Source organism: Diadema antillarum, unplaced genomic scaffold, assembly GCF_040938485.1.
Source record: "Diadema antillarum isolate AM-2024a unplaced genomic scaffold, OU_Dant_1.0 seq00000577_RagTag, whole genome shotgun sequence".
Lineage (NCBI taxonomy): Eukaryota > Metazoa > Echinodermata > Echinoidea > Diadematoida > Diadematidae > Diadema > Diadema antillarum.
Genome location: NW_027271512.1, coordinates 387,549 through 531,727, shown reverse-complemented (window position 1 = coordinate 531,727; position 144,179 = coordinate 387,549). Strand labels below are relative to the sequence as shown.

The 144,179-nt window shown below is 37.5% G+C and overlaps 3 protein-coding genes across 3 annotated transcripts; all 3 read right to left on the bottom strand.

The window, feature by feature from the left end:
* Nucleotides 1-26: 26 nt before the first annotated feature.
* Nucleotides 27-20,789, bottom strand: LOC139735420 (uncharacterized). Its single transcript, XM_071646173.1, has 11 exons — nt 20,682-20,789; nt 18,908-19,115; nt 16,248-16,354; nt 13,849-14,048; nt 11,150-11,324; nt 10,450-10,621; nt 9,358-9,458; nt 4,138-4,282; nt 2,676-2,758; nt 1,788-1,950; nt 27-145 (listed from the first exon to the last, which is right to left on the bottom strand). Exons 1-11 carry the CDS (start codon nt 20,787-20,789, stop codon nt 27-29), a joined length of 1,581 nt encoding a protein of 526 aa, XP_071502274.1.
* Nucleotides 20,790-35,224: 14,435 nt separating this feature from the next.
* LOC139735419 (uncharacterized) lies at nt 35,225-58,937 on the bottom strand. The gene is made up of 11 exons (XM_071646171.1): nt 58,830-58,937; nt 57,883-58,090; nt 54,595-54,701; nt 51,602-51,801; nt 48,378-48,552; nt 46,309-46,480; nt 44,685-44,785; nt 42,412-42,556; nt 41,717-41,799; nt 39,354-39,516; nt 35,225-35,505 (listed from the first exon to the last, which is right to left on the bottom strand). Exons 1-11 carry the CDS (start codon nt 58,935-58,937, stop codon nt 35,387-35,389), a joined length of 1,581 nt encoding a protein of 526 aa, XP_071502272.1. The 3' UTR covers nt 35,225-35,386.
* A 12,542-nt stretch (nt 58,938-71,479) lies between these two features.
* Nucleotides 71,480-122,060, bottom strand: LOC139735422 (lethal(3)malignant brain tumor-like protein 4). Its single transcript, XM_071646175.1, has 23 exons — nt 121,981-122,060; nt 106,148-106,359; nt 99,567-99,739; nt 99,343-99,528; nt 97,048-97,363; nt 91,792-91,827; nt 89,926-90,058; nt 89,285-89,399; nt 88,272-88,350; nt 87,617-87,696; nt 86,903-87,137; nt 85,711-85,799; nt 84,715-84,946; nt 84,167-84,252; nt 80,455-80,565; nt 78,114-78,248; nt 77,600-77,607; nt 76,260-76,334; nt 75,704-75,832; nt 74,408-74,602; nt 73,745-73,794; nt 72,675-72,904; nt 71,480-71,960 (listed from the first exon to the last, which is right to left on the bottom strand). The coding sequence occupies exons 2-23, from the start codon at nt 106,284-106,286 to the stop codon at nt 71,832-71,834; spliced, it is 2,961 nt and encodes a 986-aa protein (XP_071502276.1). The 5' UTR covers nt 106,287-106,359; nt 121,981-122,060; the 3' UTR covers nt 71,480-71,831.
* Nucleotides 122,061-144,179: the final 22,119 nt, after the last annotated feature.

The following is a 144,179-nucleotide window of genomic DNA, read 5'->3' as shown; positions in this document are numbered from 1 at the left end:
CATTTACAATGGCATGATATTCCTCCTTATGACTTTACTGCTCCCCCTTTCAGAATACGACGTAGGATCTTTCCGGAAGCTGATTTTGGAATGGTGGCCACAAATTCCACCCCTCCTCTGAGTTTCTTGTGAGGGGCAACTTTCCCTGTTGCAAAGTATAATGCAAAGAAGAAGAAATTGATAGTTCCATAGCATCTCATTAAAATGTTAAAATGTCATACTCTAAAGCCAGAAATTCTCTTGTGCATGAAACTTTCACAAATTCCATGAAGTGATATGCAGGCACGTTTTTTGTCTACATAATGCATTGAAATGCCTGTACAATACTGTACATCATCATTGTTGGCAATTTGCAGAACTTTCATGCTGCAAATGTTTGTAATTTCACACTTTGCATTATTTCTATGTATTTAAAGAATCTCATTTTTTTTCCATAATTTAGATACTCAAAGAGAACAATCAATTGTGTTTGAATCTGTTTATCAAAATGAAGCAGATCAATATTCATTTTAGTTAAGTGGCAGAAAACCAGAGTGGTAGTATTTCACAATTGCTTTAACACACTATCATTTATTCTTGTAGGTTAGACATAAACGTATCCAGCAATTTCCTCAAGTTATGCATCATTTGAAAGTTTGATACAAACCTAAAACATATATATCTCACAGGCAATGTCTGGTTTATATTGTAGAAATAGTTTCCTTGAGTATAGACAGAAAAGAAGTGTTCACATTCTTCATATCTTTGCCTGCAAGCTGGCCAAGAACTAGCTCTTGATATTTCAAGTTCAGCCATGTAAATGTTCTGTGCCATACTATAAACAGTAGTTCAATTTACAAGTGTTCATTTCCCTGTCTCAGCATCTTGGTTCAACAAACTTTTTGGGCCTGAATTCTTTCTTTTACATAATCATGCCAAAAAATAGTGTTTAAAAGGGATGATTTTCAAAAAGCTGATGGGTGCTGAGTTCAGTTAAGTTGTTTTCAATAATATAAAAAAAGAATACATATGTAACTTAAAGGACAAGTTCACCTTCATAAACATAAGGATTGAGAGAATGCAGCAATATTAGTAGAACACATCAGTGGAAGTTTGAGGAAAATTGGACAATCGATGCAAAAGTTATGTATTTTTAAAATTTTTGTGCTGGAAACGCTGGATGAGGAGACTACTACAGCTTGTGATGTCCTATGCGTACAACAGTATAAAGAAAATGTAAAGAAAATTCAACATATTTTCACTTTTTTCACATAATAAAAGAGCACTTGACTTGCCTCTTTCTACAAGCAGGGGGGATAATATTACCCATAACATATGTCCGTAACGAGTCAAGGGAATGTGTACTTTTTTAAAAAGATGACATTTTGTGAAATTCTCTTTATATTTTCTTTACATTGTTGTACACATGTCACATCACACACTGCAGTAGTCTTCTCATCCAGCGGTTACTGCACAAAAACTTCAAAAATTCATAACTTTTGAACGGATTGTCCGATTTTCCTCAAACTTTCAATGATCTGTTTTACTAATATTGTAACATTCTCTCAATCCTTATGTTTATGAAGGTGAGCTTGTCCTTTAAATAGTGAATGACTTCTCAAATTCATGTCTAATAAGCTTAGAGTGTAACAATTCACTACATCGAGAAAAATGAAATGAAACGTAGCAATCAGTAAAAGGCAAATAAAAGACAAATGCACAAACAAAAACAAACATATCCAAAAAAAAAAAAACCTAATCCACTCCCAGTCCATAAACCGACACATCAAATGAAGAGCTATCTTTACCTGCAACGAATTCGACAATATCACTCTCAGTAAGTTCCTTTCCGACCCTCACAATGTAGGCTTTGGGGAGCTCCCCTGCCTCCTCGTCAGGCACACCAATGACAGCTGCATCAGATATTGCTGGATGGGTCAGCAGTAGGGCTTCAAGCTCAGCAGGTGGAACCTCAGTCACAACAATCAATTAAGAAATGATAATAATGGAAACGTTGATGCTAAAGAAAATTACTACCATTATACCATCCTCGTTTGTAGTAGCAGTAGTAGTAGTAATACACTTGTAGTAGTGGTGGTGGAGGTAATAGTACTAGCAGCATGAGTAGTAGTATCACTATCATTAGCATTGATATTGTCATTATATATAGCCAATATCAACATCATTACATTAGATATCACCAATATGTAACTACCACTACTACTACTGCGACTATTACTACTAAAATACTGTACTACTACTACTATTAACTACACACTACTGTCATTACTGCTACTACTATCACTACCACTACTACTACTGCAACTACAGTGTACTACAGTAACTACTGCTACTACTACTATTAACTACACAAAACTGTCATTACTGCTACTACTATCACTACCACTTCTACTACTACTACTACTAATACCACCGCTACCACTACTACTACTACTAGTACTAGTACTAGTACTACAACTACCTTCTACAACTACATGTACTACTTCTACTACTAATATTATACTACCATATTGCTGAAGAGCAAATTTTTAGCTTTTCTATTGTATATCAAAGGCAATTGCTGCTTGATTCTAGAGCAAGGTTTTGACAGAATATTTGCAAACAATTAAAGTATTGCAGAATTACAATTTCACATGTGCACCCATCTCAAGTAATTAAGACCAAAATGATCATACCTGATATCCCTTATACTTGATGAGCTCCTTTAGACGATCCACAATGTAGAACAGCTCCCGATCATCATAGTGGCCAATATCACCTGAAATCACCATGGTTACAGGATGTCATGAGTTTAAAAGCATATTATGATTATCCACCGTGGGTACTGAGTTTTCTGCACCAAAATTGATATCAAATTCTTGATACCAACAAGTTTGAACTTCCTTAAACAAAACTATTTTAGGACAGCTATGTCAAACGAATCTATACAATCCATTTAATTTCCTTTTTCTCAAAGCATTGAATTTTCTCATCATACATATGACGTAACTTTTCAGTACATTTTAATTGCAGGGACTACATTGGAAAAATGTACAGTATTTGTCCCTTTAGATGGAATATCATGGTATAAGATGGTACAAGATCCCTACTATCCCCCCCCCCCCCCATGTTTGTGCTGAACAAGTTCAATGCATAGCATACAAAAATGTTTGTATTGGAGGAATGTAATACCAGCCCATCCATTGGAATCAACCTGTATAATATAGAATATAACCTTACCTTTCCACTTTCTTCAATTACAAGAGAGCTGTTTTGTATTTGTGTATTTGTCTGTATGTGTGTACTTCATCTCTCTCTTCCTTTATTTTTTTTTTTGCCTTGTTTTATCAGTTTTGTGACTAGCTTTTTTAATGAGGGGACTGCAGACTACAAGTTCTGCTCTTAGCAGTCCCCTCCATTTCCAACAACTTCTTTAGGTACTTGCCTTGAAATTCGTAAAATTGTATCACTGTTCATAGTTTGTTTTTCATTGCATTGTTGTGTTATTATGTGTATTCAAATGTTGGAATCATATGTGTTGGAAATGACATAAAATGAAATGAAATGGAACTAGAAAAGCACTCTGAGAGCACAGACCTCTGCCAAGCATGCAGCTCATTACCACCACATTACCACCACTGATCTTGTTCTTCCATAGAGATACATGTATCAGTGATTTCCACCCATACGTATTTATAGCATTGTGTGCTGAAAGTCGCCCAATTTCCCAATAAAGAATTCTTTGTTACGTCATAAACCCTCAGCTGCATGACGCGCCTCACCCTAGCAGAAACTAGAGCACGCACTTTAGTGCGCACATGCAAACCTCAATACGTGCAGCCTGAACTCCCAAGTTCATTGACCCTACCTGCCAAAATGTAAAAAATCCTTCATAAATTCCCCCAAAATTCTCGGATCACTACCAAAATTTAATCAATTGTTACTTGTATCATTCTAAAGTTTTCCTGCAAGTTTCATCCAAATCTGTTGACTATTTTTTTAGTTATTTTGCACAGTACGGACAAACTAACTAACCAACAAACAAACACACAAACCAACGGTAAAGAAAACATAACCTCCTCCCTTGGCAGAGGTAATGAAATATCTTTGTATTGGAGGATTGTGATACACTGTACCATCCCACCCTTGGATACCAACCTGTATGGAGGAATCCATCCTCATCAATGGTGTTGGCGGTTGCTTCTGGGTTGTTGAGGTATCCTCCCATAACCTGTGGTCCTCTGATACACAGCTCTCCGTCCTGCCCCGCCCCGAGGAGTTCCCCTGTCTGGATGTCCACAATCTTACCAGGGGTGTGGGGGACAAGGGGGGGGGGGGAATAAATATGGCAGGGTTAGTGAACACATTATGCTCACTGATGAGGCAACCATGATACATTGAAACCTAGTGCTTTCAGCTAGCCTTTTGTTTGTTCATTTCCATCTGAGAAGATGGCTGGATAGCCCATATTCAGCTACGTTAAGCTGGTCTTCCATGGGGTCCAGTTGGATGTGAGGTGGGACCACTTCACCCGGTTAAACACCCTGCTCTTTGCGATGAATGAATGAAGCGGGATCTTGTACGTGCATGAGTTGTTACTCTCTCATACACGGGACCTTTTATGTCCTATCCAAGGATGTTCAGTCACTGAAAAGATCATACCACAAAGTAAGAGGCAAACACAGACAGACTGACAGACAGACATAAAGAGAGAACAGACAGATAAACAGATAGAGAGAGATGGAAAGAAACAGACAGACAGATAAACAGAAAGAGAGAGAGAGAGAGACAGACAGATAGATAAACAGATAGAGAGAGATGGAGAGAGACAGACAGACAGATAATCAGATAGAGAGAGATGGAGAGAGATAGACAGACAGATAAACAGATAGAGAGAGATAGAAAGAAACAGACAGACAGATAAACAGATAGAGAGAGATGGAGAGAGAAATACAGACAGATAGAGAGAGATAGAAAGAAACAGAGAGACAGATAATCAGATAGAGAGAGATGGAGAGAGACAGACAGACAGATAAACAGAAAAAGAGAGATGGAGAGAGACAGACAGACAAACAGAGAGAGATGGAGAGAGAGAGACAGTCAGATAAACAGAGAGAGATGGAGAGAGACAGACAGACAGATAAACAGAAAAAGAGAGATGGAGAGAGACAGACAGACAGATAAACAGAGAGAGATGGAGAGAGAGAGACAGACAGATAAACAGATAGAGAGAGATGGAAAGAAACAGACAGACAGATAATCAGACAGAGAGAGATGGAGAGAGACAGACAGACAGATAAACAGAAAAAGAGAGATGGAGAGAGACAGACAGACAGATAAACAGAAAAAGAGAGATGGAGAGAGACAGACAGACAGATAAACAGAGAGAGATGGAGAGAGAGAGACAGTCAGATAAACAGAGAGAGATGGAGAGAGAGACAGACAGACAAACAGAAAAGAGAGAGATGGAGAGAGACAGACAGATAAACAGAGAGAGATGGAGAGAGACAGACAAACAGATAGAGAGAGATGGAGAGAGACAGACAGACAGATAAACAGATAGAGAGAGATGGAGAGAGACAGACAGACAGATAATCAGATAGAGAGAGATAGAAAGAAACAGACAGACAGATAATCAGATAGAGAGAGATGGAGAGAGACAGACAGATAAACAGATAGAGAGAGATGGAGAGAGACAGACAGACAGATAAACAGATAGAGAGAGATGGAGAGAGATAGACAGACAGATAATCAGATAGAGAGAGATAGAAAGAAACAGACAGACAGATAAACAGATAGAGAGAGATGGAGAGAGACAGACAGATAGATAAACAGATAGAGAGAGATGGAGAGAGACAGACAGACAGATAAACAGATAGAGAGAGATGGAGAGAGATAGACAGACAGATAATCAGATAGAGAGAGATAGAAAGAAACAGACAGACAGATAAACAGATAGAGAGAGATGGAGAGAGACAGACAGATAAACAGAAAGAGAGAGATGGAGAGAGATAGACAGACAGATAATCAGATAGAGAGAGATAGAAAGAAACAGACAGACAGATAAACAGATAGAGAGAGATGGAGAGAGACAGACAGATAAACAGATAGAGAGAGATGGAGAGAGACAGACAGACAGATAAACAGCTAGAGAGAGATGGAGAGAGACAGACAGACAGATAATCAGATAGAGAGAGATGGAGAGAAACAGACAAACAGATAAACAGATAGAGATGGAGAGAGAGAGAGAGACAGATAAACACAGAGAGATGGAGGGAGACAGACAGACAGATAAACAGAGAGAGAGAGATGGAGAGACAGACAGACAGATAATCAGATAGAGAGAGATAGAAAGAAACAGACAGACAGATAAACAGATAGAGAGAGATGGAGAGAAACAGACAAACAGATATAAAGAGATGGAGAGAGACAAACAGACAGATAAACAGATAGAGAGAGATAGAAAGAAACAGACAGACAGATAATCAGATAGAGAGAGATGTAGAGAGACAGACAGATAAACAGATAGAGAGAGAGGAGAGAGACAGACAGACAGATAAACAGATAGAGAGAGATGGAGAGAGACAGACAGACAGATAATCAGATAGAGAGAGATGGAGAGAAACAGACAAACAGATAAACAGATAGAGATGGAGAGAGAGAGAGACAGATAAACACAGAGAGATGGAGGGAGACAGACAGACAGATAAACAGATAGAGAGAGATGGAGAGAGACAGACAGACAGATAATCAGATAGAGAGAGATAGAAAGAAACAGACAGACAGATAATCAGATAGAGAGAGATGGAGAGAGAGAGAGACAGACAGATAAACAGATAGAGAGAGATGGAGAGAGACAGACAGACAGATAAACAGATAGAGAGAGATGGAGAGAGATAGACAGACATATAATCAGATAGAGATATAGAAAGAAACAGACAGACAGATAAACAGATAGAGAGAGATGGAGAGAGACAGACAGATAAACAGATAGAGAGAGATGGAGAGAGACAGACAGACAGATAATCAGATAGAGAGAGATAGAAAGAAACAGACAGACAGATAATCAGATAGAGAGAGATGGAGAGAGAGAGAGACAGACAGATAAACAGATAGAGAGAGATGGAGAGAGACAGACAGATAATCAAATAGAGAGAGATAGAAAGAAACAGACAGACAGATAAACAGATAGAGAGAGATGGAGAGAAACAGACAAACAGATATAAAGAGATGGAGAGAGACAGACAGACAGATAAACAGATAGAGATAGAAAGAAACAGACAGACAGATAATCAGATAGAGAGAGATGGAGAGAGACAGACAGATAAACAGATAGAGAGAGATGGAGAGAGACAGACAGACAGATAATCAGATAGAGAGAGATAGAAAGAAACAAACAGACAGATAATCAGATAGAGAGAGATGGAGAGAAACAGACAAACAGATAAACAGATAGAGATGGAGAGAAACAGACAAACAGATAAACAGATAGAGATGGAGAGAGAGAGAGACAGATAAACACAGAGAGATGTAGAGAGACAGACAGACAGATAAACAGATAGAGAGAGATGGAGAGAGACAGACAGACAGATAAACAGCTAGAGAGAGAGAGACAGACAGACAGATAAACAGATAGAGAGAAATGGAGAGAGACAGACAGACAGATAAACAGAGAGAGATGGAGAGAGACAGACAGACAGATAAACAGATAGAGAGAGATGGAGAGAGAGAGACAGATAAACAGAGAGAGATAGAGAGAGACAGACAGACAGATAAACAGAAAAAGAGAGATGGAGAGAGAGAGACAGACAGACAGATAAACAGAAAAAGAGAGATGGAGAGAGACAGAAAGACAGATAAACAGATAGAGAAAGATGGAGAGAGACAGACAGATAAACAGATAGAGAGAGATGGAGAGAGACAGACAGACAGATAAACAGATAGAGAGAGATGGAAAGAAACAGACAGACAGATAATCAGATAGAGAGAGATGGAGAGAAACAAACAGACAGATAAATAGATAGAGAGAGATGGAGAGAGAGAGACAGACAGATGGATAAATAGAGAAAGGGAGATCTACAGAGATAGCAACATAGACACAGAGACAGACAGAAAGGTAGAGAGGAGGCTCGGGAGAGATATCGGTGTCTAGTCTTCTTCTTCTGGTTAAGTCTGCCTCCTTCAATAGGCTGAAAATTCTTGCAGATTGTGTTATCTACATTATAATACTGTTTATTTACAGATATTTACAAGCACATAGCAAACATGGAAAGCAAAGACTAGCCACTGTGATTAACCGTTAGTTGGTTACTGAATGCTCTCACAGATGGCGCTGCAACAATTTTCAAGAACAGGGAATTCCAGCTCCTTACTGTTCTCGGAAAGAAAGAATGGCGATGCGATTCAGTTCTCGAGTATGGTATCTGATTGGAATGTGGTTGGGTGGCTTGAGATAGTGAAGGGAAATTGGTGGCTGAGATTAAACATAAGATCTAACTGTGTTCACTATCTATTGTATCTATCATCAGAGAGTGGTTTGCAACAGCTATCATACTATATAAATTACTTCTTTACGATATGTCAGCAGCTGGCCAACACCAAATTAGCTGAAAGTCTTCCAGCTGTTACTATGGTAATTGCAATCATTATAACTTGCAATAACCACACATTCCTACATCAAATAAGCTGTGTGGGACTTCACTGGAAGTAATTAGCCTGTTGAGGACGAGTCCTGAGTATACTCGGGCAGGTGTCTATGGGAAATGCGTGTTGTAGGGAGCAAAATCAGTCCGTCCTCAACGGGTTAAAGCTGAAATGCAGTACTCGGAAGGGCTCAAAATTCATCTTCCGCTATTTGGAATTTGCTTGCCATATATCAGAAAGATCTACCAAGAAACTTGTCTGGCTCATGTAATTTGCCAGGATATCAAGTTGCTTTGTAGTATTTTTGAGATCAAAGTGTGAAATAAAAATAAATTGGTGTACCTGACTTTTATATCTGAAGCATCCTCTCCATGTAAAATGCTGCTGGCATGTGATGATTGAATCGTGTCCAAGCAGTATCATTGAACCGTGCACAGAACAAGCTGCATGCAATTCTCTCTCACGAGCAATTGATACCGCTCTGGTCCAATATATTCTAATCAATGTAATTGAATATAAAACATCACATAGCAGCTACGATCGAGTGAGGTCTGAGATTGTAGTGCTTCCCCTGAAGCTCCTTGGCTCTTATTTCACATTTTTGTCCAATTACCCAATTAAAATTATGTTATTACAGCATTATTCCACGCATCTTTTATGCATTTGTGTTCATTTTAGAGCAGAAATTGAAAGTTCTGCAGGCATATGAGAACTATGTTTCCACTTTAGATGTACCTTGGCTTCTGTGTTTGGCAGCAGGCGGCCGACACTAGAGGGAACATCCACGCTCTTTGGAAGAACATGAGAGGCAGGACCCAACTCTGTCATGCCAAAGCCTGTGAAAGTGTACATGAGATTGAGACAGAAGATTAAAGTCAAAGGCATCATTGAGCATTCATCTTTTATCAATTCACAAAAATCTGCCAGCCAGGATAGATACTCGTAGAAGTGGGAATTTTTGCGCATTTTGCGCAATCCGAAATCAGCATGAAAATAAAAGCACATAAATATATTTGCTTTCCATATGTTCCAGTACGCAGTAGTTGATGTCTGGATTCTGCAGTACTGAAAACACGCCAAAACTGTTCCTACCAAGCCGAGTGCGATCGCGAAAAATGAGTCCCGCGAAAATATCCTCTTCTGCAGTTAACTCATATAATATACATGTACACACATGAGAAAGTGGCCATATTGAATAGAATGTAAACCTGATATACAATGGACTCCCATTATAAGGAAGTTCTAAGGACTTTTCGTTGTAACCAAACAAATAAACAATAAGAATATATCGAGCTGAAAATGTTGCGGCCTGAATTTTTATTTCGTCGTAACCGGAATTTTGTTATAACCATGTTCACTATAACAAGAGAGTACTGTACACCAATATTGCACCTCAATCAATCAATACACTCAAACCCTTGCATGCCCAGACTACGCGCGTCACTGAGACAAATACAAAGAAAACCAATGAGCGTCCAGTATTTGAGGAGAGATGTAACTAAGTAGTGAGAGGTAATAGAAAACTAGTAAATGTGATGCTGAGATAACGTGTACATCATGTATGTGAAGACAAAATCGCTATACATCTAGTATTGACAGCTAGCTGCAGCTACATGCTAGATACAAGCATGGTCAATGCATGACAAGATTTAGGCATGGGCTACAGTAAGTTTACTGTTAATTCAACAAATCGTAATTCAGCAAAGTATGATAAATTCAAATTTTTGAGTCAGCTTGCACCTATAATGAATAATCAATGAAAACAAAAAAATGAGAAAAATGAAGCAAACTCATAGTTGTCAGTTGTTGCTTTTTTTACACCCCTACCTTGTCTGATGCATTTGATCCCTGTCCTGCTCTTAAGGGCTTCTGCAATATCGCCCCCTAGTGGTGCAGCCCCAGACAATATCATTCTCAATGAGGACAGGTTGTACTTTTCAACCAGCGGGTGCTTGGCTAGGAATAGCATGATGGGTGGGACGAGGTAGGCCACATTAATCTGTGATATACAGAATCAGAAGCACAAAAAAAAAAAAATCCAACTTACTAGGTGACATTTTTGGTGGGACATATTTTGCTGTGATATATTACATCTTTAACACCAAACAAGAACCTTAAGAACATGTGTGGAGATGACAGGAATTATGCTAGGAGGTACAATAATATTGTTCATTCTGATTTTAACCCAAGCCATTTGATTGGAAGGCAAACAGCAGTGGCGGATCCATATAGGAACGCACCGGACACGCGCCCCCTCTTTATTTTTTGTTAAAACAAAAGAAATAAAAAGAAAAAATGGGGGGCGTGCGCCCCTCCCCCTTTGATTTTAGTGCCTCCCCCTTACAGAATTCCTGGATCGGCCCCTGGACAGGATACTGACTGAACCACCTCAACACCCTAGATATTTCTAATAAAAAGAATTCTGTGGTACCATATTATATATATAGCACTACACAAAATAAGGTGCTCTTTTCAAAGAAAAACAAATCAGAACATTCTGTGAGAAATCAGATAAGTTAACATTTACCTTGTAATCTTGCATGATCTTGAGAAAGGCCTCAGGCTCGAAGCGCGCCATACAGACTTGCCGAGTGCCGCACCGAAGGCCGTGAAGCATAACGACTACAAGGCCGAAAGTGTGAAAGTAAGGCAACAGTGCCAGTGTGTTCTCTCCGGGTGCATCATCCAAAATTTCTGGATTACTGCAGTGAATAACATACCAAAGGCAATATACACATATTGCCTTTTACCGTGGAGGTATTATCATATAACACTGGACATCCACAAGGGAGTTATATTTTTCCAGAAGAAAATATATTTTCCCAAAAGAATGCAGTATTGAAAGAAAATCTGTCTCGAGGAATAAATATATTCTATATTTATATATATATATATATATATATATATATATATATATATATATATATATATATATATATATCTCCCAAGGGACTTACAAAACTTTCCCTAGAGAATCTTTATCTGGTGGTTACATGTACATACACTAAGTTTCCTGAAAATACTATCAGGCATTGCAGAGATATGGGGGATATTTTAAAAGTGGATATTCTGGCACAAGTAATTTGCGCTCTACAGGGTAAGGTGACTTTTGCACTTTTTCAAGTCTGTGTAATCAAGACATGAATTACCAGAACACAAAGCAAGCTAAAATATTTGTGTGCTTATATTTTCACACTAGTTTCTGGTTGCGCGATATGCATGAAAATTTCAACGGCGTGAAATTTCCACTTTTACAGTATAGTGAAATTTGAAGAATATGACCATGACCTTTGGCCTTGGGAATGTGCGCCCATAACAGTGTCGATAAGTTTAACTTCATTGTTATCATTATTATTCATTTGGTATTTGCAAGACAATACAAATGTAACACAAGTGGTAACAGATAAACAAAAAAAAAAGCAAAATACAAGGGTAGAAGATGGCAGGCTTTCCCTGAAGTGCTTTCCTAAGTTGCTGGAATGGAAAAAAGCAATTATACACTCATACATAATCATGCCAAGTTTCATTGGAATACCTGTAACGGTTCTTAAGTTATGCTGTCCACAAAATCGATTACAGATGGAAGGACTGATGGACAGCCAACCTCAAATCATAATGCCTCCAGCAACACTTCATGAGAGAGGCATTAAAAAAAACAATAAGTAATATATGGCAACACCTCAATGTGGGCTTTTTCTTCTGACTGCCCATTCACTCATGATAGGCAGACATTGAAACGTTTTATCTGATAGGGCAGACTAGCCCACTGATGTAATCAAATGCTTAATGCTGTTGGTTATCAGATGATGAATATCAATCATGCTTTATTATGTGACCGTGCATCACAAAACGAACAAAAAGTCACACACACTGATTTTGCATGAGGACTGAAAATAGTGAAATGGGTCAACCTAGTCGATCTTAACTTTTTTATATTTTCTGAAAGAGTAAGTCTTCTTTTACCTTATGCTAAAATTTGGAATCATAAAACTGGCGGGAAAGTGTTGTTTTTTTTAGCAGTTTATCTCGAACATTTTTGGTAGAATAGTAGGTGTGTCTTTTGAGTCCCTTTTTCACTCCTGTAAAAAGTTTGTACACAATCGTTACTCTCAACTCTGATAACTTTTGAAAGGATAGTGCTACTGCTTTGAAAGTTGGCATTAATCATGGACAGAATGTGTTAATGAGGCTTGCTGAATTTCAGTTTAATTTGATAATCCCTTCATTGTTAATTGTTACTCGGGTTGTTTACTTCCTGTTTTTTGTCCCATTCATCACACAGCCAGCACGGTTTGGTAAAGATTAAGCGCTTGAATAGACACGGTACTTCAGAGCCTTTTTTCTCAGTTCAAACTTTTCCTGAGTTTTTGCTTTCTTTCCAATATTTAGATAGGTTAGGAGAGTCCATTTGATTTGAGTTATACATCATTTTAAAGCTTAAAGTCTGCTCTTTCAGAATATGTTTTTAACTAAAAATTCATGTCTGGTGACTTTTTATTTGTTTTGTGGTGCAGGGTCACATATGTAAGTATATACTCCAATTCTACATTCAAGGAGACACTCAAAGTTGATTGACACTTTACAAGGAAGCCATAGAATCTTCTCTGCCTTCTGTTTTAGTACAATGTCACTGGTTGTCACTATTTTCAGGTTGGTGTATTTCATAAAGATTTTTGGGACATGATTGATGTTTAGATAAAAGCTGTTGAATATCAGTTTAATTTTCCTTTTACAAAGTGATGCACGTTCATAGACACATAGAGAGCTGTGCGTTTCCTGAGCAAAAGTCTTCACCACGTGACCATATATTTTGGGAAAAGATGAGATAATGCCAAAATCAAACACCATAGTGCCTCAACTAATGTCACTAGGGAATAAAAAAAGACATTTCTTGCAAACACATCAGGCAAGGTGTAACTTCATGAGCTAGACTGTCATCCGTAGACAGACATTCTATTTTAAAGACCAGACTGACAGACAGGTCGGAGCAGTAGAAAAAAAAAGTGGGTTGGTGAGCAGCCTTGCATTAAGTATGCTTTGATGCAAATATTCAATAATGGGATCTATTCATGGTTTTTGAATGAACCCCGGGTGGTAGCAAATAAAAATGGGACCACTTATGTTTCCCCATGCTACCAGTCTTTAAACACATCCCAACTTCAATTTGATTTACTGACTGAATTTGGCATAATCTTCATGACTAGTGCTCACTGAAGGATCAGTCACCTTTCCAACTGACTGATGTTCCAGATGATCATCTTGTTTGTCACGACGACGCCTTTCGGCACTCCTGTGGTGCCGCTTGAGAATGGGAGGGCAAAGAGGTCACCAAGAGAGGGCGCCAGAGTGGGGAAAGCCGAGCCGTCATCTGCTAGCAGATCCTCAAAGGGTTGGCAGCCATTCGCCTCACCAAACACGTACACTGCCTGTGGTGAATATTAGATGTTATCATCTCAGGGAAAAAAAGACTCTAGACTTGGGTACAAGTTTGATGGAGGTATGCCCCCACCCCCATTCAGAAATAATTGTAGAAGTTTGACTCCCCAGAACACACACACTAGCTGCTCGTACAGGTGAATGGAGATGTTCAGCCAAGTATTAAACAATGCAACAACAAAAAATTAAAAATACATGTATATTACTTTTTCATCTCCACCTACATCATTTTATGTTGCTGCATCAAAGAAAGCTGCTATGCTTTCTTTTTTTATGAAACCAAATTTTGATTGATTTCTGCCATTTCCAGTCATTGAAACTCACATGTGCACAGCCTACATATTGTACAGTACTTTTAAAAATGACTGAAATTACATTGCCCGAATAGCATCAAGGCGGAAAAAAAAAGAAGAAATGCCCTTGCTCATCCTCCTTTTTAAAGAAAAAAAAATGTTAGGGCAAGGAGGAACAAGTATTTTCTTTTAAACTTGGCCTTATTACCTCAAGGCAAGAAGTACACTAGTTTCTGTACAGATTCAATCGGGTCATGCTTCTCTTTCTGAAGAGTTGACAGTTTTCATCACAGGTCAAATTCAATTTTTGATCTCAAGTAGCACTGTCAAGTGACACAGGTTATTTTCTGCTGGTAGTAGAACTTCCTTTGATAGTAGAATTAGCAGTGAAACCCTGGTAGGCTATAGATCAGTTAACAAAATATGTTACACGAAAAACTTATTATATGCACAATGATCACATGTTATTGTGTTTCTTTTCAAAGATTATGAGAAAACATGAGAGTGTGCTAAACTTAATTTCTTCTAGTGATTTCCCAAAGTCTTTCTGGCACTTTAAATGCATCAGCCCACTTAATATCTTCATACCCACGACATCCAAAGTCATAATCATGGCACATTTTTCTCCATAGAACTAAAACCACACATGGGTGGCATAGAGTACATTAGAGAGGAAACACATGCACGTGTACATACATACCGTTTCCTCAAAGCTCAAACTATCAGCGTTTTGACTTGGACTTTGATACATGCTTCTTTCATGGGAAACTGACAAAGAAAACCATCGCATACTTTGCGCTTCCAACTGTGAAAAACATTTGAACAACTGAACATTTGACCCCATTTCAATAACAGTTTCCTACAATACTATTACCGTAGTTTTCCATGACTGAATACCGTTCTTTCCAGTGGGTGACATGATAACAGTGTCTCACACCACAAGCAGGTACCAGTAATCAAAGGCCCATTGTGTGATAAAACAGACAAGGCTTGACATTAGAAAAGGCCTAGTGAAGCTGATTGAAATTGATGTCGAGCCACCAAATTTCTGAAAAGATTATCTTTTGGCAGCCTGTTTGGGTGACTACTTAAGATTAAAAGTGTACTGTTACCTTTGCTTTTATTTTGGACTACTACCTAATTCTCTTGGGCTACAAAATTTTTGATTTACAGATTTTAAAGGCCCGGATGTGCCACCAGAGAGAAAAAAAAGTTAATGATACACCCTGTAATGGACATCCAAACAGTTACAAAACTTTTATAAAAGGGGAATGAAACCCAAATAAATAATGGATTGAGCAAAAGTAGCAATATTAGTAAAAACACATCAGAGAAGTTTGAAGAAAAATTTGACAATCCTTTCAAAAGTAAGGAATTTGTAAAGTTTAGTTCTGGTGAGAAGGCTACAACAAATAATGAGATCATGCACGGCCAACAATATAGGGAAAATTCTGAACAAAATCAAATAAGTCCCCATGTTTTCTGAAAGAAGTAAGTCAAGTGCTTTTTAATCATGCTAGAGAAATGAAAATAAGTTGAATTTTGTTTATGTTTGTTCTTTATATTATTGTCCATACAAGAAGTTGCAAAATGTTGTAGACTTATCCAGCAATGCCAGGAGCAAAGCTTTAAAAAGTCATAATGTTTGAACAGAATTTTATGGTCTGATTTTCATCAAACTGCACTGACATGTTTTACTAATATTTCTGCATTCACTCAAATGTATATATATATATATATATATATATATATATATATATATACATGGGCTTTATTCTCCAATATAATATATATGGGCTTTATTCTCCTTGGAGCAAAACAGTTCACTATTTAAAGATGTGATGATTGGCTTTACAGCGTCCTTCGGGGTTAGGATTAAAAAGCACAACCTCTTACCTTCACTCTTGGAAGCCGGCTCTTTGCCTCCAAAACCTTCTCAGCAAACGGAGGTACAGTGATGATCATTTGGGCCCCTGCAGCGTCCATCTGACGAACCAGTTCATCTTTATATCATAAAGATTATGAAACAAACAATAATGGCCTTTTATCCTTTGCTTCTCAGCAGTGTAGATTTACTTCAAACAAACATAAAAAAGACATAAAGCTTATTCTTCTCACCCCTTGGATTGTCAAGGATACATTTATTGCAATATCTACATTCTATGTGCTCTGAAATTCCACGACTTTCTTTATCCTATCTCTAATTTTGATCTTGAAACCTCTAATCTCTTTTTCCTAATTCAACTCCATCTATATAATAAACTCATATCATTCAATAGTTCACTGTACCTTCCAGCTCAAAAGAATTGAAAAATGATCCCAATAGTTAGCAACTTTTCAGTTTGGACTGGCTGAAAACATAAAAACAGTGCAAGGTGACCTAGCCCTTATTTCAAGGTTAAGGCAATTAATATGGACCACTTAAATGCCTATAGAGAGGATACATTATCTTTGTGCTACCAATTCAAACTGAAGATAAAATCTAACATCACAATGTAGTACATCAAAAACTAAATCACATATCCAATGACACCAACATAAGTACCACTTTAAATAGGTAATACTCGAATACTGACTTGGAGCCGTTTATATAACTGAAGAAGAAATTGACCTCTGGATTGAAGATGAGGTACCCATAAAATTGTAGTTGTTAGGAAAAGCTCTCACAGTACTGTAAAACATGATATTTTGTGGCATGTAACTTTTGCGAACTGGAGCTGAAGGTAATTTTCAAAGAACAAAATGTTCACAAATTGCCTTTGGCATTCAATGTATATAGTGTAAACAAGAATGCTCATGTGTATTTTGATTTCATGAATCTTGGCTCTCACAAAATTAAAATGCTTGTGAACATTTTTTGATTTAGAGTACAAAGTATCATGGATTATTTGCCACTTATTTTCAAAATTTATATATTACGGACTTAATACACCTCAAGGCTTTAGTTAAGCTCAGATTTCTGAAGCTTTTAAGAATTTAGAGGCTCACATCAAAGTCAATATTTTGCTTCTAATGGTGGTCTCCTCTATTTCTTTGAAATAATTTGATTTAATAATTACCCACGGGGTATTTCAGAGTTTGTGTTAATTGTTTTAACATTTGATTTTGCTGGGAATATGTTTTGTAACATGTTATCTGTTTTGTGAAAAATGCATAAATCAAAGCAAAGCAAAGCACAGCAAAATGATATTTCACTTATCAAAACTGGACATTCCTTACTCATCAAAACAAGTGATGGAATGATTTGGAGGAATGTTATGTTAAGGACTTTTGACGTAAGAAGACCAAACACACCAAGTTACACATTTTACATGAAACAAAAGGTTCTTTCAAACTTCAGTGTCAACCACTGCTTTTGATTAACCTTACTATTTGTACAGTCAGCAGCAACATGCTCTTCATGCTTTCAAAATGGCAAAACAATCAAAACTACTGCTGACTGTTTGCAGAGATTCTAAAGTGATTAATATGAACACTTTGGCAAGTCAAGAAAACCAACAATCTTTGAAAGAAACAAAGGGTCTAGAGAAACTGTTAAAGACACATGTATGCTTTATTTTTACGCTTCAAAAGTTTGAACATAGAAACAAGAAAGATAAGATAAAGAATACAGAAAAAAAAAAGCCATTGCTGAAGTAGTGCAAGATACCACCATTTCTTATCCACAGAATTTTCGCACTGCAGAACAAACTACACTGTATCAAAATACTGGAGCACCAAACATTTCACAAAATTTACATCAAAATGGCAGTTTTCAAACTAGCATGAAGTGTCAATGTGCCAAATCACTTTGGATATACAAAACATTTTGAAGAAAATCATATTTGTCTCCGTTGTGCATTTTTGTTTGCTATTTTGTCTTCTGTCTGTTAGTCTTGTCCATTCCATTTTGTCCCGTACAGCCTTTTCTACAGCAGTTGCTTTGTTGTCTAGTCTTGTTTCATGTTTGTTTGCGTCTATGAAAGTAAGTGTATTTATCTGTGAATCTAATTCTCAGTGGGCTTCCAGATTTCTTCGTCTTCTTCCTTCTTCCCTTTTGTATTTACGATGCTCCAATTAATCTTTCCATCAATTTTTTTTTCCAGAGGGGCCCGCATTCTACAAGCTCTGTCTTTTTAGTGGGTCTCTCCATTTTTCGCACTTTAAGCAAGGTTATACACATACTTCATTTCAACCACTTCTGTTGTTTTTTTCTACAATGTATAATTACTATAAGGTCCTCAATTATTGAACAGTCTTTTCATTGCATAATGTTCTGTTTACCTTATTCTCTGTTGTCAAAAGAAGTGTAACATATATGCTTTGTCGAAAAATGAAATTAACTTTGAATTTGTTTGTCATCATAAATGCATGTAGGTGACATATGGCTGCTATTTAACCCATTGAGGACAGGCTGATTTTGCTATACATGCATTTCCCATAGACAACTGCCCAAGCATACTTGGGACTCATCCTCAACAGGTTAAACAACTCCCATTTGTCTCAAAAGGGGATGACTCAAACCACTCCAAATCTCATTCTGTGACACAAGTAATATCTGTTCAACTTGTACCTACCAGCTGTATACAGTGGATTCACTCCACTTACTACACCACCCATCCTTCCAATGCCGCACAGCATCAACACAAACTCCGGGATATTCGGGCTCATTATGCCGAACACATCACCCTTCCTGTAGCCCTGCCTACAGAGGGCGCTAGCAATGTGACGAGTGAAAAGCTTCACCTGCGCGTACGTGTAGGAGCGTCCCGACAAGCCATCAACCTTTATCAACAGAGTAGATACATGGAAGTCAGAGTAAATCCATCATTGATACACCATGACAAAAATATGATCAACACACAATTATAAACTATTTCAAGGTTTTTTTTTTTTTTTACTATATTTTGGTTTAGTCAACTTGTATATTTCACCTCAAATAACCTACAAAAGATTTTGAAACAAGTAAACATAAACAAACAACAAGATTTTATACCGGAAAACAAACAAGTGAGCATATAATGCCTGTTATCACAAACACAAGAATGGGCTATTTCCAGGTCAGTTTTTGTTGTTGTTGTTGTTGTTGCTTTGTAGGGGGTACTTTAGTTTAGCTGAGTTGTATATTTCACTAACTGCAATGTACAAACTATTTCAGAACAATTACAAAAACTAGATATATCGCTACGGTGACTGATATGCCTCCGCCATAATGCATGGTTCTCCTAATAGGTCTATAGTACAATGTCTTGACAATGTGTGATGACAGTTTCACACAATTGGCAAAATATTAAAATGACAGGTTTGACACAAATGTGCTGAATGTTCACTTTCCTAGAACTAGGTTCAATTGGATGAATGATTAAAATGTCAGAGTGCAAGTACTTGGGGAACTGATGATTTTTACTTGACTTTTGACCCTTTTATAAGTTTATGCATTGAGTAATTTTCAAGGTATTGAGAAAAAGTATAATTTCAGTATCAAATGGGAAAATAGCATTATCTAAACCTGGCCTTTGACCTTTGACCTCACAGTTCCAAAGAGAATCACTGTTGGGTTAAACATGCATAAATATGTAAGTTTCATGATGATACCTTGAGTTACTTTTGAGATATGGAGGAAAAAGTGAAATTCAGCACTTTCGCTTGACCTTTGACCTTTTGGCAAGAAACTTCCCACAGAATATATATTGGGTAATACATGTATACATCAAGTTGAAAAAACAAAACCTTCAGGCATTGCATAAATATAAGGAAAGTAGTGATATTTTGAGGAGTTGACCTTGACCTTTGACCCCCTGACCTTTGAACCATGACCCCCAACTTCCCTAGATAATCACTGCCCATTGGAACAAGCATATATACTAAGTTCCATGAAGATACCTAGAACCATTTGTGAGATATGGAGAAAAACATGAATTTTCAACCTTTTTTTCACACAATATAACCTGTGACCTTTGACCTTTGACCCCGTGACCCTAAAATCCAACGCACAAAGTATTATCCCCCCAGGATATACCCTCATACCAAGTTTGATGTAAAACCACCACATGGTTCTTGAGATATCGACAAAAACAAAACGGGACGGACGGACGACCTGAAAACATAATGCCTCCGGCCACTTCGTTGGTGGAGGCATAAAAAAACAAGTTTAGTTGAAAGGTTTATTTCACCTCTGACAATGTGCAAGTGAATACAATTTGTAGACATATGAACAAATAACAAAATTCTATATTTGGAAAAAAAAAAAGCTGTCAAGTATAATACCTGTTGTCACAGTCGAACTGATCTTCAGCTGTTTTTCTACACATGATAGTAGCAGTGATAGATGCCTACATTATGTAAACTCACCACTGCTGCTGTATCTCCATACTCATCAAATTTTTCAAAGACAAAATCAATGACAGACATTCCAGTAGGGATGTTGACGTCATCATAACTGCTTTTCACAATCGCCATGGTAACTGGTGAAATGTTGCTTCCTTTTAACTGTTGATGTTATGCTGTTGAAGAGCCAAGAATTATAAAATGAGATAATATTTTTATTATTAGTAGGAAAAAAAAGGAAAAAAAAAACTATAATGAAAATCATAATTTCTGCATACTTTCTTACCTTAATACTGATTTCATTGCAGATGATTGAATAACACTTTACCAATTATCAATGGCAGTTATGAATGATAGTGATAACAGTAATCTTGGTTTTCCTTTAAAAAAAAAGTTTGAATTCATCACTTCATCATCTTCATGCAAAAATGATGGATTAAATATTTTGCCATCTCATCTTTCTCACCATCTTCCTTGCACCGCTCTGATGTCAAAAAGACGATTCAGGTTTTTCATTATTCAGTATACTAGTTTGGAAGCTTCTAGATGAATAGATGTCTTCAGGGGCATAATGATCACAAATACAAGGCTAATGTAAATGTAGATGCGTTTTAACCCTCATTGATCATGATATAAAGAATGTATGATCATGCCCAACAAAACAAGAGTAGAAATATATTCTATGAAAGATAAGGAAGTGGATTCTCTTTCCACCTCCCTGATAATGATCCAGCAGATACCATGCAATTAGTGCTATTTCAAGTGTACTAAAGATAAAATGTAATTCAAGTGTAAAGATAAAAGTTAATTAAAACTCCCTTGCTGTAAATTCGAACTTGTTAAAGATACAAAACCTTGAAGTAAACAGAAGTTCGTGGAATTAATGGAAGAGGCGGGTCGGCTCAAGAGAGTCCAAGCGCAAAGCACGCGCCACGATGAAAACCTTTCTCATGTAAACTGTAACGGAAGCTAGCATGCAGTACCATAGACAGAAAGATCCGTCTGTCCGGAGGAGTATTTCATATATTTTGACGTAATCACTCTCGGTGAGGGGGATCCGTGAAGCCAGACGCAGTCTCCTCGGAACATTCCCCGACGGACAGATACAGACCGATCTTTCGGTCGAGCAGTACACTAGCAAAGCGGTAATATCTACCGATTGCTCTGAGCAGGAAGGTGAGAGTAGTCACCTCCCTGTTCTGAGGCTGCACAGCGTCGTCGCTTGACCGAACAGCTGACGAACGATAAATCCTTATGCATTAATTGGCCTACCTTTAATTCTTTCCCTGTATCACATTGCACATCCCCGATTCGTCTGCTAACCCTGGCTGGGTGTGGAGTCCCCTGTGTGCTGGCGAAGAAGTGTGCCTGTGGAATCCCACTCCGCAGGCCGCCAGTGAGCTGTGCCCTTGCACAATGCCATCGTAATACTCCAGCGCGCCTGATATCACGCACCTGCATCCCACCAATCTTCCAAGCACCCTGCTTTTTACACTTGTGTTTCTTAACCCCGGACTTTCTCTGACCCAGGACTATCGTTAGTCCCGTACCAACCAATTAGTCCCGTACTATCTCTTGTCCGGGGCTAAGGAGAAAACTGACCTTTTTACACTCGTATTTCTTAGCCCCGGACTTTCCAAACCACATGAATATTCATAATTACGCTGTGTACTGTACACGTACACGCACGCACCGGCAGCACTTGATTACCTCGTTTCTGATTGGTCAGTGAGGGTCGGACTTCGTCTCCGTCGCTTAGCCCAGGATTATTTTTTCGTTCTGTTTACACTCACTTGCTTGGCACCGCAATTGCGGTGCTAACCCCTGCTATTTTGCAGGGCCAGATAGTACCGTACTATCGGTGGGGCTAGCCCACTTTGGCAAAAACGAGTGTAAACAGAAAGTGGGCTAAGGATAGTCCCGTACCAACGGTGGGGCTAAGGCCCCCCACCCCCTTAGCCCCACGGTTGGTCCGGGGCTAAGCAAAATTTTACAAGTGTAAAAAGCCCTTATGAGACTGGTGGGAGCAAACGTATCGGGACCCGCCTTGTCTACGCCCACTACTTTGTATTATGATCTCCAAGCGGGTTTGATGAGCAATGAAATATTCAGTTCTCTTCCTTCCTACCTGTTCCCACTGTACACTAGCTAACGCTGAGCAACGGCTTACTTCATTCCATCGGGTGATCATGCTCGCGTCGGGTGGTCGCGTTACATCCGACATTTCCTACACAACATGCCCTAATATACGAAGGGTCGAACGGGAAAGGAGGGGTAAACTAATCATAATTTAATACAGATAATCCTTGACATAGGGCTGATCGTTTAACGCGACTATATGTAACAAAAAAAAAAAAAAAAAAAAAGGTGTCAATCAGGTGACGAAGTATCGGGTGAATCAGGGACGGCGAATCCAGTGAATAAATCAAAGCAAAAGACATCAAGCCACAAAATAGAATAAAAATTAATGACAATAACAAATAAAAGAGTATAAAATATCCACAGAAACATAATTCTATGGCTAAATAAAACAATAGCATTACAGGAAGGAGAATATGATGCACAAATATGGAATAGCTTTAGTGTAAGCAATAGTATTTAGTATAAGCGTTAACATAATTAAGAGCTTTATTGCAAAACGATTGATTGATTGATTGATTGATTGATTGATTGATTGATTGATTGATTGATTGATTGATTGATTGCTTTATTGTCCACTCTGGAAATTCTTTGTACATCGGATATCACAGCAAAATAAACATTAAATATACATCACAGGTACATCACAGACATATCACAGAATACGAATGAAATAACTCATACTACAGCGTGTCCCAGAAAAAACGAAACTGGGTTTCCATGCAACTATCGAAATCATATTTTTTCTTTATGAGATATACATCAATGGAAAGATAAACGTTTCTTCTTTCATTTGATGTACAACTTAATGTTCATCGTGAATGAACAGAGGTGCTACCAAATTTTCATTTGCACGCGCAAATTGTGACTTTAAAAGTGAATTTTTCAGACTTTTAACGTTACGTTTTCGAAAAACAAAGTTCATTAACCAAATATTCATATTTTCGTCTTTCATATGAGACCTAACGCGTCAAATATGAATAACGCATGCTTGAGAAAAATTTGCATGAAAACATGCTTCATTTCTACCGATTCTACGGATAGTCGAAAAACAAGCATTCAGCTCTCCCGACTTAGCATTAGACAATGGGCTCATCTGCACCATTGAATTCACACAAAACAACCGCAGTGCTACAGTGAATGTTGTTCGGGGGGGGGGGGGTGTATTTACAGAGAATGCTGTATGAGACGGAAAGCCCTTTGTTGTCATTTCTTTAGAATAAGCTTTGAGGCATATAACTAATAATCATTGAAGACTAATGTCGTGAGTATGCTCAGGCTGCAGCAGTCCATGCAATGGCTATGGGAAATCAACATTACAACAATGATACACATTTTGATGATTTTGTACCTCAAACTTCCTTCACTGTTTTCATTCCTCTCTACATTTCCCTCACGCGTGGTTAGCCCTTCATCACTGACAGGGTTTTGAAGTTTTTGAAGGGGAAGGTGAAGCAGAAGAGAGGGTTACATCACTTATTTATCACTGAACTTGCGCTTCTAACATTTCAACGGTGCAAGTGCAGGGCAGAAAGTCATCCTTTTTTCGGGGGGGGGGGGGGGGGGGGGGGCTCGGAAGGTTTCTTTCGGTCCGTTTCTCCCACCCCACCTTCCCAAACACTCCGCTGATGAACACCCTTTGCTCTGTAGTTAGCTGCATGGTCACGCAAGCACATGATCATGTGCTGATTTAAGACCCTATTCACAACCGAACCATCCGTAACAATCTCTTTTACCCCCCCCCCCCTTCATGTTTGTGTAAATTCATTGGAGCATGAAGGCCATTGTTATCTGCCAAGTTGGGCATGTCGGGAAAGCTAACTGGCTCCTTATTTACTATCTATAAGCATCTGAGTAAAATGGAAGCATATTTTCAAATTCAGTTTTCTCGAGCAGGCGTTGATCATTTTTGACGCATGGGATATTATGAAAGGAAAAATTGATATTAAGGCAATGATTTCATTTTTTGCAAAAGATTGCTGAAAATGTCTGAAAAACTCATTCAAAGTCGGCATTTGCTCGTGCAAATGAAAATTTAGTAGCACTACTGTCTATTGTTTTAACTCAGTCATGCACGAATTTTGAACAATGAGTTATGCACCAAATGAAAGAAGAGAAGTGTATCTTTCAATCCATGTACAACTCATAGAGCAAATATGTAATTATAATCGCAAAGAATTGCAATGAAACTCGGTTTCGTTTTTTCTGGGACACGCTGTATAACACAATATAGCATAATAATTTATGCTGGGCTCCACACTAACTTTTATTTTTCAAAATCATTGATATTTATTTTTGGTGGCCCGAAAGTTTTTTTTTTTTTTGTTTGTTTGAAAAGATTTTATTTTCTGCATTTCATATTTTCTTTCAGAATACAAAAATAACAAAGGCAGGTTCAATTACACAAATACAATTCTGAAAATTATTGACATATTACATAGTAAGTCATATTTTGTATATAAAGACAAATGAAACGTTAAATAACATACAAAATGTTTATATGGCCAATAATGACTTGATTCACAGTACAATATATAATATATACTTATAATGCAGAGGGCCGCCGTTATAAGCCGTGCTTGAACAGACGGACAGCCAGAGTTAAATTACCATTTTTTATTGTAGTACTTGAACACTAATACGGATGGGCCATGTTAAAATGCGTGTAAATCCAGTTTTATACAATTACTTGGTAAACAGGAGTGGTGCCTGTGAGTGCGTGTGCAGGTGATGAAGCGCGAAAGTGTTGATGGTCAGCACTTCTAAGAAAATGATTGAATATGTTATAATATGGGCGAAGGGTCAAGCAGCAAAGTAAAAGAAAGGGAAAAGGGGGTGGACCAAAATATTGCCTTGTTGTTGAGTATAAGAGGTACATGTTTAATGATTACTGTACCGTATGATATTGTGCCAAGAAATATTTCTTTGTATTTGCCTTAAAGGAATAGAGAGATGTGCACTGTTTTATGTGGAGAGGGAGTGAATTCCAAATATCAGGCCCGTTATGCCGAATTGATTTTTGAGCTAATAGGAGTTTAGGGTTATTCAAATGGAAATCATTACGATGGCGCGTGGGGTAAGCATGGACATCCCTGTTAAGGGAAAATGCGTTGTGGAAGAGTGGGAGTAGATTTTGCGTGTATTTGAACATAAATATTGCTGTTTGAAATTTGTGTATATCGTCAACTTTAAAAACTTTTAGTCTAAGGAATAATGGATCAGTATGTTCTAAATAATGTGAGTTAGTACATATTCTTATTGCCTTTTTCTGTAAAAGAAAAATAACATTTACTTTGGTTTTATTACAGTTTCCCCAGACAACATTACAATAATTAATATACGGTAAGATTAATGCATTGTATAACATAGTGAGTACTTTTTCCGTTACAAAATATTTTAATCTCCGAAGTATTCCAATGACTTTAGATATTAATGTGGTTATATTATCAATGTGGTTATTCCAATTTAAATTGGAGTCAAGGGTTACCCCTAAGAACTTGGTTGATTTTTTTCCAATAATGGGCATACCATCAATAATAATGTTATTAGGCATTATCGGTTGCAAATGTGAAGTATTGAAGTTTATGAAACACGTTTTATCTATATTTAGTGATAATTTATTGCATTTAAACCATGTAGAAATTTTTGCAAGCTCAGAATTAAGTATATCCACTAGTGTGTTTAAACAGTTGTGAGAGTAGAAGACACTGGTATCGTCCGCGAATAATACATAGGTGAGAAGGGTTGAGGAATTTATAATATTGTTAATATATATAAGAAAAAGTAGAGGTCCTAAAATGGATCCCTGTGGTACACCGCAAGTAATATATGACTTAAACGAGGTACTTGAATGAAATGCTACGTATTGCTGACGTTGGGATAAATAATCTCGGAACCAGGAAAGAACTATTCCTCTTATGCCATAATTATGTAGCTTTTTTAATAAAATTCCATGGTCTATTGTATCAAAGGCCTTGCTCAGGTCCATAAAAACTCCTATCACGTGCTGTTTGTTCGCAATAGAATCGATAATTTTGTCACAAGTTTGAATGATTGCAAAATCTGTAGAAAAACCTTTTCGAAAACCAAATTGGTTAGGATTTAAAATGTGGTTATCAACTAGAAACTTATACAAACGTTCATGTGCAATCTTTTCAAGGATTTTGGAAATGACGGGCAATAATGAAATTGGACGATAATTCTTTATTTGGGACGCATCATCTTTTTTGTGAATAGGGATTACTTTCGCAATCTTTAAAGAATTTGGGAAGATCCCAGTAGATAATGATAAGTTACAGATATGTACTATGGGGGTTACTAAAAAATATATTATTTGTTTTAGTAAGTGCATACTTAATCCATCGTGGCCACATGATCTACTCGACTTAAAAGATCGAACAATATTCAGTATTTCATTTTCATTCGTGGGAGTAAAAAATAAAGAATTATTATTACTTTCAGGAAGGTAATCTGTAAAATTTCCAGCGTTTGGAAGTATTGTTGAGGCGAGATTGGGGCCTATGTTGGTAAAGAACTTATTAAAACAATTTGCAATGATTTCAGGGTCGTTAACATCTTGGTCATTTTCGGAAATAACGGTCGGGAGTTCTTTCTTTTTATTCTTAATAAGGTCATTGATAGTTCGCCACAGTTTGGTTTTACTGTCCTTATTTGATTCTAATATGTCTGAATAATATCGCTTTCGAGATGCCCGGATTAATGTGGTTAATGTATTTCGATATGTTCTGTATTTTGCTTTGTTCTGTGGTGTTGGTTTACGTAAGGACATTTTATATAAGCGATTACGGGTGAGTATAGAACGCATTAGCCCTTTAGTAATCCATGGTTGTTTTATTTTTGCGCGATTGTTCTTATTAACTAAGGGAATACGATTATTATAATAATAAAGAAATTTATGCAAAAACATTTCGTAAGATAGATTCGCGTCATTGACCGAAGTCACATCTTGCCATTGTTCGCGTGATAAATCAGATATTAATGAATTAATATTTTCGTGAGATTCTTTTCTTCGCGTTCTATAGCATTTTTGTTTTGGTTGAACGTTTCCAATCTGCTCGTGAATGGTAAATATGGGAAGATGATCAGATATATCTGAATAAAGTATGCCATTAGTATAATTTTTATCAATAATATTAGAGAAAATGTTGTCGATTAAAGTCTCAGTTGACGTGGTGTTACAGATTCTCGTAGGCTTATTAATGTGAGGATAAAGACTACTTAATGATAATGTGTTATGAAATCTAGAAGAATTATGGTTTGTCGTACTTAGTAAATCAATATTGTAATCCCCCATTAAAAACAAACTTTTATTTTCATGAATAATTGTATTTGAAAAAATTTCAATGCTGTCTAAAAATAAATCTATTTCGTTATTTGGTGGTCTATAAATAATACCTATAATAATATTTTTAGTTTTATCATTTATAATTTCGACGAATAAGCTTTCAACACCATTTATGGATAAGTCAGGTCGGAGTTTGTAACGAAGTTGATTATGTATATACAAGGCTACTCCACCTCCTCTTCCAGTCCTTCTATCTGCACGAATCATATCATAATTTTGAATACTAAACATATTTGGGGAGACATAATGCAACCAAGTTTCAGAAATTCCTATTACAGAAAAGGCAAAATGGTGAAGAGAGTTTAAGAGCGTTTCGATTGATTCAAAGTTCTTATTCAAGCTTCGTGAATTGATATGAATGAGGCTGAAGTATTTATCTATGGAAAAACTGTGAACAGATCGACTATCATTTCCAGTTTGGGGGCAAAATTCGGAATTGAATTCGTCAATTGTGAAGTATTCACTATGATGATCTGTTAAATATTGGTCCACAGCTTCGTGTGCAGGTTCGTTATTCATTATTCAAAGGAGAACACGACGGAAGAAATGGAGGCCATTGAACACAGACGCGCGTCGTACTGTGGGTGAGTGCAAGTGAATGAGTGGAAGGTTGCCTATTGTGTGTGTGCATCTCGCGTGCGAGAGGGAAAGATACAAAATGTTTAGCTTTACTGGATTCGGACAGTTATAGCAGACTATCTTTGTGAAGTGCAGGAAATATTGCAAGTCTCTGATAAATATCTTTCTATGATAATTTAGGACAAAACTTGTTGTTTTGTTCAGTAGAAGTTTGTAAAAGTAAAAGTTTGTAAAAGTTTGTAAAAGTTTGTAAAAGTAGAAGTTTGTAAAAGTAAAAGTAAAATCTGGTGGCCCGAAAAAAAAAAATCAAGAAACACTAAGTCGGTCCTACTAAACATAATATAGAAAAAGAAATTACTGAAGTGATACAGGTACCCATGTCTAAAATATACGAATAGAAAATTCAATCAGCTTACCTTTGTTCTGAGTTCTAAGATTTGCCTATTAAGTGGTCAAAACTTACATTTGAAATGATAAAGTGGGAGCATTTGCAGATATTTGTAAACATCCGACATTTTGTTTTGGCATTGTAAAGAGCCGAAAGTTAGCGTTGTTCATTTCTGATTGTAAAAGCAATCATCCAACATTTACTAGTATTTTAAGACCTTACTGCAGCCGTACGTTGTACCTTTAATCATTTTCAAATGTAAAAGCAAACAACTGACATTCATCAACGGAGCTGAATGTTATCCTTATTCATTTCCGAACGTGAAAGCAAACATCCGCTGTTTATCTTAGCATCCAATTGAGCCGATTGATAACGTTGGTTATTTCCAAATGTAAAAGTAACAATCTGTTATTTATTTTAGCATCGTCCGGAGCAGAATATTACTGTTATTCATTTACAAATTTAAGAGCAAACATCTGACATTTATTTCATTATCGTACGGAGCCGAATGTTATTGCTGTCCACTTCCGAAAGTGAAATGAATCATCTGACAATCATTTTAGCATCGTACGGAGCGGAATGTTTCTGTTTTTCATTTTTGAACGTCAAGGCAGACATCAGACATTTATTTTACCATCAAACTCAGCTGAATGTTACTGTTATTCATTTCGAAATGTAATAGCAAATATCCGACATTTATTTTAGCATCGTATCTATGGAGAAGAATATTACTGCTATTCACTTCCGAGCGTAAAATCAATCATCTAACATTTATTTTAGCATCTTCCGGAGCCGAATGTTATTGTTATTTACTTTCGAACGTAAAAGCAAACATCCGGCATTTATTTTATCATCGTACGGAGTAGAATATTATTAGTATTCATTTCAGAACGTCAAAGCAAACATTTGGCATTTATTTCAGCATCTTCCGGAACAGAATGGTATCCTTATTCATTTCCGAACGCAAAATCAAATATCTGACATTGATTTTAGCACCGTACGGAGCTGAATCTTAACGTTATTCGTTTCCAAAAGTATAAGCAAACATCCGACATTTTTTGTAGTATTATACGGAGTCGAATATTACCGTTATTCATTTCAAAAATTAAAAGCAAACATCTGACATTTATTTTAGCATCTTACGGAGCCGATTGTTACCGCTGCCCATTTCCAAAAGTATAAGCAAACATCCGACATTTTTTGTAGTATTATACGGAGTCGAATATTACCGTTATTCATTTCAAAAATTAAAAGCAAACATCTGACATTTATTTTAGCATCTTACGGAGCCGATTGTTACCGCTGCCCATTTCCAAAAGTATAAGCAAACATCCGACATTTTTTGTAGTATTATACGGAGTCGAATATTACCGTTATTCATTTCAAAAATTAAAAGCAAACATCTGACATTTATTTTAGCATCTTACGGAGCCGATTGTTACCGCTGCCCATTTCCAAAAGTAAAAGGCAAACATCCGACTTTTTTGGTGGCCAGACGTGCATTTTTGGTGGCCCCTGGCCACCGGGCCACTGTTAGTGTCGAACACTGGCATATGTACCTTAACAACATAATAGGCCTATACATTTACCCGACATTTACAACTATACAAAAACTATTAATATATATATATATCAGTTTTATATAATTATTCAACTCATAAATATATTCATTAGTATCGTTTCCTGCATCATGATACACCAAACAATATATCACCTACATATCCCAATGTATGTTTTTATAATTCACTCCAAAAGATATTCCAATATAATATACCGCTATACCATGGTAGCGCCTTATAAAAATAACACAAAGTGTGTCTTACATATATGTTGATACACATATAAATCATTACGCATTCCAAATTTAAAATAGCATTACTTAAATACTGTGGAAATAATTCACCCCACAAAATTTTAGGAAAATTAAAATTACCATGGCGATGCTTTCTCCAACAAACACACACGAGAAACATAACCTACAAATCTACACACGTCTCAATTTCATCATATACACCAAATTTGAATTCAATTACTTCAAAATTGTGAAAATAATCACTCAATATCACCATATACCCCATGCAGATTTCATCATAATTAATTCAGAACTGATGAAAAAAAAATATATATATATAAAAACATCGCGACGCAAACTTTGCGAACCGCCCGACAGCCACTACACAGATTCCTATTTACCCTCTTATACACTTTGGGTATGCGGGAGTATAGTACAAAATAGGTAAACATATTAGTTTCACATTTCAATACATTTCCATGATACAAGAATTTTGATTTGGCAGATTGATATTATGATGGAGAGATGATACTAGAGGCAAAACTTGTATGAAAGGGTCAAAATGGCACAAAGTATATAAGATGGTACATCTTTGAAAAATGCCGGGGTTTTTTTCAATAATCTTTATTACACCTATTGTTTGATGCCTCCATGTATGTCACTATAGAACAAAGGATTATTTTGCTGATGTGAAGAGGGCCAGCCATATGAAGATGGCCAATATGGCTGTGTTCTACTTTTCTCATTTGACCCTTTGTTCATATTTTGTCCAGAGTGCTATGACATCTACATGTACATAATGTGAGACAAAATAATTATTGTATAGACCCTACAGTATATGTCTTTTTGTCATACAAGAAGATCCTGTCGTAAGGAGCTGCCGTACAAGGAGTTAACACTTTAAAGGGGATGGCGAGTAACCGATCAGTGAAAATCAGTGGGAATGCTGGCGGATGATTGTTCCAATCCTTCTGGGATTCATTTAAGAGTGCATTAAATATCTATTGTTGTGTGAAATTTATTTGCTTCAGAACGGTCTCATATTCAAGTAATGTGCAAATTAATGCCCCGTCACTGACCAGGCACGCTAACCTGGAAACATTTAACTGCACATTACTTGAATATGAGACGATTCTGAAGCAAATAATCTTCACACAACAATAGATATATAATGTACTCTTAAATGAATCCCACAAGAATTGAAACAATCATCCCCCAGCATTCCCACTGATTCCCACTGATCAGATACTAGCCATCCCCTTTAAGGTGAATTCCGGGATCCTGGTTTTCCATTCCTGCCTTTAGCTGATCTCCTTTTAAGTACATTTCATGTACAAGGTGCCAGTTATGAAGAGGTGATATTGGTGGTCGCAGCAATCGGATTAAAACAGGTTTCCCTGTACTACTAGGGGGCAGAGTTCTACCATTCTGCCTTTTATGGCATCAAGTGAAAATCTTCCAGCTTGGGTCAACTTTTTCCACTTATGATTATTTAACGACTTTTTTGTGTGTGGGATGGAGCCCAAGTGTCATAATGAACAAAGGGACATTAATGAGCAGAATTGTTGTTTAAGAAATGAGGAAAAACAAATAATTTTCTCATGTGTCAGTATTGGAACATCAATAGTATTTGATATGCATTATTCACTTGTGTCAGTTATCATCGTTTTAAAGTGTACAGGAGAGATCTAATTGTTATGTGTCATATTTATGATAACTACATATAGGTACATGTACTTACAATTTGTACATCGTATAGTTTTCATGCCAAGACACACGTACCAATATTCACATAGGTAATGGTTTTAATTTAGTTCGTGGACTAAAACAATTGAAGGAGGAATACCCTTGTGCATGCGTGTTTCAATGCAAGGTTATCATTGGATGTCTGTCGGCATGCCCAATCTGTCACATGCATTTGTGAAGAAGAAATTTGCATATACCATGGACTTAATTCAAATCACTTTTGTGAATACGGGCCATAGCCTTCTAGGTTGACACTATGAGGTTAGACGTGTGGGTAAATCCTCATGAAAGTCAGAAACTTGGACGATATGTCTTCTAGATGAATTCCATTCCATTGCATGGTGCCGTATGTAATATCTTCCTGAATACATGTATCTGTTTGACTGTGGGTCTGTACAGAACCTGAATATCTGGTCAACTGTGTGGATCTGTAAAAATTCATGAATTGGTTTGTCTCCCGTTTTCATTCATAGGCCTGGAGAAGATCTATGCTATCTATGCACTGAGGGTATGACAAGGGTGTGTTTACATTACCTCAAAGGTTTGATTTCTTCCATGACTGTCAAACTCTGGCACTTACAAGTCATTAGACATTCTATAGCAGAGTGCTTGGTTGTCATTAATTTTATTCATTGAGCATCATTCAATATTTTCATGATAAATTTGACATCGAAAAGAATCAAAATGCAAAATGCAGTTCATGTTTTATGGAGTAATAGTAATAGCATACAGTGCACTCTCGTTAAAATGAACATGGTTAAAACAAAAATTCACATCCCAAAATCATTAGTATCAGAGTCTATTGTGCAAAATCTGCTTATAAGGAACATGGTTATATCAATATGCTTGTTTTAAAGTTATTTCTAAACACCATTGGTAAAGAAAAAAAAATATGCTCTGTTATAACAAAAAGAAAATATGGATTGCTTTTTTATTTTACAGAACATCTCTGCATGGGCAAGCACGTCACATTTCAGTTGTTGTTTTTTTATATAAATCAATCAATTCATTCCGTGTGCCACTTTCCAGTACACACCAGCATAATTTCTGTTGAGAATTATCGCTTGTATTTCACTTTCAGAATCGCAGAATTTCAGAATAATGCATTATTTTCATTGTCAGATTAACAAACGTTTGGAAAAACAAATCTTATATCATTTACATGAGTTAGTAGTATTAACGATACCACAGCTCTAAGGAGAACTATTACTTATTTGACTTTGGGAATTGTAGAATTTTGGAATAATGCACTTTTTTCATTGTCAGATTAACAAACCTTTGTCAAGAATGAATTTTATGTCATACAAATGTATACCAAATTGCAACCTTAAGGAATGACGAATAATGAGACTAATGAATCATCGCAATAACATATGGTAACCAATAATTATTCCTAAACCATCACTGTTATACATGTATTTTCAAATTAAGTATGACAGTACAAACAAGTTTATGCTCTCTCTGAAATGTAAGATTGATATGAAATCAAAGAGGTAAAATTGCTTTCAATTTTGCTTTTTAGCTTATGAATATTCAATAGAGAACATATATATATATATATATATATATATATATATGACTATAGTGAAATTTTGACATAACAAAAGAAAACTGCTGGTCCCGAGGACTTTGATATAATGGGAGTGCACTGTAATACTAAACTCACATCATGTGAAGCAGTGATTGGAATTATTAATACACATCTTCATGGACACATATAGTTTGATGCAATCAAGGTAAAGTGATAAATATGGTTTTGCTTGTGAAGTAGTGCTGGATTACACTGATAGACAAGAATAGGTGATATTTTCTTATATTATACATACACCTCTGCAGTCAGCACACTATAGTGTTTTGTGGTTTCAGTCCTTAAAGTTCTCCATCAATCGGGGGAGATGATTTCAAGTAGAAGGGTGTTTACCACATCTGTTGTCATTAGGTTGAAGCTTATTAATATTAGGGATATACTTATATTATGGATGGTCAACAATAGAAAAATTGATATGGCACTAGTCTTCTATAAATACATCTGTATTCATTTGCAGAATATTGAGCATATTGAACACTACCTGAGTAAGTATATTCAGTACAAATATATAACACACAAGGTGCAAGCATGTAAGACTAGACATGTTTGAGATACCCTGCAAAAAAAAAAACTTTCAAACAAAGAATATATTGTAAGCACTTAAAGTTTGAAAGACAAAAGAGCAATTGTATATTACAAATTTCAAAGTTGAGGATATATTCCTTATATTTTTTTAAAGAAATTAAATGAGTTGTAGGAATATACTGTAATACATGAGCTATAAATCTTGAAAATATAATAAAGGTGATATAAAATAAATATTTCCCTGAATATTATCTCTCGTGAAGGATATGTTTCACTTCATATCACAAAATAGGATGTCTGCTAACAGGAGCTTGTAATTCCATTCAGCAATTTATGCTTAATCACTTCATATGATACATGACTACTATATGCTCCTTTAAACAGTACATCTAATTCAACATTATGCATATCTACCAAGATTCCCTACATGAAAAAGTGGTTTGCAATATATACACACAGTTGAGCATGCTCCAACTCCGATACACCAAATTACAACCAACAAAATTTACCAATCTGATAATAATAGAAAAAAAAAAGTGAGGTGTCAAAACAGGAAGGCTTAATTATGTCATATTACAAGACAGTTACAATGGCATGATATTCCTCCTTATGACTTTACTGCTCCCCCTTTCAGAATACGACGTAGAATCTTTCCGGAAGCTGATTTTGGAATGGTGGCCACAAATTCCACCCCTCCTCTGAGCTTCTTGTAAGGAGCAACTTTCCCTGTTGCAAAGTATAATGCAAAGAAGAAATTGATAGTTCCATAGCACCTCATAAGTGTTACAATGTCATGCTCTACAGCCAGAAATTTTGTTGTGCATGAAACTTGTACAAATTTCATGGAAGTGATATGCGGGCAAGTTTTTTGTCTACATAAAGCATTGAAATGCCTATACAATACTGTACATCATCATTGTTGGCAATTTGCAGAACTTTCATGCTGCAAATGTTTGTGATTTCACACTTTGCATTATTTCTATGTATTTGAAAAATCTCATTTTTCTAATTTTCATAATTTAAATACTCAAGAGAACTATTAGTTGTGTTTTAATCTGTTTATCAAAATGAGGCAGATTGATATTCATTTTAGTTGAGTGGTAGTATTTCACAGTTGCTTTAGCACACTATCATTTACTCTTGTAGGTTAGATATAAAAACATCCAGCAATTTCCTCAAGTTATGCATGATTTGAAAGTTTGATAAAAACCTAAAACATATATATCTGACAGGCAATGTCTGGTTTTTGTAGGAATAAGATTGTAGGAATAGTTTCCTTGAGTATAGACAGAAAAAAAATGTTCACATTCTTCATATATCTCTTTGTCTGCAAGATGGCCAAGAACTAGCTCTTAATGTGTGATGTTCACCCATATAGATGTTCTGTGCCTTACTATAAAATGTAGTTCAATTTATCACCGTTTATTTCACTGTCTCAGCAGCTTGGGTCAACAAACATTGGAGCCTGAATTCTTTCTTTCACACAGTCATGCCCCAAAATAGTGTTAAATATGGATGATTTAAAAAAAAAGGTTGATGGGTGCTGAGTTCCATTTAGTTGTTTTCAATAATTAACAAGGAGAGGTAGAAATTACGCGGTGCGTAATATATGTCCCCGCCGGAAGTAGCATTTAGTAGTAAAATGCACAATATAGGTAAAAAATCAAGGTCAAAGGTCAAAGAAGTCAAAGGTCAAAATTCTGTGTAGAAGTTTTGAAGCCCTCACCTAGTGCCATCACATAAAGCAAACAGAATCGAAATTGGGTTAGAAATGGCGAAGGAGTAGCATTTTGTAGCCAATGTACAATATAGGTCAAAAATCAAGGTCAAAGGTCAAAGAAGTCAAAGGTCAAAATTCTGTGTAGAAATTTTGAAGCCCTCACCTAGTGCCATCACATAAAGCAAACGGAATCGAAATTGGGTTAGAAATGGCGAAGGAGTAGCATTTTGTAGCCAATGTACAATATAGGTCAAAAATCAAGGTCAAAGGTCAAAGAAGTCAAAGGTCAAAATTCTGTGTAGAGGTTTTGAAGCCCTCACCTAGTGCCATCACATAAAGCAAACGGAAGTGAAATTGGGTTAGAAATGGCGAAGGAGTAGCATTTTGTAGCAAAAATGTACAATACAGGTCAAAAATCAAGGTCAAAGAAGTCAGAGGTCAAAATTCTGTGTAGAAGTTTTGAAGCCCTCACCTAGTGCCATCACATAAAGCAAACAGAATCGAAATTGGGTTAGAAATGGCGAAGGAGTAGCATTTTGTAGCAAAAATGTGCAATATAGGTCAAAAATCAAGGTCAAAGGTCAAAGAAGTCAAAGGTCAAAATTCTGTGTAGAAGTTTTGAAGCCCTCACCTAGTGCCATCACATAAAGCAAACGGAAGGGAAATTGGGTTAGAAATGGCGAAGGAGTAGCATTTTGTAGCAAAAATGTACAATACAGGTCAAAAATCAAGGTCAAAGGTCAAAGAAGTCAAAGGTCAAAATTCTGTGTAGAAGTTTTGAAGCCCTCACCTAGTGCCATCACATAAAGCAAACAGAATCGAAATTGGGTTAGAAATGGCGAAGGAGTAGCATTTTGTAGCAAAATGTACAATATAGGTCAAAAATCAGGGTCAAAGGTCAAAGAAGTCAAAGGTCAAAATTCTGTGTAGAAGTTTTGAAGCCCTCACCTAGTGCCATCACATAAAGCAAACGGAATCGAAATCGGGTTAGAAATGGCGAAGGAGTAGCATTTTGTAGCCAATGTACAATATAGGTAAAAAATTAAGGTCAAAGGTCAAAGAAGTCAAAGGTCAAAATTCTGTGTAAAAGTTTTGAAGCCCTCACCTAGTGCCATCACACTAAGCAAACGGAATCGAAATCGGGTTAGAAATGGCGAAGGAGTAGCATTTTGAAGCAAAATGTACAATATAGGTCAAAGGTCAAGGTCAAAGGTCACAACTGAAATTCTGTGTAGAAGTTTCAAAGCTCCCATGTAGTGCTATCATATAAAGCAAACAGAATCAAAATTGGCTCATAAATGACAGAGAAGTAGCAAATTGAACAATTTGATCACACATGGACACACACACGTACGGAGCCCGTTTCATAGTCCCCTGCTCAAACTCGTTCGGCGGGGACAAAAAAAGAGAATACATATGTAAGTTGAATAGTAAATGGCCTCTCAAATTCTTGTCCAACAGATTTAGAGACTACCAATTCACTACATCTGGAAAATGAAATAAGCACAGCAATAAGTAAAATACAAACAAAAGACAAATGCAGAAACAAAAACAAAAATATCCAAAATAATGCCTCCGGCACCACTTCGTGGTGGAGGCATAAAAAAACAAGAGACCCGGGGGTCACGCGCTCACCTGAGTATCGCAATTTCACCTTCCATGCATTCTTGCACACTCTTACCTGAGAGCATTGGAAACTTAGGTCTGCATATGGATCCCCCCCCCCTCAACTCCAGGGGGGGGGGGGGGGCAGGCAGCCCTGGATCTGCAATGAACAAACTTGGAACTAATGTCATCAATGTACAAACTCATGGTATTAACTTTGCTTTATCATTTCTGGTTCTAGAGTAGAAGATTTTAGATATTCCTCAATGTGGGGGGGGGGGGATGGTGGGCCCTCTAGGGGCCCCCCAAGCGGGACATGGTGCCCATTTGAAGGAATTGAGATTCTATCCCCCTAGGGATGCTACCTGCTAAGTTTGGTCAAAATTCATCATGAGGTTTTCAAGAAGAAGATGAACATGTACAATTCAGGCCCCATTAGGACCCATCCCAATCCCCTCTCCTGGGCCCCAAGGGGGGGGGGGGGGCACCCCTGATTCCGCCAATCCCATGAACAACCTTGAAACTATAGTCATCAACGTACTAACTCATAGTATTATCTAAGCCCTATCACTTCTGGTTCTACAGAAGATTTTTAAAGATTCCTTAATTTTAGGGGGTTTGGGGGGCCCCCCTGGGGCCCCCCAGGAGGGTCATGGTGCCCGTTTGAACAAATTGAGATCCTATCCCTCTAGGGATGCTACCTACCAAGTTTGGTGAAAATCAGACATGGGGATCTCAAAGTGAAGATGAAAATGTGCAATTTAGGCCCCATTAGGACCCTTCCAAACCCCCCTCCCCTAGGTCCCAAGGGGGGCTCCCCTGGGTCCCAAGGGGGGCACCCCTGATTCCCTCATGAACAAACTTGAAACTACAGTCATCAACGTACTTACTCATAGTATTAACTAAGCCCTATCACTTTTGGTTCTAGAGAAGAAGATTTTTAAAGATTCCTTAATTTTAGGGGGTTTGGGCCCCTCTGGGGCCCCCCAGGTGGGCCATGGTGCCCATTTGAACAAATTGAGATCCTATCCCCCGAGGGATGCTACCTGCCAAGTTTGGTGAAAATCGGTCATGAGGTTCTCAAGAAGACGACGAAAATGTAAAAAGTTTACGCACGACGGACGACGCACGACGGACGCCAGACGAAGAGCGATCGCAATAGCTCACTTGAGCCTTTGGCTCAGGTGAGCTAAAAACTAACCCACTCCCAATCCCTAAACTGACACATCAAATAACAAACGATCTTTACCTGCAACGAATTCGACAACATCGCTCTCTGTCAGTTCCTCTTCGACCCGGACGATGTAGGCCCTAGGGAGTTCCCCTGCCTCCTCATCAGGTACACCGATGACGGCTGCATCGGATATCTTAGGATGGGTCAGTAGTAGGGCTTCAAGCTCAGCAGGTGGAACCTTGTCATAACAATCAATCATGAAATGATGATAATGGTAAGGCTGATGGTAAAAAACAAGGCAATCGCCAAATTGTGTCTCGCCCATTCGCGTACAAGGAATTAATATTTTTTATAACTCCCAGAAGTTAATTGACCTGCTTATGACCTTTGACCTTGTGGTGACCTTCAATACCCTAAGGGACATTTACCATCCAAGTTTGGACACAAACGGACAAAGGGATCAAAAGTAATGAGCCATAATCAAAACGCGCCATAAAAACTTAACATTGGGCCCTAAAAATTTGTTGACCCCTTTCTGTGACCTTTGACCTTGTGATGACCTTTAACTCCCCAAGGGACATCTACCGTCCAAGTTTGGTCACAAACGGACATAGGGATCAAAAGTTATGAGCCACAATCAAAACGCGCCCTAAAAACATAACATTGGGCCCTAAAAGTTTGTTGACCCCTGTCTGTGACCTTTGACCTTGTGACGACCTGCACCTCCCCAAGGGACATGTTCCATCCAAGTTTGGTCACAAACGGACAAAGGGATCAAAAGTTATGAGCCATAAACGAAATGCACCCTAAAAACTTAACATTGGGCCCTAAAAGTTCGTTGACCCCTGTCTGTAACCTTTGACCTTGTGGTTACCTTTAACTTCCCAAGAGACATCTACCATCACCCAAGTTTGATTGCCATTGTAGCAACATGTGCTGAGTTATGTGTGATAAGAGAGTCTTGCCAGTAAACTTTAACGTATGACCTCAAATGACCTTTGACCTTATCATGTGACCTCTTACAGCACCATAACATGAAGGTACCCCCAGTGCACCCATCACCCAAGTTTGATTGCTATTGTAGCAACATGTGTAGAGTTACGAGTGATAAGAGAGTCTTGCAAGTGAACTTTAACGTATGACCTCAAATGACCTTTGACCTTATCCTGTGACCTCCAACGGCACCATAACATGAAGGTACCCCCAGTGCATCTATGACCCAAGTTAGGTTGTAATCCAAGCAACTTATGTGAAGTTATTTGTCAAAAGAGAGTCTTGCAGGTAAACTTTAACATAGAAAAGAGGGTCTTGCACATACCCTTTAATATATGACCTCAAATGACCTTTGACCTCATCACATGACCTCTGACAACACCATAACATGAAGATACCCCTAGTGCTTCTATCACCCAAGTGTGGCTGCCATTGCTGTAACAGTTGCCGAGTTATGCATCATAAGAGAGTCTTGCAGGTAAACTTTAACATTTGTGACGGACGACGGACGACGGACGGACGACGGACGGACGACGGACGGACGCCATTTGGATCCCTTAGTCTCGCCTTCACCTCCGGTGGGCGAGACAAAAATATATATATATATATGTATGGGCCGTGACGCGAGAAAAGGGCCCTTAGCACCGCTGCGCGCAAATGCCAGAAAACGGCGCGGAAGTTTGACAAAGCAATACGCGCAAAAAAGATCAACTAGCTAACTGCGCACACATGCATAGACTCATCAAAAAGTGACAGGATTCGGAACAAAACATGCTTTTTTGAATGTCATAATGGGATCATTTAGGATTGGAATTTCAGAAAAAGATTTGCATATCTAAATACGTCAGAATTCCTTCTACAATGTGGAGGTGAAAACTCATTTTCGGTATTTAATGCCCTAAGGGCCCTTTTCTCGCGTCACGGCCCATATATATATATATATATATATATATATATATATATATATATACATATATATATATGTATATTCTATTACTATCATTTGTAGTAGTTTGTAGTAGTAGTCATAATAGTGGTAATAGCAGTAGCAGCAGTAGTGGTAGTAGTACAATGTAGTATCATTATCATTAGCATCAACATTGATATTGTCATTATCTACATCACCATTATTCACATCATTACATTTAATAGCTATCATTATATATACATGAAGAAACAACAACAACTACTACTTCTTCTACACCTACTACTACTTCTACTACTGCTACTACAACTACATGTACTACTTCTACTACTGATGTTACTCCTACTTTGCTCAAGAGCATATTTTTAGCTTTCTTATCTAGGGCAATTGCTAATATGTTAGTCTTGATTCTACAGCAAGGTTTTGACAGAATATTTGCAAACAATTTAAGTTTTGCAGAATTATTATTTCACACATGAACCCATCTACTACAAGGTAATTGAGGCCAAACTGATCGTACCTGATATCCCTTATACTTGACAAGCTCCTTTAGACGATCCACAATGTAGAACAGCTCCTGATCATCATAGTGGCCAATATCACCTGAAATCACCATGGTTACAGGATGCCATGAGCTTAAGAGCATACTATTATGATTATCCATCTGGGGTACTACTGAGTTTTCTGCACCCAACTGATATAAATTTCTTGATACCAACAAGTTTGAACTTCCATAAGCAAAACTATTTTAGTAAAGCTCTGTCAACCAAAATTATACCATACATTTAATTTTTTTTTTCTCAAAGCATTGAATTTTCTCATTATATGACATAACTTTTCAGCACATTTTAATTGCAGGGACTACAATGAATAAAAGTACAGTATCTCTCCCTTTAGATGGAATACCACGTAAACTGAAAAATCTCCAGGGGGTATAAAATGTCCCTACTACCCTCCCCCCCCCCCCCCAAAAAAAAAAAAAAAAAAAAAAATGTGTGTGCTGAACCAGTTCTTTGCATAGCATAGAAATGTTTTTGTGTTGGAGGGATGTAAGTACCAGACAAATCATGAGAATCAACCTATATGTACAGCATACAAATGTTTGTATTGATGGCTGTGATACCAGCCCACCCATGTGAATCCACCTGTATGTACAGTATACAATTAATGCTTGTACCGGAGGACAGCGATACTAGCCCACCCTTGGATACCAACCTGTATGGAGGAATCCATCCTCATCAATGGTGTTGGCGGTTGCTTCTGGGTTGTTGAGGTATCCTCCCATAACCTGTGGTCCTCTGATACACAGCTCTCCGTCCTGCCCCGCCCCGAGGAGTTCCCCTGTCTGGATGTCCACAATCTGACCAGAGGTGCAGGGGATAAAGGGTAAGGGTCCGGGGGGGGGGGGGGGGGGGGGGGGGGGGGGGGGGGGGGGGAGGGATAGATATGACAGCATCAGTAAAATTTTTATGTTCATTGATGAGGCATCCATGACACATTTACAGGCATAATTTTACCATTTGCAGATGAAACAAAAACCCAGCATTAGTGCTTCAAAATAGTTCTAAAATGTGAGTTTGGGATAGAAACAACCAATTTAAAAATTTGAACCAGTATAACTGATGTTAAGTATTGTTAAATATACAAAATGTGAACAACAGTTATAATAAAAATGTTTCCAGACTAAACCGTCTACAGTTACGGTTTAAAGAGAAAAATAGTGATATCTCTTTATATTTTAGGCTTTATTGGAAAAATTTCATATGGCAGGATGTTTTGTGATACGACTGACCTACACATGTGCATCAGATGTGATATCTTGAACATTTTTTTTAAATCACTGCTCCCAAAGGTAAACAGGATCTTTAAGAAACCTAGTGCTTTCAGTTAGCCCTTCAAAGCTCATACCACAAAGTAAGATCAAACATCTGATGTGAAACAGATTTGCCTGCTTAATGCATACATTTATCAATTACAATCCTATTTATTTGTACAAGAAGATACTTGAAATGAATTCATAGTGCCTACTTATACAATGCACACATATGTTGTTAGATTTCATACAATCTACTGCGTGCAAGTAAAGTACATCGGCAAGCAGTGGCTGCTATCTGAACTAATTTTATTTATAAGAGTATTCTAGTACAGTATATGTAGCAAAAGCACTCTGCATTGCTGTATTTATTTTATTTATTTAGTTCTAATCTTTTGTCAGGGTAGCCCATTTACCAATAAGTAGTGGTCTTCAAAGGAGCCCTGAATAATTTTGATGAATATATGTACATTCAATAACAAAACGTATATACAGAAGATTTCATAGATATATAGTTTGCAAAGATACACCTGTACATGTGTATGTGTATGTGTATGTGTGAAAGCGTATGCTTCATGTTACCATCCGATTCGATTGAATGAAAACTGTATACTTCCAATGATTAGCTTGTACGGTACATGTATCGTTGTATTGTCTTAAAAAAGCCATGTATAATTAATGTATTGTAGTAATGTAACGTAAGTGAGGGGACTGCACTATACAAGTTCGCTTTTTAGCAGCCCCTCAATTTTCATTTCCATGAAGTTCTTTCAATAACCAATATGTATTATTATGTTACAAGATATGTAATCATTTGAAGTGTATTACCTGTGTATATTGATTGGAAATTGAACATGCATGTGTGAAATGCAAATGCAAATGCAAATACATTGCAAAGTAACATAAAACATTCAGTGCACATTGATTATGAGTATGAGTAGAGAGTGGACAGGATGGAGAAAGTGGTCAGGAGGCAGCACAATGCAAAGTAAGACAGAGACAGACAGGCAGACAGACAGACACAGACAGAGAGATAGAGAACCAGATACAAAGAGACAGACAGACAGAGAGACAGGTAGGCAGACAGAGATGGACAGACAGACAGACAAATTGGCAGAGAAAGAGCAGAGACAGACAGACAGACAGACAGACAGATTGAGAGAGAAAATAGCGTCTAGTCTGGAGATGGTGAAGTGCGTATCCGGGCAATTACCCCCAGAGGGCAATTACCCCCCGGCCAAATACTGGTTAGTGGTAAGGTTAGAGTAAAGATTAGGGTTAGGGTTAGGTTTAGGGTTAGGAGTTTGGGTTAGGGTCAGGGTTAGGTTCAGGATTAGGATTAGGATTAGGGCCAGGGGAAGGGTGCGGGGTAATTGCCCAGGGGGTAATTGCCCTAGACCCGGTGAAGTGAAATGGGTGGCTGAAATTAAACAAAATATCCTACCATGTTCAATAAATATATTCATCATACCTTTCTTTCAAAAGCAGTTTGGAATGGCCACAAACTACAGAAATTATTTTTTCACACATAAGCAGCTGGACAAGACCAAATCAGCTGGAAATATTGGAATTGTTACTATGGAAACTGCATTCATTATAACTTGCAATAATTAACTACAACTCCTTGCATCAGTATTATGTGCCCTGTGGGGACTTTAATCAGAAAGGAACTTACCTTGGCTTCTGTGTTTGGCAGCAGGAGGCCAACACTGGAGGGAACATCCACACTCTTAGGAAGAACGTGAGAGACAGGACCCAGTTCTGTCATGCCGAAGCCTGTGAAAATGTAAACGAGACCGATTGAAAGTCAGAGCATAACTGTGTAGTCATCTTTTATTCACAACCATTTGACAGGCAGGGTAGGAAACTCATACAATACATACAGGAAGTAGCACTCTTTCATAATCAATACAATGATAATGACAAACATTGAATTGATAAGCTTGCTAAGACAATAGTTCAAATTGTTTTCTCCTATTACCTTTCTGTCTGTGTGCACAAAATACAAGTGACCCAGGGGTCATGCGCTCACCCCTCCGCCATGAACAAACTTGAAACTACAGTCATCAATGTACTAACTCATTGTATTAACTAAGCCCTATCACTTCTGGTTCTACAGAAGATTTTTTTTCAAGATTCATTGATTTTGGGGGTTTGTGGGGCATGGTGCCCATTGGAACATATTGAGATCCTATCCCCCTAGGGATGCTACCTGCCAAGTTTGGTGAAAATCAGTCACGGGCTTTCAAGGAGAAGATGAAAATGTACAATTTAGGCCCCATTAGGACCCCTCCCCTGGGTCCAAAGGGGGGGGGGGGCACCCCTGATTCCACCATGAACAAACTTGAAACTACAGTCATCAATGTACTACCTCATAGTATTAATTAAGCCCTCCCTTCTGGTTCTAGAGAAGAAGATTTTTAAAGATTCCTTAATTTGGGGGGGGGGGGGTTGGGGCCCCCCTTGGGGGCCCCCCAGGTGGGCCATGGTGCCCATTTGAAGAAATTGGAATCCTATCCCCCAAGGGATGCTACCTGCCAAGTTTGGTTAAAATCAGTCATGGGGTTCTCAAGAAGAAGAGGAAAATGTAAAAAGTTTACGCACGACGCACGACGCACAACGCACGACGCACAATGGACGACGCACGACGGACGCCGGACGAAGAACGATCGCAAAAGCTCACTTGAGCCTTCGGCTCAGGTGAGCTAAAAAAAAAATCTGAAGGCTGCCCTTCTTGAAATATTAGATGTGAATTTCATGAATTTGCAATCAAAGTTTGATTCTACCTTCTTGAGCTTTCGCTGTGATGTCAATGAAATTCGCTTCTAATAGAGATTTACCAATCAGATGAACATCTTAAAAGACCTTCTTGGAACACTTCAAAACTACTTTAACCACAAAACAAAATATTCCCTGACAATCATAAGAAGGTACAAATGTAGCTTGCAAGTTGAGGTTGGTGGGTACTGTGAGTACATGGAATGGACAAAACTAACATGGGATATTAAAGATGAGCGACTTTTGCTGTTTTCTTTGTCATTCCATAAAATATTTTGCTTTAATGGCAGGTCAAGTAACTACTTTCCCAAAATTGGGGCTGAGCATTAATCAATTGAAGATGGTAATTCAGCAAAGCACATTTCACATTTATAATTCAGCATGTACCTGTACTAATTTCTAATACAAACAATGAATAATCAATGGAAAAAAAAAAAAAAAAAAACCTGAAGTGAAATTGAGCTTGAGTACGGAAAAAATGAAGCAAATTATAGCTGTCAGCTGCTTTTTTACTCCCCTACCTTGTCTAATGCATTTCACTCCTGTTCTGCTCTTGAGAGCTGCTGCAATGTCGCCCCCTAGTGGTGCAGCCCCAGACGTCACCATTCTCAGTGAGGACAGGTCGTACTTTTCAACCAGTGGGTGCTTGGCTAGGAATAGCATGATGGGTGGGACGAGGTAGGCCACATTAATCTGTGATATACAGAATCAGAAGCACCAAACACCAACTTACGTGAAATTTTTGGTGGGACATATTCTGCTGTGATATACCACATTGTTAACGCCAAACAAAAATCAGTTGTGATGATGGGTATTATGCCAGGAGATGATGCTATTTATATAATATTGACTGGCCTCGAGGGAAATACTAGAAAATATTGCCCAAACTGAAAGAATTATTGCCCGAGTCGAAGACGAGGGCAATATTCTTTCAGTACGGGCAATATTTATCTGGTATCTCCCTCAAGGCCAGTCAATATCATAATTATTACCTATCCCGTAGGTAAATTAAGAAAATATGTGAATACGGCTATACACTATGATATAGATCAAGCCACATTTGACAATCTGTAGATCATCACCAACATGTCGAATAATTGAAAATTGTTCATCAGCGTATACCATTCAACTTCAACTTCCAAGATGTATGTATAGTAACAGGCGAACTTCAAACATCTGAACGTTTTTACACTTTATTTTAGTTTCTGTTTCAATTTGGAGAGTTGTAATAACTGATTGTCACTGTGCAGTTATTGAGCACAAATGGAATAGTCATTGTTTGACGTGTAGTGCTGCTGGAAGTGGTCGACTTGTATGAGTTGATTTATTGGCGTTCTTCTGCAATGCGTGTAACCGACACGCAGCGACGTCCTTGAATGTCTTGTTTTCGCTTTGTGGTCGACCGGAATGTTTACGTGTCATTTTAAAGTGATTGACGAGACCGAAATGTTTCAGTGCATGCACTCCCGCCAATATAACGAACACGGATATAATAAAATTCCGGTAATAACGAAGTAAAAATCTGGGCTACAATGTCATCCACTCTATGTATTTCTATTGTTTATTTGTTCGGTTATAACAAAATTCCGATATAACGAAAGAAAACTGCCGGTCCCGAGGGGCTATCATTATAACAGGAGTCCACTGTATATGCACAACCCCGGATGCTCGTGATATGCTCTAATGTCGCCTGCTGAACTCCACGACCCTGCAAAATCCCAACTGCAATTGTCTCACAAAACTACCTCGTATAGGTAATAATGAGTGATATTGTATGGAAGTACAGAATTTTAATGTACTTCATTCCAAGGGAACATCTATTCTTGAGATTACATGACCATGACAGAGTTTGCAGAAACTGCTCACAGTTTGCTTCATCTTGTATGCTTTCAGAGCAGAGACTTGATACTTGTAAACAACAGCAGAACCCAGAGTATCTTGCTCCTTTTTGTGTGTGTGTGTGGCATCTTATTACAGAAGGTATTATTTAATTTGACATTGCAGCATGCATCTATGTGTAATAAATGAATTTAGAAATTTAGAGTTACACAAAAATTATGAGAGGGTAAGTACTCTTATCTGATTCTGTTCATTTATTATATTCATTAGTATGGCATGATGAGTGGAGTTGATGCTGTTTCTGACTATTGCTAGCCACCTGGGTCAAACCCCAAGGGGGTCAGGATCAGTCCCCCATTATCACAAGTTTGGGAGGGAGGGAGGGAACACTGTACTGGGGCTGCACCCTGGTCTTGGAAAAGAGAAGTGAGGAGGGATCGTCTACGTGCAAAAGTTGTGACTCTCTCGTGCACTGGACCTCTTTTCTATGTTCTACCTCATAGACAGAGTGTTTTCCCTTTTTTCCAGAGGAGACAGCTTGGTAGCACATAAAACTGCTCACACCAGTTTGAACCCAAGTCATTCGATGGGAAGGCAGACAGGATAGGGGCTGAGCAACATTGCCATCATAGTTATTTCTAATGAAACAATCTGTGCTACCATAATATACACAGCACTACACAAAAGGTGCTCTGTTCAAAGGAAAAAAAATCCGAACATTCCGTGAGAAATCAGATCAGTCGACATTCACCTCATAATCTTGCATGATCTTGAGAAAGGCCTCTGGCTCGAAGCGTGACATACAGATTTGCCTGGTGCCGCACCGAAGGCCATGAAGCATAATGACTACAAGGCCATAGCAGTGAAAGTACGGCAGCAGTGCCAGCATATTCTCCCCAGGTGCATCATCCAGAATTTCTGGATTGCTGCAGTGAATATAACATGGGCAAACAAAGAAATATGTACTTCAAATTCTAGCCGCAAGTTTGAATATACATCTAAAATATCACAGCTTATGAAATTGCTTTAAATATAACAATATGTTTATAAGCCTTCTGTGGAATGTACAGAAAAGAATAAACTTGAAAAATGTATAATTTTTCAGTCTTCAATTCTAAATCTTTTGATTGAAAAAAAAAAATATAAAAGAGAACAACAAGTTATATGTTTACCATTGATATAAACTTTGTCTTCTGATTGCCTATTCAAATCAGGGCTGTGTTCTGAAATTTCATCTGATGAGGCATGCCAGCTTATTGCTGTAATCATATGCTTTATGTTCTTAGTTAAATTATCAGACACTAAATAGGCCCCTACCCTGCTTTTCATGATTTTTATACTCTATTTCCATATTTCATGAGACACTCAAAGTTGATTGACAGTTTACAAAATATAAGCTATACAAGTACAATGTGACTGGTTGCCACTTTTTTCAGATTCCCCTCATATATATACAGGATACATTTTGTGGTGTTTTATTTTTGTAAATTTCAGGAGTCATTAGAAACTTGCACAATTAACAACTCACAAAAAAAATATTGTCTGTGTTACACAGATCTGCTATATATTGTCACAAAGGTGGGAAATCACCAACTTTTCTCCTAAAAAGAGATAATACATATCATTTCTCATTCTGTCCATGTGGATCTTGATCAAAAATTGCACTGCTTGCATTATAGTCTTACTAATACCAATTTGTGAAATGTCAGGTGGGTATATTTCATAGAGTTTCTAGGACATGCTTGAATAAAACCTGTTGAACAGTTTTTCCTTTAACAAAGAGAGTAGAATCTTTGACATGCCAAGCTATGCCTCTCATATGCAAGGGCCTTCATCATGCGGCTTTATATTTTGTGGAAAGATGAGATAATGCCAAAATGAAACACCATACCGCCTCAACTGATCTCACTAGGGATCAAAACAGACACTTCTGGCAAACAAATCAGGCAAAATGTATTTAAATTAATGAGCTAGACAGTCATTCTACCCTAAAGGCCTGGTAGCATAGGGATTCCATGGAGTGGGATGGCTGTATGGCCCCGCCCAGATACATTCAAGAATCCCTGTAACAAATTTATACTTGTGTACATTACAGCTTTATCATTGACCTCTCTAATTTATAATTACACACCTGGCTGAAGAATCTCAACTGGAGTCGACCATTACAAACGCTTCAATGCGAATATTTGATGACAGGATCTATATATATATATGTTTCTTTAACCCTAAAAGGGCCAGGCTTTTTTGGCTATGCTGACCGGAGGGGATGGATTCCGCCCCCCCCCCCCCCCCCCCCCCCCCCGAGATCACGATGAAATTTTGCATGCGTGAGACCCATGTCATAATCTACAAGAGTGTGCCATAAGATTTTTTTGAAACAATCAATTTCTAATTGTAATTAATTATGCAAATTAAGCTCAAGATCATTTAGCCTAATTAAAAGCATTGAGAGTCTAATTTTTGATCTGCAAATCTGTTTTGTCTCAAAAGCTGCGTGAGACTTGAACAAACAAAGTCAAGACGCCTCGCGATTAGGCCTTCTCGCATTGCAGAATTATAGCGCGAAACGTCGGGGGGGGGGGGGGGGGGCGGATTCCGCCCCCGCCCTTTTAGGGTTAAAGAAAACCAAAACCCAAAGAGAAATGTGGATTGAGTGAAAGCAGCAACATTAGTACAACACATCAGTGAAAGTTTGAGGAAAATCAAACAATTAATGCAAAAGTTGTGAATTCTTAAAGTTTTGGTGTTGGAACTGCTGGATGAGGAGACTACTTGAGTTTATGACATCATGTGTGGACAACTATTATCAAGAAAATATAAAGAAAATTAAACATCATTTCACTTTTCTCGCATAATGAAAGAGCACTTTTACTAACTGCTTTCAGAAAGCAGGGGGAATAATTACTACCCTTTAAACATATGTCACTATCAAGTTGATGGAATGTGTAATTTTCATGAAAATTGAATTTTTTGTGGAATTCCCTTTATATTTTCTTTATATTGCTGTCCACACATGACGTCATAAACTCTAGTAGTCTCCTCATCCAGCGGTTCCAACACCAAAACTTTAAAAATTCATAACTTCTGCATCGATTGTCCGATTTTCCTCAAACTTTTCCTCAAACTTTCACTGATGAAGTACTGAAAAAAAAGAAAGTACTGAAAAAATTATCCATGCGTTTGTCACAAGCAGATTGGATTATTGTAACAGTTTATTTTATGGTTTACCTGATAATCAGTTAGGTAAACTACAAAGGGTGCAAAATGCATGTGCTAGATTAGTTTGTAATTCTCCTCGTTTTTCTCACTGTCGTCCATTACTGCGTGCATTACATTGGTTGCCTGTAAAGCAGAGAATCATATTTAAAACTCTGCTAATTGTATATAGAGCTATTCATGGTACAGCACCAGTGTACATACAGGAACTTGTAGAGTTAAAAACATCATTTCAAACATTTTATCATCTTCGAAGTTCACGGGATCAAACATTATTGAAATATCCATCGGGGAAATCAAAAGTTACTCTTGGTGACAGGGCATTTTTGTACGCTGCACCAAAATTATGGAATAATCTCCCTTTGTTTGTAAGACAAGCAGTTACAATTAATGAGTTTAAGACCAGGTTAAAAAGTCATCTCTTGAAGTAGTGTATTTTCTGTTTGAATTTCTTGTATGCATGTCATTTTGTAATGCGCAGTAGAGTATATCATTATAGTAGCTGCGCAATATAAATGTCCTTTTATTATTATATTATGTGTTCTACTATTGTTGCTGCTTTCACTCAATCCACATTTCTCTTTGGGTTTTGGTTTCCTTTAATGAACCCTGGTAGCAGCAAATGAAGATTGATTCAATCGAGCCACTTACGTTTCCCCATGCTACCAGTCTTTAAACACATCCCAACTTCAAAATTTGATTTACTGACTAAATTTGGCATTAATCTTCATGACTAGTGCTCACTGAAGGATCAGTCACCTCTCCAACTGAGTGATGTTCCAGATGATCATTTTGTTCGTCATGACGACACCTTTTGGCACTCCTGTGGTGCCACTTGAGAATGGGAGGGCAAAGAGGTCATCAAGAGAGGGCGCCAGAGTGGGGAAAGCCGAGCCGTCATCTGCTAGTAGATCCTCAAAGGGTTGGCAGCCATCCGCCTCGCCAAACACGTACACTGCCTGTGATGAATGTTAGATGTTAAAGGTAAAGATGTTAAGGTAAATAGGACTCTAGACTGGGTACAAGTTTGATGGAGTTATGCTCCCCTCCCCCCTTTTCCTTCAGAAATAATTTCAGAAGTTTCCATCCTAAAAACAAATGCACTAAATTGCCTCTACAGGTGAATGCAGATGTTATCATCTCTAGGCAAAAAGGTCACTAGATTCAATGGAGTTACACCCCTTTTCCTGAAGGGTGGAAAGCAGAAGCTTCCATCACAAGGTCAAGTTCAATTTATGACCCCAAGTACCAACGCCAAACGATACACACAGGTTATTTTCTGCTGGTAGTATTATTTCATTTGATCGTAGAATTTGCAGTGAAACCCTGGTAGCTCAGATAACAAAATGTGTTACAAGAAAACTTATTAAATGCAAGATGATCACAAATTAGTGTTTTCTTTCAGTGATTTATGAGAGAACATGAGAGTGTTAAATTAAAATCTTCTGGTGATTTTCGAAACTCATTCTGACACCTTGAATGCATCAGCCCAAGACATCCAAAGTAATAATCATTATTTTATTTTTAAACCACACATGGATGACACAGCATAACAATATTTAAGAGGAAACACGTGTATAAGCACATACATATTGCTTCCTGAAAGCTCAAACTAAGCTCAAACTATCAGCATTCTGACTTGGACTTTGATACATGCTTGTTTCATGGGAAACTGAACAGAAAGCACTCACATACTTTGTGCTTCCAACTGTGAAACATTTGAACTACTGAACATTTGACCCCATTTCAAAAACAGTTCCCTACAACTGCTGTAGCTTTCCAGGACTGAATACCATTCTTTGCAGGGGAAACCTATAGCCTCTCACACTACAAGCAACTAATGGTAATCAAAAGGCCATTACAGGGGCAGATCCAGGAATTCTGTAAGGGGGGCGCAACTAATATTTCTGGTGCCACTTCCGGGCTTCATTTCATTTTTTCCTTTTTATTTCTTTTGTTTTTAATGAAAAATAAAGGGAGGCGTGCGCCGGTTGTGCCCCCCTCTGGATCCGCCACTGCATTATGTGATATAACAGACAGGGCTGGACATTAGGGTTGGCCTGGTGGTCTTGGCCACTAGAAATTGATGTTGATTCACCAAATTTCCAAAAAGGTTATCTTTTCGTGGCCCGATTAGGCAACTACGATTTAAAATGGATTGTTACCTTTGCTTTTATTTCAGGCTGCTACATATCTCTTTTGGGCTACCAAAATTTTAGATTTAAAGATTTTAAAGGCCCGAATGAGCCACCAGAGAGAAAAAAAAGTTAATGTCACACCCTGTAATTGACATACAAATGGCTACAAAACTTTTATAAAAGGGGAATGAAACCCCTATAAATAATCGATAAGAACAAAAGTGGCAATATTAGTAAAAACACATCAGAGAAGTTTGAGGAAAATTCGACAATCCTTTCAAAAGAAATGAATTTGTAAAGTTTTAGTACTGGTAAGAAGACTATAGCAAATAATGAGATAATGCAGGGACAACAACATGAGAAGAATTAAAAAAAATAAATAAATAAAAAGTGCACAATTCATTTTTGTTTTTAATAAAAAGTACACATTTCCTCTTCTTAATATTGACATAAATATGTTAAGGGCAAAATAAGTCCCCCTGTTTTCTGAAAGAGGTTAGTCAAGTGCTTTTTCATTATGCTAGAGAAATGAAAATATGTTGAATTCTATTTACGTTTGTTCTTTTTATCATTGTTCAAACATAAAGTCACAAAATGTTGTAGACTTCTCATCCAGCAATGCTGGTAGCAAAGTTTTAAAAAGTCATAATGGTTGAACAGATTTTCATCAAAGTTCACTGCCATGTTCTACTAATATTGCTGCATTCACTCAATTCATATATATACACTGTATATATATATACACACTGTATATATATATATTATATTTACAATTATTATATATATTATTATTACAATTATTTCTGGTCAGTTTTCCCTTGTTTCAAAATATAATATATATATATATATATATATATATATATATATATATATATATATATATATATTCACACACACACATATATATAGATATATATAGATAGATATATTGTAGTTGCTACGCGTATTGGCAGTACTAGAAATAGCAATAATAATGTCACAACAGAGGAATGCAGGGAATGCATTAATTGCCAATCTTGATTTTAATGAATAATCCGAATTTTCGAGGATCCTTCCTCTTCATCAGGGATGACAGTGCGAATTTTCACAATGATATTAAGCTTAATATCATTGTGAAAACTGTCATCCCTGATGAAGAGGAAGGATCCTCGAAAATTTGGATTATTCATTAAAATCAAGATTGGCAATTAATGCATTCCCTGCATTCCTCTGTTGTGACATTATTATTGATTTATATATATATATATCGTCACTGGGGTGATAAGACCTTGTATCTGCAATTTTGGTGAAAATGACTTTTTTGGATTATTGGTCAAATAATGGGTTAGGATGTCCTGTCCAAATCCCAACTGTCTTACTCCAAAAATGAAGCCACCACGGCATGCCAAAGGAAAGGCTATCCCATTCGCCACAGTGCTTTGGCTGCCATGTTTTTTGGCTCTCCTGAACATTGGACATTTAGTAGATACGAGGTCTTATCGCCCATATATATATATATATATATATATGGGGTTTATTCTCCTTTAAGCAAAACTGTCCACTAAAAGACATGTGCTGGTTGACTTTATACAATGTTCTTGGGGTTAATTTGGAGTAACAAGCACAACCTTTTACCTTCACTCTTGGAAGCCGGCTCTTTGCCTCCAAAACCTTCTCAGCAAAGGGAGGTACAGTGATGATCATTTGGGCCCCTGCAGCCTCCATCTGATGAACCAGTTCATCTTTATATCATAAAGATTATGAAACAAACAATAATGGTCTTCTATCCTTTGCTTCTCAGCAGTAGATTTACTGCAAACAAACATAAAAAGAGACATAAAGATTCATTCTTCTCACCCCCGCCCCCCCCCCCCCCCCCTTATGGCCAAGCTCATCAAAGCAAACATTAGGGCATATTACTCAAGTCTGCCATTGCCAAGCAGACCAACTTGGCAACATAAAAATATGAAGAGTTTGGTTGCAAAAACCGATAAGTCCATTTTTGAAGATTTTGAAGTACGGTATCTGTCATAAAGTACAGAATAATACCTTTTAAATGATATATTGGTCACTACACATAACGGTACATTTTTGAAGTTATGGTCAAAAGAAGCAAAAATTTTCTTATTATTCTCTTTATTTTTCCTGACCTTTAATCGCAAATATCTCCATTTGACAAATATGGATTTATCGGTTTTTGCAAACAAACTCTTCATATACATAGATCAAATATTAAATCATATGAAACATATGAGGTACTGTTTTGCACATCATTAATGATAATAATAATAATAATAAATGATAATAATAACGATGATAATAATGACAATAATGATAATAATAATAATAATAGTAATAGCATAGTTTCCTCTATAGTGCAGTTCCAGTAAACTGTATCAATGGGCTTTACAGCCAAATTCAAAGTCAAAGGGAAAATAAGAACTTTTCAAATTCCTTTTGAATGTTGAAACTAAAGGAGACACCCAATTACTTACAATGTGAGATTTTATGCCAATCTGAACAAATTGCTGAGTAAATAGGAAAAGCTGCTCTCAATAAAATCTGAACAAAGATGCTCCAACATAAGCACTGCACCCAAAACAAGGAAAAAAGTGATGAATGAAATTTAGCACAGGGACAACACCTCATTGAGGATATCTATATATTCATTACAATATCTACATTCTACATGCTCTAAAATTCCATAACTTTCTTTATTTTACCTCTAATTTTGATCTTGACACCTCTACATCTCTATTTCCTAATTGAACTCCATCTAATAAAATCCTATTAATCATGACGTGATACTGCACTTAAATTCAAGCTCACGGGAGCTAAAAAGACAACACAATAGTTCACTGCACCTTCCAGCTCAAAAGAATTGAAAAATGATCTCAACAGTTAGCAACTTCTCAGTTTAGACTGGCTGAAAACACAGAAACAGTGCAAGGTGACCCAGCCTCTTATGACAAGGTTGTGGCAATTAACATGGACCACGTAGATGCTTATAGAGAGGATACATTATCTTTGGACTAACAAACTCAAGACAAAATCTAACATCACAATGTACATCAAAAACTAAATCACATATCCAATTACACTGACATGAGTACCACTTTAGCTAATACTCAATACTGATTTGAAGCCATTATGAACCTGAAGAAGAAATTGATCTCTGGATTGAAGATAAGCCATGAAATTATAGCTTTGTAGGAGATGCTCTCAAAGTACTGTGAAGTAAGATATTTTCGCAGCATGAAATTTTTGCGAATTGGAGCTGATGGCCTTTTTTACGGCATGAAAATTTCATGAATTGCCTCTGGCATTCAATGCATATGAAGAGTTTTTTCGCAAAAACAGATAAGTCCATTTTTGAAGATTTTGAAGTACGGTCACTGTCATAAAGTACAGAATAATACCTTTTGAATGATATAGTGGTCACTACATATAAACATACATTTTTGAAGTTATGGTCAAAAGAAGCAAAAATTTTCTCATTATTCTCTTTATTTTTCTTGACCTTTAATTGCAAATATCTCCATTTGGCAAATATGGACTTATCGGTTTTTGCAAACAAACTCTTCATATAGTGCAGACAAGAACTCTCATTTTAATTCCACAAATCTCAGCTCTCACAAAATTCACGAAATTAAAATGCAGGTGAACATACCTTATTTTACAATAGGCCTACATAGTATCATGGATTACATGCCATGTGTATTTACGAAATCTATAAATTACGGACTTAATACACATCAAGAATTCATGCAACATACCATGTGAAAAAAATGACATTAGGTATGTTGTCTTTATGTTTGGCTTATCCTTTACCTAAATGAATGAACTTTAACAATGATATAAACTTTCAAATGTGCCCCTGCATCACAAAAAACCCAGTGCCAGCTTTTAGTTAAGCTCAGAGTTTGAAAGAGGAGGATTTACACTGTAGAGGCTCATATCCAAGTCAGGATTTCACTTATGATGGTGGTCTCCACCATTTCTTTGAAATAATTTGATTTAATAGTTTCCCTAGGAATATTTAATTGTTTGTACTAATTGTTTTAACATCTAATTTTTCTGGAAATATTTCTTTGTAATATTATATCTGTTTTGTGAAAAATGCAGAAATCAAATCAATTCAAAGCAAAGTGATATTTCTCTCATCAAAACTGGATGTTCCTAACCCATCAAAACAAATGATGAAATGATTTGTAGGAATGTTACTTTCAGGACTTTTGATGTAAGAAGACCATTCAAACACAACGAGTTACACATTTTACATGAAACAAAAGGTTCATTCAAATCTCAGTGTCAACCACTGCAAAGATTTTTTTTTTTGATTAACCTTAATATTTGTACAGTCAGCAGCAACATGCTCTTCATGCTTTCAAAATGTCAACACAGTCAAAACTACTGCTGACTATGGAGTTTCTATAGGCATTTATGCACACTATGGAAAGTCAAGAAAACCAACAATCTTTGAAAGAAACAAAGGGTCTGGAGAAACTGTTAAAGACACATGTATGCTTTATTTTTACGCTTCAAAAGTTTGAACATAGAAACAAGAAAGATAAGATAAAGAATACAAACAAAAGGCCATTGCTGAAGTAGTGCAAGATACCACCATTTCTTATCCACAGAATTTTCACACTGTAGAATAAACTATAAAAATACTGGAGCACCAAACATTTCACAAAATTTACATCAAAATGGCAGTTTTCAAAAGAGCATGAAGTGTCAACGTGCCACATCACTTTGGATAGACAAAACATTTTTTTTTATTCATATTTGTTTGTCATCATAAATACATGTAGGTGACATATGGCTGACTATGTAAACAACCCCGACTTGTTTCAGGGATGCTTTGAACCACTCTAAACTGCATTTTGTGACACAAGTAACATCTGTTCAACTTGTACCTACCGGCTGTGTACAGTGGATTCACTCCACTTACTACACCACCCATCCTTCCAATGCCGCACAGCATCAACACGAACTCCGGGATATTCGGGCTCATTATGCCGAACACATCACCCTTCCTGTAGCCCTGCCTACAGAGGGCGCTAGCAATGCGATGAGAGAAAAGCTTCACCTGTGCGTACGTGTAGGAGCGTCCCGACAAGCCATCAACCTTTATCCATATAGGATAGAGACAGTACGGTCAGAATTAATCTTTTATTGATATACCACATCAAAAATATGATGAAGACAGAATGTGGACATTTGCCAGTTTATTTTTTATTTTACATTGTATTTATCTATCTATTTTTCACTTTAGTTTAGTTTAGACAAGTTGTACATTTCACCTCAAACCATGTACAAACTATTTCACAAAAAGAAGATATGAACAAACAACAAGATTTTATATAGGAAAACAAATAAGTAGTCGAGTATAACACCTGTTATCACAATCAAACACAATAATATGGACTATTACATTTTTCACATTAGTTTTTTTTTTCAGTTTACCTTAGTTTAATCAAGTTGTATATTTCACTTCCACAATGCAGAAACAATTTCATAACAAGTACACACAAAACAAACAAGAAGATTTTATAATGGAAAACATACAAGCAATCAAGTGGTCCTATTATTGCCATTGAACACAGTAATGAACTTTTTCTATGTTAGCTTCTTTTTTTTTAACTTTTAATTAAGATCAGTTGAAAGATATCACTTCAAACAATGTGCAAACATAGACATACGAACGACTAACAAGATTTTATATTTGGAAAACAAACAAGCAATCGAGTGCACCACCTGTTATCACAATATTGAACAAAAAGACAGATTCGATTTGCGGCTGGATTCATTTTACACCAGATAGAAAAGCTAAGATAAATGTAGATCTGCAATATGTAGAAACTTACCACTGCTGCTGTATCTCCATACTCATCAAATTTTTCAAAGACAAAATCAATGACAGACATTCCAGTTGGGATGCTGACGTCGTCATAACTGCTTTTCACAATCGCCATGGTAACTGGTGAAATGTGGCTTCCTTTAAACTGTTGATATTATGCTGTTAAAGAGGAATATTAAAATGAGACACATTATGCATAGGATACATACATTTTACACCAATAAGAGAATTTAGATGAAAGGATTTTTTTTTCAAAGCATCTTCATCTGGTAATAGTTAACAAATTTGTTAAACATTGTGTGGATCTCCATTTTCTATTAAATCAATATATTTCCTTGTATCTTAAAGGGTGTGTACAGTTCTGGTCGAGGTGAAGATTTAGCTTTTAACGTTTTGTGAGATATTCAGAAACCACTCTATGAGATGTCAAAGAGCATGCAGTTCTAAGGGGTATCAAAAGTTTATTCGATGAAAATCGGTTTTGAAATGGCTGAGATATCCAAAAACAAGGTGAAACAAAGAGATACTAATAAAGTTGGGGCATGTCGCCTTTTATTATCATCACTTTTTTGGATATCTCAGCCATTTGAAAACCAATTTTCATCATATAAACGTTGAATCCTTCTTGAAATTACATGCTCTTTCATATTTCATAAGAGGCTTTTCATTATCTCACTTAGGAATGTTTAAAACATGAATCCCTACCTCAACCAGTACTGTACAGTCCCTTTAAAATCAATTAAAGAAAAATGAGACAAATTTCACTGAAGTATCTGGTAGAAGGCAGATAAACAAACATGTACTATTTTATGAGGTGATTTGTAAAGACAATAAGAAAATTGTCATTTCTAACTCGCTCTTACCAAATTCTCAAAATCAAACAATTATTCAAATTTTAAAATCATTAATTCTTCGTCATGTTGGGGTGTTTTTGATACATGCTAAAACTGATTGCAGTTTGATGAAATCCCAAAGTCAATTAAAAACAATTTAAGACAAATTTCATTAAAATCTGATGAAACAATCAGACAAATTTCATTAAAGACATATCATCCCGCCCTTTGCATGCAAATTTTTGAAAAATTGGTGAGAACACTTAAAGGTATTGAAGAAAACACTAGTTGGAAACCTCCTGTAAATTTTGAACTCAAGAGGGTCTTTATTTGTTTAGTTAAATTGACCATTAAGATTTGAATAATTTTTTTCATACTACGAAAAAATTACAAATCTATACTACTAGTCTAGTTTTACAGACCTGTGTGTGATGCACTTATGTAGTTCATGCAAGTGGTGTGTTGTTATTTGCCATCAATAGCAAAGTAAGAGAAGCTAGTGAATTCTTCTTTTCTGACAGCTTTAACATGCATATCTTTTGTTCGAAGTATAAGTATCATATTACAACCACAGGAGGATTAATATATGCAGCTGTGCCTAGTACACAGAATACGCTACAGTGAGCGTTTGGTGCATTATTTGAATTTTAAAAGCTAACAACCTTCAAATATCACAGAAATGTTATAGCTTTACAATAGTCTTGTCATTCTGGTTGAATACAGTATATCATGTTCTGTGCTATTTGGGAAGGAATGCAAAATGGATGGCCCATCTTTAAAATCTGATGGAAGGTAAACAAACTAGCACACTTTGCATTTGTGTCAAAACATTATTGGTTTTTATCAAAATAAAAACAACACAGTTCTTTGAAGGTATACATGATATATCCTATGGAACAGTGGAAACAAGAGCAAAAGATTAAATCAACTGATAATACACAGAACCAGAGTACTGCAGTAACTCTTTAAATGAAGCAACATTCTAGACTATGTACATTGTACATGTGCAGTGTTGCCTTACTGCCACAAAATAAACCTCTCTACACGACATCTAGACGCCACATAACATCATCACATTAGGGCTAATAAGCTGCAAAAAAAGGAAAAAGGATTATCTATATGGGCATTTAGTGGTTATAAATCACTGAACCAGGTGCTAGTGTCACTTGTGAAAATACACCTTTTTTTCATGTGATTGAGTTCTGTTCACAGTGCCATGAGAAATAGTGTGGTACAAGGTGAGTAAAAAAGGGAAACTGTTCAGGTTGCTGACGGATAGTCACATTCAAAGTTCATTCTCTGGTTTCAATTTATTCAGTTATGCTCCAATGTTATTGCTTGCATGTTCATTTTTTGTGATTATTTCTACAAAATCATCACTTGCATATATTTTTAACTTTTCAATTTCAATATCCGTTTATTGAAGAGTTTTACAGATTTATGCATATCTGAAAAATTATCCCATATATGTGTACTTATAGCTTTTTTCAGAATAGCATCTTGGGCACAGAGTCTTTAAGAATATTTTAATGTTTGCATAGCTGGCAATGAAAAACTATCTTGCAAAGAACTGCCAGCAATTTGATTTATGGATCATATGTCGCTCAACTTTATTCAATTCATGAATGGGACGGTAGGGTGAACTCATTCAGTGCTCAAAGGAAGTGAGTGAAGAACCAGGGAAGAAAAATTTTCACCTGCCATTAAAACCTAGTATGCATGTTTCCCCCTGAAACAGTGCACTTGAATGCATGCCTACAGATTAGCCATTGCATGTAAATTTGACTGTGCTTTTATAAACAAAAGACTTGTGTACATCAAAGACCATGAAATCCAACACACAAAACATTTGTCTCCCCAGCCAAAATAGCCAACCTAGATAAGAACTATACCCTTGAAAATGTTGCCTGTGCTTATAATAAATGCGATACCAGTTCCACTTGGCAAATAAAACATTGTCCCAAAATCCTCAGGAGTGCAAGATAGCACAATCATCAAAATGGCAGAGCACCAAACATAGAACCATGAACACCAATCAGATTATACATGTTCACATAATCCCCAGTTGACATCGGCTATTTGACCAGTGTTTTTCAAATGTGTGTGTGTGTGTTGGGGGGGGGGGGGTTATAGGTAAAGGGGCAATACTCCTATCCCCTTTCAATACCCATATGATGAATCTTGGGACAGAACCTAAGTAAGCCATGAATTGTCTTCTTGTTTTACTTTTTTTAGTTTAGCCATTCATTCATTCATATTTCCATTTCCAGCAGAAAAATATAGTCTAGATAATATTACAGCAGTTGAATGCATTAAATTAAATCACAGTGTATAATAAAAGAAATGAATAGGTTTGAAAAAACATCCAAAGTATACAGAAATGCTGGAAATGGAGAGTGGGATTCTAAAAAGTACTCTATACAAGTGCTTTATCATAAAGAGCTCAGTGAGTAGGACTGTGATTTGACTCTCCCCATTCCCCCTCAATTGATGTCTGAGGGAAACTAAAAGCTGGTACTGAAATAATAATCATGTGGCAGAAAGCATATATGAAATGATATACTGTTCAAGAAATCCACATTGATATTTCTTGCAGTGGGTATCCAGCAGTGATAATGAATGTTGTCTGGGAGCCCGAGGTCAAAGTGAGTCTACATTACTTTAGCCTTGACCCAACAGACCACTACAGTAGACCTGGTGTGTAATCACAGCACACTTTGGATTTTCCACATTTCAATCTGATGGTTAGCCTACTGTTGATTTTGAGTGCATTTTTTTTTTTTTTTGGGGGGGGGGAGAAGAGGAGGGAAAGTTAGAAAAAAAAAAGAAAACAAATCATGAAAATCATGATTTTAAAAAAAAAAAGGGCCAAGATCATTTCTGCATACTTTCCTAAGACCTCAATACTGATTTCATTGCAGATGATTGAATAACAATTAACAATAGAAAAAAAATGAATGATAGTGATAACAGTAATCTTGGTTTTCCTTTTAAAAAAAAAGTTGGAATTCATCACTTCATCATCTTCATGCAAAAATGATGGATAAGCTATTTTGTCATCTCATTTTTCTCACCATCTTCCTTGCACTGCACCGATGTCAAAAAGATATGATTAAAGTTTTTCATTATTCAGTAGTTTGGAAGCTTATGTCAATGACTTGATGTCTTTATAATGTGCATAAAAAATATACTTAGATTTAGATATGATCACAAATACAAGGCTAATGTAATGGCAGATGCATTTTAATCCTCATTGATCATATGAAGAATGTATGATCGTGCTCAACAAAGCAAGAGTAGAAATATATTCTATGAAAGATGAGGGAAGTGGTTTCTCTTTCCACCTCCCTGATAATGATCTAGCAGATGTCATGCAATTAAAGTGCTATTTCATGTGTAAAGATAAAGTTAATTCAAAACTCCCTTGGTGTAAATTAGAACTTGGTAAAGGTAAAACCGAGTGGAAGAAAACATGCATATGAGTATTACCTTTTAAGGGTGTATAATGTTCGTTGAAAAGGCGGGTCAAAAGAGTCCAAGCACAAAACACGCACTATGAAAACCTACCTCAGGTAAACTGCAACGGAAGCTAGCAAAGCGGTCATCATCTACCGATTGCTCTGAGGCTGTAGCGAGCTCTCGTCTCTTAGCCCAACAGCTGAGATCCCTAACGAACGATAAATCCTAATGCATTAATTGGCCTACCTTTATTCTCTCCCTGTATCACCTTGCACATCCCCGATTCGTCTGCTAACCCTGGCTGGATGTGGAGTACCCCGTGTGCTGGCGAAGTGTGCTCTAGGAATCCCACTCCGCTAGTGAGCTCAGCCTTTGCACGATACCACCTCACCGCAGCTCTTCAGAGCCCGCTTCACCGTGAGACTAAACCTGTCGGGACCCGCCTACTTCACGCCCAGATCAATATGATCTTCGCGGGTTTGTCGGTGATGAGCAATACATTCGTTCTCTTCCCACCCCCCCCCCCCCAACCCCCAGTTCTCACAGTACACTCGCTTATGTTGAGCAACCAAGGCTAGATCAATCGCGTATGGATGGGGGAGCATGCAGAATAGGGAAAAGAAGAGCTGGTGGCAATGATACTAATGATGTAGCTGTGTTTTGACCGCAGTTGTGTTTACATAGGCCCAAGGGTAAGGGGATCCATGGATGTCGTGGTTAGTAGAGGCTTGCCGTATAAATCACGGATCGAAGAGTCAGGAGGGGGAAAAAAGCCATACAGCATCAAAGCCCTATATACCGGAAGCTAATGTAATTGCTCAGATCCGCTACAGAATAAATTGCATGTATTGGGTTGTCCTTTACGGGTGTTGAGCTACTATATGCAGGTCCCAGTCACGTATCAATATCGTTTAGTGACTATGTGAGGGGCTGCTGGTGTGCATAGGTGCTGGGGGTTAACAACTGTAATAGATGAATGAATTAATGAATCATACACCGAAGGACCATTTAGATCAGAATTAAAGACTGACTTCATAGATTATCTGATCAAAGCCCAAATTGTTTCCATTTTTCTTTGCCTGTTACAGGGGAAAATGATATAATGTCATCTGTAAAGAAAGAAAAAAATACATAATATGTAAAAGAAGGTATATCATTTTGGTAGAAAGCTAGCGCACTTTAGATTTTTATTTATTTATTCATTTTTTTTTTTTTGTATGAGGTGAGAAACCGCTTGAAATATGAAAAAGCATCAACACAAACTCAGGGACAGGGGATCGATTTCCGATTTTGCGGGGGGGGGGGGAGGGAGGGGTGGGGCCCACTTGAGAAAATGAGGTCATGTGGAGGTGAGAAATGATCAAACTACATGATGGGTCAGCTGATGAAACTCATATCTGGCAGTCATAAATGACATGTTTTTGCTTTCATTATTACTGTAAAACGAGAAATGTTCGTGTGCATTTTAGTTTCGCAAGCGCCAAGATTCGCGAAATTAAAATGCACGCGAAATTTCTTATCTACACTATATGCATTGAACGCAAGAGGCAATTCGCAAAAATTTCTTGCCACGAAAAAGGCCGTCATCTCCAATTCGCGAAAATTTCGTGCCGCGAATATATCATGTTTTACAGTACTATTTTATCAATTTGCTATTTCTAGTTTATAGTGAACTCTTACTATCATAAAGAACAAAAAATCATATATTCTCAAAAACAAAAAAAGAATTTTTCTTGCCCCAATCAAATTGGTTCCAAGTGTCTATCGATATAGTGTGTATTTATTGTTTTCAGAACCATGATGCCACAAAATTTTTATTTAAAAAGAGTGATTACACTAGTCTCAAGATTAAGTTTGCTCTTCATGAGATCAAGGTAGCTTTATGACAAGTTACTTATAATGAAATAATTCTCTTGAAAATTACTTCATACTGATGAATTAAACAGACATGTGTATATCTAATAACCATATGTACAAAGGTAACATCTGCAATGTTTATTATTTCGTGAACTGTCATGCTTCAATATTTCCTGTCATTAACACTTTCATACAAGAAAGATTTGTTGAAGTGCGTATCCCTGCTTGTTTTGTGAATAATAATAAGTCTTTTTCAGGCTATTTTCCAAAAAGATAGAAAATAAACAGACTTTTTTTTTGCTAATTTCTGGCATGATCCTTATAATACTCAAGTATTTTCAATCTATTTTTTTTTTACATTGTTATTTGCACTGTGCTATTTTTCTATATTTTTGAAACATTATAAATTGATCAACTATTTTAAGCATATATAGTGACTACAGAAAGTTGTATATACATGTACATGTATACAGAGCACTCCCGTTATAACGGACACGGTTATGACAAAGTAAGAATTCAGACCGCAACATTATCCACTCTTTTGGGTTTTTTTTATTGTTTATTGGTTCAGTTATAACGAAATTTTGATTTAACGAAAGAAAACTGCCGGTCTGAAGACTTCGTTATAATGGGAGTCCACTGTATAACATTGTCAACAGATCAGTCCTGCAGCAGTACAAAATATTTAGGAAAATGAAAGTGAATGAACAAATAGAAAAATGCACAAATATGTTTGTACTTCATCACTTTTAGCTACAGCTTAGGTGCTGCTAGTTCCTGATTACCAAATTGAGCTTGTTTTAAAGAGTGTGGTGATGTGATATGTTGTTCAACTTGTTGCATTGTCAATGGAGACTTCTACATTAACTTAATATGAGTTATACAACCTGTCCACAGTTGAAAAACAATCATGAAATTTATCTGATATCAGAACACAGAAATTTTCAAGTCACTTTACAAGAACATGAGACATACTGGATATGAGAAACTGATTTATGTACAGAGACTCCAACTCTCCCGCTTTCGACAGGAGATCTCCCCTCCGAAAGCCCATTTTTGCAAAATCTCCCATTCTCCCGCTCGAGATTTAATTTCTCCCGCCCTGGCTCTGTGTCTCCCGCTTTTAATGGTTTCTTACTTAATGTCATCGTATGTTGAAAAAATAAGCCTGAGATAGCACGAGAGAGCATCTAGAACCCCGGCCGCAAGGAACTTCGCGCTCATCACGTTGGAGTCTCCCGTTTGCTAGGGGTTTCAGGCGGGAGAATCTCCAGATCAGAAGGTGCTTGGGGTTGGAGTCTCTGTATGTATGCTATTCTGTGTTAAAGGAATATCATTTCAGTGATTTCTGACTTTTTCGTTGAAACCCTCCTTCACATCTGCTGTTCATCTCCTTTGGAAATGATTTGACAATTATTACACAACTCTGGAAAAAACATATCCACCGGTTTAATAGAGCAACAACTCGGCAAAAACTTTTACGAAAGACACACAACACACACACTTGACACAGTTTCATGAGAAAATTCAAGTACAGGAGACCAGGATTTCGACTTTCATCATGAATGTCATGACAAAGCAGTGTCTTTAATCAGTATAAAACAAGACAAGCTGCTATTGGCAGCTGCATTCATTAAATAACAAGTATCTCACAGAATACAAATGGGCAACGCCAGGCCTGCACGCTATATTCAGCATGTGGTTATTGTACATGAGCCATATCTTTCAGTGTATAGGCCTACAAGAGTACCTATTCAGCTTTGAACAGACTTGCTCTATTCCCTACAGCCACCTGTCAAAACTCTGGCTACAGTAAAGATGCCCAGCTTACTGAGATGTTCAAATGGATCATGAATCTACGCAACTTGCGAGGTTGTTATGCTGCTCGTAAATACTTACACACTTATTTCACAACATAAAATCCGTTTTTATCCTGTCGTTTGCGACAACAAGGGGGGGGGGGGGGGGGGGGGAACGGGGGTATAGAGTAAGAACTTTCGGACTTCAACCTTTGAGTCGGCAGTTCACTCAGGATCCCATTTCAATAAGCAGCTGTACATTAATTGCTCAATATAGCAACACAAAGCTGTGTTGCAGTTTCCATGGTTGTAGCATGTCAGCAGCCAATCAGCTGCAAGTATTTCAGTGGTTACTCTGGTAACTGCAGTTGTTAATTTTTGTTACTCAGGGGCGGATCTAGCTTTTTATAAAGGGGGGGGGTTGGGGGCGGTATGCGAGGGAGCGTAGCGACGCGAGCGAGGGGGGGGAGGGGAGTGTCCCCCCTCCCACAGTAGGAAACATTTTTGAAAATCTGTGTGTGAAACTGGCGTTTTCTTGCATCTAAAACACCACTATTTTTGGTATAGAGGTCATTGCCAAATTAACCCCCCCATGAAAATTTGTACAATTTAGTTGCATTTTCCCGGATTTTTTTTTTTTTTTTTTTGGGGGGGGGGGTTGCAACCCCCCCAACCCCCCCCCCCCCCCCCTCTAGATCCGCTTCTGTTACTTGCATTACTTTCAGAACTGTTCAGAAAATGAAATGGGTCCTTGCCCTATTTCATGAAGAAAAGGAGAGAGAGGAAAAAAAACAACAACAACACTACTTCTGAATTTTATTTACGAGAAGAAAGTACACTGTACTTGTGCAAGTAAATGCAAGTACATGCTAAAGATAATCTGATAACAGGCTGATTTAGAGCACTCAAAAATTTACCATGTGAAACATCACTTTGCAAAAATCTGTCAATTCAATACAAAATCCATCTGTGCATTTGCCATTGAAAAGAGCAGTGTAATATGTGTGCATGTGATTCTTACTGCTTTCAAATAGAGGGTATGACAATTAGATTGTTGCGTGGAATCTAATTGTCATCAGCGCAATTCTCTGTTGGTACACTTTGCAAGTATCAAAATGAAAATAAACAAATATAGGATATACCTTGAAGTTTCAAGTATCAAAACCTGAACGTTACTTTAATAGTGTTTGTAAAGGTATGGAGCGAACAGAGATAAACAAATATGTGCGATGAATTTGCATTTCACACAACCTGTAACAAGTCATTGTTTACCCGTAGTACAATGCATATATACACATGAGCATCAGGTGTATGTATGTACAACAAAATGCAACACATCCTTCAACAAATGGGCTCAAAACACTGAATAGATCAGTATTCCAATACATTTTTGTTTCCCATATCTACTTTTGTATCACAAGGTGAAAAACACCTTAATAGAAATATTGAATATGCTGCAGAGCTAACATGGACTCAATATTCATAAATGTCAAAGTACGTAAACAAGCATAAACTAGTAACAGCACTAGTAACTAGATCTGTGAAGAACTTACTCCGATGCAGCTTATTTTTCCCTCTTACAGAAACTGCAATCTGCAGACTCTCAAGTATTCTAAAAAAATTCTGAAATGCTCAGAATTCATAATATGCATGTACGTTGTACGTTAAAAAAAAGAAAAGAATAAGCATTACTTGCAAAGTAATTACAGAACCTTTCAAAAGTGCCCATTGTAAATGTTTCACTTCAAAGCTTTTTTTAAAAGACAATAGACCACATAAGTGAACCATCTCCAAAGCAGTTACAGTGAAAATCAAAACAACTTGTTTCACGGGGACATTACCTCAACTTATTTGCATATTATTACACAATTGTGACCGACAATACCAATTAGTGACTATATGTTAAACCTAAATAATATTACAGTCTGATCATCATTAACCTCCAACTGTTTAATTTGGTGTTACCAGTACTCTATTAGAATCAACTCGGAACCTAGTTTCACATTAAGTGTATTACCTCTTTTGAAGGTATTCCACATCTATGTAGCATACCCAGTTTGGTATAAAGAAATGATAGCTTTGTGCATTCACCGGATATCCCAGGCTCTCTTTATGACTGGAATGAATTCTTGAATGGGGACATGGTTCATTAGAGATTCAATGTGCCCTGGAAACATTGGTGGCATAATTTGGTGTTTGTTTTCTTTTTTTTTTATGGAGGTGGTCTAATATCCTTATTTTGTAACCAAATACCAAAAGCACTTTGACCCCTTTCTACAGCCACTTAAAAGCAATAACTTGGTTGCTAGACCAGTTGTACTAGATACATATCTCAGAATTGAGAAAAGTGTTGACATTTCCACTGATAAATCAACCAATGCCCCCTCAGATCTATTCATGACACCAATAAAAGCTATTCAGCTATTGACAGGGTTTTTTTCTTTCCCTCTTTGCAAATATCACAATCATTGTCCAACAATTTTCTAAAATGACGTATTCTTGTATATAAGAGGATTATTTTGCTCTTCCTCTGTCATGGAGATTACAGACGTCTTGCAGCCAAGATATACTGTAAGAATAGATCATTTTACAGCGATATGGTGGACTCTTCTTACAAAGAAAACTTGTTACAATAAACTCTTCCTATAACAGAGTAATTTTCTTGCCTCTAAGTTTGATATTTTTTTTGTGCGTATTTTACTTTTCAAACCCTGATATAACAAAATTTTGATACGAGTCGAGAGACTGGTCCAAGATTTCATTGTAAAAAAAGTCCACTACACCTACTCGAGCTTTACAGTCCAAGATACATGTATACCATGTAGTACACTGAGATTCAAGTTGTGTGCTTTGCATCACTACTTCTGATTAATCTAATAACCAATTATAAAACTTTTTTCCCTTTTTTTATATTTGGCAGTGTAAGTATATTTTCATTCATTTTGGAACAACTGCAGGTCTAATTGCCTTCATTCCCTAAAATGTCATTTCTAGTGACAAAGGAATAACATTAAGTCATACACGGACAATGTCTGGTACCAGCTGCAAAACTTGCAACACGTTCCAGCCCTACGCTAAAACTGACATCGGCAAATCCATCCAACCCAATACAACAGGAAGGAAATGTGTACCAAAAGGAGCCAAAATACTTGAGTTGTACAGATTGTCTTTGCCTTCACATTCTTCTGCCCCTTTGAATGCATCTAGCAGTTTGACGTTTTAAATCACACCATGGCCCTGCAGGTGATGTTGGGCCTTTCCTCATTGAACAGAGAATGCACATTATTGCCTAGGAAATAGACCAGTTCGTAAATCCACTTTGCGCATGAGCAGAAAAAGGTCATTTGTACCAATAGGCATTTTGGTTTGTAAATTCACTGAGATAAGCATCTGTGATGCGATAATAATCATATGATTATTCATGTGATCCTTATCTAAATGGTGCTTGCCAGCACATCCACCTGACAGCAAGAATGGTACAATTGTATTTCGCAATATAAAAGGAAATAGGCTGCTATTGCATTCGATACAAAACAATGAAATGGATGCCTGCTAAACTGTCAACTGATGGAGTATTCTGATCACCTGATCTCAACGCAAGTTCATTCTTTGTTTGAACATGAATTCCATAAATTGTTACGTCGGGCAAACTTATGCATTATGCCGCTTTGAAAACGGTGAAGTGCCTAACCAACTGAAAAAAAGAAAGGTCATTTGTACCAATGTGTACATGAGCTAATTACGAACTGGCTTATTCGCAGCATCCCATGTCTAGCCCAATCATCTTAACCTCCTTTGCTACATTCTTGAGCTGCTTCCAATGTTTTCCACACTTGCATATCACAATAGAACCCTATGTGTGACATTGGTTCTTTCCAAATGGAAGTGCATGCACTTGGCATTCTCAGAAAATTTGCTGCATCACATGCCTAACTCTTTCTTCTGGACTTTCTTTGATGCATTAATAACTGCCTTGAATGCTTTCGGCAGTTTGAGTTGATATTCTTATATCACATTTAGACTTGGCATGTACATGTACTATTGGTCCTGTCCAAGTAAAAAAAGCATATACATGTAGGGCCTACATTTTGTAAATACTACATCTAGTGGTCAGATCCTTTCTCCTTTGACCCTGCCTTTCCGCGATGCACTTTCAGAGACCTTCCTCACGTGGACGTTTATTTGACAGTCACTATGAAGACGGCTGATAATTGAAGCCGGTGCAGCACTGAGACAAGCGTCCCCGCGTGGTACTGACACCCTAGTCACCTTACATACTTCATTCCATACATGCACAAGTGAGTGGTGTCCTCCCTATTAAGAGGGTGCACACAGTCAGTGTGTGCGAGAGAAGACATTACAGACTTTTCAATTTCTGCAGCCACATAGTCGCCGGCTCTGGTGACTGTCTCGTACAAGTACTGTGCATGCATGTATCAAGTGCCGAGTGTCCGATTTTCAGCCACGCTAACCCTGCTTTTCACAGGTGACCCTGGCAAAATGAAACACTGCTCACCGTCAGTTTGCCCAACTTTGTTTTGACGCACACGACGACATGACCTACGTACGAGTGATATCACAATGGCTTCTAGTACAATTAAAGCCATTTCAAACTGAATGGCGACGCCCTCTCACAGGATATGTTGACTGCTTTCGGCAACGACGCAATCGCAAAGTCCGTATTGACAATCTACACAAACACACATGGACATACCTGCATGTTTGTGTGGTTGTGTATAGTTTTCATCACATGTACACTGCATCGTATGAACAAACGTCTCTTCATTGGTCTTCTGCCAGAATACAGGATTATATCGCCTCCCATGATCCTTACGCTCAGCTTGTTTGTCAGAAATGGGAATGATCCTCCTTATTTCAGCGGTAATGATCAGCTCGGTCACAAACATTTTCCAGCATAAGAAAACATGACTATCAGTGAGAATCCTCTAGGTGCAGCAGTCAGTCATTTTTCTGTCTGTATTACTTGTCTCGTGAAAAAAAAAAAAAGGAAAAAAGATGACTTTCCCCATCTCGTTTCTAACTGGGTCCAGCAAAGGCCTCTCAGCTTTCTTCCGAGTTTTTCAGGATGAGGATGGCGTTGTAAATTTTCAGCGCTGGCCCGAGTTTGATGCTCATGATCTTGACGATGTCGTTCTGTGTCAGCAAGAGGAATGCTTCCCCGTCTATTTGCTGTAAGGATGAAGAATTCACCATGTGTCAAACATTCGCTTTATTCTAACATCACGATAATAATGAAAATGACAGTATAGGAACGAGAAGAGATGAGGAAGTACATTATTGTATATCTGAAAAAAAATATGAAAATAATGATTATAATACAAAGAGGAGGAGGAGGATAAGGTTAACATTAAGAACCTGTGAAATGAATTCCTTTATGAGCCACACATAGTGTTACCTCTGGTATCCTCCATCACAATTCCACAAATCTTGAGCATTGGTTCAAATATGCCTCTTTCATTCAATGATTTTTAACAAAGAATAAGAATGTTCATGAATTTTATTGAAGTTTCAAGCACTGACAATTATCTTTAATCGCCAGGTTTATATTGCACAAACGTTGATGAAATTACTGACAGTTATAAGATTTAATCAGAATTTCTTTCTGACTCAACTCTTGTGAAATCAGTTTCCATGCTTCACTTGTTTATTTGTACAGGCAACTCCTGTTTCACCAAAGTCCTCGGGACCAGCAGTTTTCTTTTGTTACATTGAATCTTCATTATAACTGAACAAATAAATTATACAAAGATATTCAGATAATAATTTTAGGATCTGAATCTTTACTTCTTTGATACAGAAATATCATTATATCTGCGTTCGTTATAACGGGAGTGCGCTGTATCAGGCATCACTTGAAAAGAAAGAAAGAGTAAAACTACGAACCTCCTCTGCAAACTTGGATGCATGGTCCTGGCAGCCGGGCAGCTTGCGGACAAAGTCGGCCACCTCGTCCATGGTCCACTTGGCGACAGTGCTGGCTGAGAGACCAGCCACGCCCGGCAACAGCTTGGAGTGCTGCTCCCAGCAGAGGGGCAAGTCCTTGGCGGGGTGGGGCGACATGGCCGACATGAAAACAGACTGGTGAAGCTGGGTCTGCAGGTTTGGCTGCCCGTCTGAAACAATTTAAAATGGAGGAAAACAAAGAGATTCTATCAGGATCCCATTCCATAAAAGATGTTAGGATATCAACTCTTGCTGGAATGGCAACTTCCCATAGCAACAGCCAATCAGGAAGCTGGATTCTTGTCATTACCATGACAATTGCCATTCCAGCAAGAGTTGCTATCATATCAACTTTTTATGAAATGGGGCCCAGATTATGAGTGAGTGTACTGCTTGTCTAAAAAAGCACCTGCGCAACAAGTCTTTGCTGCCATGTATAATACAGTTTTTCTGTTATTCATCATATTACAAGAATAACAATTGTCATGTGCAATGATAATTTGATACTCTTGAGCTGTAATCTACAATTTGTTCCCTAAAAATGAAGAGAAAGAAACCCGCTACAGCAATCCTCACTTTTCACTTTCTTTGATTGATCAGCATCACAGTAACAGATAATAACCACACTTTTTCCCTCCTTTTTTTTTGGACATACTTATTCAGCATGATATTCAATATTGCATACATTATTTGTTTGTTTGTTTGTTGTTGTTGATGATGTTTTTTGGGGGGTAGATTAGACGTACCACGGCATTTTTCTTTTTAAATACCACACACAAGTCAAATGCATGGTACATCAATAATTTTGAAAGAGAAAGGTTGACATGCACTATTTTGGCCTCGTTTTAGACTATATGTTGAGCAACTGAATAATTCCACACTCTTTCAAATTAACACATTAATGTGTGCACGCTGTACAATGTATATACAGGCCACACAGACAGCCCTCCTGCTTGGACAGCCTGGAGACTACAAGAGAAAACTTGTGAAAAGCAATATCAATGTTTTACCTTGCGTTTCAGGCTTGTTCTGCTTCCCTGGGTTTGTGAGTACTTTGTGTCTGGGGAGAGAGGGGATGAGAGAATGAGTCATATAATTCACAAAACAAATCATCACATTCTTATCCCTTACACCATATACACTGTATCATATGGGGCTCAGTGTCTATTCATATCATGATACTGGAGCAGCTGGTATTCAAGAATGGTCTAATTTAATTCAGTATTATAAATGCCATATATTTTTGCAGGGGTTTTATTTTCACGAATTTTGCGAGTTGGGCGCTATTTGCAAATTTCAAAACATAACACACAAAAATATCAATTCTGACCTGCCCATTGCCCCACTCCATGAATTTAACCACTACCACTTGCGAAATCGTAAGGAAGTCCTGATTCCCAGAAAATTAGACTCGCTAAATACATGGCGCATTAAGTATCATATGATGATATTTTTTAACATGCTTGAGAAAACAATCAAATTTGTCATGAAAACCTGACTCCATGACTACTAATTACAAATGGAATTTAATACACATTAAGAATTGTTCGACACTGTGCAATATCTTATATTTTGTTTTAATTCAATTTGGTACCTTGTTTTCAGGATCTCTTTTGAGCACAAAAATCAAACAATCATTTAGGACCATGCATTCTACAGGAATCTTTCCTCACTTTTTCTTGCCCCTTCCGAGGCCCATCCCCTTGGATGCCAGAGGAGGACGCCCTCTCTGGTGGCTCCTGTGCACTCCTTCCTTGCTGGCGACCTTGTTCTGATTCTTCTCGGCAAGTGGGCAACCAGAGAGTTTGTGGTGGGCGGTGTACTTCCCGGTTATGTGGCCAGAACCATCACAGCCTGGGGTGGGACACCTGCAAAGTAATTTGCATGTATGGAAGTGATTTAATTTGATATTGAAAGTGGAAACATGTTCCATTGAATGGGAACCCTTGACATGGGGTCAGATTGAGGCACTCAAAATGATAAGAGTTTGATATCCCAGAATACGATAACTCCGCTCTTATCGATTTGAGATGTTGGCAAATTAGGCTGCTAAAAAATAAACCATTATATAATAGGAAAAATTTGAATATTTTCTGTCATATCTACACGAATATGGGTTGTTCGTTTAAGGTATCAATGGAAATGATCTGTTCTGCTGTGATGATGGACTTACTTTAAATTGTTTACAAATGGGGCTTAATAGTATAAGCCATCTGCGAACACACTCTTTATATCTAAACTGATGTGCATTTCATGTTACTGAAAGTACATGACATACAGGCAATGAAGTCATCAACAAGAGTAAAAGGATGTGGAGTGATGATAGTTTTTGAGGTATGAAACTATATCCTTATGTATACATATGCATTATGTATTTAAATTATTATAAAAAGAGTACTTGTATAATTATATCAAAGCAATATATAAGTACAATCACACTCAGTCTAGAACTCATTTAATGCAGTAGAATAAGACATGGACTATTTTACACAGAATTGCTCACTGAAACAAAGAAGGGTGGGAGGGGGTCTTATGCATTATTACATCATCCATTTTTGATCCAGGTTTGTCCCCCAATAACAGGGGTGGCAGGATTTACCTCACTCTCACACCTTGCCACCTCTCTACCTCAAGTCCTCCATCAAGCAAACATTCCTAAGCTCCTCCTCCACCGGTCTCTATCACATCTTTTTCAGTCATCATCGCCTTTAAACTTTTATTTTTCTGTTACCTTCTACCAATCGAGGACACCTTTTACCAGGTTTTGTTAGCGATCTTTTACTACACTGTTTTTTTTTTGGGGGGGTTGTTTTAATACGACTGACCTTTCCTCCTTGTATCAGTCAAACAAGCGAACAAACAGACAAACAAACACACACATTTATCATTCATGAGACAGCATAGTCCTTCTCCACAGAAAAAGACTTGTATGATACCCATTGCATAGCCTGTTCTGATATTGGCCTTACTTTGGTTCAGTTAGGATGGGAGATGACGGACACTTGTCTACGTTCGCTGATCCCCTGCCTGGCAATAGTCTGTCATTGAGGGCGGTCTCCTTGGTCATGTTCATCTGAGAGTATGGGCAACCAAATGCACTGTGGAAAGAAAAGTTGCAGGAAAAAATTACATAACATATTCACTGAAATACTGAACAGATTGTTAATAGAAACTATGCACAGACAATCAGGAAAATCATTTCTTTTTTAGATTTCTTATCTGATGGTCTGAAACACTAAATAATTTTACATTGACATCTGATTTTTAAAAAAAAAAGATTAAAAAGTAATGATGCAGAGAGAACAATCATGGCGAGAACAGACATGGATGAAAATGTTATTGTACTGTAAAGCAAGATATTTTAGCGGCATGAAATTTTCGTGGATTGGGGCCGACGGCCTGTTTTGCAGCATAAAATTTTTGCAAATTGCCACTGGCATTCAATGCATATATTTTGTGAATCTTGGCTTTCAGGAAATTCTTGAAATTAAAATGCATGTAAACATTTCTGGTTTTACAGTATACCTGTGATGTCCTGTGTACTTGGCACCCTTTATGTGGCCAACTCCATTGCAACCTGGGGTAGGGCAACCAGATGAACTGTGAGGGAAGAGTAAATGCAGCAAACAGACAATTCAGTTGAATTGGTTTGTGACTTCAAAATTTGATATTTGATTCAAGAACCCTCCACCCCCCCCCCCCCCCCAAAAAAAAGAGAGAAAAAACAACAACAGCCAAGACATCTGAAGTGTATCAAGGGGAGTTAATCAACAAAATGTAATACAGGACAAATCTCACGAATATTCTTAAAATAAAACACCATGCAAAGAAGAAAATTGAAAAAAAACAAGAGACCCACGGGTCTAGCGCTCACCTGAGTATCGCAAGTTCACCTTTCATGCAGTCACTAATCTAAATTATTCACAGCTCTACCAAAATTTGACCAGGCATTCTCAAGTGGAAGATGAAAATGTACAATAAGGGCCCAATTTTTTTAAAATTCCTTAATTTGGGGGGATTGGGGCCCCCTGGGGCCCTCTGGGTGGGGCATGGTGCCCAGTTTGATAAATTGAGATCCTGACCCCTAGGGATGCTACCTGCCAAGTTTGACAAAAATCCATCATGAGGTTTTCAGGAAGAAGATGAAAATGTACAATTCAGGCCCCCATTTGGACCCTTCCAACCAACCCCCCTCCCCCTACCCCCAAGAGGGGCATCCCTGGATCTCCTATGAACAAACTTGAAACTACAGTCATTAATGTACTCACTCATAGTATTATCTCAGCTCTATGACTTCTGATTCTAGAGAAGATTTTTAAAGATTCCTTCATTTTGGGGGTTTGGGCCCCCTGGGGGCCCCCTGGGCGGGGCATGGTGCCCATTTTAACAAATTGAGATCCTAACCCCCTAGGGATGCTACCTGCCAAGTTTGGTGAAAATGGGTCATGGGGTTCTCAAGAAGAAGATAAAAATGTACAATTTAGGCCCCATTAGGACCCCTCCTCACCCCCCCCCCCCTCCCCTGGGTCCCAAGGGGGGCACCCCTGATTCTGCCATGAACAAACTTGAAACTACAGTCATCAATGTACTAACTCATAGTATTAACCTAGCTCTATCACTTCTGGTTCTAGAGAAGAAGATTTTTGCGGATTCCTTAATTTTGGGGGGTTTGGGCCCCCTGGGGGCCCCCTGGGTGGGTCATGGTGCCCATTTTAACAAATTGAGATCCTAACCCCCTAGGGATGCTACCTGCCAAGTTTGGTGAAAATGGGTCGTGGGGTTCTCAAGAAGAAGATGAAAATGTACAATTTAGGCCCCATTAGAACCCTTCCCCACCCCCCTCCCCTGGGTCCCAAGGGGGGCACCCCTGATTCTGCCATGAACAAACTTGAAACTACAGTCATCAATGTACTAACTCATAGTATTAACTTAGCTCTATCACTTCTGGTTCTAGAGAAGAAGATTTTTACAGATTCCTTAATTTTGGGGGGTTTGGGCCCCCCTGGGGGCCCCCTGGGTGGGGCATGGTGCCCATTTTAACAAATTGAGTTCCTAACCCCCTAGGGATGCTACCTGCCAAGTTTGATGAAAATCGGTCTTGGGGTTTTCAAGAAGAAGATGAAAATGTAAAAAGTTTACGCACGACGCACGACGGACGACGGACGACGGACGACGGACGACGGACGACGGACGACGCACGACGCACGACGCACGACGGACGCCGGACGAAGGGCGATCGCAATAGCTCACTTGAGCCTTTGGCTCAGGTGAGCTAAAAATTCATGTTGCAACACCTAGCAACCAAATGATGGGGAGAAAAAAAAATTCTATCAAGATTTTACCTTCAAACTGGGGTTAGATCAAGCAAACTTACGTCGCTGAATCAGCACCAAGAGGGTTAATGGGCAAGACGAGGAGATGAGAAGTCTTGGCGCACCAGCCAACGGGATGAATGTCGGGATTGTCATCGTCAACCCAGTAGTCGTACACACTGTCCCAACCATCAAAGTGAATCTTAAGCAGATATGAAAAGGTGGGGAAAAGAGCTTAACCTGTTGAAGACTAGTCAAGAGTATACTCGGGCAGGTATCTATGGGAAATGTGTGTTATAGCAAAAACAGCTTGTCCTCAATGGGCTAACCCTAAAAGGGCCGGGGGGGGGGGGGGGATTCCACCCCCCCCTCGACGTTTCGCGCCATAATTCTGTAACGCAAGAAGGCCTCGTCGCGAGGCTTCTTGACTTTCTTCGTTCAAGTCTCGCGCAACTTTTGAGACCAAATTTGCAACGTCCGCGCATACTTTTGCGAAGCCACGCCCATTTTTGTAACGGAATGTCGCCCCAAAACGGGCCCAATTTTGTGATTTTGTGTACATTTCCTATGGAAAACAGTGCTCTGTCAGGAAAGTCACAAAAACCTGATTATTTTTACAATTAAACACTTTCAATGATTAATTTTGTGCTAATTATGGTAGAAAAGTGGTCAGTGACAATTTCCAATGAAAAAACAAAGAAAAAACAAAAGTTGAAAAACAAGGAAATACGTAAGAAATTCTGAAAACAATAAAATACATAAGAATTGAAATGAGTTTTGTAAGTTTTTGGGATGTAAAATTGTTGAATATGCTAAAACAGATTTACAGATCAAAAATTAGACTCTCAATGCTTTTAATAAGGCTAAAATATCATCTTGAGCTTAATTTGCATAATTACTTAATTAAAATTAGAAATTGATTGTTTCAAAAAATCTCATGACACAATCTTGTAGATTATGACGCGGGTCTCACGCATGCAAAATTTCATCGCGATCGCACCACCAATCTGAGCATAGCCAAAAAAGCCCGGCCCCTTTAGGGTTAAAGGGGATTCGGAATCAAACCCAAGTATGCATGTGGATTGATTGAATGCTGCAATGTTAGTAGAACACATAAGTGAGAGTTTGAGGATAACCAGACAATCCTTTCAAAATTTATGAATTTTAAAAGTTTTGGTGAAGCCATCAATGGAAGGGAAGACTACTACAGTTTATGTCACACATGAAGAATGATATACAGAAGATATAAAGAAAAGTCAACATATATTCACTTCTCTAGTAATATGAAAGAGCACTTGATTTACCTCCTTCATAAAGCAGGGGGAATAATAATTATTATCCTTAATGTGATTATATCAGTTACAAATCAGAGGGAATGTGTTCTCCACATAGGAAATGACATTTTGTGAAATTCTCTTTGTATATTTTCTTCACTTTGTTGTCCATGCGTGACACCACAAACTATAATGGTCTTCTCATCCAGCAATGTCTACACCAAAATTGTAAAAACTTGTAACTTTTGAACAGATTATCTGAGTTTCATAAACTTTGCTGGTGTGTTCTACCAATATCGCTGCATTCACTTAATCCACAAGTATATTTGGGTTTCATTTCCCTTTATGAGCTACTGCCTTTATATTTTTCTAGAGCTTATGAGTTATGAAAAGTGAATAATTTCTCCTCCTTGTTTTTGTTTTTGTTTTCATTTTTCTTAATCTCAGTCATATATCCAAAAGAAAAGCAACTTCCTTTAATGAGAACCTCCTAATTCTTAATGCAGAATTTTATATTTTGTGCAGTGCCAGGAGCATGCTGCAAATGGTAAATTACCCAGCGCATTGTGGGGGAAGGCTGGTTAGGGAAAACCAAGGGGTCTGACAAACACAGTTATTGATAAGATTTATGATACAATTTGGATTAAAAAAAAAAAAAATTTCTCAAACCTTGTTAGCTTTGATAAAATCTACTTAAATATTTAGTTATAAACAAAACTTACGGCTTATCCTTGTGGTATGTCTCAAAAAGCCTCGCTTTTCCATAGAAAAACAAAGCACCAAAGAAGTTTTCAGGGAAATGTTTTTTTAAAGAAATTTCTGACAAAATGATACAATGCTAATTAATACTAATGAAGCAAAGCCAACCTTGTTAACAGCACTGCAGTAATCTCAGGGCTGAAAAGGCATATTTTCTAGAAAAATAATATTTCTACCTTTCCAGTAATAGGCATGTGTGTAATAAAAGTTGGGGAAAACATTGTTTTCCATGAAACTTGCATTATTTTTGGCAAAAAACAATATAACATACTGCAAGAAAAAAAAAGTAACATCAGTTGGTATCTCTGCTAATGCTTCTTGGTTGCTAATAACTCCTGTTTACACTGCATTTTTCACATCTGAACCAGCACTCACCAGTATCCGGTATTCCTCCACGTCTGCTACCGTGGCAACCCTGATGAGGGAGGGGTTTCTCCTGTCCACACACTCCAGCTTCATACCCACTTCAAAGGCCAAAGGAGGGCGCTGTTTTAAGATGTGAAAGGAAAATTCAAACTTAACACACCTTTCCACATACAAATATATCCATGAAATGAAGCTGACAACAGAACAGATGCTGACACAAATCTCAAAATAGTCTGAAAATGTTTGGAACTATGATGTACTCTCAACTTTGGCTAAACTGGAAACAAAAAATGCAAAACACAAAGCACTAATAAAACTAGAAATGTCGCTACAGCGACTGGTTATACCCCCGCCAAACAACATTTCATAAGCTTTGGTCAAAACAACATTTCATAAGCTTTGGTCAAAAAACTGAGGAAGTAGTTAAATCCGCAAGATCTTTCCTTGATCTTCTGCCATTAATATGCCGCCATTAATATGCCGTTACCATGGCAAAGTACTTTCGGGTACTGTCGAAAAATGCGTCTTGCACATCTACAACCAAAGGCACACATCTGTACCAAGTTTCATGGAAATTGGGCAAAAACTGAGGAAGTAGTTTGCAACACAAAATTTTCCATCATTTTGGCTCATAATATGTGAGCTGTTACCATGGCAACATACTTTTTGTCACTGTCAAGAAATGTGTCATGCTGACCTATATCCTAAGACAAACATTCAATATGAATTCCATGAGAATTGGAAGAACACTGATGAGGCAGTTTTGCCATGAAGCATTTTGCCCTATATTTTACCAATAACATGCCGTTACCATGGCAACGCACTTTTTGCCACTGCGGAAATATGTGTCTTGCACATTAACATATTCAGATGAACATCTGTACTTAATTTCATAAAAATTGATCAAAAACTGTGGGAGGAGTTCGCGACGCAAGATTTGTACCCATTTTTGCCCATAATATGCCGTTACCATGGCAACATACTTTTGGGTACTGTCAAAAAATACGTCTTGCACATCTACAACCCAAGGCACACATCTGTGCCAAGTTTTATGGGAATCGGTTGAAAACTGAGGAAGTAGTTCGCGACGCAAGATTTGCAACGGACCGACCGCCCGACCGCCCGCCCGCCCGCCCGCCCGACCGTCCGCTGATTCCTATATACCCCCTTCAAACTTCGTTTGGCGGGGGTATAAAAATTAGATATGGATGAAAAAACAAACAAAAGAAAAATGTCATTAATGCTTAAGGGGGTATCTCACTGAGCGGCGAACGTTTGCGAACGTAGCGAATTTGGGAATTCGCCAGGGTTCGTAAACGGTTGCAAAAGGTTCGTTAACATTCGCAAGAAAGTTCGCAAACGGTTTTTATTGTCGCAAACAGTTTTTCTTGTCGCAAAGAAATTTTGAACATGTTCAAAATTTCTTTGCGAACCTTTGCGAATTTGTATTTTCGCTAACAGTTGCAAACATTCGCAAACATTCGCAAAACACTCGTAAGAATTCGCAAACGGTCGTAATACGGTGTCGCTAACATTTTTATATGATTCGCCACTGCTAGCGAACAAGTAACCACATGGTTCCTATATAAAAGCTTCTGAAACAGACAAGGTTCCACTCTAAGAAAGTTCTTGAAGCTCTTGACATCTCCATCATGATTGTAATTGCTTCAAAAGCTTTTCATATTGACCAAAGTCTGTCCTCTGCAACAAGCACTCTCTGACTCTCTTTCTTTTCTTCTTCCTTTCTTGTTTTTCTTTATTTTATTTCTTTTACGCTGCACAATTACTCTCTAAAAAAGAAAGAGTGAAAATGTTCACTCTTAAAGGAGTGAATTACAGAAAAGAGTGAGTTTTGAGTGAAATTGGAGTGAATTTTGAGTGAAAATATCTATTTTCACTCATTTTGGAGTGACCTCAGGGATCACTCGAAAATCTAGGAGTGATCCCTGAGGTCACTCCAAAATGAGTGAAAATGAACATTTTCACTCCAAAATCACTCTAATTTCACTTGAAACTCTCTCTTTTCTGTTGTTCACTTCTTCAAGAGTGAACATTTTCACTCTTTCTTTTTTAGAGAGAATAGCTGTAGCAGCAGCCTGACAAAGCAGCTCTTCAAGGATATATAGCAACACCTTGAGCCTCTTCTTGGCAGAGATTTATTTCCATATCCTGGAAATCCATCTTGAACGGTTGTCACAAGAGATCTGAATTCAGTGGAAGGTTTTATGTCGTTTTATGGGTCTTACTATACAAAATCGCCTGGTACTTTTCTAGGTTCAAGAACATTCGCAAAATTGTCGCAAAGGATTTGCAAACAGTTGCTAATATTTGCAAAACTGTCGCTAGCATTTGCAAAATTGTCGCTAACATTTGCAAAATTGTCGCTAACATTTGCTAACATTCGCTAATAGTCGCCACCTGTGTTCGCAAACACTTTCGCAAACATTCGCTAAAGTGTTGCTAATTGTCGCTAAACATCGCTAAAAGTCGCTAACTGTCACTAATGGCAGAAGCGAACTTTGATTTTTTGCAAACATTCGTCAGAAAAGTTGGCGAATCTCAAATTCGCTACGTTCACAAACGTTCGCCGCTCAGTGAGATACCAGCTTTACAGTGGTGGTGATGATTACCTTGTACAGGGATGAAGGACAGAAAGGTAAAAGATAAACTGCTACTAATGACTAAACAGCTGAATAAGTAAGTAACAAAAAGTAATGGATATAGAAATAAGCAAATCCGAAAGCAAGCGTTGAACAAATGTCCTGTTTTGGTAACTAGATTTATTTCATACATATCTAGATAAATCTTGTTTTGATGATGGACTACATATACAACTTCTACTTCTTTGTTGTTGCTTTATTTTTAGTTTACTCAGGCTCCATTGAAAAAAAAAGAAAAAAGAATAAAAATACATATGCCTATATACAGTCCGACCTCTGCTATCAGGCCAAGTCGGAACTGGCGTCCATCTGCACTTAAAAAGTGATTTAGCCAAAAATGAGAGGAACCATGTTTATGTATCAAGTATGCTGCTGACCCAGTGGTAGCTTTTCAGTAGGAAGTATACACCAGAACAGTATAGTATAATTTATGCAAGCTGTGGTGTTTTGGTTGATGTTTGGAGGACCAAAGATGACACAACAGCTGTATTCATTACATGATGCTGGTAGTATGTATTCCGTGCATCACATTACATGTGGTATTGATACAAAAAAGTGACGATCAGGTGATGTATGATATGCTACTTGTGCAATATATGATACCACACTAGCCTACTTAAAATAAGAGTCATTAAATTGAAACATTTTATTGTATAAGCTGTTATTTTCACTACAGATATTTTCGCAGATGAGCAAGTCAGGGACATTTTCATGAACTGACACCGAGGCTATTGGAAATGCAATATTAGTGTAGCTCATGGGGACATTTTTGTGTGTTGTTAAATTTGCAGTCCAACAGTCATTTGTGACATTCACGAAAATTTAACCCTTGCGAAAATCACATCTAATATAGTACTGTAAAATTCATAACATGTTTCTGTTGGGAATATCACATGTAAATTGTATGAGTTTTGCAAAGTTATAATGGTGGTTGAAATCACTTCTTTTTTTCTTTTTTTTATTTGACTTCCAGATTAATAGAGAAGTCCGCATAAGAGAGGGCTAAATAATTGAGGTCGGACTGTATGTATGACAGTAAATTCACATAACTTTCTACTCACCGGTTTGAATGCTCTGGTGGGCACAGCCACTGACTTGGCCTTGGCCAAATAATCTGACCAGGTGAAGTTCTCAAGGTCAGGGTAATCTATGTGGGTTGACAGAGAGATACGTGTAGCACACCAAACAGTACAGACATATCCATTCTCAGTAATCGGTGAAGATGGAAATAAATGCCACACTATGATTTTATGCCACACAATGATTTTACGCCACTTTACAAATCATGTACATGACTATCATTATACTTTTTTACATAACCAAAACAAAGCGATCCCAATAAAAGGTGGGACCAACAGTTTATTACATTGTAGGATAGCTCTGTTTTACTTTGTTTTATGATATCTCAGCCATTTCAAAACCAATTTTCATCAAATAAACTTTGAATTCCTCTAAGACCGATATGCTCTTTACAATATTTCATAGGGTGGTTTCTAAGTATCTCACAAAAAGTTTAAGGCTGAATCCTCACCTCAACCAATATTATACCATCCCTTTAAATGCATCTAAAGTCTTGATGACAGAAGTGTTGCTATGGCGATGAACCTACCATTGGGCGGGGTCAGGGCCAAACCATTCTCCTCACACCAGCCAACAGGGTGGATGTATGGTGACGTCGCGTCGCACCAGTAGTCGTACGTGTCCTCCCAGGCGTCAAAGTGGATGAGGAAGCGGTTGTCCATGATGTCGGTAACCGTGGCGACACAGATGAGGGTGGGATTCTTGCGATCCACGGCCTCCAGCCTCATCCCCTTACGGAAGCCCTGGGGTGTCACTGTTTCCTACACATCCCACATGGCAAAGACAACCAGATGGTTAGCATCATCAGGTGCAAGTTACTCGCATCAATAGTACATTTGATGAATGCCATTGCGATCATTGGAATTCGGAATTAATAACCTTTAACACTCCAGTTCGTTATGATCTTCATCACATTTTTCATCGCTCACATGCTTTTACTTCTCATATCATTTGATGTCATGGAAACCAGAAACATTTGCAGCATGAAATTGTCACGAATTGGAGCCAACAGGTTTTTTGCTGCATGAAATTCCATGAATGTCCACAGGCATTCCCTGCATTGTGTAGACAAATACCTTCACCTGCATTTTACTTTCACAAATCTTAGCTCCTCGTAAAATTGGCAAAAGTTTCTGATTTCACATTAACTAAAACATCATTTGACCAAAACCTGAACATGATGTGTATTTTTAATATTAACATTCCGCACTCATAGGCCCGAATTCACGAAGGTGGTACAATCTTTGTCCGTGGTTTAAACCATGGACAAAGACTGTAGTTTTGTATGGGGCGCCAAGTGTCGCATGGCCAATTTCGTTGATGAAATGACTGATTTCATAACGAAATAGGCCATGCGACACTTGGCGCCAGATACAAAACTACGGTCTTTGTCCATGGTTTAAACCATGGACAAAGACCATAGTTTTGGTGAATTCGGCCATAGTCTTTTTGTCAACACAATATACCATACTCCAAACTTTATAAATTCTTTCAAAGGCACAGTACACAACATGGATCAACTCACGTTTTCATAGTTGCTGAAAAGATGCTTTGGGGCCGAGGTGGATCTTGTCATTTTCAGGTACGCATTCCAACTGAAATCTGCTGCAAATCCTGGAGAAAGAAAACATTCAGGCTCATGATTATTCCTTTGCAACGATGGCATCCCTCATACACCACTGGCACACAAGGTCAAATATGAATGAACATCAAGTCACAGTGCTGAATTAAATTCCGACACTCTATTAAAATGACAGGGAAGGTAGTGATGAATATCATCTTGCAACCCTACTCAGTGTCTAGCAGAGTTAGCAGCCCTGACAAGATAAACAGAAATCAAATTCACAGGAACAGCACACTACAAATGTACATACAGCATGAATATGGGATTATGGTAATTATGCATTCACAAATGCGTTTAGAGTACATAAAATGAAGACAGAGATCTTAGCAGAAATACATTGTAAATTACTGCTATCTGTGAACTATTTATACTAAGTTGCACAAACAGTTTATGCCTGCTGAACTATTACGGTCTATCAGACCATGAATCATGTGAAAAGGGTCAACTCTTGAGGGATACTGAAGACAGTGACCAAGGTGCGAATGTACTAATTACCAATTGCACAAATTCTAGAATTTTTAAACAAGTTAAAGTGGAAGCCCCGTAAGTGTGTTTATAGGTGTGTATGTGTGAGAGTGTATCCTGAATGCATACTGGTGTAAACAGGTATTTTACACAGGTCCTTTAATTTCCACAGGTCTGTACCCCAGAGAGAGGCTGGGATATGGGGAAGGTGGGACAAGAGGAGGGACAGAGGGCCAAGAGGGAGAGGCTGAGAGGTAAAGATGGACCAGAGGGAGGGGCTAAAAGGTAGAGATGGACCAGAGGGAGGGGCTAGGAGGTAGAGATGGACCAGAGGGAGGGGCTAAGAGGTAGAGATGGACCAGAGGGAGGGGCTAAGAAGTAGAGAGGGATCAGAGGGAGGGGCTAAGAGGTGGAGAGGGATCAGAAGGAGGGGCTAAGAAGTAGAGATGGCCCAGAGAGAGGGGCTAAGAGGTGGAGAGTGGGCAGAAGGAGGGTCTAGGAAGTAGAGAGGTTCCAGAGGGAGGAGCTAGGAGGTGGTGGGGCAGGACTGCATGAGGGAGGGAGGGACCACAAGGAGAAGCCAAGAGCTAGAAAGGCTGGACAAGGCTAGATGAGGGAGGGGTCTCACCTTTGGGTGGGAGGAGCCTGTGTCCGGTCTTTTCACACCATCCAGCGGGAAGGATGTCTGGAGAGTCGGCGTTGACCCAGAAGTCGTAGCACTCTGAGTAGCCATCAAAGTGGAGGCGGAGACGGTAACCACGGATCTCCATCACCGTCAGCACGCAGAAGAGGGATGGGTGTTTGGGGTCAATGCCCTCCAGCTTCATGCCGACCTTGAACAGATTCTTACTGGTTGGGAAGGGCTGGTAAATAAACAAACCAAACAAACAAAAATCACATGACATTGGTATAAAAAAAAATTATTTGACTTATCAAAATTCATTTTCTATTACAATTTAATAAAATCTTGATGTTGTTTTTCCACTCTTTGTTATCATGGGAAATCGACTTCAAGTGCTGAGCACATTTCTTATTTTATGTGCAGGGAATCACCAATTTGTAAAAAACACCCAGTACTAGTATGGTCACTTGTCGGCCATTCTTATTCACTTCATGAAAGGTGAGGTAACGATTACTAGACCCTCCCAACCGAAAAATTAACAACATACGAAAATGATCAATGCGTAGCAATTCATGGAAAAATATTTGTAAATGAAGATGTCAGCTTGTACAGTAATTTGCCATCAAGCAATTTCAGTGTGAAGACAGCATTCACAGCAGTCATGGGGGGGGGGGCAAAAAAAACCACAAACAAACAAAACAAACAAACAAACAAACTCACTGTCTTGAAGAGCTTTACAGGAGCAGCTATGGCTGATTCCTGCTCAAGGTAACTGGTCCACTGAAATCCTCTTCTTTTACCTAACAAATGAAGCAGAAGAAAATGCATACTACTATCTACAGAGCAGTAAACCTGATGTTTCCCCACCAATAGATTGTACAAAAGTGTGAGAAGTTACTGGTATTTGGGACAGATATTTCAAATTTTTACATGTTTTTGACAGAAAATCGGCATGTTATTCTTCAGGAATCAAAGAACTAAGATATGAGGCAGAATGACTACTATCTATTTTCCCGAAGTAATCGACAAAGGCATGAAGACAGATACAGTGTATAATACATATTCAAACCCTTAACGCTTAATGAGCCTGATCAGTGTCTAATACCAGTAGTCATGTCTCATTCATCAAGCTACTTTCACACACAATGCAAGGAGAACTAAAAAATCATACCATCTGGGCCAGACATTTGATGAATAATCACAACTGATTGTTCATACCTTCAACACAATGCCAGCCCATGACTTACAAATGGTATCAATCCCATAATCTATTAGCACTCTTTTTACAACACAGATTGCCAAGCGAAACTGGAAGCTTCAGATTGAATCTGTGCCTAGTCTACACTTACAAACCTTATTCACTTTACTCTTTTACCTTTGCCTGTAGTCTTGTCGGGAGACTTCATGTTGATGGTCATCTTCAGATCACCATGGAGACGGGCAATGGGAGAAATCTGAAATGATTTGACAGATGAGCGACAGAACATCACTTGTTAGAAAAGAAAAGGATGTGATGTCTTTTGTGAAGGACTTTAGTAACACTAACAACCTTTTGCAACTGAAACCAAGTCAGACAGGTTTTTACCCAGCATATCAGAGACTCCAACTCTCCCGTTTTCGACGGGAGATCTCCCGCCGAAAACCCATTTTTGCAAAATCTCCCGTTCTCCCGTTTGAGATTTAATTTCTCCCGCCCTGGCTCTTTGTCTCCCGTTGGAGAGGATTTCTTACATATTTCTATCGTATGTTGAAATAATAAGCCTTAGATAGCACCAGAGAGCATCTAGAACCCTGGGAATTTCGCGCTTCGCACACATCAACTTTGAGTCTCCCGTTTGCTAGGGGTTTCAGGCGGGAGAATCTCCAGATCAGAAGGTACTTTGGGTTGGAGTCTCTGGCATATCCAAACCAATACTTTTTTGGAAGGTGGAGGGAATTGACAGCATGTGTGTCATTATGATCCTGGCTGAAGAGACAAAAAAAGAACAACAGAAAAATAACTTTATTCATAGTGAATATCATCCCTGAGTATATTTCATGACAATCTCTAAACAGTGCTACCATAATACACATTAGAAAGGAACAATTCTGGCTTTATGAACTGTGTAATGCTGTGTTACAACACCAATAAGAGGTGCATATTAATTTTACAACATTAACACTGTGAGGTACTAACTTTGAAATGACCTTGAAGTTGACAAATTACACAGATAAAAAGATTTGTCACAAAAGTAATTTATTATGGCACAAAGCTTTTGCGCTCCCAGAAATGTGACGATTCATTTTGTATAGATCATTTGTTTGCTGAAGAAGGAATGATAAAAGTTTCACAAAAGCTGCTCTTGCATTGTCTAAAGAGTCAATATACGAAAATATGACTGGACATACTTTGCCAGACGAGGGCAGTGTCATCTTCCTCTTGGGTCCCTTTTTCTTGGCTCCAGCATTGTTCGAGGCTATGGCAATGGCCTCTTTAATGGAATTCTTCTTTAGGGCACCTTGTCTAGAATAAAACAAAACAAAACGAAAAATAGTACAAACATCAATGATATAGAACAGGCAGGGCAAGACATTAACTTTATGAGGCTACATTGTTTATGCGTTTTCTGTGTAAAAGCCCCCATAAAGTTCAAATACAGCCAAGTAAAAAAAAAAAGGTCCTAGTTTCTCAACCCTGCCCCCATCAATTTTTGCTGCTTTATTCTGAATGATAAAAAAGATTGAATTTTGATTTATTTTCCAGCCATTGGGCCTTGCACATGCACAGCCTACATATTGTACCATACTTAAATATAACTGGAAATAAGATAACTCAAATGGCATTGTGCAATGGATCAGCCACTTTTAAATCCAGGAAAAAAAACCAAAAAAAAAAACAACTGCTTTTTTGGAAAAGGGAAAAAAAAAGTGCTCTTATCTTCTTTTTTCAAAAAGTTGGGACAAGAAACTAATACTCTATTTACTTGGCCCAACAAGCTTCAAAAGTATTACACGAATGCGTCTACAGATGGGCGTGATCTGGAACTCACTTGCTAGCATAGGCTCCAACACAGGACTGTGAGCAGAATCGTCCCGACTTGCAGAACTCTGTGGAGAGGCCACGCTTGCCACACTGCTCACACATACACGTATCATCCTTGCCCAGACTGTTCTTCCTTGCTCCTTCATGGTGAACAAATACACAGGAAATAAAAGAAGAAAAACATGGAAAAGTAGAAATTACGCGATGCGTAATATATGTCCCCGCCGGAAGTAGCATTTTGTAGCAAAATGTACCATATAGGTAAAAAATCAAGGTCAAAGGTCAAAGAAATTAAAGGTCAAAATTCTGTGTAGAAGTTTTGAAGCCCTCACCTAGTGCCATCACATAAAGCAAACGGAATCGAAATCTGGTTAGAAATGGCGAAGAAGTAGCATTTTGTAGCAAAATGTACAATACAGGTAAAAAATCAAGGTCAAAGGTCAAAGAAGTCAAAGGTCAAAATTCTGTGTAGAAGTTTTGAAGCCCTCACCTAGTGCCATCACATAAAGCAAACGGAATCGAAATTGGGTTAGAAATGGCGAAGGAGTAGCATTTTATAGCAAAATGTACAATACAGGTCAAAAATCAAGGTCAAAGGTCAAAGAAGTCAAAGGTCAAAATTCTGTGTAGAAGTTTTGAAGCCCTCACCTAGTGCCATCACATAAAGCAAACGGAATCGAAATCGGGTTAGAAATGGCAAAGGAGTAGCATTTTGTAGCCAATGTACAATATAGGTCAAAAATCAAGGTTAAACGTCAAAGAAGTCAAAGGTCAAAATTCTGTGTAGAAGTTTTGAAGCCCTCACCTAGTGCCATCACTTCAAGCAAACGGAATCTAAATCGGGTTAGAAATGGCGAAGAAGTAGCATTTTGTAGCAAAATGTACAATATAGGTCAAAGGTCAAGGTCAAAGGTCACAACTGAAATTTTGTGTAGAAGTTTCAAAGCTCCCATGTAGTGCTATCATATAAAGCAAACAGAATCAAAATTGGCTCACAAATGACAGAGAAGTAGCAAATTGAACATTTTGATCATACACGGACGCACACACGGACGGACACACGGACGGACGCACAGACACACACACGTACGGAGCCCGTTTCATAGTCCCCTGCTCGAACTCGTTCGGCGGGGACAATAATAGATACATACGGCGAATGGAGAGATTGGGACATAAAACAGTTTGCAGATAGTAGATTGAGACACAATTGCTACATGAGTGGCAAGAGAAAGATAGTAGTAAGAAGCTCAAAATTCTTTTAAAAAGCGAATGCTTCATTTGGTAATAATCCTCCAGCACAGTGTTTGTTTACCAGTTTTCATGTTCTTTTATGTGATCACATGATAAACATTGTTCATCATTTTTTTCAAAGGCAGCCTGCCATAAAACTGATGTATCAAAAGTACTGTAATCATTTTGTTATGTGTGCACAATGCAGCAAATTCAAGCAAATCAATCTAGGAAAAAAAGAATGTATAGCTGCTAACACTCAGACATAGTACAGCATACAACTTTGTAGGCCCTACTATGAAACAGACATACATCTTGTACAAACATACATACATTCATAGCTGCAAAAAACATACAAACTTAAATATATATACAAACGCTATACATACTTGTACTTAGGCCTATATACATACAGACATACATAACCTGACATGAGATGTATACATTGTATGCACATGAATTGTCACAGTACATGTGTGTAAAAAAATAGATAAATAAAATAAAAAAATGTAGACAGAGAAAGAGAAAAACACACCACTGGGCCAAAAACATATAATAGGAATATCTGCTATATTACACATCACAATATTATCGTATCATGTTATACCACGGAGAAAGGAGAAAAGGAAATAATCCAACATACCTGCATCATCATTCACCAGGCTACTCTTCCTTGGTCCTTTGAAAAAGAAAGCAAATATAAGTGGAGACAACGTGTACTACAAGCAAAAAGCCTAGATGAACAAACAGACAGATTAAATGATAGCGGCATCATAAGAAATTATTTACTATCTAAAAAGTGGAATTTATCATCAAACTATTTCTCACTGGCCCTTGCATATCAAATATGTGTATACAGTACACTCCCCTTATTAACTCTTTATGTGCCACGTTTGCACGTCCGGCTCAGTCGACGGCGTGCCAACTTCGCATATTCTGCTCAACAAACAAAGCCGCCAAGACCGATCGATAAACCGCTAATTACTGCTAATCCTGCGGCACAATAAAAGCGTTTCTTGTGCTTTTGTTCCACTCATATACCACTTGCATTCTATGTGGTGGTCGACTATCAAGCGATGTTCCCAACTAGATTTGCTTGTACATTCTAAGTTTCTGTCACGGTTTTATGTGCAAAAGTCATGCCTTTACAGTAATGTAGAAACTGGTCATTCAAAAGAAAAATTGAAAATAGATTCGTCATACAATTTACATCGTAACAAAGCTTGCCATTCCTCTTTGACTTTGCCTACTATTATGCCCATCTGAACAGAAATTTGTAGAAGTTATACAAATCGGAAAAACAGAGTTCTTTCTCAAAGCATGACTACCTTCGTGTCTCAGAATAACGTGGCACACAGGGGATTTCCACCATGGCACATAAAGAGTTAAGAAATAAAGTCTAAAAATTATCATTTATTATCCCTATACATCTTATTTGTTTGGTTATTATATGAAATTTTGATATTTAAAACTGCCTGTCCCAAGGAAATCTTTTTAACAGCCGTCAATTTAATTAACTGAGCAGCAATGCAAATGCAAGCTGACTTACAAGTGCATTATGTACATATTGATTTACATTATGTATGTTGATTTACAGTATCATACCCTGATCATCACTTATGTGGCCAAATGAATATCTATATATGTGCTGTACATTTTATGATGATTCTTCTATTTTTCTATGGATTACAGTTGAACCTCTCGTATCCGGACAAGTCGGGACCGGGGCTCATCCGGATAAGGGATTTGGCCGGATACGAGAGACTCAATGCTTTATACATGTGCATATACATACACATGTACTGATGTAGCCCATTGTAGTACCACATGTAGTAATGTGTATACTGCAACCTTTTCATTGTTACATGTGAGAGGACTCAAGCGCATAATCTTGTGTCCATGTTCTTGCGACGATTTGGGGATGTTTGGGGATGTTAAAATGTCTGAAGGTAAGCAATTTGGAAGGAAATTTGATGTAATGTATGTTAATCATGTTGGAAGTAATACATGTGTATGTAATTCATGTGTGTTTGTGTAGGAGTTCTCAAGGAGTTGGGAATCCCCCTTTTCTCCCGTAATTATTAAAAAAAAAAAAAATCACGGCGAGAATGCGTCCGTATAATAGAGAGATCCGGATAAAGGGAGGCCGGATAAGAGAGGTTCAACTGTACTTGGATTTGCCCACAAAAAAAAACAACAACAATGCAATCAAACCAAGATTTTGTCAAGGGAATCATTTGTCAAATTGCTGCTAGATGACTAATGGTTAACAAACGATATTGCATGAAAACATGCACATTTACGAAATCAGCATGAAATCAACTTTTCAAACATCCCTCTATGATTATCGAACTTTTAAAAAAAAATCAAGAGTAGCAATATGAATCATTGGAATCGCATCTTTCCAAAAATCTGGTAATGTACATATATCATGTATTCATATTGCAAAACTCTATTTACTAAGTTTTATGAAATCCTGTAGAATTACTAAACTTGCACAGAAACTAAAAAACCTGACATTATATCTGAACCGAGTTCAATATGAACGCAGCATGATAGGACACTATATATAGCAAGATGATCCTATCTCTGGGTCAGAAGGTTAGAAGGTCAAGAAGGTTCAAGGGGGATAATGAGTTTTCAAGGAATTTTTCGTACAGGCAGCCATATCAGTAGGGGCTACACGTATGTTGTAACTTTTCCACACCTTGGCCTTGTATCATATCGTATACTGTCAGCAGGATACGGTACTGTATAAATTGCGAAACATTTCATAATGTGGAATTTCTGCACATGTATGGCTCTAAATGTGATGACAGTATGAAATATTTCTAAGAACAGAAATGCTTCTTCTCCCTCTGTGTTTAGTCCATCTGAATTTATATCCATGCCAGCAAAGTGTCAATGGTCAGTGAAATAAGCATTCATATGGAATTGATCTTATCAGATGAGCAAAGAAAGCCAACAATACAGAAATTTCTACATTTGCAGAAGGGCACATGTGTTACAATCTATTCAATGCATTTTTGCAATGACCCTCTTTTCTGCGGTACAGCGACTAGGTCACTTGGTGATCAGAAACGGCTAATGATGAAAATAGCTTCTCGGAAGTGTTTGGACAGCAAGCTACAAGTACAATTGTAGTTGACACGCTGACCCGACATTAGTCACAGTACCAGACGCGGATCTAGAGGGGGGGGGTTGGGGGGGTTGCACCCCCCCCCCCCCCCCCCCCCCCACTCCAAAAAAAAAAAAAAAATCCAGGGACCATTTTTTTTTTTTAATCTTATCTTCTTTTTTTTAACTTGTAATTTTTAATTTGGCAATGACCTCCATACCCAAAATAGTGGTGTTTTAGATGGAAGAAAATGTCATTTTCACACACAGATTTTCAAAAATTCTCCCTACTGTGGGAGGGGGGACACCCCCCTCCCACACCCTCCCCCCCCCCCCCCCCCCTTTATAAAAAGCTAGATCCGCCCCTGAGTACTTTGCTCAATATTTCTCAGACTTCCAAAAAAATATGGTGGCCTAACTTGCACTTTTTCTGCTGCTATTCACAAATGAATCTTTCCTCATTGGATCAATCATTTTTTTTTTCCTTCCTGTAAAGGCAAGCTCTCAAAATGTATTCAACTGTAACACACAACGATATGAAATAAGACTATCCCCTTTCCACTCTCCCTTTACATGCAAATCTTTGTGTGGGGCAACTGAACTGTAGTATCAAGTGACTGGACATACAAGTGGATGTAGTCTTTCCCAAGACTGATACAGTTATTAGATCTATACACACTACAAAAGAGGATAGTGATAAGACCTTATTGACCAACTGTCTGGAGAGGAGGCTAACCTTGGAGGTTATGCATATGAACAGGAAGTTTTGGCTCTACCTCCCACACTGATCAAGAACTGGCAATTTGACATGAAGGACTGAAGGAAAAGGAAGTTACTAGCCCTTTCATTCTGACAAATCTTACAGGAGTGTGCTGTTTTGAAAGCTTTAAGATGTGTACAATTGATGTTTAAGGACAAAACTCCCCTTTTATCAATTTCAAATGGACATCTTTCTTATTTTTACCAGGTAATATAACATATTGACATGTGTAAACGTGTTTGTAAAGAACTAACACATTGTGTTAAACTTTGTGACTTCCAATGTGGATAAAGTGACATTCCTTTACTGTAAAAGTGGTTTCTTTCGCGTACAGAAACTTTCGCGGTTTCCATCGGTGCCGACTTTTTCACGTGTGCTTAAATTCGCGGTCGGTAATGATAGCGTGGTAACAAGCAACGAGTTCAAAACATTTTCGCGTGATGTTAAATTCGCAGTTTAACCTCAAAGCATGAAAAGCACGAAAATAAAACCACCGCGAAAGAAACCACTTTTACACTACATATGAGGAAATGCATCATAAAATGTCTGAATAGTCCTATTGTACATGAACAAATCCCTGCTGGTATCTCATATATTGCCATACTACAAAATCTAACAGCATCTATGGTTTTGATTGATTTATATACCTTACTCTGAGATTCAGGGAGTTTCTAGGCTTCTGACTGGTCAAAGATGCAGTCACAACATTTCTGCTGTAGTGCCTCGCAGTCAACTAGTGGGTTAATATGTGCGTAAGTATATCTTCCATACACTTTTGTGCATTGTGGAATTAAATACTTTATAATATGTGCTTTCTCTCCTGACTTGCATTATGATTAGCTTCATTTTAAGGCCTTAATTCAGCATAAATATCTCCAATTAAGTGAAATGTGGTATATAAAACAAATATTGACTGCTTCTTTTCAGATCACAGTTAAAGTTGTTTGCCGTCAGTGATTTCCCGACAGTGCCACTCGAAAATGCCCCACCTTGACTTTGCCTCAGGGCATAGCATAGTTGAGAAATCACCTTTGGGCAAATAGTTTTAAATGTGCCCCTTGAAGCAGTCAATATCTGTACAATATTTGTTTCATCAAAAGGTAAGAATGCATTCACATAGACTCTAGAAGAATTTTTCATTAAAACTGCCAGGTAAGGATACCTGGGAATGAGTTCACTTTAAAAGCACTTTGAATTTTCTCAGGCAGTATGGGACCAGCAAAATTAGTTACTGTAAAACTAGAAACATTCGCAGCTTGAAAGTTTCATGAATTACCAGTGGCACTCAATGCATTGTGTAGAAGAATACTTTCATGTCCATTCTACTTTTGGCTCCTCAAAACATTTGTGAAAGTTTCATACACTCAAAAATTCCTGGTTTTGCAGTAGCTGGCATGCAATTTAGACACAGACTTCAGCATTGTGCTTAGCACTCTTGCTGGCAGAGATATTACACAGAGTTTATTGCTGACATTTATATACCTTTTAACCTATCTCGTCTCAGCAGTAAGGTTTATACTCCACAACTCACTCAGTACCAAACAACACTCTTGACTTTAATATCTCCATTACATCAGACCGTATGTGGACTGTTGTGACAAGCATTCGTGATTGTCATGAATTATTAGAGCTTCAATGTGTCTTTTCCTTTTATGACAACATGCACAGAAGTTCTGCAAAACATCAAGGAATTGAGCAAGTTTCTGCAAGTGAAAGGGGAAATGCAAACATGTACCTTAAATCCTCTATGTAGCACAGAGTCTTAAACTAGTAAGATCCCCCGAGAATACAGCTGTACTCTTACAGCATATCATTTTGTGTCTCTGTGTGCCATATTCAAAGGGAGAAGAGAGTGACAAGAGAGAGAGAGCAACAGAAAAAGAAAGATAGATAGAAAAAAAAAAGAGAGGGGGTGAGGGAGAGAGTGAGGGAGAGGGAGAAAGAGAAAGCAGAAGAGAGAAAGTGAAAGAAGAAGGAAGGTTTCCACATTACTGCATATGGCTACATTAATGAGAGACTTACTTCCTCTTCCGCTGTAGCCAGGACTTGTCCCAGATCCTGGACTTGGCGTCGTGGCCCTACTAGCCGGGAGACTCCCGACCTCACTCACTGCTGCACCGACACCACTTTTCTGGTCCACACTGTGGGCCAAGACCTGGTTTTCCATCTGGTCCACCTCTCGGACCATCTGGTCCACCTCTCGGACAATCTCTGCCGTTCCGGGGATGTTAGAGCCATCTGGAACAGCATCACCACCAGGTCCTGGTCCAGGTCCTGGCCCATCAAGCTCTGTCTCATCCATGATGAGGTCCAGGAGTCCAAACTCATTCATCCGGAACTATGGAAGATAATGGATCACCTCATGAAAACAACGCGCAGCTCACTCCAAATCAAAACTGTAATTTCAGTGTGTGTACAGCAATTACGATAGCCTATAATCTAGGTGGACGATGCAGCTAATGTCTTAGCTGTAAATGCTAAACGTCTGATGTGGCGAGACTATTGTCTTTTCTAAGCGATACATCTGATGTGGCAAGACTATGAACAGTGGATATGTGCAAAGCATCCATGACCTATATCCACTCGTCTTGCTATAGTCATTGTTTTCTAATTATCGATTTTGAATTGGTGGCAGTTTTCGTACGAAGAACTGCAAGCGATTCATATTCAATAATAAGAAAACAACGACTAAAGCAAGACAAGTGGATAAAGGTGGTGGATGCTTCGACAGTTCGTAGTCTCGCCGCATCAGACCAATCACTTAGCAAAGATGATAATCTCACCGCATCAGACGTTAAGCTTTTACAGCAAAGACAATAGCTGCATCCTCTGCCTAGATCATAGGCTACAATTGCAAGTGCAGACATACATGTTGGAAGTGGAGCTGATAGAATATTCAATGAGAACAGAAAGTTGTACAGCACAAGTGGAAATGTTGACAGGATTAATTCTTCACATTGGGCAAATGTAAATGCATTTGATAGCTTGTTTATAATTTCACGGTGGTTATATGTGACCCGCTACAACAAAAGGATCCGAAAGCCGGGGGGGGGGGGGGGGGGGGGGGGACAATTTTCTGAAAATGACATGACACTATTCCCTTACTCTTCTATTTTGATTTCATACAACACAACTCATAAAAGTACTCGGTTGCGGAAATATCGATGATTTTATTAGTGCATGTCTATGTCAAGTGGTTGAGGAAATCAGAGTTTCGAGAAAAACGTCTTGAAAGTTTTCCCTCCGACGCTACATGATCAAGGGGAGGCGAGAAAGTTTTCACCTCTTGACAATAGAAGTTTTGCTCCTAGCGACCTCTGCGATGTTCATTCAAGCTTAGCGCCAGCGGTCTACGCACGACCAATCAGTAATCAGGATGCCACGCACTGACCAATAAGATCACTCCTTTGTTGCTATGGGCGGAGTCTAGTTGCGGCGCTAAATCCAAATCTTCAGACACGTTACTGTTACGTTGAAAGTCGGAAATCATGGCCCAGAGAAACGCTAATTTCTTGCCTTTCGTTTGATTATTTAGCTTCGAATTTCAGCAGATGATAGACAAAACATTAGACTACAAAATTATGCCGAAACTGAAATCCGATTGTTTTGACCAATTTTGATGATGTGACTTCAAACTCGATTTTCTCGGCTCAGCCGTCAGCAACTTTAGGATCCTTTTGTTGTAGCGGGTCATATATGATTTGAGATTTAATTCTTATAAATTACAACATATTTCATTCCCGCATGATTTTGTAAAGAAATTTCCTACTTACGAAATATTCCACTTTTACGGCATTGACAATGCCACACTAACGTAAGAGCAATTCTTTAGAACTAGTCAAAATGATTCTTTTGCAAGTGCAATAATCATCTTGGATCCATGACTGTGACGATATCATGCTGTACAGTGTATGGAACATTGTATTACACCAGTATTCAATACCAATTGGCCTTCTGGCATTTTGCCCTGTTTTGTTTTGGGGTTTTGTCCTCAAGTAGTGTCAAAGATGATATGAAAGCTTAGAGTCTGGAAAATTCAGAAATAATGAACTACCACTGAAAAAAAAAAATATATGTATCAATGTTTGACTACTTGATAAACCTTTCATGACAGGCCACTATATATGCATCAACATACAATGTAATACACTGTATGGCTTGGCTAAGGCTATTAAGTTTTGTCTAACCTTTTTTTTTTGGGGGGGGGGGGGGGAAGGGGGGGATAAAGTGGATTAGTCAAACACCCACAGATGAGGCTGCATATCTGAGTCTCAAAAGGGGGAGGAGAAAGAAATAGTGTTTGCACTGAACTCTAACCTTCATATTGCTGCCCGGGAGTGATGCGATCCCATTCTTCCACTCCATCATGGTATCAAAGCCCTGGATTCCACCGTCTCCGCCTCCTCCCGCATCCCCCTCCCCTCCCGTCTCCAGCTCCATCGACATCTCCATCTCCATCTTTGTCCCCTCCTCCTGTTCCACCCCCTCCTCCTCCTCCTCCCCCTTGGGAGGTGAGATGGTGCTGGGGTTGGGAGTGAGGCAGACCCCTCCTCTGCATTCCCCTTGGCTGCAGCGTTGCCGGTGGCGATGATGCCATCCTGCGTACTTCCCTCCTCTTTTACCTCCTCCTCCTCTTCTTCTTTGGTCTCAACAGGAGCATCTTCAAGTGTTGGCATCTCAGAGGTTTGGTCATCTGCTTTCTGCCCTGTTGTCCCTTTCAACAATAGGCAACAATTTTAATTAGAAAATGATTCATGATGGTCGTTTGGTTTGTCGTCTGAATATTTCACAATTACTGGTAACATACAAATCAGATAAGAGACAAATCTGCAGTAAACTCTGCAAAACCAGGAGAATAAACCTAGAAGACGAAAGTCAAACTGCACATCAGCAATGAAATAAGCCAAATGTCCAAAGTAAAATCAAGTACATGTATATAAAAGAAAACCATATAACATGGAGCACATTGACCGCACTTGAATTTTTCAGTACCTCAACCTCAATAATATGTAACATCACAGGCACCTCAAAGAGATTAGTAGCCATTTCATTCAGGACTACAACGGACCAATATAACATCACTTACATAGCACTACTTTCAGTTTTGTTTTGTTTTTTAATAATAAAAAAGACATTATTTCTACTATGACTGCTCATGATACATGATGGACCTCATGTTTTACACATATCTCACCCATGAAAAAGAAAGACCTTAAACTTCTCAAAATTTCAAGAAAAATTCACAAGCCATGGCAGACCTGTGTAAAAGATACTGCATGATCATGTAAAAAGAGAAAGAAAAAAAGGCAACATATTTTAGAAGCAGGTACAGTTGTAGCAAAGGCGATTAACATGGTAATTTTGATAAACAAAACAGATAATTATTACTGATCAAATCAAGTGGATGATAAAACATCTATACATTTAAGAAGATATAATAATACCTCCAGGGTAATCTTTGTGTGTGGAAGAGGTTTTTGTGAAGTACAATTTAGGAAAAAAAAAATATGACAAGTTCAACCTTTAGTAACCCATCAATACCACATTTTTTTAATGCCTATCACTACAACTGTCGATGCCACAAAAGTTGAATTGTGTGCTGTTGTTGTGTTTCTTTTGAATCCTGAAGTCTGTTCCATGTGTCACAGAGAAGTTACACTATGATGATTACAATTTATGATAATTACCACTACAACCATAGCAACAGCCACAGTATAAGCACTCAGCATATACCACAGCATGTCATGTACTGGCTGCCATGAATAAAGTGATGATCATGGAAAATAGCAATTGCTGCATGTCTCATCAATTATGAGAGAAGGCCTGACATTGTATGATATTTTCATGATAGTAAGAGAATTCATGTGTGGGTGATCATTGTGCAAACAAAGTGGCAATATCAAGCAGCCTCAGATGAGCAATGAACTGATATATAGAGTTTAATATCAAAGTGTTGCAATAATAGAGAAACCAAAAATAAAAATCAAGAATAGACCTGGTAGTTTGATTTGTTATTTTGAAGGTTTCTCTAAGATCTAAAAATTTGTAAAAATGCTACAAAAATCAGGCAAAAAAGTTTAATAAAGAAGTGAATGGAGGGTCAAAGTTTCACAAAGCTTTATGAAATTATGACATTGGTCATTGTCATAAATGTAAAGTATTGGTGACAATGTCTGGGCCTTAATATAAGATACCAATTTGTTTGCACTTTTTTACATGGATTCATGAAGAAATTATATCCAATGCCATAGCTGTAATGCTTCAGTAATTAATAAAGTCAAGGAGGTCAATGTTACTAAATCAACCCATTGAGGACGGGCTAATTTTGCTACAACACATATTTCCTATAGACCCCTGCTCGAGTATGTACTCGGGACTCGTCCTCAACGGGTTAATGACCTCCCTCCCCCCCCCCCCCCCCAAAAAAAAAGCATTTTCATGCTGTTTGTTTGCGCATTCCAGTGGAAGGGTTGGGATGCCATATTGTTATTGCCATGTCTCATCTGCATTTTTCTTACTCTACTCAAGAACGTTTTTTTTTTTCAGTAAGATATGCTACACTTCAAAGCTTCATAACTTTCTAATTTCTTTGTCCAATTTCAATGAATTCATGCCTTTTTTGGGTTTTGTTTTTTGGTTTAATTTCATTCACATGAGGAAGAATGTCTTAAGCAGTTGGTCACATCATTATGATTTGGTATATTTTCTGCATTTGGTGTAAATATAAAAACCTAATGAGGGGAATAACTGGACAAGGCAAGTGCCAAAATGTGTCTTGCCCATTCGCGTAGAAGAAATTAATGTTTTTCTAAATCCCAGAAGTTCATTGACTACCAGCCCAGTTTGGTCACAAACAGACATAGGGATCAAAAGTTATGAGCCATAATCGAAACGCGCCGTAAAAACTTAACATTGGGCCCTAAAAGTTTGTTGACCCCAGTCTGTGACTTTTGACCTTGTGGTGACCTTCAACCCCCCCCCCCCCCCCCCCCAAGGAACATCTACCATCCAAGTTTGGTCACAAACGGACATATACATCAAAAGTTATGAGCCATAATCGAAACGCGCCGTAAAATCTTCACATTGGGCCCTAAAGTTCATTGACCCCTGCTTGTGACCTTTGACCTTGAGGTGACCTTCATGTCTGGTAAAATGTGTAACTTTGCATAACCACTCTCCCCTCCAAGTTTGATTGAAATTAAAGTCCTCAGTAGAGAGTTATTCAAGTTTTTGTAGCATTACAGACGGACGGACAGACGCTGCAGGCGATCCCTTAGTCTCCCCACACCTCCGGTGGGCTCGACAAAAATACTGTATCACAGAATATCTGCACAACCTCCTATCTGTTGGCAGGATCAGATTTTGTGTGTAGTGTTTTCTGCCTGGGTTTCCACTCAGGGGTCCTGTTCTGGCTGTCATGTAATCAAATATCACTGTATGTGGCACATCTTTGGTACTCCATCATACTCATCTTTAACTGTGTCACAAACAAGGATATTATGGTATTTGCATGGCACTGTGGGTTAAGGAAAGAGATGAAGTCTTAACCCTCTACATGCTTTGTGTGCTGAGTGACTCAGAATACCCCATAGCATTGTACATACCGTCTGAAGTCCCTGGCACAAAAAGGGTTGAAGGCATAATTTACCATTTGCAGATGAAACAAGGAAAAGCAGAAATTACGCAGTGCGTAATATATGTCCCTGCCGGAAGTAGCATTTTGTAGCAAAATATACAATACAGGTCAAAAATCAAGGTCAAAGGTCAAAGAAGTCAAAGGTCAAAATTCTGTGTACAAGTTTTGAAGCCCTCACCTAGTGCCATCTCATAAAGCAAACGGAATCGAAATCGGGTTAGAAATGGCGAAGGAGTAGCATTTTGTAGCAAAATGTACAATACAGGTAAAAAAATCAAGGTCAAAGGTCAAAATTCTGTGTAGAAGTTTTGAAGCCCTAACTAGTGCCATCACATAAAGCAAACGGAATCGAAATTGGGTTAGAAATGGCGAAGGAGTAGCATTTTGTAGCAAAATGTACAATACAGGTCAAACAAGGAAAAGTAGAAATTACGCGGTGCGTAACATATGTCCCCGCCGGAAGTAGCATTTTGTAACAAAATGTGCAATATAGGTAAAAAATCAAGGTCAAAGGTCAAAGAAGTCAAAGGTCAAAATTCTGTGTAGAAGTTTTGAAGCCCTCACCTAGTGCCATCACATAAAGCAAATGGAATCGAAATTGGGTTAGAAATGGCGAAGGAGTAGCATTTTGTAGCCAATGTACAATATAGGTCAAAAATCAAGGTCAAAGGTCAAAGAAGACAAAGGTCAAAATTCTGTGTAGAAGTTTTGAAGCCCTCACCTAGTGCTATCACATAAAGCAAACGGAATCGAAATCGGGTTAGAAATGGCGAAGGAGTAGCATTCTGTAGCAAAATGCACAATATAGGTCAAAAATCAAGGTCAAAGGTCAAAGAAGTCAAAGGTCAAAATTCTGTGTAGAAGTTTTGAAGCCCTCAACTAGTGCCATCATATAAAGCAAACGGAATCGAAATCGGGTTAAAAATGGCGGAGGAGTAGCATTTCGTAGCAAAATGTACAATATAGGTCAAAAATCAAGGTCAAAGGTCAAAGAAGTCAAAGGTCAAAATTCTGTGTAGAAGTTTTGAAGCCCTCACCTAGTGCCATCACATAAAGCAAACGGAATCGAAATCGGGTTAGAAATGGCGAAGGAGTAGCATTTTGTAGCAAAATGTACAATATAGGTCAAAAAATCAAGGTCAAAGGTCAAAGAAGTCAAAGGTCAAAATTCTGTGTAGAAGTTTTGAAGCCCTCACCTAGTGCCATCACATAAAGCAAACGGAATCGAAATCGGGTTAGAAATGGCGAAGGAGTAGCATTTTGTAGCAAAATGTACAATATAGGTCAAAGGTCAAGGTCAAAGGTCACGACTGAAATTCTGTGTAGAAGTTTCAAAGCTCCCATGTAGTGCTATCATATAAAGCAAACAGAATCAAAATTGGCTCATAAATGACAGAGAAGTAGCAAATTGAAGATTTTGATCACACACGGACGCACACACGGACACACGGACGGACGGACGGACACACGGACGGACGGACGGACGGACACACGGACACACACACGTACGGAGCCCGTTTCATAGTCCCCTGCTCGAACTCGTTCGGCGGGGACAAAAATCAAGGTCAAAGGTCAAAGAAGTCAAAGGTCAAAATTCTGTGTAGAAGTTTTGAAGCCCTAAATAAGTGCCATCACATAAAGCAAACGGAATCGAAATCGGGTTAGAAATGGCGAAGGAGTAGCATTTTGTAGCAAAATGTACAATATAGGTCAAAGGTCAAGGTCAAAGGTCACAACTGAAATTCTGTGTAGAAGTTTCAAAGCTCCCATGTAGTGCTCTCATATAAAGCAAACAGAATCAAAATCGGCTCATAAATGACAGAGAAGTAGCAAATTGAACATTTTGATCACACACGGACGCACACACGGACACACGGACGGACACACACACGGACACACACACGTACGGAGCCTGTTTCATAGTCCCCTGCCCGAACGCGTTCGGCGGGGACAACAAAAACCCAGCATTAGTGCTTCAAAATAGTTCTAAAATGTGAGTTAGGGATAGAAATAACCAATGTAAAAATCTGAACCAGTATAATCGATGTTAAGTACTGTTCAATATACAAAATGTGAACAATAGTTATAATAAAAATGTTTCCAGACTAAACCGTCTACAGTTATGGTTTAATATTAAAGAAAAATACTGATATCTCCTTATATTTTAGGCTTTACTACAAAAATTTCATATGGTAGGATGTTTTGTGATACAACTGACCTACACAAATGCATCAAAAGTGATATCTTGAAAATTCTTTAAATCACTGCTCCCAAAGGTAAACAGGACCTTTAAGGATGCAGTCACTCAGCATCTTCCAGACATGAATATTTTAATATGGTTGAGCAGACATAATGTCATGCCCACCCCACTAACTTTATCTCCTCTATTGCAAAGTGTAAAAGATGCTTTTCAGAACATTATCACAGAACAAAACACTAGAATGTGATGCTAATCATCAAAAAGATTGGTGCTATCATTATTTGAAGCATTTCAGTCATTTTTTGCTATCTGAAGCTTTCATCAATCACATGAAAATCAACGAATGAGAAGTGTAGAACTTTGGATTTTTATTTTGTTGTTGTTTTTTTTTTAATACTTGAATTCATTGCTGGTTTAAAGTCAGTCATTTTCTTCAACAAACAAAATCTATCTGATGGAATGAAATTCACGAGTATAGTGACCTCCTTGGCGCCTATTCCAGCATTGTCATATAAAAATGCAACTACTGCATTAGAAGTGATGTACATAGAAAATGATCAATATGAAAATAAACCAAAAGGTCATCTCACCAGGGATCTTTCATGGCACAGAAATAAATCAGAATACAATCCCAGCATCATGCGATTGTATACGATATTCCATTCCTGCAGAGCATACAATGAACTAGGAATAATACAGGTAAATTTCCCGTACCCTGTACAACTGCAGTGTGACATAACTCTCCATTTTCATGTTTTGAAGTGGGCGTTGTCAACAGAATGATTATCAGGTCAGGAAAAGGTATATCCCCCATCTCACTTTGATATCAATCAATTGAATACAATCTTTCTTTTGTCTTTCTTTTTCATTGTTGTTGTAAAGATTCATTCTGTATTCTACATGTCTGCTGTTGTGGGCAAGTACATTTGTAGAGCTCTGGTACATTTTTTGTAAGCTGATGTCATGTTGTTTATACTATGGGCCTTGACGTGTATGTTGTACGACATGGGAAAATGATCAAATTTTATTGCACGAGGGACCTTCATCATAACATGCAATTTGATAACAACTTACCATGTAGTAAGTATGTACATGCATGAAGCACATTATTCAACATGTTAAGTAAATACATGAATAAATGAATGAATAAATAAACGAATGAATGAATGAATGAATGAATGAATGAATGAATGAATAAATAAATAAATAAATAAATAAATAAAACAAATAAATAAACTAATTGATTAATTAATAAAACAAACAAATATTGGGAATTCTCCCCTCACCCTCTGATCCAATGCCATTTTCTTGGGTTGTTTTTGTTTCTGCAGCCTCAGCTCCCTCCTCCTGCTCACTCCCTTTCATCTTCTTGGATGGGGGTTCCCCTGTGACATCTTCAGCTGGCTTGGTCTCCATGGCGCTCATGATTGGCAGGTCACATCACATGCCACACCCCTCTCAATACTAATAAGCCTGTGATCACCAGGCGATATTCTACCTGTAAAGGTGATACAGTATGAACAAAAATGTTGACAATTTTAACATTTTAGCATAAACATTGGAGCATTCCCTCTAATTGATCAATAATGTATCCCGGCAATCATCCACATGTGGAAAATTAGCCCCCCTCCCACTTCCAACCCCACCCCTCTATCGATCTCCCCCTCCCTCCAGCTAAATACCAGTTAAAGGACAAGTTCACCTTCATAAACATAAGGATTGAGAAAATGCAACAATGTTAGTAGAACACATCAGTGAAAGTTTGAGGAAAATTGGACAATCGATGCAAAAGTTATGAATTTTTAAAATTTTTGTGTTGGAACCGCTGGATGAGGAGACTACTACAGCTTGTGAGTCACATGCGTACAACAGTATAAAGAAAATATAAAGAAAATTCAACATATTTTCACTTTTTTTCACATAATAAAAGAGCACTTGACTTGGCTCTTTCTATTAAAAGGCAGGGGGAATAATATTACCCAGAACATTTGTCGGTAACGAGTCAGGGGAATGTGAACTTTTTTCATAAGATGAAATTTTTGTGAAATTCTCTTTATATTTTCCTATATTGTTGTACGCATGTGACATCTAAGTTATTCACACACTGCAGTAGTCTTCTCATCCAGCGGTTACTGCACAAAAACTTCAAAAATTCATAACTTTCGAACGGATTGTCCGATTTTCCTCAAACTTTCAATGATGTGTTCTACTAATATTGCTACATTCTCTCAATCCTTATGTCTATGAAGGTGAACTTGTCCTTTAATGACAGGACTAGAGTCGTAAAAATCAGGGTTAAGATTAGGGTTAAGATTTGGGTTTGGGTTAGATTTGATTTAGGGTCAGGGGAAGGATAGGGGAGGGGGTATTTGTCCAGGGGGTAATTGTCCTACAACTTATTAATCGAATCACTTCTCATCATATATGACTGGAAAGGCCCTCTGGTAGAACAGTGCTTGCATTGGGGAGGGTGTCAGAGGTAAATAGTCTCAAAATGATCACACTGAGCACTCCTAATGATAATGAGAACAATGAATATATTATGACTACAGTAAATATTTCTACTAATAATAATAGCAGCGAACAGACATGTAAGGATGAAATCATGATATGAAGATGCATGATATCATCATGATAATATCAACGCGGGTAATTAAGTGCTTCATAATTTGGCACAGATGTCAGGAAACTAAATACTGCAATGAGTAGATATTACCCAACTTGTCATCATAGCCTTTCTGTTGGAGAGAGGCAACTGAGTGGGCTGGCTAATGAACAGTAAGTCAGGTTTTGAGGAATTGAGTGAATGTTGACAAAAACAAAAACAACAACAAAAAAAACAAACAAACAAACAAACAAAACATGGCATCTTATGGCTAAGTCCCAGAGGGAAAAAAAAATCGTTCAAAGTGTATGACACCGTATCAACATCCTAATATTTCATTACCCAAATAAACCGGCTGCTGAAGTGACAAAATGACCAAGAAACAGCACAAGGCAAGTGCCGTAATGTGTTTCGCCCACAATCGTACCACACCTTTTTTTTTTTTTTTTGTTCACAAATGGACCTATGGATCAAAAGTTAGGAGTCATAATTAAATGCACAGTACATTGGGCCCTAAAAGTTCATTGATCCCTGCCTGTGACCTTTGACCTTGAGGTGACCATCAACTCCCCAAGTTACATCTACCATTCAAGTTTGGTCACAAATAGACTTACAGATCAACAGTTATGACCCATAATCAAAACGCGCCCTAAAAACTTAACATTGGGCCCTAAAAGTTCATTGACCCCTGTCTGTGACCTTTGCCCTTCTGGTGACCATCAACTCCCCAAGGTACATCTACCATCCAAGTTTGGTCAAAAATACACTTACCGATCAAAAGTTATGGCCCATAATCGAAACGCGCCCTAAAAATTTAACATTGGGCCCTAAAAGTTCATTGACCCCTGCCTCTGACCCTTTCCTTGAGGTGATCTTCATACTTGGTAAAAGGTAAAACTTTGTATGACCACTCTTCCCTCCAAGTTTGATTCAAATTGAAGCCCAGAGTACAGAGTTATTCAAGTTTTTATAGCGCTACGGACGGACGGACGACGGACGGACAGACGCCGCAGGCGATCCCTTAGTCTCCCCTCACCTCCGGTGGGCTCGACAAAAATGCACAGGTTAATCATACAGTCTGTATCTACATGAAACTGTCACAAATCTGCCCTGCAGCTACAATAGTAGTCAATCAATGTTAATCTCTAGACAGAACATCATATAAGTGGGGAACCTCTTTTTGCTCAAAAAAAGAAAGAAAGAAAAAGAAAAATATTTTCTCATGCCGGAACAGACACTAGCACCATTAGGAAGAGTAGTAAGATCGGGATGGAGAGAAAAGAAAAAAGACAAACACAAAGAAATGTCTCTATGCTACGTCACAACATTTTGTATTATGCATGAGCGAGGTAAGAAAAAAAAATCCTGCTAAAGATTTCACACATAAATGATGACAATAGGACAGGATCCTTGCACAATACCAACCACAAAGTTGTCAACAATCCACAGCATACATACACGTAACCACAAATCCTGAAGGCATAAAGGCAAAATCATGGGTGTATATTACATAAAATATTGGATAGTGTAGTGCAGTGACAGGCAGATAATGCAATGAATACCCTAGAAAACCCTACAAATTCTACAACCTACAGTGCGTATTTTAATAAAGGTCTTCTAAAATACTAATATCAAGGCTTCTAGCGTGCTGGTAACTTGACTGAGGAGAAAGTACAACTGAACTACACTGGTGTACTGTATACGCCATATATTTCGCTAGTCTAAATTTTCGCGAATCGAGACTTCCCGACGATTGATATCACGAGTGGTTAAATTCGCGATCGTGGAGTCCTGTACTGAACAGAGAAATATGTATGTGTATGCGTACATCACATTCATATCAGGATCAGAGTTAATATTTTCGCATGTTTTTGATTTCGCAAGCAGCTGACTCACGAAATTCGCGAAAATAAAAACTTCACGAAATATTCGGCGTATAAGTATGTGAATGAGAAGATATTATGCACTTTGATCAGTTGGCACTGTCATGTCACTGCCAATAATCATCAATCTATTTTTACCCTGTCCACAAACTTACATCATCGCTAGACACTCCTAGCTGAGTACATTTGTAATGACTGGAATATTTCTTCTTCTTTTGTTTTTGAAGTACAGTGACCTTCGACCTTTACCACTGACCTTACACCACTATTACTTCATAATGGAAATACATGTAATTTGTCCTTTTATAATATCTACACTTCCCACTTCACTATCACTGCCTCACAGCCCAAGATCAAGTTACAACTGTACATTGTACCCTACATTTGTGCAGCTGAAACTGCAGCCTTTTTTTTTCCTTCTTTTTTTTCCTGATTTTTTTTTTCAAGCTCAGTGACTTTTGACTTTGCTCAGGTGCACCTCATATGCCTTTCTTTATAGTTAGGAAAATCCATTTTCCATTTTTTCTAAATAGCAATAACAGGCACAGCTGTATGGCATGGGATGGGACTGACACGCAGGTGGACAGACAGACGGACTATCCATAAACACTATGCCTCTGTCACCCTTCAGGGCAGAGACATACATACACACACACACACACACACACACACACACACAAAATGTACAATTTCCATGCAACAATTGCAGTCAACTAAAAAAAAAAAAAGAAATCACTCTTTTCTTTAGTCTTGTTTTCCATGGATTGGTGCTAGAACTAACCACATGGTACAAGTCACATTAATTATGTGTATTAAACCATTACAAATATTTAGGTTGATCAGTTTCTCTTGCAATGAAGAACTGTAACCATGCATTCATACCCATACAAATCTGAACCTTCCGCAACTAAAAAGCAACAACCATTTTTTTTTTCAAGTGTACACTATGATTTATGTATGAAAAATGATTCTTTACTAATGATGGTACTCTATGAGGTATTTTACATTGATCAGCCCTCTTTGTGTAGTATTGCACAGCAATATATATTGCCACAGCATTCATAACACTGGTTTTCAAGGTCACGCACATGGCATTTAAACGTCTGATCAAAAAAGGCATGACGAAGAGAGAGGTACATTGTACACAGGACTTATTTCCTCACTTCATGCATGCAATGTACTCCTCCAATATCGCAACGCACCAATGATAACACATAAACATTGTCTACTCAACAGCGCTTGTTAAAATGACACACATCTACCTGTATGACATTCGGTCTCTGAACACTACAATGTACCAGCCTGAACATACATTTGTACATTCACAGACTCATACAACTCTCAAATAGACTAAGCTACAATAACACTGTTCAAAGCCAGAAACTCTAGGAGAGAAAGCCGTCCTAATTCACTAGGATTGAATGTTAAAAAAAGAACCAAAAAAAGAAACCCACACACACAACAACAATAAAGCAAAACACACACACACACACACACACACACAACAAATAATACACAGTCTGGAAGAAGCAATTCTCAACGTCAACAATTACATGTATATCTGACATTGTGCCATCTCTAGACACTGTCTGTGTAAAATACAATACTTTATCGAGAGACCTTGAATCTACGTACCTATTTTGTACATGGACATGTGTGGTGAATGATACATGTATGATGAATGATATCTAGCGTAGACAGAGTTGATAAAAAAAAAGAACTACCGGTACATTCATTTTTATACATATTTCATCAGTGCAGTTGCTCATACACACATTATTTCTGAGTGCACATGAATAAACAATAGACAATTGGAGAGAAATGGAGTTAAAGGACAAGTCCACCTTCATAGATACTGTATGTGGTTTGAGTGAAGGCAACAATAGTAGAACACATCAGTGAAAGTTTGGGGAAAATCAGACAATCCGTCCAAGTTATGAATTTTTAAAGTATCTGCACAGTCACTGCTGGATGAGAAGACTACCACAGTGTATGATGTCACATAGGTACAATGATGTAACGAAAATAAAAAGAGAATTTCACAAAACTTTACTTTTTGAATAAAGTGCACATTTCTTCGACTTGTTACTGACGTATGTTAAGGGTAATATTATTCCCCTTGCCTTCCGAAAGAGAGAAGTCGAGTGTTCTTTTGGTTACGTGAGAAAAGTAAAAATATGTTGTATTTTCTTTATACTTTCTCTATGTTGTTGTACACATGTGACATCACAAGCTGTTGGTACTGTAGTATAGATTGAATCCATACTTCTTACATACACTGTATGTGTACCTCTGTAAAATCTAACACAATTAAACCCACGGTTATGTCCCGTGTATTTACAGAACAAATGTTCTTAAAGATTGAATCCTCAGCTCTGATTTACAAATGTCAATGTTAACATATCTAGAAACAAAAAGATAACTTAATCAAGTGACAAAAGAGTCCACAGAATTGCACCTCATTAGTCATTTTTTAACAATGCCCTAAAATGGTGATTCTCAACTGGTGGGCCATGATGTCAGCCAAAAATGAAATAAAAAAGATTCAGAAAAAATAGCAAGAACCAGAGTGGGCCTTGGGTTCAAAAAGATTGAGAAGCATGGCCCTGAAACATTAGAAAATGATTAACAATACTGCAATATCAGACGAAAAACATTTTGTTTGTATGAAGGACAATGTAAAAAATGTAGCTGAAGATTTCTTTGTGGGTTATTCATATCCTGGATGGACAAATTATCATTTCAGTTTAAAATCTCTCACCTTTTTGGATTATACGACACACAACTTAAAAAGCCTCATTCTAAATCCACATTGGATTATGCACTGCTAACGCTAAAGAAATCCCCTGAAGATTAAACTAGTAAATACAGTGTACTTCATGCATTCACACATACATCGTACAACTCCACTTTCCACAGAGCAAGATCAAATGAAATTGCTTCAAGAAACACATTCAAACATATCACTCCCTTCACAGCTTATGGTAAATTATATTTAAGGGCAAGTCCAAGATAATGTCCCCTCAGATGCTCAAATTTCATCTTGATTTAATCGAAAAGTTATTGATATCATGTTGTAGCCAAAGAGTTAAATTACATATTTCCAGCAAAGAAAATATTGAATTATGCAAATTTATGCAAGAAATATGACCTTAATTTGCATAAAGTAAAAACAAACCTTACGTATGGGACAAATTAAAAATATTCATATAAAATCAGTTGAATTTGTCCTTGACCTAGTTCCTTTATGGACATGACCCCTGTATGAGCTAGTATAATTTCCAATTGGTAAGACAAGGTCAGCACATTAATTATGCAAATTATCCACTTTCCCAGAATGAAGTGTCCCATACGTAAGGATTCGAGTATGTTTTTTTAAGTTTTCTCTAAAGATTTCTAACATTGACCAATCATACTTCAGGAAGTTCTAATTTATTCATTTTAACTCCAGATTAGCAAAACTAAATGTGGAAATTTAATTAGTCCTTCGTCTTATAACTAATTAAAGTTTGCTTACGTATGGGACAAATGCCTTACGTATGGGACATTACATGCAAAGTGAATGGGAAAACCGCCTTTTGACATGGATGCTACGTGTCCTTACATTTGTTTGGTGAATGGTTATCTTTGCACCTACTCTGAAGGATATGTCTATATATCTGCCTCTCCTACTCAGTTGACCTCAGGGAGAGTGTAAGAACAGCATTATTGAGTCATTCTATGATTAAGAAAGGAAAATAAAGAATATTCATTTATTTTCTTATTTTCATTACAGGCTGTGCAGCTGGTCTTCAATTAGCATTCCTCCCTTTAACATTTTGATATTGGATATTTTCTTAATTCAGTTGTCATTTTCAACTTTACCTCTCTACAAAATGACTTTGTCCAAGAGAATGGGATTCTCTGAGTGTCATTTTAGGTGCAGTACATTGTTCAGCATGTACTACAGGCTGTACAGCCTCAAAAGGGAAATCAAAACAATTGTGCTTGTGGAGCTCATCAATGACAACATTACAGGTCTTACTAAATAGAAAAATCACTTGAAGTGACAGCAGGTAACTTTGTCATTACTAGAGTTGATAGGGTTTACTAGAGTTGAAAGGAAAAACCCTACAAGAATACTTTTTATTTTGAGGGGATGTTTAATATTTCAACTGCACACCCTCAGAATATGTCATGACTTTATCAAGGTCATGAACATGATTTCTGAAAATCCGGTAAAATGAAGACTATAGTTTACATTTACCATGAACTACAATATCAATACTGGTTCTCTGGTTGGAGTGCTAAAAACACAAACTACACAAAATATAGGGAATTCATTTTTTTTCTTCTATTTTGTGTTTGAGGAGACAGATGTGCTCTGAGACACCTTCATCAAATCATACTTACTTTGTACCCCACATCTACACGATTATCAACATACATTGCAATCTGGTAGTGTATGATCAAATGAGGTTATTAGAATTTATCAAAATTGTAAGTTTCAGATCAGTGAGTTACTTAAGTGTTTCAAATCTAGAATTACATTTTCTCTTAAGATTTGAATACAAATGATAATCTTTCCTGTTTCACTACACAAGCATTATGTATGTACAAAGTACATGTATCAACACAAATTTTGTGGTCTTTGGTTTCATACAATGTATTGTAGACTTGAAGCCATGCAATTTGAGAGAAAAAAAAAGCCAGCATAGGTACATACATTCTTCTATCTCTTTGTTCTACCACGGCTTTTAAAGTCTAAAAGTTTCATTAAAATTTGATTGATTTTGCAGAAGCTAAAATTCACATGGCAAAACATGACGATTACAGAGCAAAATGAATTACTCTTGTTGTTGTGTTTTGTGCTGCATTTCAAACAATTATAAAGCTCTATAAAAACTTAGACAACTTGCAAGGTAAGCCTAGAACTACCGGTACTGAAAGTACCCACTTCAAACTGTATTTGCAAATTACACGATACATGACATTTGATTTTACAGTTGAAATTATCAAGACTACAAATTAGTCATGGTACATGTGCACGTATGCTACATCAAGGTCACAAGCTAGAATTCACGCATTTTTTTTTTTCAATTGATAAAAATATTGACCAAAGTATTACAAATGGGCTAGAAATAGAGTGTCAGTATATACTGTATCTGTATAGACATCATGAGGACAGTGTTAATGCATGACGGAATCCAAACTAAGATATTTAATTGTAAATTGGTAATTACTTTTATTTGTCTTATTTTAGCTTTTGTTAGGTACCTGAACTGGGAAAGCACCTACTTAGCAGTATATTTCATTTGTTAAATGTTGTAGTATGATTTGTGGAACTGAATATGACACTATGGGAAAATTCAAAGTCATTCCCATGAATACACTTGTGCACTAAAGACATATGTCCCATACGTAAGTTGAGCCATGTCCCATACGTAAGGTGTACTTTCGTTAATTAAACCAACTTCATGAAAAAATGCTTTATTCTTTTGCAATGAAACTTTGCTGAAAGATACTTCAGTATTGTACCTTTCTTCACTTCTAAACAGAACTTGATCAATAAGGTACTTTCAGAGAACTTTCAAGTCAAACTTTTTTTTGAAAAATCCAGTTTTTCTCTGGTCCCATACGTAAGTTGCCATATTTTTCTTAATAAAATAATTAACCCTAGGGTCAAATGACATCAAACTTAAACACAATGTTCTTCTCAGGGATACCAGTCATCCTGATGACAAACAGTAAAATCCAAGTGCTTCTTCATTACTTTTCAGAGGTTTGAAATCTCTGAATGTCCCATACGTAAGGTGCGCGATATCTTGGACTTGCCCTTAAATAATCTTGACTAAAAACAACAAACCTTAATTTTTGTGGCATTTGAAAGTTCCACCAAAAAAAAGTTTTCCCTCAAATGATCAAAACTTCATCTATCCCACAGAAGAAGTCATGGTGAGTCGTGCTGCACTACACTGTGAACTGTATCATGAACAAATATAATGCCAATCACTGTCCCTTTCTAGAAAGCACCGTGCCCGCAGCACTGTGATTCGGAGGGAGATTGTGATTTTGCCTATTGGAAAGTGGCAAACATGCACCTCCCATTCCATGACCTATCAAATGTTTTTGTCTTTCTTTCTTTCTTATCAACAGGGAACATGCACCGATTCCACAAAAATGTCTGTTCTTAACCTTCATAAGGTGGAAGAATGCACACTCATCAATTCTGAGGTGCAGAAAGCTCTGCATTTCCATAATGCATACAAACGCATTACCATATAAATGGTTAAAATGCAAGATGATAACAGAAAATATGATTGAATCTATACTATATGGATGACTGAAGATATAAAGTAATATCAAAAAGGAGAATGAACCCCAGTATATGTGGAATTAATAATGCAGAATGTAACGTCAATGGTGTTTGAGGAAAATAGGACGATATTATTCAAAAGTGGTGAATTTTTACAGCTTTGATACTGCCGAGGCTGGATGAAAAGACTACAACAACTTGTGATGTCACAGTACGACAACAATATAAACTAGAAATGTCACTCTGACTGGTATTGCATTATCCCCCAAATAGATCTGCAGTACAATTGTACATGTACATCTCACAATGACAGAAGACAGATTAACATAATTGGAAAAAAATATATATAACTACAGTTTGAAAGTTTATGGCAGGGCACAACCCCAAAATGCGCTGAGCAGTCGAGTTCCTTTAATCTTCCAAGTTTCATTTGAACTTTGACCCTTGACCTAGAAAAAAACCCAATAGTCCACAACTTACTCTGAAAGGTTAATGCACTATTTGGTAATAACACTAGTCTTACATGTACTTTTCATGACAATAGGATCCTACTTTAAAAGCTATTTTCAAAACATGGCAAAAATAGTGAAATTTTAGCATTTTCACTTTCACCCAAATCTTTTCTACAGAATCATTGTGCAGTAATGCACATCCATATACATACCAAGTTTAGTTAAGTACATATTGAGCTAGTTTCAAGGTATGGAGGGGGAAAAAGGATAATTGCAGCATTAAATAAAAGTGTAATTTTAGCCTTTTAACTTGGCCTTTGACCCTTGACCTCTGACTCCCAAAACCAAAAACTTCCCAAGAGAATCATTCTTGGCAATAAATGTATACACATGAAGATACCCGCCATTTAGGAATATGGAAGAAGAAAAAAGTAATAGTCTAGCATTTTTACTGGACCTTTGACCTTTGACCCCATGGTCAAAAACTTTCCTTCAGAATTTTTATCTATGGTACAACACGCTAAGTTTCATGGAAATAGATTCAGACATAGGGCATTGCTGCAGAGATATGGTAGAAATAGTGAAATTTCAGAATTTGACCTTGACCTGTGACCTTATAGTGCATTCGCCCTCAAGTTCACAGGCCCAGCTTTGTCCACTCTTTCATACATTTGCAAAGTTTCATTTGCATACCTCAAATGGTTCCTATTCAAAGTTACCTTGTCCACAAAAATTGATCACAAATGGACAACCCAAAATCATATGTAATGCCTCCAGCGACACTTCATGGTAGAATTTAAAAGATTATAAAGGGTACTCAACAAAATTTCACTTTTTTGTGAAAAGGAACACCTCCTTCCACTTGTTTTTCACATACAGTGTATGTTGAGTTTTACATTACTTCCCTTGCCTTCTGAAAGAGGCAAGCCAAGCATTCTTTGATTGTGCTAGAAATATGATGAAACATTACGCATCAACCTGTGATAGCCATGTTTAAACAAAGAATATGAACAAACTAGAAATGTTGCTATGGCGAGTGGTATGCCTCCGCCATTAAAGCATGATTCTCCTAATACAAGTTGTAGGTCTACATATTTGTATCTAGTACATCTTGATAATTACATGTGTAATGACAGTTTCACATAATTGGCAAAATATTAAAATGACATGTTTGTCTTTGAATGTTCACTTTTCTTGAACTAGGTTTAATTGGATGAATGGCTATATTTTCTAAGAGAGCATGTATTTGGGGATTTGAGGACTTTCACTTCACTTTTGACCCTTGTATATGTTTATGCATTGAGTAATTCTCAAGGTATGGGGAAAAGGTATAATTTGTTTTAAATCATTAGCATTTTAATCTGGCCTTTGACCCTTGACCTTTCACCCTAAAATTCCCACGAGAATCACTGTCAGGTGGAGCATGCATATTGTAAATATGTACTAAGTTTCACGATGATACCTTAAGCCACTTCCAAGATATGGAGGAAAAAGTGAAATCCAGCACTTTCACTTGATCTTTGACCTTTTGACCTTTGATCTTTTTGGCAAAAAAAAAAAAAAAAAAAACTTCCCAGAGAATCTCTATTGGGCAATACATGTATACACCAAGTTTAAGAAAAAATCCTACAGGCATTGCATAAACATTATGCGAGAAAATTTTGAAGAGTTGACCTTGACCTTTTACCCCTGACCTTTGACCCCATGACCCCCAAATTCCCTAGGTACTCACTGCCAGTCATTACATGCATATGTACAATGTAGTATGTTCCATGAAGATACCTTGAACGATTTCCAAGATATGGAGAGAAAAAATGAAATTTTAACATTTTCACTTGACCTTTGACCCCTTGACCTTTGACCTCATGAGCCAAAAACTCTAACCAGAGAATCTTCATTGGGTAGTTCATGTATACATTGTGTTTCAAGAAAACACCTTCAGCCATATAACATAGATATGGGGGAAATAGTGAAATTTTGAGCATTTGACCATGACCTTTGACCTTGAGCATGTGCACCCAAAAGTTGATAGGCACAACTTCATCCACTCATGCATACACACCAAGTCTCATTAGGATACCTCAAATGGTTTTTCAGTTTAATATGCTGTCCACAAAATTTACTACGGACGGACGGACGGAAGGACAACCCGAAAACATGAAATGCCTCTGGCACCACTTTGTGGCGGAGGTATAAAAAAGAGAGAGACTCAATCCATCATTGGATAATTCTTGTAAAAAGATATAAGAAGATCAACCAGAACGACAAATGAAGTGTGCAACAAAGCCTGATATGCTGTAAATAATTCATGCCGACTTAGAAGTTCATTTTGGCACAAAAGCCAAAGGGACTCTAATTGCCTTGTACAATGTGTATTTCACACAGAGGACCATTTATCATAAATAACAATTGTTGCAATGCAAAGAAACGTAAACTCAAGGACTGTGCACAGATATGCTTTTGATCACATGTACATCCTGATGATTCTGAGGCACTGTTACTGGTATCAGTATAGAAACATTTGGGTCGGTCAGAAAGAATACTAGTACAGTGTACTGCATGCTGGCTTGTTCACTGCAGGGCAAGTTGCATGATTCAAATGCCATTGTCACCTACACTACTGCATGTACACATGAGTGAACTCCCCATACAACACAACTTTTTCTTTGACCTTTTTTTCCCCCTCAGTTTTCTTTTACAAGGCACCCACCATATGAGCTGATGTTCATGAATACAAATCTTAATTCTATCATTATCTGCTTAAAATTTGCATACCCACGGTAACTCCCATCTATAAGTGTCTTTAGCTTGCCTCTGTCATCTTGACATGAACATTACAATCTGTGTATTGATGAGGTACAGGAAGCATCAGAATGAAAAAATAATAATAATAATAACACGTTACCTTTCTGATCATAGCTGATGAATGACTAATCATTTTAACAGTTTTGCTCAACAGCTTTTATACAGTCTGATGCAACTAACATTCCTCACTTCGAACTTTTATTCTTCTCTTACCTCACAGACGAGACCTGACTAAATTTGTGAGCAACGTACGCTTCATGAAAAAAGTCAAAGCATGCCATATTATGACAATCACTATTAGTTAATATCTGCATCATCATTATTGTCATATCAATTGTCATCACTAATGCAACAGAATTTAATTAGTACCGGTATCTATATTATTCTGAATATAATCATCAGTATTACTCTTTTCCTTGATATCATCTTGATATCGTTATGCAATCAAGCAGCCAAAAGCATTTAGCAGTACAATTCTCATCACGTTCATGTTATTATTGTACTTGAATAAAAAATTATTTGATAAGCATATCAATCTCCAGGTCACTGCATTATGATTAAAAGTACTCAAACAACTTTTATTTTAATCCCTTATCTCTCAATTCTGCCTTCAAGAGACTTTTCCATTTTGTCATGCCTCACAAGCTAGGATCCATAGGATATCCTAGCTTAGGGTTGGTCCTGAATTGGTTTAATCATCATGAGTCATTATTATCGTTCACACTGCACACCAACCCAATGTCCTTGTAAATACAATTTGTTGTCACACATGAAGCTATTAAGTTCCATATGGTTGTGTGCTTTCAGTTTAACAGTTGGTCCCTATACAGTTTTGAAAAGCTTTTTTTTTGTTTAATAGTGCTCAAATAATCCTCAAACAGGTTACTTTTTCATCTTCTTTCCTTTCTTTCTCTCCCTTCCTCCTAATCTTTGTTCTTTTTCCTTTTTCTTTGCAAATATAGGTAATCATACATCCAAACCTTTCATCCCTTTTCCCAACAACTCTGAACAATTAAATGCATATTGCATCATGCGCAAAGCGCGATCAATTGCAACTTGTCAACTCTATTTTTAACATGAAATCTTTCTATGAATATGAGTAGGCCTATACTTACTGTAAACATTCACATATTTCTCTAAGTCTTTCAGATTAAAACCACTTAGTACGATCAAACTTCTGCAAAAAAGGCTACTTTTCTTCCTCGATCACAAGTTACACTTTTTGGACATGAAAAGCACACTTATCACTCATATGATAAGCTTTTTTCATTGTAAATTTTACATCGGATCATGAGTGTAATCAAACACCCACTTATTCATTGACATAACTTATGGAAAGAGACCAAAGTATAATAAAAGGAAGTTTTGAAACATGATCAGCATGATTTCAACTTTATGACACAAACTTTTGATTAATTGCATTTTACTTTAATGCATTATGATTTACAAAAGTATTTAAACCCAAATGTTGTGCATATCCATACTGTACTTGATATTCTATATTGGTATATCTTTACTACTCGAATTAAACTTAAAGGCATCTAAAAATTCTGAACAAACTATAACTATAAAAAGCTTAACACTAAGCAGATGTATACTACCACAGTACGTGGGTTACACTGCAAATTCATGAATGATGTTTGAAACCTACAATTGATGATTGCAAGTAAAATGAGTAAAATTCCATTTTCTAAATGAAAGAATTAAGAGGGGATATAGGCCCTGCCAATTAAGTTCTTCTAAGAAGATATAATAATGGGTATAGACCTAGGTATCTCAACTTTAAGTGCACTGTAAACTTGTTTTAAGTTTTTGGTGGATTGATGAATGCAATAAAAAGTACATCAAGGCATTTACATGGAAAATTTTCACATAATCCCAACACTGCAAAAGCTTTGATGAAAAATACCCCCAGACAGCCATGAATGCAAGAGCTTTAATCAGCAACACAGCATTTGTGTAAGAAAAACCTGCAGACATTTTGCTGCACGATAGACTCCACAGAAAACGTTTTCCGGTATATTATGCTTAGCCCTTGCGCAGAACACTTCATACAGAACATGCACACAATGCACACTCGCGCTGCCTTTGTATGCTCACTGTGGTGCACAGTCCTACATGATCAAGGATAGTCGAACTAACGTTAGAGTTCGTGTGATGTACTCGCCAAAAAACACGACGCTGAAAATCATACAAACCCACTAATAACTCGATCAAACAAGCACTAGCAAAATTTTCAAATAGACGAAATCGAAGAAAATATCGAAACCTTACAGATGATGACAACCTCACGGCTTGAAAGTCGCTGTTTTCGGAGCAACAGAAGAAATACTGTCACTTTTTACATGCGATCTTGTTTTGGCTTTGGCAGTAAAAATGGCGACGACTGTAGTACACAACGAGTGAATACGTGAAGGAACATTGTCGGACTCCCAGTGCGAATACGAACGTAATTTGTTCCTTCAAAACATATGGAAGATATAATAAGATTCCCGAACATGAACAATGTCGCTTTCAGTTGAAAATTTATCATATCACGGCGATTTTGTGAAGCATCGTGCAGTACAATTTTTAAGAGACCACGTGAAGCATCTTTTTAGGCGATCCCTGAATAGCACGAGGCATATGACTTCGGCAAGCTGCAGTCTTCAGCCCAATAGATATTGTTTCATATTTCAGAAAATGTCAGCATCCTTGAAATAGCGAAGATCCGCAAAACCACGGCAAAGGGATAAGTGGAATATGTTGCGAACTTTCTGGGCGATGGCAAAAGCGAGAAAAGGCAAATGAGTCGAAAGGGGCAATGACAAAGAAGTAAGTAGAAGCAAGCTTGACGAGTTAGAAACTTGTCAAGTCTTTCGCATGGGTTTGCGTGTGCCACGGACAATCACTGCGCCAGCAGATCTCATGATGCACATTTAAATTCATTGTTTTTAAAAATTTAGTGCATCGATAGTCTAAGAACAAAGGTGGAAAGTGAAGAACAAACAATTCCCTTCATCCCTATCATGAATTCAATAGTCACAAACATCTGTCTTTCGAGAAAACTGAAATTAAACAAAACTTAACCGTCACTTACCGAAAGATAGCAAAGGCAAAAGGCTAAAGGTAACTTGCAGTTACACTCATGGACCTACACAAGCTCTGCGCAGTTGAACGTACAACACATGGTGCTAGTACACCGACACAAGGATTTGCATAACAACCAACCTCGGGAGCGCTCCTTGTGTGCTGTTCTTTTTCACATCACTTCCTCCCACTGGAGAAAGATTGGCAAATTGGCATGACGTTGCAATGTACATGTACTAACATTTTAGACCCTCCATTACAAATTAAAACTGTCTTTTCTAAATAATATCTGGATCCATTTTATCTCGCTCCCCACAAACAAAATCTCTAAATGCTGCAGAATATGATTGCTTTCATGGCACATTTTGTGTAAGATCTGGAACAGCTTTTCAGATATGTGTAGAGGTTGCTTGCGATGCGATGAGCAGTAAAGATCTTCATAACATAGCTTTTGTGTATCTATATTTATGTAAACCGAGATAAACGCAGTTTGCTCGTCATGCAGTAGTATTGACATGGGTTGCCAATTCGCGCTTCAGATATAAAATGCACGAAGTGTGCGAATAGTACGTCTAGTCTGTTGACATAAAAGTAATGAGCAACGCTGCATGAATCCAAAATACTTATTAGTGCATTAATTGTATATTCAATCCTAGTATGTGATATTCATGGCAATAAAACGGTCGGAGTCGAACATCATGGGACTAGGCATGGGAAGCGGTATATATGTATATATATATTTTTTTTTCATGTTTGGTTTATTCAACAAAAGTTGCATAGCTACAATGATTTTCACAAACGTGTTTAATCAGCTAGGTAGAGATGACAGTATGGACGTATTCATATAGTACGTGTTATTGTGTCTAAAAGGGCTGTAATATGTGAGGCCAGCGGGCAAAATGAATGTCGTCAGTACCCTACATTGTAGGCCTACAAGGTCTTAAATGTATCATGTTCCCCGCTAACGAGTTGTGCATTAATTTTGTGGGGGCTTTTTTTCGGATCACAATCAAATTTTTGCTCCGGGTACTACCTGCATCAATGAAATTGGCAATTGATTTGAAACTTACATGGCCTACTCCATTTTAAAAGTCGCTTGATGGACCCTTGCAAACAAAAGTGGCTGTGTACACTGAATAGATAGGTATTTGGGAAAATAGGGCCTATAATGATTTTAATACTGATTGGCATTTAAGTAAATCAGTAATGTTAAACCTTGATCTGTCTCAAGCTAATTCAATTTAATTCACCCTCTGTCTCGTATAGGCTACATCTTTTGAGAGAAATTTACGCAGCGATTAATTTAAAAAGCAACATTATTCGTTATTTACACATGCGAACGTTGACTTTCAAGCTAGGCTATCACAGTGTGATGCATTTTGAAGAGCAATCTATATTTCATAGTCAAGTGTTAATGTGTGGCGTGGTACGATACATGCCACATTTAGGCCTATATTCTACACCTGGAAACGGTCTTTAAAAAGTCATGACGCCACTGAGTATCGGCCTTTGAACAACGTATTCGTTAAATTGATGATCAGCCATTTCTTTTAAATAGATCGAATACGGAACACCAAGCTGATCAACTTTTCATCCTGATATCATATTGTTATAATAATGAGAGAGAGAGAAAGAAAGACTACAGAATGATGTAAATCAATATGTACAATTAATTATCAATAGGCCTAGTACTCAAACTGTATAGTTTATCTCGTGTCCCCTAGTACAGAGGAGGCCGTTTAAGGAATTAGAATAATTGCCATTGTAAATCAACTTCGTTAATATCTTGTGGTGGCTGTCATGATCCCTTAACACCTGCATACGTGGCAATTGACAAAATTCAGACATCTTGATTGGGAATTGTAATCTTCATTAAGTTAGTAGTGCCTAGGCCGCGGTGAAATTGAAAAATGAATGGTCGGTATAGCAAAATGGGCGCGTCATTTCAATACATTTAAAGAAATCGTAGCTGTACAGAGCATGAAGACCTTAGTCGCAGTATACCTGCCTGAAGCCGAGCACCCATTCGTTTTGTGCATTGTCGAATTGTTGTAGACCTTTCATAATACACGCCGCGAATGTACGGGGGGGGGGGGGGGATCACGACCCCCATTTTGATATTTCACAAGCGTTTTGTTCTGTTGTGAAGTGATTGGGTTCTATACAGCACCGTAGATCGTCTCCTTGCTTATATGGATGGTACACCTGCTTTTCATAAACTTGTCCATATCGTTATTCCAAAGAGATCCTTCTCTTTCGGCTTCTTGGAAGCAGAATTATTTTTGAACTTGCTAAACAGGAGTGAGAGGAAGCATTCAATCTTGTCAACTTACAGAGGAGTTCCAGTCCAGTTATAAATCAGTCTAATAAGAAAGAGTAAAATCTTACGAGTACAACAACAGTGAAATTTTGTTCAAAATCGGATAAATGACAAGTTATGAAATTGTGAAGTTTATTTGTTAAAAATCGGGTAGTATGACTAGTTATGAAATTGTGAAATTTCGCTATTTTTCTGCAGAATAGTTCCCATACAGGTGATTTATGAACCTGAGTAAGCTGATGATGTCATCACTTCATAATTTTCCATTGATCGTGTGAACAAAAATATGAAAATTCAATTTGTTATCAAAGTGTAAAATATGTAATTTGGGTTGAATAACTTCAGATTGATGATCAGTTAGATAATATCAGGATTTGAGACTGCGGGGCATAACTGCGTTTGAATGAATAATTGGACATTTCAAAATTTTAAGTATATTACGAACTATACTATGTCAAGTTGTGATGGGATGACATCATCACTTCACCATTTGCATATTCATACTGAATGTTCAAGAACTATATTTCCTGAAAAATTAGCGAAATTTCAAAATGTCATAACTCTCTTACTTTTCATTCGATTTTGATCAAATTTTCATTGCTGTACATATCCCCCTTCTTTTCAGACTAACTTTCTGCTGCACTTGAATTCCCCTTTTACCATTAGCACATAAAATCGGTCTATGTCTCATTTCGCCGAAACAGCTCTACCCGGATTTTGTGATTTTAAGGTACAATGTACCAGGAAATTTACGTGGAGATACCTGAGGGCACACGGTGTATCATATTTGCACGGGTATGTTTAACCATGACTTTATTCAAGTGCAAGGCCATCGGGTCTACCATTTCATGCAAAACGAATGTCAGGTTGAAACAAGTAGCCTATTTATGAGTTTAAAAAATAAAGTTTTGACTGAAAGTTATACAAATATGATGCACACAGGGAAGCCTACACAATCATGATCATTTTTTTTTTCATGGAGAAAACAAAATATATGAGTCATTATAGTACTCATCGATTGCATTGTCATGCTTCATCAGGTTTTCACGAATTTTTTCCTCTTCACCTGTTGTTTCTAATATAAAGTGATTTACCACCAACTTTTTTTTCATCACCTATTCCGAAAGAAAATAAAAAAGAAATAGCCATGAGGTATTATACATCACATTTTTACAAGGAAATTCAATCTCATCTTCTGACGGTTTGATCAGCCCTGTTTCACTGAAACACGAGCAAATCAGAAACACTGCTGGTTATTGGATATTTTGATATCATTGCTATCTCAATACATGTATTTCAAAGTTCAGACTGATGCCAAAATAGAATTACAATAATGATGACGATGAAGATGATGAGAATGATAACAATGATGATAGTGATAGTTTAAATGAGAATAATGACAATGATACCAAAATTCATTACAACATTTTTATTGATGGAACAATGCTATCAATGGCATTGCAGTGATAATAATGATCATCATCATTATCATGATTGTTACGTTGAAGGTGATAAACTTGACCCCTTATAATTTTTATGCGAAAACAGAACGACAAAAGTCGGACGTGATTTCCAAAAAAGAATCAAACAAAGTTTGGAAATGCTTTCATCGCTACGGCGTCTAACCACATCGATATTTAGCTGTATGCCATTGACACTAATCTTTACATCACCCCATATAAATTATATACGGTCTAAGAAGAATAGGTTCAACTTTGCACCTTTACCAGTGTCACACTTGGAGCACCTTTAAAGGTGCTCCCATTGTGGCACTGGTCTGAAAGGTGCAGAAATGCACCCGTAAAGGTGTTCCAATTGTGACACTGGTCTGAAAGGTGCAGAAATGCACCCGTAAAGGTGTTCCCATTGTGGCACTGGTCTGAAAGGTGCAGAAATGCACCCATAAAGGTGCTCCCAGTGTGATGTACACTGGTAAAGGTGCAAAGTTGAACCTATTTTCCTCAGAGTGTACATTTCTAAAATATAGACTATGTACAAACTAATAAAATTGCTAAAAGTTATAGAAAGGCATCATAATCATAAGAGGGGAGTATTACATACAACAACATGATCGTCGATTCGGAAGAAACGAGGAAAAATGCTATCAGGATTTGTAATCTAAAGGAAGATTAACACCATATATGCATTAATGGATCCTATAAAGACAAAAATCACCATGCAGTTAAGCCTGATGCGTATCATTATGACTGTATGCATAATTTACGTGTTAAAGCACATTTTAGTTGTCAATCACTTTATTTTACCCGACGTCAAAGATAGCGCGCGTGCAATGTATATATGCACTGAAAGGGTTATCATCATACGATATTTCTTGGATTAAATTTTCAAAGGGACGTTGTTTCATGTTGTCGCTTTGTATATTGATTGCAGTATCCTTGTGTGTTAAGAAATCGTAATGCCAATTAACATAATAGCGACCTAATTAATTTTCATCGAAGGGGAACAGTCCGAGAATAGAATAGACGCGACAATCAAGGAATCTTTCGCTGTAAATGAATAACCAACAGGGGGAAAATGGGTGAATTAAGGTCCTTATGAATCCCTCGCGTGAATAATATTCCTCATATAGTTGCTTTCAGATGCATGAAATCTTCATGTATATAGATGCTCCTGGAGACGGGAAGATAACTTAAAGATATAAAAATGGTCATTGTGTTGGACATAATCAGCTCAATCAATGTAGACATTCACGTCTCATCCGAGTTAATGATGCGATGTCTCACATCCTTTTATAACACATCTTCTTTCTCTTCCACTATTTGTTATTTCGGTGATTGACCCTTACGAATCTATAAGTTGATTTTCTTGTCGTGCACATTGTGAAACATGCATCTACGTGTATACGAAAATACCCGTTGCAAGGACTGACTTAAAAATTAATGATATTCTCTCATCAAGTGCATGCATGAAAATAACAGTTCCGGTATCGTTTAAGCTGAATATAGGGCAAATTGCTTTGGCAGGTATATATAACACCTGCAGTATAGAATCATGATCATTAAATGTGTTTTTTTATCGCAAGTTCCTTCCTCCTTTTCAGCTTCGATCTCGATACCACGTTGAAGATATTTTTCTCCGCACAGAACGTATATAGACCATGGATGTAGACCAGAAATGGAGTAAATACTTCCTTTAATGACATCTATATGGATAGTATTATATGTTAACCACAGTGAGGTTTGGGTGAAAGTGATTTGCCTGTTGCCCTTTTCATTAACATTGAACGTGTTCTGAAATTGCGACGCTGTAAGCATCCAGTGCCAAGACCTTTAGCAACTCATGAACGCTGCAACACTCATTATATAGGCCTACCATAATAATGGTCGGGGGCACACATTCTGCGACATTAAAATGGAGCCACTGTGCCACGAGCAATTACATTCTCTGATGGACATTGGGTTCGTCCATTCGCTGCTACGAAGGTCCTTTATTCCGAAGATTCGTTATTCCGATAGTTCGGTAATCCGAAAATGAAATATAAGAATGTTATTCCAAAACGCACAAATGTCTTATCTATACCCATATATATAGAGGTTAAATTCGTCAATCCGAAATCGAAAAAAAAAAAAGTTCGTTAATTCGAACAATCATAATAATGTGGCATCATTCTGAAGGTTCCTAATTCCGAAAAATGAAATTATAGTATGGTGTTTTGTTATTGTTGTTGTTGTTGTTGTGTTTTGTTTTGTTGGGGTTTTTTGTGTGTGTGTGTGCCGAAGGTTCGTCAATCCGAAATTGTACAGATGGTGCGCACCAATAACGAACCTCTTTTCATTTTAAGATCAACGAATCTTCGGAATAACGAACCTCATTTCATTTTTGGATTAACCAACCTTCGGAATAACTTACCTTGTTTTGTTTTCGGATTTATACCGAACCTACGGAATAAGGAACCTTCGGAATAGCAAACGGTAAACCAATACCACATACTGTCATTGCTATACCCCGCACGGTTGACTGGGTCTCTAATGATGACGGGACGTAGTGGAGTGGTTATCAGTCCAAGGCAAAATTGCGACATCAGTCATATCGAAATAGAGAAGTAATCAAACATTAAGAGCCAGGATCTATAAAATGATACTCCAGAAGAATTGTAAAATGCACTCGTAATACGAGGAGACACAGAGCCATATTCCCTTCCTTTCACTTTCATTTCTAATAATCTCGAATCTCAAATACCATCCACTCAAACAGATAAGTTTGATAAAGGTATTTGAATATGATAATATACCTAAAGTCAATATTGGCATTCAGAGCCGTGTGATGTACAAAACTAACAATAACGAAATAAAAATATTAATTGTAAATGATAATAATGTTAACACAGCGTTATTGATGTTGTTTTCTTTTCAAGAATAAAAGTTGTTGATGCCGATGCCGCTGTGATGTTACGCTGCATCATACAGAAAGAAAATAGAACAAGTTATATCATATTTCTATTACCAGAGAATGATTAGATGGGTATGCAAACCACCTTCAGTATATTGACAGTGCTCAAAGTGTTTAGTGAAGTAAGAGCTCGGGGAGGAGTTTCGCTTTCGTTTTAAAGACCGTTCTTTTGTAGTGAAAATTCCCCATCCCCTACCGAAAAAGGACACTTCTTTGACCAGCACCAAATTCAGCATCCATACTGTCTTTATCATACTCACTTATTTCATTGAAATCGGACAAATACTTAATAACAGATAATAGGAGAGTCGCGGAACTTTGACGTTGCACTTTGTTTGCGAAACAGTGATTCGTATAATATTTGGTTATTTATAGTATGCAAGATGGATGATAATGTCATTCTCTCAAAAGACTGTAAGACTACACACAGACTTTCACTATTTTCTTTGACTCGAGATAAACAAAAAAAGAATGTTGTGCCCCTTTCATCGTGTTATTGTAGAGCTGCAACAATCTATTAGCAGTAAATATGACCTATTATCTAAAGGGGTTATATAGATTTGATTGATTTCCCCTTCTGAAATTTGCAATTTTTTACGAAAATGGCATTATGGCAGCCATATTGAAAAATGGCTGCCATGGCTGTTGAGGGCGTAATTTGCGATTGCCCAGTATGTAAACCTAGACAGTAAATTATCGACCTTAATCATGACAAACCCATTATCATAATTAATTATACTGTAATAATGTTTACGAAATCACTACAGGGAGAAGCAGTGCTTCCATAGCGTCATCTCCTCATAGATATATTATGCTTACAACATGCTTGAAAAAAAAATCATAATATCGGACATAAAAACAACGATTTATATGCACCTTTTTTATTTCATATATTAGGTTATATAAAGCAATAGATTCTGAGATTTGAACCTTAATACAAGAATACATTCCCCATGCCATTCCCCTTGCTGCTCCTGACATCAGTCAACAAAGAACATCTCAATTATTTATAGACGTATCTGCGAACAGCAGACTCTTATATAAACGCAACTATACATACACCATCAGGGCCCTTCTTGTTTGATTTAACATGAGGCACGCTATATCCCAATGCACTCTCGATTCTTGACGTCGTTTGCGAACCTAAAGCAATGGACATGACAAAACACTATTCATTGCTCGTTTATGGCAAGAGCTTATGGCAGACGTTTATGGAAGAAGAAGTGCTAGAAGAAGAGGAAAAACAAAATGATAACATGAAGCTTTGAAAATAATGTACCATATTAAATGCCTACGAGATGGGATTCCCCCGAGAACGATTTGGCGAGGTAGCCTATAGCATATCATATTCCGCGAAATTGTGCATTTCCTATTGTAACGGTCGTCTGTATATTATATATTATACACAGGTATAATTTTCCGCGAAATGGCATCACGCGCTTTCGTGATCAGTGCCTGGGTTGACAATAAAATTATGATATGACAAAATGTAATCTGGATGAGACAGATTTCTTTAGATGGCATTACACTTGTCGCTTATATACGAGTAGCTATACTCCCGCCTCTTACGTCAAGTCCAGTCTGCACCATCACTGTTTATTTATCACTGTGATCTTATCTTTGATGAAAGTTTGATTGAACAAAAGAAAATAATACATGTACAAAAGACACACGCACACACACACACACACACACAAATCGATGACCATGCACACTGATCTATGGAGAGCCAACACTTTCTCATTATCTTATACATCGAATCTCCTACATTAAAGGCATAATTTACCATTTGCACATGAAACAAAAACTCAGCATTGGTGCTTTAAAATAGTCCTAAAATTTGACTTAGGGATAGAAACAACCACTGTAAAAATTTGAATCCTTCTAATCGATGTTAAGTGTTGTTAAATACACAAAATGTAAACAATAATTATAATAAAAATGTTTCCCGACTAAACCGTCTACAGTTACGGTTTATTGAGAAAAACACTGATATCTCCTTATATTTTAGGCTTTATTGCAAAAATTTTATATGGTAGGATGTTTTGTGACACAACAGACCTATACACATGTGCATCAAATGTGATATCTTGAACATTTTTGAAATCACTGTTCCCAAAGGTAAACAAGACCTTTAATGAACCTTTATGTCGATTCACTCAACGTGGATGGAGAGCTTAAAGGCGAAGTATAGCTATAAGAAAGTCTGAAATGCTGGTTGTTCCTAATCATCCTAAAATTCCAATGTAAAAATAAATCAAAACAAAACAGATATAGTTGTATGTTTCAAGTTCAGAATGGTTTTATGTTTTGCAAGAAATTATCATGGCGGCAGCGGCGGATCTCGGGGGGGGGGGGGGGGGGGGGGGTGTCCAGGGGGTTAAATCCCCCTTGGGCTTTGTCTTGTTTATATATATATATATATATATATTGTGTGTAGGGGGTGTAGGGGGTTTACTCCCACTACTTTTTGAGGTTTTCTTTTGTTGTTGTTGTTGTTGTTGTTGTTGTTGTTGTTGTTGTTGTTGTTATTTGCTTGTTAGCGGAGAAGTGGCAACAAAAAATGTGAAAGTCCTTTTTTTCGCTCGTCATGACTAAAACTTAACCCTCCCCCGCCCTCATAGGAAAAAGATAGATCTGCCTGGGTGATATCGGATAATACTATAAAAATATTGCAATATTGTATCAAGTAACTTGTCTAATAGTCATATTTTTCTATCTGTCTATCGAGTAGGCCTATAATTATGATGTAGATAGTTGCAAATGTGTTCATGTTTCATGCATTTTTAAACTGTAAGAGTTATATTCATTAAACTGTACTTCTACTACCTTCTTAGAACATTTTTTACGACAGGTATCAGACTTGAATAGCATTCATGTAATTTTTGGTACCTTTATTCCTGTTTTCATGCATGTGTCTTTTGATATGTTATTGTATTATGTAATGTAAACATTTTAGTATGGATAATAAACTTCAACTTACAACTTCCGTATCATGATTGTGTATCAGCAAATGATTGTGTTTGTAGATAATCTTAGATTAGATTTATGCATAGTACCACCCTAGTAAAAATAAATAATCATATAGATAGATAAAGATAGATCGATTGATTGACTGACTGATTGGTTGGCCCGTTGGATGATTGATTGATTGATTAATTCATTTGTTATAGGTTGATTGACTGATTGATTGATTGATTGATTGATTGATTGATTGATTGATTGTGATTGATTGATTGATTGATTGATCGATTGATTGGTTGATTGATCGATCGATTGATTGATCGATTGATTGATTGATTGATTGATTGATTGATTGATTGATTGATTATATATTATTGTGCGAAGATAAAACGTATAGACAAACAACAAACCAACACGTAATGTGAAGTCCATTGAGGAGGTATTAGTTCTTTAAGGTGAGTTGTTTGTGTCAAGCAGCCCGAGATACTCGGTGATTTGCCATTGCTACGTCATGACGTGTGAGAGATCACGTATTTTAGGGACGCACTCTATAAACAGTAGTAAAACAGACATGCACCCATCCCTCCTCCTGTCCATCCTCACCAGCCATGCAGGCCTGCGGGCGGCGGGTACGTTTGATGAGGTCTTGCTTTCAGTTTAGCTCGAGAGGGAGGGGGGACCTCCCCTCCCTGGTTCAGTCGTGAGCAGACGGGCATCCAACCAAATTTTGGCTCATTTCATGTCTTTTGCTGCCCTCAACGTTCACTAAAGCAACCATGTTCTCGCATGGAAAGGTATACAGGGCTCACACCCATAAATATTTCCCCATAGGGACGTGTGTTAAAAATCAAATTTCAAAAAATTCTGTAAAATAGCTGGGAGAAATGAGGTGTTTCAGCTTCACTAACCTGGATAAGTTAGATGTACCCTTTCATCCATCAAATTCTCTGGGTGGATAATTCAGTTCAAATTCTGTTCAGGGGTACGAAAAGCCAGACTACGAGTTCTTGTCACTCAAAAAGTCACCCATTTTCCGTGCACGTACCCAATGAAATATAGTCCCCTCAAATTCCACCAGAAAAGCTTTCATCTTCTAACCAAAATGCAATTTGTAGAGGAATTCATACTCAATATCTACAGCTATTCAGTTTTTTGCCAAACTGCATCATTGATTTTTAATTAATTTTTTTCTTCATTTATTTTGGTATCTTTGGTACGAATTTGTGAAGGGGTTTCGGACATTCCATTGTATTTACGGGTGTGAGCCCTACAATGGGCAACGGTCCAAACATGACCGTGTAGCTGACGCGAGATAACATTCCCACTCAGTGAATTAGAACTATTCTCATTGAATGCATCTTGATAGCTATTCCAATGGAATGAAATTGAACGATCATCACTAAATACATTCGAAATCATTATCAAGATTGCTAATGTGCAAGTGAGCATGCAGAAGCAAGCAAAATTTGATTTTAAAAAAATCAACAACCAATAGTAATCTAAATTTATTATACAAACAGAGACGGAAATTGGTCAAACTATATAAAGCACCCCGGACAGGGCATCATACACAAAATGAAACCGTTAACGAATAAATAATTTGAACACCTGAGCTTTACTTCAACATTAAATATTGATCATTGGTTGACTCAAAGGATGATAAGAATGTAACAAGAGTACCTTTATGAAGTATTTGCAAAGCTGCATCAGTTGCGAAGTAAAGGTAATTAATAAAGAAGTCAGTAGAGTAGATTTCAATAATTGTCTTTTTTTCTCCCCCCCCCCATTTTCAGTCTTGTTTCTTTTACTTTCACTAATAATTCGTGATAAATACATCATTATTGCGCTTCAATATTCACTAGAATTTGAAAGATAACGACCGAAGGAACTCCACATCTATTTGTCCTCCCCCCCCCCTCCTCCCTCATCCTTGAAAGTTCACTTTTCGTTCTACTTCTTCAGGCCATGCATCGTGACATTTTCGCAACCATGCATGCCCTGGTTATCCGAGTGGCACATCGCCACACATTGCTCGTATAAAATAAGAGTGGTGCATTCCTTTCTAAGTTCGCAACGAATAGAGACGATCTTATTTGAAATATTGGCTGTCATTTTGTTTTAGTTTTTTTAAGGGATAACAGTATCAATATTAACAAGCAATTGATTCTCTGTCATAGTTACTATAGAAATACACTGTTCGTTTATATTGATATTTTATTTAAAATACGAACATTTAAGTCTTTGTAGATAAGAGTTCGTTATCCCCAATTATCACTCCGAAAGTTGATTTTTTTTTCTTCCTATACTGAACAACCGTGAGACATTATTAGTCAGCGATTGAAAAGTGTAATATATAGTACTGATGAAAAATGCGTGTATTCATTTCACTGTTGTTTTCACATTTTTTTCTTGAATCAGTTCAACATAAATCCGTCATGTATTCGCCTCTGCCGGAATAGCTTTTACTGCTTTTTTTTTTCAAATATATGTTCATACACTGGATTTTTCTTCGTTGATTCCAATGACCATGTTGTAAACATAGTCGACCCTTTCCAGAAAGTATACTTGTTATAACATCTTAAACATGCACTTTGGCGATGATTTCTGCTGATGTGAATAGTTATTCACATCAAAAATTGAGAAATTGTTTGACCGAAATATGTATCGACATGTCTTTTAAGTTTTACTTAGCTGCACCATTATTGATCGTCACCCCCCCCCCCTTTCTTTGTCAGACTTTCCAACCTATCCTGGAATATTTTCCACATGACAAAGAGATGTAGTTTTATACAAGACCTCTCCCGTTTGATAATGTGAGTTTGTATGTTAGTATAGATAAGGTGCATAACATCAGGCATCGTGATGCTATGTTCAGCCGACTTTATCTGTTCATGACGCAACGAAAGGCAGCTAAGTCTTTTTATTCTCTCTTCTTTTTTTGAGGCTATTAAAGAGATGTGTTTGGGAAAAAATGAAGATGAAATGATTAAGACTCCCTTCTTTTGGTCAACAGTTCCAGACTTGGTGATCATTTTCAGACCTATTCACGTGAGTAGCACCAATATGAAGAATGTCATGGAAAATTTGAAGAGCGGACATGATTTCTATTCGCTTTTTTATTGCTGCTGCTATGTTGTTGCTCTGGCGGTATGAGCCGTGGTGGTGGTAGTCTGGCGACGAACAGTGCAATAACTGGTACACTGGATTGATTTTTTTGACTCCATATTATACCCAAAGAAAGAAATTATCACAAACAGTGATAATGGCAATCGAGGCAATGTTTTACTTCATGGTATTCACGTCATAGTATCTTAATCTTACTATGACATGGGGCCTAAGATTTCGACCAACCGTCAATATGAGACACAGCGAACTGACAATCAAAGTGTTATAATACTGTAGAATAATGACGTGCATCTCAATCAAGGATTGTCTTTTTTTTTCGTTCTTGATTCACTTATCCTGTTTGCCGTAAGCAGCGATGATTGTTTATATAAATTGTGTATCACGTCACAAGTATGCCTATACACGTCAGTTTTAAGTAAGAGTTTAATTTAAGTACAATGCAAATTGAGATTACAGATTCTGAAGGTATAACATATTATACGATAAGAAATGTATGCGCGCGCGTGTATATACTTACACATACAAACACACACACACACACACACACACACACACTCATATATATATATATATATATATATATATATATACTCAGCAAAAAAAAAAAGTAAGTTCCCCCCTAGCATTTTTGGATATATCTCAAAAAGTGTTTTACCGATTTTCATAATTCAAACGGAAATGGATAAGGAATTTTATTACTCATAATATGAGTGGCAAATCATTGCCACCAGATATCATTATTGGTGTGAAAAAATGCATTTTATGTCAAAATGCATGGAAAAAAAGGTTGCACTTTAGTGATTTGCAATGACTTTTACACAAATAATCAAACAATCACTCATGATTCTGAACATTTAAGCATGGTTGATTGCATATTTCTCTATCTCTTTCTTTTCATGAGCATACAGTGAAGTATTTGATAATTGATATGTCCACCATCCGCTTCAATGACCAGCCGGCATCTCTTCCTCATACTGTTAACTAAAGTTTACTTGGCACTGCTCAATGTTGGCCCATGCTCTCTGCAAGATGCGCTTAAATTCTTGCAGTGAAGTGTCATCTTTCACCTTCTTGCTCGCTTTCCGCGTAATGACATCCCAAAGATTCTCTTCTGGATTACAGTCAGGCTATTTTGCAGGCTACTCCATACGTTCGATGTCATTTCCCTCAACAAACTGCTCTACAACTTGAGCGCATGATGCAAAATGGCCATAGGCACATTAATGTGATCAACCCAGATTGGAATTACAAATCACATGGCTTCTACCAATATTTTCATATTGAAAAGGCTATTGTTTAAAAAGTATGCATAACATCTGTTTAATAGGGAAGCACATTGTACCTGAAGAAATTCCTGAGAATTGCACAATTTAAAAAGGTCATTTGCTAACTTACATAGGAAATGTATACAATATGCTTCATATAGCCTGAAGTGCAACTTTTTTTCCCATGCTTTTTGACATAAAATGCGTTTTCTTACACCAATAATGATATCTGGTGGCAATGATATGCCATTCATGTTATGAGTAATGAAATTCCCTATCCATTCCCGTTTAAATTATGAAAATCCGTAAAATACTTTTTGAGATACATCCAAAAATGTTAGGGGGGAACTTACTTTTTTTACTGAGTATATATATATATATATATATATATATATATATATATATATATATGTAATATCATCATAATATCATATCTACGTTTGTTTGCGTGTTTTTCATTCCAATGTCATGCGGCGTGCTTATGTATCAGGTAAAAAAACAAACTTGCCTTTTCTGTCTTTGTTTCTGTTTAACTGTAACACCGATAACAAAATAGAAAAAAAAAGGTGAAATCACTACATGAAACTGCGTGACAGACTCATACGTAAGGTACTGTATGTTCTTTATTCTCAATTCGGACATAATGCATTTTATGACAAACAAAAACAAAAACAAACGTAAAATCAATTTCATTTTCATGCGGGACGTGTCGTCCTATATTAATCTCTAAGAGCTGCAATACTCAATATCGATGAATTTCCGGTTAAAGCCATTCGACTTTATTACATTTATCCCATCATGGCGATTGGACGTATCGTGCGTGCAATAAAATCTTCAGTCCAGCCACACCAAAAGAAGATTGGTTCTTCCCAATCATGCCTAACAATATTCACGCTTTCAGCTTATGTCAGTTTAATTAGATATGAAGACGAATTATTGAGCATAAATGCTGGCAACAGAGTTGAAAACTGGCAAAAAATGCAGATGGCTTCTTTTTTTTTTTCTTGTTTTGTTTTGTTCTGTTTGTTCTTTCTCGTTTAACCTAGTTCGGTTTCTTGAAGAATTAAAGGAACATCATCCCTTTCCCAAATAAAATGTTCATTTTACACAAGCCTCGAATATATCATGTCTATATATTTACGTATATATAGATATCACTATACATGTTTACACACACGCACATACACACATATTATAATCTATGCATCTTTGTGTAGGCCCTACATGTAATTCCCATAACTTTGGTTAGAAGAAGGCAGACGTATTTCTCGTAGACAGTGGGTTAAAGACAGACATCTCTATCATTGTACATCATGCTCGGCTGATTGGATCAGATTTTTCTATTTTCTCACAAGCTCCATTTACGTCCTTCTGCTCACACATAAGTAGTATGATACTCTCTTCGTTCACCGGACAGGACCGTAATCGCCGTAAATTGAAAGATGGTGCTTCATTATCTTTCTTCTAAAATTATTCATACATCCTACTGCCGTGCATCATACTAATAAAACTTTAGATGACTATAGCTTATTAAATTTTGTCTACAATCTAGAATAATCAGTCATCCTTTCGCTATTTCGCTGAGGAAATAAAGTTAATTTAGACGAGCAGAATGGTGAAGGTTCTATGAAAGTCTGAACTGAAATAAGATAAATTGAAAGGATTTTAGAATTAAGATCTTCACATGATTTCACGAAACAGTGATTATAGTCTCATTCGCCTTTGCAGGCAAGATAGGAGAAGAGATGACGTCATCATCTCGAACGTCTGTCATTGACTTGTACATAAATCTTCACAAAATATCGTATTTCGAGATGCAAATTAGTATAAGGAGTTACAGTTCGTGTCTAAACCAATGGGAGATTTGTGAAGTGATGACATCATCACTTCGTCTATAAATTGTGGTCACGCCCGATTTTACTATTCAGTGATAACATATGCAACTTTGAAAATCCATATTTATAGAGTTGACAGTTACAGTTCGTTGCTCCTATGACGTTCGTTAATCCGAGAATGAAATAAGGCTCGCGAGTCCGAAAAATGAAATATTAAATCGGTAGTCCGAAAAGAATGTTCGTTACGCACCTTCTTTTCATTTTCAGACTGACGAACCTTGTTGACTGTTGAGAAACTTCAATCACGTTTGGCGTCTGATTTTCTCACTTTGGTAGCTTGAATATGGTGAGGAATTGCATTTGAAGTTACTTACATTAAATAAATTTACAAACAAATATATTTGCTCAACAAGAAAATAAAACTTATTAAGGAAATGAAGATGGATTCTTTTCTTTTTGCTCATAACTTGTGTTAACGTGATCAATTCCAAATGATTATCGTAACCCATTATAGCAAGCTAATACTTTCTCAAAATCAGGTCTTCGTTGAGAATGCCTCTCTATTCTCGGGGGTAGTCTTTCATAAGTGACAATTGCTGTTGTCCTGATAAAATAATATTTGAGATGCATTTATATTCCAGAATGTCTAAGCGAGCTTTAATTAATAAGTACACCTGTACCGGTAATACAGATGTGTGTGTGTGGGGGGGGGGGGGGGGGGGGGGGCATAGATTAAAAAATATCTCATCAAGATAAACGAAACATAATGTGTTCTCTGACTGGATATCCTTTTTTTTTCTCTCTCTTTAAAAGAGGCATCTAACACGGCATAATGAAAAAAATCCATTTTCTACCAGCATATAGAAATATTTTTATTCCCTTCCATATTAAAAGAGTGAGTAAACGAAATCAAAGTACGTCATGAAATGGCGCAGAAATCATGTACAGCATGCAGTGTCAGCGGACTTCAATTACAGAAGCCGTGCTCTTCCCGGGAGCTCCCCAAAGATCTTTGTTTACTGAGTATACAGCACGCGTTGTATTTGTATGTCTGCAATTTTACATGTGCAGATTTCAGTGATACAAATTAGATTGAGATTGCATTGATCTCCTACTCTGAATGAAGACTGGAATCGTATTGCCCTTCCTACAAAAAAAAAAGAGTCCTTTTCACAAATCAAAAAATATGTCATCTGGATATGCATAACAATTCGAAGGCCATTTCCTCCGCGATTCCCATTACGTCTATGAGAATCAATATATCTAGGCCTACAATTAACATGATTAAAAGTATACGTGTTAGATAAGACAGTGTTACATTTTGATTTCTTCCATACCTTCATCAATGCATCAGTCACTGTCTCATTGTGGAGTAATTTTATCTAATAGCTTAATTCTCTCATTTCCTTTAAATACCGTTTTCCATTGCTGCTTGGTTTGCTCGAAGGCTTTTGTTTATTACCTCCGCCAGTAGGTGAAACCTACGGCCGGCGGAGGTTATGTTTTCGGTTCCGTATGTTTGTCTGTCTGTTTGTGTAAAAGATAAATCACAAAATTTGCAGGGTGTGTTCACAATGAGACAAGAAAGAAACGACTGAATTTGGGGTCATGAGGTCAAAGGTCAAAGGTCATAACTGTCATAAAGGACATAAAATACAGCAAGTGTAATCTCCCAATAACTCGAGAACGGATGAACGGATTTCACCAAACTTGCAGGGTGTTGTTCATATGAGTTTAAAGAAACGATTAAATTTGGGGTCATAATACATGGTCAAAGGTCAAAGGTTATAAAGAATAAATGGTCAGAGGTCAAAGGTTATAAAATGTATTTTAAAATAAGCTTAATCTCCCAAACTTAAGAAAGGATGATCGGATTTTCACCAAACTTGCAGGGTGTGCTCATACTGAAGAATTACAAAAGAAACAATCTAATTCGGGGTCAAAAAGGTCAAAGGTCATGTTGGCATTGAGGATATGAAATAGCCTACTCTCCCAGCAAATCAACAATGGATGGCCAGATTTTCACAAAATATTTTTTTTTAAATGTTTTGATTTGATTTATTGATTCCTGTATTATCACTGTACTTGAACATACATGTACATTTTATATACATACATTGTTGGAGCCATACATATACATAAACATCAGTTCTTAACAAAATATTTTTTTCTTCATTGCCTTTACACAATGTACAGCAGAAACGTATCAGCAATACAACCGTACAATGAATAATACAGTTAGGGCTACAGCTTAAGCGTGGCTTGATTTGCGTGCAGCCCTCGTACATAATACATATAGAAAAAAAAAATAGGAGGGAGGGATGACTTGCGTATAGAGAGTTATAGGATAGTATAGTGTATAGAAAGGGAAAGGAGAGGTCTGTCTGCTTTCACTATTGGCCTACACAAAGTTAGTTCACCTGGATCACTGATCAGTAGGACCTAAGGCATGACAAAATATTTCTCACCGATCGAGGTACAGGTGAACAGTTACAGTTCATGGTTGGTTACAATCCGTCATGATTACATCATAGATTACATAATAGATGAAATGCGGCGATATTTCTACGAAGGAATCTCGTGTATTGTACACTAACAATGACAACGAAATTATAAATACTGATATCGAAAGAGTAACAATGTTTTTACAGCTTTCCTAAAAGAATACAGACTTTAAACTTCGAATTTCTGAAGGAAGAGAGTTCCAAACATCGGGTCCGGTGTGTCTGATAGATTTTAGAGCCATCACTGTTTCAGGATTATATAAATGAAATTTATCAGATTGTCTTGTGGGATAAGAATGTATGTCCTTGTTTAATTGAAATTGTGAGAAGAAAGAAGATGGCGACTGACCGTTATGTAAGCGAAACATAAAGAGTGAATTTTGCAAAAAAAAAAAAAAAAAGAGAGAGAAATTAATGTCATTTACCTTGCTTTTTTTTTAATTTTGCGAATAAAGGATCTGAATGGTCTCGATAACCTGAGTTGGCGCATATACGTATATCTTTCTTTTGTATAGAAGTATTATCAATGTGACTTTTTGAAGTTGCCCATACAAATGTATTGTGGAGATGTCCCTATTATGCTTTTGTTGAAGATATTGCCTATACGAAATTGTGATATTTTAAGTATGGCTGCTTGGCGGAGGTCTGCTCTCTCGGAGTGCTCCTCCAGTTTCAAATGATTATGAAACATGAGTCTGGAGAGTAAGGAATTTGCTTCACACTCTTTTTAACCCTGGCGACTGTTCCACGGTAGAATACCTCCGAGTGCAAACATGATTTTAGGTCACACTAAAATCTGTGAATCCATGTTTGCACGGTATTGATTTGTTGGAGGCCCGGCAAAGGGTTGCATTTTGCTACGATTAAAGATACCTGCTACAAAACAGCTGCACAGCGTTGCGTCTGCAGTAATATACTATAATAATTACGTACATGGCTGTGGCTCATTTAAAAGGAGATGTAACCTTTATTCCTGGTGTCTCGATTCATAGATAATCATATTCCGTTTCCAAACTGAACAGTCCACATTTCTGTCGTAATGATCTGCATACAATATCATAGAATATAGATGCACTGCAGAATTATAAGTCAGGTTTCGATTTGGTTCAGAGTGATTGAAAACTTAGCAGGAATATTGACTGAATATTGCTAAGGAAATAACACCATCTTCATAGGTCATTCTGTCGATACTGGGCATTTAAATTGAATTACAACTACAGTGTGGTCTGAACAAAAGTACCTCTTTAACTCAAGACAGTTTGAACATCGTTGATAAAAGCATGGGTTTTTTTTTACCACATGACGGAGACACGCAGCTCTTAATATATATATATGTATTCCCAAATGGCGAATCCAATATAGCAGTGTGATTTCAGCAAGCGCTGGAATCACACCATCTTCTTTCAGAAGTCAGTCAGGCGGTAATCACACATATTGTATGCAACCATGGCACATACACAAGTCCCTGGAATTACCTTCTACTGGAATAACATGCAGAAAAAAGACGTTTTGCTTCTCTCAATTGCTTGTCTGTGCAATCCCTACTGAACACACCTCATTACATTTTTATTGATGGCAGCATCGATTCCCCCAGTGCATATTTCAATATCATTCAGTATCACATACATCAAAAGTCCCAGGAACAATCACTGTAATTGCACTAACAGTAATTGCTTTTTACTCAAAGGTTCCCTTTTTGAACACTGTGACAGCTATCACTCTCAAGCACACATCACATCATGAGCTGTTTCTATGTATGAGCTGTTTCTATGTATGAATTGTGTAAACTGTCAGATCTGCAGATAAATATACTGTATCCAACAGTTTCTTTACTAAAAAAAAACAAAAAAAAACCCGATTTGGCTGTAAAACCATAATTATGTGGTACCTTTCAAGGCCTGTAGTCAGTATTTAAGTCAGTATTTAACAATACAATTGTGTTACATTTTATTTCATGTCCCTCATTGAGGGAAAAAGCATATTACCTCGGGGTAAATTGGTCTCGCTTCCAATACGGCATCAACATGTCATTTTCCAAAACTGCCTGGAATGAAGAAAGTGTCAAGTGAAAATTGAAGTATGATCTCACAAAGCCAATGGAAAAAATGCATTGAAATTTACATGGCAGGTCACTACATCAAAAGGAAATGTAAACACATAAAGCACATTGGGCTGTAGGCCTATTGAATGTGTATATTATAATGTGACTTTTTGAAAAAAAAAACTCAAAATAATTTGTGACACTTATATATTTTTTTGCAGGGAAAACCAGTGGTAACAAATATATTCTGTTGCTTCTACTGTTAGGGCACAGGATCATCACGTACCATGAAAATCCAAATATCTTCTTCTTGTCACAAACAATATTTGATTGCATTGTATATTAGGGCCTACTTGCAAATTGTAATGGCAGTTACAGCAATAGCGGCACATGATGTATGTCTTTGTTGTGCAAAAAGAATATACAAAGTACATTTATATTGACAAAAAAACATGGTACTGCATGACATTCGAATACCCATTGTTAATTCAGCCACTGTCTGAATTACCTGTATATCAATACCTTATCATGACAATTTGTCAAGAGAGCTCTAAGTAAAGGGCACAGAAATACATGTACATGCATGTTATGATATATATATATATATATATATATATATATATATATATATATACAATTCCACACAGGTGGTACGAAACATATCTATTTTATACAAAGCAATATATGATCCATTCCTGATTAAGAATTCTCCAACTATGCATAATTATGAATACCTGTGTGAAGTTGATTAACGTGGCAAGTCACATTTGCATAAGATCTGTCATATAATAGCAACAAATGACTGACTTAACAGACACAAGATGGATTCAATTCAATTCAAATTTTATTGTCCTTCTTTAACAAAACATATAATGATAATGATGCACTTTATTCGTTTTGAAACAAATAAATAACGTAGAAGATACATTGTGGGATGAACAGATTGTTCAACAATAGCCCAAATTATCGTAGCAAAACATGGTGACAAAACACCTTTGTGAACAGTATAATATCAGTGTACAAAACATGCATGGAAGGATCCACTGAAGAGACAATGCTTGTATATTACTTGGGGTCCCCTGAGGAAAAATAATAGAAGATACCTCCTAAATAACTTCATGTCAGTGTGTATAAGCTGGGGTAGATTGATATGCATGTGTGTGTAGTTGATCTTACATTGGCTGAATTCACATCTGCACTAGATCAGTGCACCTGTACAGTTTTTTGTTTTTGTTTTTGTTTGTTTTGGGGTTGTTTTTTTTTTTTGGGGGGGGGGGGGGAATTTGTAAAAAGGAAGTAAATTCTAACTCTGGGTCCTGTTGGATAAAAGTTGAAGTTGGAATATCAAACATAAGGTCTCTGAATACTCAATTCTGACTGGCTGATACCCAACTTACATTTGACTTTCTGACTCAAATTTGATTGTATTCTTTTATGCAACGAGGTCTGGATCGTTTCATTGTGTGTGTGTGTGTTTTGGTTGTTTATGTGCTGTTTATTCTTTGACTTTGATGTTAGGGAACTTCTTTCAAAGATATTGTGGAATGTTGATTGTTTATATTTAGATCTGAACTTTGAAAAGGATCTATGAAGACTTGTCTCAAATTTTGAAGTCATACGCAATTCAATTCAATTCAAAGTAGTATTTTCTGCTATATCAAGTCATTACAAGGGAAAATGTACTAGATACAATGGCAGCTTATGTACACTGAAGGAGGCACGGCATTTACAAAAGAAATCAGAT

What these genes read in the sequence shown, in the direction of transcription:
- LOC139735420 (XM_071646173.1), bottom strand. Translation starts at nt 20,789, where the DNA reads ATGGCGATTGTGAAAAGCAGTTATGATGACGTCAACATCCCTACTGGA. An exon ending in TGCCAAACACAGAAGCCAAG is followed by an intron (nt 4,283 to 9,357) that starts GTACATCTAAAG and finishes ACCCCTGGTAAG; the next exon opens with ATTGTGGACATCCAGACAGG. An exon ending in TCAAGTATAAGGGATATCAG is followed by an intron (nt 1,951 to 2,675) that starts GTATGATCATTT and finishes GTTGTGACTGAG; the next exon opens with GTTCCACCTGCTGAGCTTGA.
- LOC139735419 (XM_071646171.1), bottom strand. Translation starts at nt 58,937, where the DNA reads ATGGCGATTGTGAAAAGCAGTTATGACGACGTCAGCATCCCAACTGGA. An exon ending in GAATCCACTGTACACAGCCG is followed by an intron (nt 54,702 to 57,882) that starts GTAGGTACAAGT and finishes TATGATATAAAG; the next exon opens with ATGAACTGGTTCATCAGATG. An exon ending in AGTGAAATGCATTAGACAAG is followed by an intron (nt 44,786 to 46,308) that starts GTAGGGGAGTAA and finishes ACATTTTCACAG; the next exon opens with GCTTCGGCATGACAGAACTG.
- LOC139735422 (XM_071646175.1), bottom strand. Translation starts at nt 106,286, where the DNA reads ATGAGCGCCATGGAGACCAAGCCAGCTGAAGATGTCACAGGGGAACCC. An exon ending in TTTTCAGCAACTATGAAAAC is followed by an intron (nt 84,947 to 85,710) that starts GTGAGTTGATCC and finishes TGGGATGTGTAG; the next exon opens with GAAACAGTGACACCCCAGGG. An exon ending in GAACAAGCCTGAAACGCAAG is followed by an intron (nt 72,905 to 73,744) that starts GTAAAACATTGA and finishes AAATTGTTTCAG; the next exon opens with ACGGGCAGCCAAACCTGCAG.